This window comes from Lipophrys pholis, assembly GCF_963383615.2.
Source record: "Lipophrys pholis genome assembly, chromosome: 2".
In the NCBI taxonomy this organism is placed as follows: Eukaryota; Metazoa; Chordata; class Actinopteri; order Blenniiformes; family Blenniidae; genus Lipophrys; species Lipophrys pholis.
Window position 1 is genome coordinate 17,443,562 of NC_137636.1, and position 144,179 is coordinate 17,587,740.

At 41.6% G+C, this 144,179-nt stretch overlaps 4 protein-coding genes across 35 annotated transcripts; 2 read left to right on the forward strand and 2 right to left on the reverse strand.

Annotated features, from left to right (window-relative positions):
- Positions 1 to 746: 746 nt before the first annotated feature.
- On the reverse strand, positions 747 to 6,847 carry rcn1 (reticulocalbin 1, EF-hand calcium binding domain). 2 transcript variants are annotated; one of them, XM_080493491.1, is made up of 7 exons: positions 6,681 to 6,847; positions 6,338 to 6,605; positions 5,164 to 5,357; positions 4,898 to 5,076; positions 3,242 to 3,302; positions 2,225 to 2,424; positions 747 to 2,066 (listed from the first exon to the last, which is right to left on the reverse strand). In XM_080493491.1, the coding sequence occupies exons 2-7, from the start codon at positions 6,586 to 6,588 to the stop codon at positions 1,959 to 1,961; spliced, it is 993 nt and encodes a 330-aa protein (XP_080349617.1). In that variant the 5' UTR covers positions 6,589 to 6,605; positions 6,681 to 6,847; the 3' UTR covers positions 747 to 1,958. The 2 variants fall into 2 exon arrangements, with proteins under 2 accessions (XP_080349617.1, XP_080349616.1); XM_080493490.1 differs by having other exon boundaries at positions 6,700 to 6,840.
- A 17,058-nt stretch (positions 6,848 to 23,905) lies between these two features.
- pax6b (paired box 6b) lies at positions 23,906 to 45,535 on the forward strand. Of its 31 annotated transcripts, none has more exons than XM_080458729.1 (15): positions 23,970 to 24,129; positions 29,770 to 29,955; positions 32,760 to 32,833; positions 33,075 to 33,128; positions 34,009 to 34,032; positions 36,429 to 36,559; positions 36,892 to 36,927; positions 37,012 to 37,227; positions 37,612 to 37,777; positions 40,971 to 41,129; positions 41,399 to 41,481; positions 41,577 to 41,727; positions 42,476 to 42,588; positions 42,886 to 43,027; positions 43,767 to 45,535. In XM_080458729.1, exons 4-15 carry the CDS (start codon positions 33,116 to 33,118, stop codon positions 43,850 to 43,852), a joined length of 1,320 nt encoding a protein of 439 aa, XP_080314855.1. In that variant the 5' UTR covers positions 23,970 to 24,129; positions 29,770 to 29,955; positions 32,760 to 32,833; positions 33,075 to 33,115; the 3' UTR covers positions 43,853 to 45,535. The 31 variants fall into 31 exon arrangements, with proteins under 31 accessions (XP_080314848.1, XP_080314829.1, XP_080314832.1 ...); XM_080458728.1 differs by lacking the exon at positions 23,970 to 24,129 and adding an exon at positions 29,450 to 29,570; XM_080458703.1 differs by lacking the exon at positions 34,009 to 34,032 and having other exon boundaries at positions 23,920 to 24,129.
- Positions 45,536 to 48,262: 2,727 nt separating this feature from the next.
- On the reverse strand, positions 48,263 to 103,676 carry elp4 (elongator acetyltransferase complex subunit 4). The gene is made up of 10 exons (XM_080488910.1): positions 103,475 to 103,676; positions 101,868 to 101,903; positions 95,790 to 95,911; positions 94,530 to 94,664; positions 92,854 to 92,990; positions 89,968 to 90,052; positions 86,479 to 86,667; positions 82,713 to 82,821; positions 80,026 to 80,132; positions 48,263 to 49,107 (listed from the first exon to the last, which is right to left on the reverse strand). The coding sequence occupies exons 1-10, from the start codon at positions 103,650 to 103,652 to the stop codon at positions 48,979 to 48,981; spliced, it is 1,227 nt and encodes a 408-aa protein (XP_080345036.1). The 5' UTR covers positions 103,653 to 103,676; the 3' UTR covers positions 48,263 to 48,978.
- A 109-nt stretch (positions 103,677 to 103,785) lies between these two features.
- Positions 103,786 to 118,579, forward strand: immp1l (inner mitochondrial membrane peptidase subunit 1). The gene is made up of 6 exons (XM_080491036.1): positions 103,786 to 103,833; positions 111,693 to 111,811; positions 111,913 to 112,001; positions 112,198 to 112,324; positions 117,711 to 117,821; positions 118,429 to 118,579. Exons 2-6 carry the CDS (start codon positions 111,707 to 111,709, stop codon positions 118,513 to 118,515), a joined length of 519 nt encoding a protein of 172 aa, XP_080347162.1. The 5' UTR covers positions 103,786 to 103,833; positions 111,693 to 111,706; the 3' UTR covers positions 118,516 to 118,579.
- Positions 118,580 to 144,179: the final 25,600 nt, after the last annotated feature.

The window sequence follows — 144,179 nt, forward strand, 5'->3', positions numbered from 1 at the left end:
GGAAGATTCTTTAAAGAACTAATTATGAATTTAAAGTCATTCTCAGTTTAAAAGGAATAACATAAATACATTGATTAGAAGTAACAGCATGCTCGGCTGATGGTTCCTGAGTTGCCAGGACTTAGAAAAGCTAAGCCCGTCCTTAGTGAGACCTCCTGAATAACCCTGCAAAACATCCTGGAGAAGATGTTGAACACATCTACTCTGGTTAACATAGACATGCAGCAGCAGTTTCCCAGGTGATCTTTACATTCTCGAAAGTGTCTTATAACCTGGGAGCAGTCAAAGTCCCAGCGCCCCTGTGATCTCTGCCCAGAACTCCAGGTTGAAGCATTTCCCCCTCATGAAATCGATCTGTTCCACCTTTTGGTTCGTATTTCCCAGAGTTCAAAGTCCTTCTCTTTGAACAATAAGGTTTCATGACGGAACAATGTCTTCAAACACACAGGTGAAAAGTGTGTTTAACTCCCAAAACACTTTGACTTGGACATTTTTCTGCGCCGATACAGTAAACGTTTGTCCTCATGAGATATGCCGGCAGTTCGCCTGCGTCAAACAGTTTTGGAGTGACAGTGTTTTGATGCAAAGCTCATTTTTCTACCTTGCACCTGTCAAACACTTAAGTGGCAAAAAGACAAACTCCAGTAATTCCCCGTCATTATATAAAAAGCCAGGTGCTGACAACGACGGCAACACGTCTGCCAGATTCGGAGTGATGTGACAAGAAACAAGGAGTCAACAGAGATACAAGGACAGGAAATCTTTTATTCCCCTTTGTTGAGGCCAATGATGTACTTAGAAAATCGACTTTAATGGAAATGGAGTTGTAAACTGGTGAAGCTCAAAATGCAACATCAGAAAAGGTAAAAAAAACAAAAAAAAAAACTAAAGTAAACAACGTAATGGTGAGCTTTGAGTTTTCCAGGACATGTTAAATCAATTTAAAATGCTCTTCTTTCAATATTATATTTAACGATTTATCCATGTAAAATGTCATTTCAAAAAAACTCGAATTGTCCTGCATATGTGAATATATATGCTTTTTTTTTTTTAAGCTCTAACTTTCATTAATGTATAGAAGATGATTCAAGTTGTACTACGACGTAAATTTCCAGCGGAGAAGTTTCAGTATCATACCGGTTTACAATGAAATGAACATTCTTTTCCAGTAAATGATATAACTAATCCCCACAGGACTCGCTCAGAGACCAGAGACGCCTTTTCCTCCTCTTCATCTCTGCACATAATCATTCCTCAGTTGAACCATTTGACTGTTGTGACAAGAAGAAAAACACATTCCGTCGTGGAGGAGGACGTTAAGTGTAGAAATAAATACATTTCAAACAAAGTATGAAGGGAAGAGTTGTTCACGGGCTACACTAAAACCAAACACGTGCAAAAAACATGCGAACAAACATCAGTTCAGTAACAGTTCTTAAAAGCATTTGAGGAATAAAACGTTTAGCATTAAAGTCATTAGAACAGTGAGGCTGTAAACAAAGAAACATCATTTGAGTTTTTAAGTTTAAAAAAAAAAGATCTTTAGCTGATAAATAAATAAAGAAATGTTCTGAGCTGTGGTTTCACATTAAAATTGCTGTTTGTGTGTCTGCTCCTATTCTCAACAAGACTATCTATTCAGATCTCTGAGGCAGTGAAGCCGGCGATGCAGCTGGAAGGCACCGGCGATGGAAAGGACGTCTTGTGGGTCTGGGCTCGCTCCTGAATGTCAGGAACAGAACCGCCGCTATGAAGACTGAAACAGACCCTCAGAGTCAGGACCGACTCCGCATTTGTCCTCGTTTTTAGAGAGTTGGCTTGAAATCAAACACGTCCGTCCCGCTGCCACATAAAACTGATGGACCGGTGGGGCGAGGAAGAGCAGGAGTCTTAAGTCTGTGGAGACGGAGGCTTTTAACTTGTGTCTCCACACACCTCCGGGACGCTGCCGGGCGATCTCAGAGCTCGTCGTGGTTCCTCGTGAGGTCTTCGCCGTAGTTGGTGGCCTGACTTCCAACAAACATGTTCCAGTTCTCGAGGATCTCCTCTTTAGTCAGCCTCTGGTCCTGAAAAACAGAAAATAGGAGAAGAATTATTAAAAAAAAAATTCAAAATCCCGTGAAACAAATTACAACATGACCTCATTCAAATGTTTCCTCATTTTCTCAAAATCCTTATTGGTCTTGTAGGTCTACCTGACCTACAGAGGCGTCAGCAGGCCTACCTTGTCCTGGTCAGACTCGTACACCAGATGTCTGGCCTCAGCCTGAGCGTGGTCATAATCTTGTGGCATAATCCAGTGTCGGATTTCATCCTGGTCCATCTTCCCGTCTTTGTTCAAGTCTCGGAAGTCAGAAAACTGTTCCCTCTCAGTCCTGACCCAGTCTGGCTCTGGACCCCCATCCTCATGGGCAAACATGTCCGCTGCAAACCACAACAAAACGTGTGACAACCAATTTGTTCTTTTAAATCCACCAAGTTAACAACTGCTGTTTGAAATCCTAACTAAAGTAGCAGGGAGCAACACTTTACTCAACAGGCCATTAAACTCTCATTTGTTCACATCATGACACTCTTCATTTGGAATGCAGCGAAAAACAGCCAAGAAAATCCCTAAAAACTGGAAAATTATGTTCAAAAGCAACATCATCTCAATAAGAGCTGTTTGATTGTATCTTTTTCTATGTTAAAAAACAAAAAGCTCTTCATGAATGACAACATTTAAAACACCAAACTCAAGCAATCAAACCAACCAAAGGTTCTTTAACATAATAACACACTGAAAAATCTATTAAGGTTAAATCAAATGCTTTCGCAATTTAGGTTTTCAATACTTATAACTGCTGATTTGACTTTAACCAACTTGATCGTTTCAAAGAAATGGAAATGGGGAATCGTCTAAACGAATAATGAACGGGTCCTGATCCATTACAAACTCTACTGCTATTGTGATACTATGACGCAGAGACATCCTCATCTTTACTGCTTCCTCCGGTTAGAAATGTGAAGCACCGTGTTAATGCTAAAACTCCATCTCTACATTATGATCCTGAGGAGTTGTTATTTCGTGAACGCTCCATTTTTAGGTCCGTTTATTTGATTGTCACTGCTGGGACTTTCTTCTTAGTGTCATGTGTTGATAAGCTGGCAGATTACTTCAAACCAGCCGCTGTTTCATCTCTTACTTGTTTACTTTAATTGAAATTACTTGGGTTTTTTTCCGTGCACTGCATGAACTCACCAATATACTCGTCCTCGTCCACATGTCCGTCGCCGTTCTTGTCAATGTCCTCCAGAGTTTCCTGCATTCAGAACAAGTTAATGATGTCATTAGGGGAGGGCGGGAGTAATAATAATAAAGACAAACACTGGCTGCCCCGGGCTGTACAACTGAGAGCCGGCTTACAGCTGGGCCGGCAGACTGACACAACAATTCCAAGACCGCTGATGAGGGCCAAGACCCCTGCATTCAGAGATGATCTACGCTCTTAACAAACAAGACAAACACAAGCTTTAAAAGTGCTTTAAGATGGCTTCTCTCTCACTTGTCCTGGATCTGACTCAACTGTTACTCAAAGGTTTTCTCTCTGTGACCTGATTATTAGCCAACAGTGACACAAGTGTGTGCACACCAACCCACAATGCACTGGGGAATAAAGGCTGCACGCAGCAGCACAGGCCTACATTTCGGTCACCAGATGGATCCTTTCCTGCAGGTGAATTCTCCTCTCTGAAGCACAATGAATGATTTATGGCTCTATAGCTACCGAGGTCTAATAGCTCACTAATAATAAACAAGAAGATACAACCATCCACTTCCTTCAACCACTTAACCTGAGGAGGGTAAACAAGAACAAATGTTTATTGTTCTGAAAACATACAGTGGAAGAGATGCGAGTTCCGTCTTACAAAGAAGAAACAAGAGAGGTGAGACCAATATTTTTAGTGAACATAATGCCGTCATTTGAAAAAACTAACTTGAATACAATAATGTTGTACTTCGGTTATGTGTTTCAAGTCATCTTAGTGCTATTCTATCCGATTTCAAACTTAAAACCACCTTCCTTAGGAGGGAGGCCATTGTTTTACCAGAGGGTCGCACACTGGGGCTGTGGCCTCAGACACTAGTTACCGGCACACTGAAATATGAAGCGGGGCATCGAAAACAAAGTGCTCTGTTGTGCGAGCGTGGAGGTGAATAGTTGGCACAAAGACAGCTTGTTGTGCTGGTCCACTGGCAAACATGAAGTCACCCGTTAGCGCTCTGCCCCACTCCTCTCCAGTCACGTCCTTTCAAAAGCCAAAAAAAGACGCCTCCTTGAGTTTCTCCTGTGACCAGAACGTCCCTCTGCACTCGGGGAGAAGAGGGTCTGTGGTCTGAGGAGTCTTATTCATGGCTGTTGTGTTACTTTCAGCCAGATTCACCACAATCAGCGACGACACCGCAGCCTTAAGCCTTCTGTTGATAACAATTCAGCAACATCATGAAAATGTGGGATTAATAATTAACTCCGTCAAATGGGTAGTACAACTTTAATGAACACGGCAGCATAGTGCATTGCCGCTAACATTTGCCACGCCAATGTTCCACGTAGCCAAATTTATATTTAAAGATGGGAGTCTGAAATGGGACGGTTGGTTCGTCCCACCGGACCTGTTCCCAAAAATATAGGGCCTCAATCATTTCAGGGCCGGGTTAAAATTTCATTACGGGTTCATTCAGATGTAGCGTTTTTATATAAGTGGAGATTTTAACACAAGGAATTAGACCGGTGAAACTTGGAACACGACCGAGGAGCTGCCACGTTTCACCTTGTATAAGTGTACACCAGATACCTGTGAGACAACAGTCTGGCCTTAATCACACTTAAACATCGTGGGGATGAAGGCGGCTTACCAGAATCACAGTATCCCTCATGTGTTCAAACTCTTCAGGGTGGAGGAACGATGTGAACTCTTCCCTGTCTGCTGCCAGGTCTCCGTTCAGGTCGGCCGTTTTAAACCTCCTCTCGTCACGAGGAAGCATCTTCTTGAAGCTGAACTGGTCGGTGGACTCGTCAAACTCCTCCGGGTTGGCTGGTGAAGGTGAAATCAAACTAGTTAAGCTCGACATTTTAATATCAAACTAATGACAACGTGTGGGCGCAACAAGCTGATCCGTACCGAGGTAGTATCCATATGTGGCTTGCTTATACTCATCCCACGAGATCTTGTTGTCTTTGTTCAGGTCATAGTCTGCCCACACCTTTGCTACATTCTCATATACGTATCGCTTCTGGACACGTTTTATCCAGGCTTTCAGCTCAGCTGTAGTGACGTAGCCATCTGTGTCGCTGTCTATTCGGTCCACGATTTTACTGCAAGAGACGGACAAAGAAGACATTACCGATATCGTTGCGCATCAGATACAGTTACTGTATTACTGTCAGTTACTGACAACCCCCCTAAAGGAACCAGCAGTCAAGTGGTTTTAAAGCTCAAAGCACAGATCTACTGTAATCTGGTTCTGATTCTTACATCTGGAGTGTTTGGTGTCGTTTCCCACTGCTTCAGGGTAAACATGGACCAAACCAGACTGCTATTATATTATGATAAGTAAAATGACACCACTACTGTAAGTTTGGGTGTTTTTACAGTAGGGGCTGTGGCTTCAATACGATTACTCCAGTGGGAGGAGCAGGGAAACCCAAAATAGTAGTAAAAAAAAAAAAAAAAAAAAAAGGCTCTGTAGCTGAGGTGTATTCTTAGAGTTGGATTGCCACGTTGTGATGTTGCAGGGGTCCTCCCACTTAACACCACAGGAAGGAGTTTTCTTTATCACAAGCTGCCAACTTGTCACTAAAGCAGATGTGGAAGAAAGAAAAAAAACAGAACCCACTCCCTCAGTCGCTGTAGAGGCGCACAAACACAACCACGTGGCACATGAGGTGCAGTTAGTGACAGGAAGCACCGCGTGAGGTGTCTCAACCTCACAAGGGCAACAAATAAAAAAAAAAAGTAAATCTGCATCACATGATTCTTTAATGGCGATTTATAATTAAGATTTTCCGAGAATCAATTAACTCTATGTATGAGCGTGTGTGTGTGTGTGACGGCACACGGCGGGGTGGTAATGCACCGTTTTATCTGGCGCTGCAGATCTGCTGGCATGCACATCTTTCTCAGGCACATGTGCTCATGTTGTGAAACTTTAATGTCCCCAGCCTCGAACAGCTACACGCAACAGACCCGCAAACAGGGGTGGGGGGTGGGGGGGTCGGTTCGTGATCTTAGACAAACAAAAGCACATCCCAGAAGAGGCTGGTCGGGAGGAGAGATGCTGGTTCTCGGTCCTTACCTGAGCCGGTCCTTGCTCTCCTCCGGGGAGAGCTGGTCGAATGTTTTGGCCTCCTCTTTGCCCAGAAAGGCCTCGTGGTCGTACTGGAAGCTCCTGTTGTCTTCGTGGGTTCGTCTGCTCAGTTCTGGGTCGTGGAGGACCCGCTCTTTCCTTAGAGTCGGTTTTGGGTGAACCACGGCCGAGCAGAGGAGCAGGACGCACACGAAGCTGGAGCTGGAGCTGGAGCTGGAGCTGAAGCTGGAGCCGGCCATCGGGCTGAGCTGTGAGGCTGAAACAGCACAATGAAATAGGGGCTGTGGGCCACTGCGGAGAGTCGCTACCCGCTGCTGGCCTGTTCTCCTACTTTCTGTGGTGTCATGTACCAGTGACAATGCTGCAGCGGCTTCCGACAGCTAAACCTGCAGAGGACACCTGTACCTGCAGGTCCGCTTTAAAAAAAAAAACCGCCAGGTCCCCACTCCCACGGTTTTTCAGGCAATCCTTCCTGTCCCCCTTTCCCTGAAGGAAGAGACGCAACCAGACAGGGATTTCCTGCCGCCGCACGTACAGCCAATCACAGAGTCCGTTTCAAGCAGAACCCGCCTTCGTGCGGTGAGAGGGCGTCTCGTATTGGTCCAGAGCACGTCGGTAACACGAGACGGTTCAGGCGCCACGTTGCAAGACGACGACCCAACTGAGGGGCCAGGATTTTAAAATGAAAAGACTTTAGTTCAAAGAAGGTCTGAGGAGCTTTGACAAGTTTTTTTTTGTTAATGTTTCTCTGTTGTTAAGACGTAGGTGTGTGTACAGGCAAGTACACCCTACAGCAACATAAATAACCATCACATAATCAATATAGTTTTTTTTCTTTGCTTCCCTAAAGTTCATCACACCAGACCATGTCATTTCTGTTATAAGCGTTGTTCTGCAAATTTAACATTCCACACACAACAGAACTTTAGATTGTTAATCAATCAATAAGATATCTTATTGATTTGCATATACTCAGTCGTTTTATTTAAACTCATCTCAGTTCAAATTTACATTCTCACACTTTGGTGTAGTGGTTTTCCTTACAGTGTCAATAGTACTGGTTTCAGTTTGTGTGGAGTTTTCATGTTTTTTTCCTGGGTTTCCTCCAGAAGATGTACAGATTACTTTATGACTAGTCTATACCCAGGGGTCTTCAAATGGTTTTTTTTACAACTTCCATCCAAAATAATGTGATTTAGAGCTCCAAAACATGTTTCACCTTTAAAGTAAAGTTACAACTGCAAATGAAGAATTAAACTCTTGTTTCCCTTCACAACTTTTCTTTTCTTGGATTCTTCCACTGGGGCCAGACATTCAACATCAATCTCTTGCAACGAAAGGTGCCAAGCAGGTGACATATGGGTGTATACTGATTAATCCTTTGAAGGCTTGCCTCTTTGTGCAGCAACATTCTAAATAGAATCAACTGTTAGAGCTACATGGAGCCACTAAAGTGAGGCTGAGGAGCCTAGGTTACAGCCATCTTTGCTTATTGATTGAGACATTAACAGATAATGACTAGCTTCCTTTACACTCCTCAGAATATCTAAAAGTTCAATTAATATACCTTTTGTTTTTTCCACAGACATGTTAACCTCGTTACCTTCAGAAAAAATATTCTCAGTTTGAATTTACAGTTAGACGGAGGGCTACTCCCTGTGTGTCTGCATGTTTGTGTACTTTAACTTCCTCCTACAGTCCAAGTCCAGTGTGTATGCTTATTGATTTGACCTCTCCCCATCTGTATTTTCTGTTTTTAAATTGACAGATTTAGGGTTTAGTCTAGACTCATGTTAAAGCTTTTAACACTGTGGCATACTGTAAGCCTTCTTTTTCACCTTTTTTTTTTGTTTGGACTTATGCATTGTATCAGAAAATACCTGCAGTAAGTGAAACCTTTATACAAACAAAAGACAACTTGGAAAAACTGAAGGAGAAAAGTTGTTGTGACACAGTGAAGGTGGTCCAGTTGAGTTAAATCCCTACTTTCAGCATAATGTTTTGAGGAAGAGACAGTGGAAGAGTTTGCTTATAGGGGAGGGGGTGTGATCATATCTACATTGCAGAGGACGAGAAGAATCACATTACTCAGCCACATCTCAACTAGCTGTAATCGAGAAGAGCAGACTCTCTACCCTGGAAACAACTTGCTGACACTGCCATGCCTAATCCTCCTTCGTGGGCAGAAGAAACATGTATTTTGCCATTCATCATTAGCATAATAAGCCAGCACATGGCACTTTGCTGTTTTGCATAAATAGTACACCCCAGTTTATGATTATAAAGAGGCCCTGGGGCTAACTAGCCTCTTTATTCAATTAATGAATAGTTAATGTATTTAAATTAGTCCTGCCTGGTCAATTTGAATCAGTGTGTTGTGCAGATATGAAGAAATACAAATGTATTTTTGCATTAAGATGCATCTCCCAAATATACTCTAAGCATATAAATCAAAAGTAAACATCATACAATATGAGACGCATTAAAACAAATACCATACTTTACTTACAAATACACATATAAATGATTAATTTATTTTTTTTTTTACAATATTCAGGATTGTTACAATTTTGAAAAGGCATCAATGGTACAGTCACACAATTGTGTCTCAGTGAAATTAGTCAAAAGTGATTTATTTTTTATTTTTTATTTGTGTTCTGCTATGAAGTGAATATTATTCTTAAATAATAGTACCGTAGCTGAACAACTGCGGGCATTGGCATGCTGGAGGAGAAAGTAAATGGTAAGAGTGGCTTTCAACATGAATATTTCACTCAGGAATGGGGGGGAGGAAGGGGGTGGGGGGTGGGGGGGGGTGTGTGGTGCTACAGGGGTGTTCAGCTAACCATGAGATTGCACACGCTGCAGAATGCATTTGGTTAATGTAATTAAGAAAACCCTATGGTGGGAGACGCAGAGCATTAGTGTCCAGGATATACAGTGCTGTTGTGGCCTCTTCTTGCCCCCATGCTTACAGACACACACTGTATTTATCTGATTTACAAAATATTCCTTTTTGTTGTTGCTTTGTACAACACAAGCTTCGCTGCTCATTTAAGCGTAAACAATTCATCTGAACATGTGAATAATTAAGTGGTTATAAATAACAGAGATCATGCACAATGGAAGTGAATTTGACAGTAACCTAGATTGTAATACTCTTATATATTGGTTTGTGTATTTCAAAGTACGTGCATGTAATCCTTACTACAACAAAATGGTTTTTTTTAAGAAGTATGCTCTTATTTTGGATAACAAATGAGTCCAATGTATTGTGAGTGTCTTCTTTGTTGCTCAAGCGGATTTATTACGCATAATTGTACTTCAAGCCTGTTTTATTTGATTTATGTAGTTTTAGGCCATACATCTGGAACATTTTGGATACAGTATCTCAAAGTATTAAAATATTTCTCAAAATCAGTAAGTTCTTATCTATATTTGCCATCAAAGAACACTCACACACTTGAAACGAATATTTAACAGAACAAAGTGTTTTGGTTGTAACCCCAAAAGACAAGATTATTTTGTCCAGATTGTCTTTTTTGAATCAGTCAAACAATCAGTGTGTTGAATGGATACATGATAGGAAAACACAAGCGAGGACAAGACAAAAGGACAACTACGGTAATCACAGGGAGACCAACACACTGTGAGGCTATTAGCTGTATTCATCACAATCAACTTCATCTAAAGCAGCAGTTCTCAAACTAGAGTTCAAGAAGCTCTTTTGGGGGATCACAGGGAGGGTCGGAGACCTTCCCCAAGGTCATCAAAGTTAGAGCTGGAAATGTTAAAGAAAACCACAATAAGGTGCTTTCCAGACTGCTCAGCAGATCTCTTACACTGCCCCAGCTTTTAGTATGTTGATGACAGTGGGTGTGTTTATTGGCACGTGGCTTCAGTGTAAGGTAAGAGATCAGAGCGTGGCTTTATACCCTTTCAGAGAGGAAAATTGGGAATCTCCAGGAATAAATGTTTGAGATCACTGATTCCCTAACTCCATATAAAACAATTTGATTTGAGGTGTAATATAGCATCAGATTGAACAATAACAGCGAATATAGTCTCCCATCACAAAATTACTCTTCACTATTTTCCAGTCCCTTGTGAATTTTCATAGTTATAATAACTCACCGCCCCTACCATTCTGGATAGATTAATAAACTTCTCATTGCTGCCACATAGGAGAAAAGAAACCTTTGCTCTGTTTAATGACAACTGTAAAGTGGAGGCAATCATGGGATGCCTCCCATGACATTTCCCCGCTCCTGTCCGCTCCACTTATCTTAGACAAATGGCCGTGCCAGGCCACTATCGAGATGAAGCGTTTTCCCCGAGTCATTACGTCTGTCACCGGGGCCATTTCCATATTGAAAAATCTGAAACAATAAACGACGCCTGAGCCTTTAATAACTGTGAAGGAATCATATTTGGAAAATTGCATTGAAGCAATAACCTTTTCTCCCTGTAATTAGATGACAGAGAGGTCCTGGTTTTAATTAAGTCAGCAATTTATAGTCGCACAGCCATACCTCAGCGTGCTGATTAGTATAGGAGGGATCACAGAACAGCGTTGCTTCAATTTGAACAGATTTGATCTAGTAATTACTGTGTTATATGGCAAAGGCCGCACCAAGTCTTAGACTCTAGACTGTGTTGATGCAGTGCTTTGTGAAGCATGGCCCTTCCTTCCCATCGTTACTCGAGCTGAAAATATGTGGCGAGCAAGTGTCTGTCTGAATAGGTCTTCAAAGGGGGTCATCAACAGAGGACATAATGTTTGAGGAGGCATATTAAGGTGGAATTGTGAATGTTGGGATCTGTGTGTGTGTGTGTGTGTATGTGTGTATGTGTGTGTGTGTGCGTGTCTTTAGGGGTATTTGTTTGATTTCATGCAGCATCTTAATTGATCCTCTTGGTCACTGTTAAATGTTAACATTTGCACGAGGGGGCAGGAGTGTTAAGGAGGCTGTTTTAGTGCCGTGTTAATAAACATGGCAATTTACTATCAATTTATGTCCTGACAGGTCGTAATGAAGACCATGAAAAAAAGATTAGCTGGGGCTCTTATGGCAGACCGTCTGTGGACCATCATCATGAGACTGTCGGGGACCTGCGCTTGTTGTGTGAGGTGGCAGCCCTCTGCCTTGCTCGAGCCGTCGGCATGATTGACATTAATGGTCCGGTTTTAGAGAAAGAGTGGTAAATTTGTGTTCTCTAATTTATCACATTACACAGACATGCATCTATAGGCGATCAGAACAAAAGCACACGGCAGTCCCCTTGACATATCATTAGTGACATCAAACAGATGCTTGTCATCTGTGCCGCTAATTTCATTAACTTCTCTGACTAACCATAGCAGTATCTTCATGTTGTTGTGAAGGCCTTTGAATGGGATAGCTGATTGATCTCAAAGATGTCAAAAAAACAACATGTGATTCTGTCTCTTTTTCTTATTTATAAGCTCAAAAATGAAATTAAAGGAATTCAATTTCTGAGCTCATGAGCCTCGTTTTCTCTCACACATTAAGTAAGTTTGGCCTTCAAGATTGAAAACAATTCACAGGATCATCCTGGATGGCCGATAAGATACAAAATCAGTTGGAGCTGTACATGAGACGATACTACCGCAAATCAGCTGGATGGACCTTCTGTCTCTGGGATAATAGTGTCCATGAACATCTCTTGTTTGAGGCTGTTGGTGACCTCTGTCACTGGTCATCTTTTACCCATCATTCCCAGTCATGTTTCTACGATTGAGATGAATCATGATCCATCCATCCATCCATCCATCCATCCATCCATCCATCCATCAGGTCAGGACAGGTTGCCAGTCCATCACAGGGAAATAATGACCCACATTTGTAAAGAAAAAACAAACATCCAAAAAAAGTCACTTTTAACATGAAGTTAGCGCACCTGGCACGGATCAGAAGGACAGTGCAGAGGCTCCCTGTCAGGACTTCTCCAAATCTAATATGCAATCCCAGCGGCCTAATGGAAGAATGGGGTTAATTAATTCTAGAGGACATCTCAGCCTGGGAAGAGGGCCTCCTCAGCCCCCTAGATCTTCCCCCTATAAAGGTCACACTTTGCAATATGAGAACAATACATGTGTTGCCCCTCTGAGGACTTCTTATTCCCTTTTTCTAATTCGATCTCCTTCCTTCAATCAGCATAACTACATGCCCTGAGAACAAACCCTGGAACACACTGAGACATAAAGTGCTAATACTAAACGCCGTCCCCAGGCTCTGACTCATCCATACATCTGTGACAAAACGCCCGCAGAAGTGATAGAGTCTGGTGCTAAATGTCCGTCTCTGGCTAAACATCATTTGTGTGCTCACGTTAGATGCTAAAGACTGTCTCTGGGCCTTGGCTGCGTGACTGTGGCCTGTGATTTATGGGTCATCATTTGGGTGACATTTTCCTCTGGTCCAACATTCTCTTCAGTTGGCACCACAATACTTTCTTTACACCTTCTCGGCTTGTTTGAGGAAAACTGGGCTCAAGTGTCTGCGCATGCTGCAAAGATTATTTCCACAGTAACAGCGGTCTTTTTCTGTCACAGATGATCCCTTTGTAGCTTCCCACAACCAAAAAAAAGACCCTAGTCATATAAGATGTTCACTTGTTTATCCCCATAGTCTGGTGCGTTTGATGCCGGGGTGCCCTTGGGCCCCAGGTTAACCAGCAGGCATCTCGTGAATTAGCCAATGAAAAAAACTGCTTCAATTCTTTGAAAGATAAAATTCAACAACTTAAAATTTGCTTGTTTTCTTTGCACAACTTTTCCCACTTTATCAGGTTGTCGGTTATGGCCACAAAAGCACTCTTTCTCTTATTTGCATCTCTGCTGTTTCATGCAGGAGCTGGGATAGCGGAGGGGTTTTGGCTGCAGAAAGAGTGTCTCCCCTGGGCTGCAGCACAGCTCCTGTCCCCTTCTCTCCCTGCAGCTGGAGCTACCAGAGCCAGATGCTTCATAGCTCCACCACCCTCTGTCCCCCCTTTCTCTCTTCCAGGAGGATGGTGCCCAGAGAGGAGGATGACAAACGCCTCTGCCTCCTCTTACTGACGGATTTGGACGACCTGACTCCAGCCCCGCACTGTTCCAACCGCCAGCACAAGATGTTGACTTAATGGAAGGGGGTTGGCTGTGGATAGGCCCATATGCGTTTGTATTGGGAAAATATGGCAGGGCTGTGTGTCTGTGTATCTGTGTATTCAATAGGATTGTGTGTGTGTGTGTGTGTGTGTGTGTGTGTGTGTGTGTGTGTGTGTGTGTGTGTGTGTGTGTGTGTGTGTGTGTGTGTGTGTGTGTGTGTGTGTGTGTGTGTGTGTGTGTGTGTGTGTGTGTGTGTGTGTGTGTGCGCGTGCGCGCGTCTTTTCACCTAGCCCAGACTGCCTACATCCATCATGCCATGGCGCTCTGGCAAAGAGTGGGACTCAGACAGCTTCACTAACACACGGTCAGTTAAATTGCCTGTTAAATTGTCCTGGTCCGTAGCTATCTTAGGTGTAGATAAAAACACTGCACTTAAAGCCTGCACTTAAAGGCAGAAATTGTCAAGTAAATGCCAGCCTCCCTCCATGCATAGAGAGGAAAAGTGAGGAAGAGAGAGGAAAAGAGAGATAGAGAGCCTCTAAGGAAACATATTTCTACAAGACAAAATTCTGCAGCACATTAAAGTGAACATGTGTGTGTGCGTGCGTGCGTGCCTTTTAAAGATGCCATAACTGTGTCTCTTCCTAAAATCTCTGTAATCTTTTACAAATTATAATGACAATACACTGTTCTCCAACATACTTTAATATCCCTACACAAGCCATTACCATAGATTACTTTGTCAAATTTATGGAACTATCTGTGACACCCATTTATTGGCAACACAAGCTTTTGCGTCCGCCTGATCAATAGGCTAAATTATGCATGAGCAGAAAAACCCTGAAACCCCTTCATCAACCTTTGCTGTGCTCCCCTTAATGATTAAAACAACGGTCTCAATCCAATACATTTGACATTTTCCTCCATGCAACCAGATGGAAAATTAAGTCTCATTCTTTTTACATTACCGGGATATTAAGGATAATTGCTTGCTTCTTTCTTATGTACCTGAAGCAGAAAGATTCACAGAGCTGTTCTTCTACAGCCAGTGATGAAGCGTTAATGAAAAAGATGGGTTAGTTATGGCCACTGGTCAGTGTTCACGCAGCGAAGTGGAGAAACTCACATAAAAGTTGAGGGTTTCAAGGGAAAGTTTGATAAGACTGCTAAAAAACGGCGAGAAAAGAACTTTGTTACCAAGAAATAATCAACTCAAACTTCCAGCTGTGTAACATAGAGTTCATAATCAAGTGTTTAAATGTCTCACAGGAGTTTCACTGACCATTATCTACAGTCCCAATATTTTCCAATGTTTAAAATCACACAAGCAAGAAAATGCAGGGCAAGAAGGACAAAAGGAACAATCAAGACACCCAGCAATGTTCAACAGTCTATATTGATACGCTGGCACTGTTTCGGGACTAATTAGAAGCAGAATGAGCAGTTTAAACTATTATCAGCAATATGATCAGCCATAAAATAATCAACAGAAGTGCTGAGGTATTGATAAAAAAACAAACATGACATCTGTCATCTTAGTTTTTTCAGCATACGTAAGCACAATATGCAAGACTGTGTAAAACACCTCATTTGAGCTACATACTGTGGCATTCAGAGCCTTATTACATCCTTGATAAATGTACGTAGTCTGCCAGCATAAACTGAGGTGATATGACAGGTCATTTCTGTTGACACAAAAGAGACCTACATACATACATTAACTGCCTCGATGAACAAAGTGTGACAGGGAATGAAAAAACATCGATACATGTCAGCAGCTATTAGGATTTTAAAGTTTGTGCACAATATTGGAAATATTTAACAACCGAGGTGTAACAAAGGAAACCTTACATATGATATAATGAGGATTGGTATTGTAACAACACATCAGCAGTAGGGTAAACCTATCCTGGCTCACAGCAGCCTAAACCAAGATTTAATCCCCCGTTAGGGATGATTGACGACTCATACGTTTATAAGTTCACCTGTGTGTAGGCAGGCAGAGTCGACAGCCATTTGGAAATATCTTTAAACTGTTCTTACAAAAAGAAAGCACAAAGTGCTTTAATGATACAGGCTTCATAGGGTGTTCTAGTTGGATTTGGACCAATTATCTTTCATCCTTTAACCTTCTCACTAAAATGAACTGTTTTGTGAAAATGTAAATAAAAGAAATTAAACAAAACATATAAAATCATGCTTTTATTGTTCGTAAGCCACTTAATTTGTAATCATGGTTAATGGAATGATTTGACATCAAGCATCACAGCCAATTTGAATAATTGTTGGGTTAGGTTGAATTTTCACAATAATAACAACAATATACTTTACCAAAAGGTTTTTTATGGACAGTGTTTAGCACTGTTGCGTCACAGTGAGAATATCCTGGAGGATGTGGGGGGCCTTTTTGTTTGGATTTTGCACGTTGTTCCTGTGTTTGTGGGTTTTCTGGGATTATTCAGGTCCATATATTCTATAAATTATAGATAATGGATAAAAAGACTTCGTTGTCACACTTTATGGTCAAACTTGTATTGTGTTTTATTAACCCTATCGCTTAAAGTGATAAGTCAGTTGAAAAATTAATCTGCTCTTGTTTCATGACCCTTTTTTTCTCAGAAAAACGACAGTGATGATTAGAAGTGCCACCATGTCCCCGCATTGTTCTGTGGTTTCCAAACATACATTAAAAACAAAATTACAGATCAACATAAGATCCGAGACACATTAAGAGCAGATCCTATATTGTGGATTCAAACTGTGAAAGCAATCATCCTGCACAATTTCTGCCTGCTCACCCAATTGCAAACAATTTTAGGTCACTGTTGGTCAGGAAAGCGCAAATTAAAGCAGCAAGCATCTTTAAACAGTCTGCGACGTCTTTCTCAGTGGTGCAATTCTCTTTCTGGGCGCTAGAGGGCAGAAAAGCTCCACAAGTGGACTGTCTGTGGAAATTGCTGTAGCATACGGGCCAATTCTCCTCTTTTATCATCCGAGGATGAGTTTGTAGGACTCAGACTCTGGGCTGCAAAGACAGATTGGAATATAAGTTACCCAGATCTGTTTTTGTTGCTCTAAATGTTTAGTTATTTGAGGACACAGTTATTCACCCAAAGACCGATGCTCTCAGAAAACCACTATGTGTGATTTGTGTGAATTTGACTTATTTATTCAATTATATATGCAGAAACTCCAAAACAAGGGGCATTGCAATAATGGAAGAGGTGGATTTTCTGAGTACAACACATCACGAAGACAGAGTTAAAGTGAGCGTAATCTTGTCTGGAGTAGCTCATGTGCTCACATGCGTGCTTGTGAAAGAAAAGGTGGATGATGGACTCTTTCTATTGACGTGTTTCACCGTGGGCCCTTATGGTAGACTACCATTTGTTCAGGGAGATGTGACCAGGTCGAGAAGCCAAAGTGCACTCTTCGTGTAGGTTTCTCCAGTGGTGCTCGGGCAGGCAGGAAACTTTGCGGGGGATTTTGGCTAAACTTCTGCCCATCTGCTTTCCCATCTGAAGAGGAAGGAAGAAAGGGGGGCAAATCTTAACTTTTGCAAAAGCAACTTATGGGGGGAAAAAAAGAAAGAAAAAAGCATGTAAGAGCAGGTCCGTGCGTAAGATAGATAATGGATCAGTCGAAAGTGACTGAAGCAAATGTGAATATTCATAACAGCACATCAGAATTTTTATTGGATCTATTTGCATAAAGAAGATGTGTGAGTGGAGGTTTTTTTGGTAGATCTGTCGGGATCAGAGATATAACCTGCGGTATTCCAGGTGCAGTTTTACGCGTAGCATATACATAAAACAATACATTTTTAGTTGAGACTGAAATCACACGTTTTTATTCACATCTTATATTCTAATCTTACAAATAAGTGAATGAGTGCAGCCTATATCTTTACATTTAAATCAAGCTGAACAGATTCAAGCTTTCTAGTTAAAGAATAAAATGCTATGTCAACTTTTAATGATGATATTGTCAGCTGGCCTGCTGTTTGGACCCTCAGATGTCTTGCTATTGCGCACACATCACACTAATGCAAGGTGACTGGGGGGGGGGTCTCTCTCCTGCGACAAAACCCTACAGCTGTCCTCAAATCAATACATGTCAAAGAAATATGAAAACAAACACCCGGACTCCCCCATGTAAATGGGAAAACCCCTCTGATCTCAAAAGAGGATCTAACACTGTATTTTACTGTGAAAATCCCCTCTTGTTATCGGCAGCATTAGAGTTTAATCTTCATTTTTTTTCTCAGTCTGATAAATTTGTACTTGACGCAAACTGGCTGCAAATTCCATAATAATTGTTTTCAGATAAGCTTGAATATAGCATGGTTATCCCCCGCCAATCATGGCTCAGCCGTCATTATTTATTGAATATTACACATATGCATAAACGACTGCGCGCATCTTGATCTGTGTGCTTCCTTTCTTCTTTCTTTTTCCTTTTCCTTTTTTTTTTTTTTTTTGCACCAACGCATGGAGGGTTGCATCTGTTAGGGTCCAATGTTAGTCTTAATTACTGGCCTTCATGTTCTCTGTGGCCCTCAACCGTCTTTAATTAAAACCTTGATTAGGGGGGAGGAGGTCTCGGGCAAGACTATTACCAGATGGGTTTCCAGCAATCATAATAAAGACTTTATCCGCCGCCGCCGCTGCTGCTTGTGCGCCATAAAGCGCGGAGCTCGCTGCCCGTGCATATCAAAGCACAGCGCGCAGAAAGAGGCTGTTAATTACGCCTGTAATTACTTGTCTAATTACGGTACGTTTGTGATTAGATTTAGACACGTTTCGTGGTCCATACAGAGGCTCTCTGTAGCCTGGATGTAGGCTTAACACTGTATAGACTGAAATGTAGTGTGTATCCACAGCGGGGTGCTGCTGAATAACCGGCCTGTGAAGGATGGGAGTGAATGAGATCAATAGTGACGCACTGACCCGAAAATTATCTTTATTTTTCTCAGAGAGCTCCTCAATAATCTATACGTTCAAGGTACAACAAAGTGCCTCCGAAATAAGTCACAAACATGTTGTCAAACACACATTTTTACTGCTCTCCTTTTTCTTTTTTTTGCCTGCATTTTATGTGTCGCGGTTTTATTTTTTTTTCCCTCCCCCTCACCCTTTCCTCCAGAGTTTGGCAGGCTTTAGCGAGCTTTTAGTGAGCTCTAGTGAGCTTTCTTAAAAGCAGCGAAAGGGTCAGTGTGTGTCACATTTTAAAGACGAGCTTTTTGTGACCTTTCGGAGCCTGCAGAATCCAGTACAACTCACATTTCCAGTGTTAAAAGAACATTTGCGCCCTGCGAAAAAGACGGAAAGGCCAAATCAATAATGCATCCTGACATACATACTACAGAATTGCATATTAGTGATTTAAGAGTCGCCACATTATGAATATATCTTTGCCAATGGTCTGAAAGTCATTATGAGTGCGCACAGGCGCGCCGCCGCTTTTATATTCAAGACAGCGAAACTTGCAAATAACAATCAGTTCAATTATGCTCAAAATATTTACTTCAGGATAGGATTTGTCATCCAGACACGGAGAGGGAGGGAGGGGAGGACGAAGTGATTTCTTGCTGCACTATGTGCGACCATTTTCCAGACGGTTTGTCGTCGTTATTGCCTGATTTAGTGTGTGTTGTTTTACATAGCGCAGTTATCTGTGTGAGTTCATGTACTGCGTTGGGCTGCTGCATCCATTTATACATATCACACAGATCTGCGTTGAGTTTGTCACATTTGGTGTTTTATGTTCTGTTTCCTGTTTTGCTTGGAGCTATAGAGTCACTGGCCTGTGCACCATACTGGCACCCCTTGTGCTTTTATTGGGACATCATAATTTAATTGTTTTGCACAAATGTCTATCTATCTATCTATCTATCTATCTATCTATCTATCTATCTATCTATCTATCTATCTATCTATCTATCTATCTATCTATCTATCTATCTATCTATCTATCTATCTATCTATCTATCTATCTATCTATCGGCCAGTGTGCAGTGTAATTACCTCTCCTTGGATCCTCCGCTCCTCTGCAGCAGGTGCCACGACCTTTATGACCCTGCACAAGACAAGTGCCAGAGGCCAGGTAATGGCATTAGCGAAATGACGTCTATTTGTGCGCACCCAAACCGCCCCTGCCATCAGGAGAGAAAGGAGCATTGCAGAATGAGGTCTTTACAAATGTCATCCGGTCACCTGTCACTCAGCGCGCTTGTTGAATGTGCGCTCCTGCATGCAACGTATAGACGTACAAGACGAACCTTTCTTTACCGTGTTGGATTTTAGTGCGGTATTCAGTGTGCATCTGGTACATCTAATCAAAAACAGACATACGGTCCGACAAGCTGATCTCAAATGACGATTACCAAATAAAAGAAAAACAATACAACGCAAAATAACGATACAAATCGTTGACTTTTGGAGCCCAGCTCCTGGCCAACCCTGGGGATTATGTATCATGACCACAACTACCATACCCTGTGTTGGCTATATTGCACACCAGGAATTACACAGAAGAATGCACAACCTCTGTGCTCAGTGCTGTTCACAAAAAAAAAAAAAAAACAACAGCCACATCACAGCTCTAGCATGAGTAATGGTGACCCCCCCCCCCCCCCCTTTCAGAGCAGACCATTGCGAAGGTTGTGACAGGTGACAAGGGTTACATTTCATCATAACACAGAACCAGACTTCGGTGGAGGTGAACTCAAAACCTTGACATACATCACAGAGTGGATATATATAGTGGAGACTGTTAAAGAGAGAACTAAGCACGTGAAACAGTGGACAGTAAGCTTCCCGAGAATAAAATAATTGTGTTGCATTTTTATACAATTGTTTGATCTTTGATATTGAAAAGAAAACGTGTAAGGTGCTCATTTCACAACAGGCACGAGAACATCAAGACATACTATTTGTATTGGATCATTACAGGTGATGACAATACATAGTCCGATTAAACTGACATGCTGGGAAGCTTTGATAATTTAATTGGGCATATTTTATTTAAGAACACAAAAGCACAAACTCCAAGGTCAAGTTGGTTTGCTACCTACAAATCATAGGTGTTTTATAGATAGTCCTCTTTGGTGCTGCTGAATTCAGGCCAACACCCTTTAGCTGACGCATAATTTACCTCGCTGTGCGTAATTAACTGCGTCGCCGTCAGACCCTGGTATGTGTAACACTTTATTTTGAACGGCGCAATACGTTTCCATTAAACGTTATTAAAGCACAGGGAGTGACGAGCTCTCATTTGTCTTGTCAGGACATCTGACAACCTCGTTAGCTCCCATTTTCCCCTGTCAGCTCACAGCGCGACACGGACACTGACTTCAGCCACTCCTGGCAAGTGAGTGATAAATGCGCCTATTCAGCCCTGCGCAAAACAGCAGCATTATTGTTGCCAGCACGAAGCATCAGAATCAATCAAAGGCAAGTCTGCATGGCAGGTGTCAGTCTTTTTTCCCTTTTTTTTTTTCTTCCTAAATCCAGCCCACTGTCAATCTTTAATCTAATTTAAAGGGTCATGGATTTTGGGCAAAATATCCCCTCGTTTTGACATTATCTCTCTATTCTGAGAAGGCGGCGTGCGCCACCGCGGTTACTACATTTAGCGGCACACACAGACCTCACTGGGAGATTAAGGGTTTCCCAAATTGAACTGTTATGAATATTTGTGAACAAATGAATGGACTTGTTATTTTGCCGAAAAAAAAGGAGGGGGCAGAAGAACACTTAATGGCATGGGATCTTTCCGCTCTCTGCACTCTCAGATGCAATTGTAGATCGAAGTCAGACTTGTCACGTTGAGCCAAAGTGAATTCCTAACATCCAGGACGTGCCTGTCTACTCCGGACAAATTGCATCCAATCACCCCGGGGGAATTCGGCTAATGTCTCGATCCAGGGCCGGGGAGCATGGAGAGAAAACAAATCAAACTCTGCACACAGAGCGTGTAGGGCTTATTAAAACATTTCACACAGGGGAGAGAAAGAGAGAGAAGTGATGAGTATTAGTCTCTTTCTCTCGCCCCCATCTCTCCCTCTCTCTTGCCCTCTCTCTCTCTGTATGCGCGCTGCTCGTATGTGTGCCTCGGAGTGATGTTGGGGTGAGGTAATTAGGCTGCATTATCTTTGGACACTGTATCTTAAATTGAAAATATCAGATGATCTAAACATCTTTGCGCACGCCATGCCTGCTGTTTGAGTGGCAGAGACCACGGGGGCAGGCCTGATGACTCCAACAGGCATGGAGTGGATGACTTTGGCCTTTCTGGTATACTCTCATGAGGGCCTAGCAAGTTACAATTTTCAATCCCCCCCTTTTAAAAAAAATAAATAAAAAAATCCAAACAACCTTCTATCAAACGGAGAGGTACTAGTTTGGAGTGCTGAAAGAACTTACCTCCTCGTGTCGATTGCCATTAATCCTAATTTGTACGGATGAAACGCGCCCTTTGACCGCTGCACCAACCTTGCTTTGGACCCTCTGCTTTCTGGTAACGTGCTCGGTCCCCTGGACATTTTTCTCTGTCTGCTACAGCGGCAGTAAACAATAAGCTCATGAGGCGTAGACTATGGCAGCATAATGTTCTGCATGGCTTGAGAGGGGAGGTCGATCATTACACAATTTGTTTTAAATTTGATCAGTCAGAGGGAGCAAGAGATTGGCATCTCCCTGGAAAGCTTTGCGCATGTTGTTTCCATAGCTTTCCATAAGTTTTTATACTAGTTTTCCAGGCCTGTGCACCCCCCACATCAACGTGTAACTGGGAATAATGTCGTATACTTAACTTTGACTGAGATGTATGTGGTTGGTAAATATGCATCAGCAGTAAAGACGGAGATTACATGCAAATATAGGCTGATGGTTATTATCGTCATGAATATATGCTTTGCAAAATAGAAGGAACTGTCTGTGGTTAGAGAGAGAGAGAAAGAGAGAGAGAGAGAGAGAGAGAGAGAGAGGGAGAGAGAGAGAGAGAGAGAGAGAGAGAGAGAGAGAGAGAGAGAGAGAGAGAGAGAGAGCGAGAGAGAGGGGTGGCGTTGTGTAGCAGCGCGGCGACGGCAGAGGGAAAACCGGCTGGACAGATTTGCGTTTACGCCTGATCTGCTTCTGGAGAGCGGGGCTGTGTGGGAAGGGAAAGGGAGCACCTGGCTCGACCGCTGTATCCCATCTCGTTTTATTGACAGCCTGATAAGCAGGGACCAAGCCGTGCGGTTTCCAGCGCGGATGTCGAGCACCCTGCTGCGTTGCACAGTATCACGGCCTCTTAATGGCTGTCCCTCCAAATAATGGGCCAAACACAGCCAGTCCTGACTGGCCCGTACCTGCGCTGCCCCGGTCTCTTCCTGAGAGACAAGCGGCGGCGCGGTTGCCCATTTACTCACCGTCTTGTTCAAATTGACACAAACATCAGAGGTTGTGAAATAGGATTTGAGGCTTTTAGCCTGCCTTAGTAAAAGGGGAGGCTCGAGTCCCATTATGAGTCACACATGACAACTTTATAGAGCTGTGGAAATAAAAACAGGGGGAAAAAAGAGAAAAGGAAAAACGTTTTAGCACAGTGCTGTCTATAAACATATTTCATGTTTACAACTGTCTTTGGGACTGAGCATGCGCTATTATACCTGAGCTTTATTCATGTGCTGAGTCTCGTTGCATCATAAAGTGATCCATATAGGCCCTTACAGTAGAAATGGCTTATTGTCTACGCCTGTTGCACACTGAGCATGCTCTGATTTGAAAGCCAAATACTTTTGTGTGTGAATATGAATCCCATGAGACAAAGTTAAAAAAAAAAAAAAATTGATGTGATAGTGAAGTGTTCAAACTGTTTAAGTTAACACATGTCTTGCAAAGAAAGCAAAAACAACACTATACCACACTATAACTTAAACATTATAGTCTCAGGTTTTGGATGCACTCAGCCAATCACTATCATAGTGTAACATGTATTCTTAAAATCAGTGCACAGGACTGGGGCATGTTGCCTGACAAATAAAAGCTGAATCTCACAGTTTCACGGAAAAAACACACAGTACTTCCATTTTGAGGAGTTTGTTGTCTCTGAGGTGCTATTAAGCAAGTTATAATAAGGATAATATAGGTTCAAGTAAAAACTTGCACACCGCCTTTCTTTGAAATTTGGCACAAGTTGGGCCGTCTGAGGACAGTATAAGATCAAATCAAAAAGAATTAAGATAATACACAAATGAATAAGCATATATCAAGCAGAACTAAAGAAAATGAGCGGTGTCCCTGCAGAGTGAATAGTAAGCTGTCAGCCCCTGCACACAGCAGACACGCTGGGACAGTAAACAGGCCGGTGCGCTGCACATGCAGGATACCTTGTGCACTTCCCCATTCCGCGCCGCGTCCTGTCCAAGGTATGACGTCGACCCGCCGCTCCAGCCAATCACTGCCAGCGCGAGGCTGCAGCTGAAGGGAAAGTTGCTCGTAAGAGCCGCAGATTTTTTTCCCCACTCTCATTGACATTTCAACTCCACGACGGATTCAAAGGTAGATAGATTTTCAACGGGACCTATAAGTTTGTATTTCGGTGACACGGAGGAGAGATCCGGGGAGGAAAGAAGCGGCTTTATGCGAACAGGATACCGGTCAAACGCCCTGCCGCCTCTTGTCCGGTGAGTTTGGGGGGGGGACTTTACTTTCTAGACTGCCTTTATTTTTCATTTAAACCCAAGTTAACAAGAAATAAATGAATTTGTCTCCTTTTTGAGAGTACAATTTTCCCAAATTTGGCACCGTTTCAGCAGCACAGGAGAGAGCGTGCGTGCATATGGATTGTGGCAGGAAAAGTTGGCTAAAATTATTGGTTAAGCGCCTCCACATTGCTCCATTGCAGTCTGCAGGAGGTGTGCACCCACACAAAGTTGAACACAGCGAGCTAATTTCGTTTTTGTTGTCATCGCTCACACGCACATGCAGCGTGTAATTAGCGATCTTCAGCGAGGAATTAAGCGCACGTCACTCCTTTAAAGGCGCCCATTATCGTGAGCTTTGCGCTGAGGAAATTAAAGGCTTCGACCTGTACAGTAAATTGAACGTGTATGGGATCCATTCAGCTCTGTGCGCATCCGTCAGCGCAGTGGGAAAAGCCGCTGTCCAGAAATACTTTCACTTATTTTCAAGTTGCGGGCTTGACAGCAAAAGCCCTTAACCATCCAGATGCTTGATTGTCTTTCAGTCCTATTTTACAGCAACTTTTAAGAATTTCTTCTTCTAAGGAATTTGCATGTTCTTCAAGAATAACTTGACATGCTTCTGATTGACATTGATCTTGTTGTTAATAAAAATGCATTTGGCAAATAATTAGAAAAGAAGAACAATATTCTAGACTTGCCTCAGATGAACGTGTATTGTTCTTTTATTTGCATCCATTGTGCTGGTAGAGACAAAAGTTGATTTAAATGCCTCAGGTTGAGTTTTATCTGTGTCTGGCTCAGTGTTTTCTCCAGTCACGCTTGCCGAGCAGAGCTGTGACACCATTGGCCCCAATGTTTATCCCAGCCTTCAGCCTTTTGCCAGGAGAGGGCTTTGGTAGGCGACACACCTTCTGTGGAAGGCTGGAGCTCCACAATCTCCAAACAGTCCACACCAAGAGGAGGCTGGGTGGATTTGATTTAAAAAAAAAAAAATCTAAACATGGATTAACACAGTTGAGGAGAATGAAAAACCTCATGCCTTTAGAAAATGAAGTCACTGAAATGATCACAGAGCTGCGTTCAAAAGACGCCTGTAAACACAAGGCCTGTTGTCATCAACCTGCAAATATTTCCACCAGAGAAAGTTCTATGGGTTCGTGGAGTTGTGTTTCTTTATGTTCACTCAATGTGCTGAGAATGGAGCCGCTAAAGGAACTGCTGCGGCTCGCGCGCCACGTGGACCACCCTGTTAAGAAAATAAAAAAATAAAAAAAAAACAACAACCGAAGATTGATGAAATATCTGCGCCAAAGTAGAACAAGCATGCGACTCCCTAATTATTGTTAATGGCATAATTCTAAAGAGTAAATGTGGAGATGATTAATGCAGATAAACTGAGGCTGTCCTCATGAATTTCTTGGAAGTGAATAAATGTGACAGTCTGAGGGTGTTTGATGGATGAGTCAAGAATGTAGAGCTACGACCAATACATACCCTTAATAATAATAATAATAATAATAATAATAATAATAATAATAATAATAATAATAATAATAATAATAATAATGAAACCAATAGGAATTCAGAATCATATTTTTTTTCACCATGTCATTTACATCATTTAATCTAAAAGATTACGAAATATCAATTCAAATAAAACGGTCGAAATAACAACACAAAGCTTGGCTGAGCTACTGTTAATTATCAATTATCAATTATAACAACACTAGAAATGTGACAAGGATGGAAATGGTTGATTTTCAGAACAAATTATATGATATGATATCTATAAATAAATACAATGCTGTCATAAAATATGAAATATGTAATCAAAATATTGAATGTTTTAAGTGTATGTGAAAAAACATATAGGATGATAGTTTCACAATTCAAGGCAAGACTATTCAAAACATTACTTTTCAACAGAACACTCAGTAAACACACTAACGTCCAAAAACAAAAGCATAATAATAATAATAATAATAATAATAATAATAATAATAATAATAATAATAATAATAATAATAATAATAATAAAAGACCATTGTAGGGTATTTCTCTTTTTTTTTTTACAGATAACGTGAATAACCTCAGGCCAAAAGTCTATGAATTTCCCAAATAAATTGTTGAAAAGGTAACCAAATTCATACAGTTAATTAATCAAATTAGATAGTTGGTTTATGTGATATAAACGAGTAAGTCATGTGAAATCCAAACTGTGATCCCAAATAAAAACAATAATTTGAGCGAGTTGACCCTTCACTATGCCCCCTATTCACCATCAAAAAACAATGTGTTTTTTCCACTCCGTTCCTCCCCCCTTATGTTTTTTATCCCCTCTTTTCTTCATTCTTTCTTTTTTGTATTTCAAAGTTTCTAGAGGGGTACAAATACCACATTGCCTCAGGGGAAAATAGCGACCAGATTAGGCTTTCCTTTCAGGGCCTGTGACATTAGTTGCTGCTAATCCGAATTGGGCTAATTGCTTTCTCAACATCACCTACATTTTTTTTTTCTTTCAGAATTCTATAGCAATCCTATCCACCTTAAACAAAACACAGAAACATACGCGGACAGAGTAAATATGTGATTGTAAAGGAGTCCTGGTAGCTATAACTTGTGATGGCCTGGTTGGCATACCAGTGAAGATTGAGAGGAGTGAAAATACAGAAATCTCCTGAGCGGAGACAACGAATTAGCTCTCGGTGCGGATTTACAGCTTAAACCAAATAAATCAATGACCTACTGGAGGTATTGTTTCCAAAGAAAACTACTTGACAAACTCATCGTGGAATCTGTCTTTCAGTGGAGAAAGGTTAGTGGTGTGATTTTATTTTTTTATTTTTTGACAGCTGCAATCTGTGACAACTGAGTGGTAAGAACATTTGCACCACAATAGGTGGGTTCCGGATGTGAGCGTATGCTTTTTGGAAAGTTGCAGAAGATGTCTAAATATTACAGATTTTATTGCTTATAAAAAAAAACAAAAAAACATGTGGCTTCCAACAGAAACCTTTCCTGCAGCTGTCACGTTATGACATTTAAGTTAATTCTGCACAAGTTCAATGTTCCGGTCAATAATCTATTGTAGTGTTACTTTTTAAACACCGGCTTAATTTTGTCTCACTCTGAAAATCACAACAATGTGGGAAACGTAATTGGCTCTGGAGTTTATTCAAAGAGTAACTCCACCTCCAGAGTGTCCACTCATCTTTTACAGTAAATCCCAACAACACAAGCTCCCGTCATACCGCAACCCCCTGTTAGATGGGGTGACTGGACTGGAGAGGGGCGATGGGGGTGTTTGTGGTCTAATGCATGTCTAATACGGCGGGGGTCCTTGACGTGAAAATGTTTGGGGACCCCCCCCCCCCCCCCAAACTGATATAAGCTGCAGTCATTCACGGTAGGCCTATAGGCTGAGCCACCAGTCTAAGTGAGTAGAAACAATGCAGGAAGGAGAAACAGATGAATGTGCTCGTTTAGTTTACGGGTTGTTTGATGAAGGAGTATTGGCCAAAGTGTTGTTCCTCTCCGCGGGACCCTCGGTGACAGTTTGAGCCGGTCCTCTCAGCTCATTATCTCGCCGGCCCACTGAGGGCCCCATTCAAGCCGGCCAGTCCCTCACCCCTCCCTCTCCCTCTCCCTCTCCCTCTCCCTCTCCCCCTCTCTCTCGCTCTCTCTCTCTCTCTCTCTCTCTCTCTCTCTCTCTCTCTCTCTCTCTCTCTCTCTCTCTCTTACTCTCTGGCAGCGTCGTTTGTCTACTCATTGAACCCATAGTCAGGAATGCGATGGTTGTTAGGGAGCCCTCTTTCACCTCCGAAGTGTTTTATTGATGAGCTCTGACTTCTCCTACTTTTTCACATGTCAAAGAAAGTCAAGTGTAGGCCTCCGTGACTTCACTTCATGGCCTCTCGTCTACTCCCCAAAAAAAGCATTTCAGTCCCCTCCCCCTGCTTCTGCCTGTCCCTCTCCCGTCTCGGGATCCCTCTTTTTACCCTTTCACGCACCCCCTTTTCTGCCTTAACTTTGGCTTCAACGTCCACACAGACCTCATTCTCTTCTTCTCGGTTCTCCTCCTTTTGGAGAGAGCGGCGGGGTTCCTCAGTGCGCAGACTGGTGCTGCGCAAAGCGCAGAGTGTACGTACAAACACGGGCGCAGAGGGGTTGCTTTTGGGTGCGTTGAGCTGTGCGTTAATAGTCAAGTCATTCAACCAGCCGCGGTTTGGGGGAGCGTGTGGCCATGGCTACACAGTCATTTGCTTTACTTTATTTACGCGTGCTATTTGCTGTCAGGTCGCAGGAGTGACGTCGGCCGCGGCTCGCAAATGTGTCCATAAAAAGCACCCGAGCTTGCCTAAAGGCTGCGCTCTTTACACATGGTGCTCATGTTGACAGGAGGACTAAAACTATTCTAGGGGAAGGTGATACTCAAAAGAATCAACACAAGCACGTGGTGGACATTTTTTTGTCTGGTTGTTTTCTGGTCGGTGGGGGTGGTTGGGGGAGGGGGGGGGGGCTCTTAAACTCTATGAACTTATATAGTAAATATGTTTGTATTTACGCAATCAAAGACGAAAGACAACTTTTATCAGCCCGTATGAAGTCAGATCATATCGGAGAACCTTTTGGTAATTTCATTTTGGTCCACAAATTCGTGGAGCATTTCACGTTTTTCTCTCTTGTTGATTTTCTTCTGCAGGTTTGAAGCAAATCACAAAGATATCAAGTAAAACTACAGAGGCATGACCACTGCACCACATCCACCAAACTTTCCCATAGTATGATTGGCCGCGTCGCTCGAGCGTTTGTAGAACACGGGGTGCTCCAGAAAAGGACGCTGCAGCTCTTTGTGACTGTAACGTTGTGTTGTGCGCTCCAACATTCACGTGTGCGCATGCAGCTCCACCGCGAGTTTCTCTTCCCTCCTCCGGAACTGGCTACAGCCTCGGGTTGGAGCTGCTGGACATGCCTGAGAGTCTCTGCACGGACCGAGTTCAGCCTGCAACCAGAATGGAGCTTCCCGTCCAATGGGGCATTTCCGAGGCAGTTGCTCTGCAATAGGGCAATATTCAGCAAGTGAGCGCGCAGGGTATTTGCATGCGTGGGCTGATTAGTGGGTTGGGAAGACTCTCTCTCTCTCTCTCTCTCTCTCTCTCTCTCTCTCTCTCTCTCTCTCTCTCTCTCTCTCTCTCTCTCTCTCTCTCTCTCTCTCTCAGTGGCTCGGCCCCGTTTCCCGCTTTGGCTGTGTGGTGCAGGGGGAAGTGTTTATATGGGGGATGATGACAGAGGTCGGGTCGCGCTAATGGGCCAGTGAAGAGCGGTGGAGGGAGGCGAGATGAGGAGAGGAGAGGCGAGGCGCACACAGCAGACCAGGAACACATACATTAATACACTTGTTCCATCACCAATCAGCATAGGTGTGCTCATTCTCTTCCCCCCACCTCCTTCTACCATTGCTTTCACCCCCTCCTCCCCCTCCCCCCCTCTCTCTTTCTCTTCCCCACTCTCTCTCTTCCCGACTCTCTCATTCGCTCTCTCACACGCCAGCGCACATCCTCGCCAAACTCCGTGCGTCCTGACATCTGAGTTCACTGTCAATCTCTGTCTCCTTCGCAGGGATATCCCCTCCGTCTCCGCCGAGAACCATTGGAAACTAATTTTTCCTCATCTTAAACTTCCTGAGAGAGACTGATTCTGGTCGGCTTTTTTTTTCTTCTTCTCCTTTTTCTGTGGCGTGGAGAGCTGGGCTGTAGTCTGTAGTTTAAGAAGGACTTTGACACCGAAGCAGGATGCCCCAAAAAGGTGAGACTCACACTGAAGTTTGTCCGCGCGCTTCAATGAATATTGTATTGCTTGGAACATGGAATGAAATTATTATTATTATTATTATTATTATTATTATTATTATTATTATTATTATTATTATTATTATTATTATTATTATTATTATTATTAATAATATTAATATTATTGTTGCTGAGTGAGGGGCATGGGTGAGGTTATGGGTGTCTGATCGTTTGGACTGTGCAGCCTGTCTTCTGACTGGACTCTCTCTAAAAAGTGCGAACAGCCTCTCGCGTCTCTGACGGTTTTATCTGCTCGATTGTGTTGTTGTGTTTCGGGCCTACCGAAAGCTTACCGCTTATTTATGACAGCAAAGAGTAAAAAGTCACGTTGGGCCAGGACAGTGATCATCGTGGAGAATGAGGCGCAATGACCCGTTGAGGAAAGGTGTCAGATTGATTCATGCAGGCGAGTCACCCAAGCGCCTTCTTAAAAAAAAAAAAAAAAGAAAGAAGAGAGAAAAGCTCAATAAAGCATTAGCAGGAGGAGAGAGAGGCCAGTTTTAGCGTGTTTGTTTGTGTGCCACGGACAATACAACTTTCCTTCTTGTTTCTGAGCTGTTTAGGTCTCCCTTTAATGACAGCCACATAAACCCCTTTTACATTTTAGCAGTCAGGTTGTAAAATGTTTTAAAACAGTTACCAGGCCTCAGCTGACTCACCAAACTACAACAGTAAAATACCTTTCTAATATGTGAGCTATTTCATAAAATATTCAAACAAACTGCTGGTGCTGCCTTGTGATAGTTTATAACTCGCCACCCCCCCCCCCCCCCCCCCCCCCCCAATACAAATGTCTAGTTATTTTAGTTGAACAAATTTATATGTGATTCAAATGGCAAATTTTATTTTTGCACAATTCAGAAAATAAATATGAAATGATAATAAATACAAAATGGCTGAATTTGTATATGTCCAAACAAGCTACTTCTACAACACTTGAATATGAATCACTCGGTGTTATTCTATAATGTGAGATAATTAAAAAACAAATTAATCCCGCGTATATTTCTTCTTTTAGCCTAAAACGTGCACCAAACGGGAGCACTGTAGCCAAGGCCTACACCAATTACCGCAAGTGAATGTTTGTGAGCGCAGGATGCAGCATGTTGAATCAAGACATTGTTGTTCCGGATTACTAAAGGAAAAGAAATGCAGATTAGATCGCAGTTAACCTCAGAAACAACAACGTTTGAGCTTTCGACCTTAAATAAATGATTAACCACTTGAACCACACGGAGCTACAAAACCACACTGGCTGCAGTGGATTTATTTTTATTTTTTTTAATCCAAACATGCTGACATCAGGCCCAAAAATTATAAATGAATAAAATGTGAAGTTTATATTCATAGGTGAGCTGATGATTTTTTGGAGGGTTGATTAATTTTTTTTGCGTTGATATATTTTCTTGGTAAATGAGCTCAAACTATTGGAGGCAGTGTGGAGGAATCCGAATGTGATTAATGAGCGCATCCTGTTTGTTAAAAAATGCAAGAAAGCTGCAATCTAAAAGTGATGGCGGCCCTCTATCTCACAAACTAATGTAGTACTAAAACACAGCCATGCAGGCCATTTTACTCTGCACACAACAACACAAGTTTTTAAGCACGGAGAGAGAAAATGAAAACTTCAGACTTCTCCCTCCCTGGCCCCCTTTTTATCTGTCCCCCCATTCAACAGCTTCTTTAATGCATTTGTCTTTTCCAATTGAGCGCCCCACTGCGCTGTTGTGTTTTTAAACCCGCTTTACAACCCTCACCAGCAGCACAAAATAACCACAAAATATTTATAACAAGAAATTACTGTTTTTACATTTATGTTTTTTGGTAGTTTTTTTTTTTTTATTTTTTTTTTTTACTCCAAACGAAACAAAGCAGCAGGAAAAAAAACTAAACAAAACCCACATTCACACACTAGCGGCACTGGGGTCACGGTCGTGTGTGTGTGTGTGTGTGTGTGTGTGTGTGTGTGTGTGTGTGTGTGTGTGTGTGTGTGTGTGTGTGTGTGTGTGTGTGTGTGTGTGTGTGTGTGTGTGTGTGTGTGTGTGTGTGTGTGTGTGTGTGTGTGTGTGAATGGTCCCAGAGGGGGTGGATGCATGCCTCCGGGTCTTTGTATTAAACTGAACTTGTTGGTGTGTTCAGTGGGAGAGCTGCGTGTTTCCAGTCGTGGAGGCCGAGTTTTCATCCCGAGTGTGTGGACGCAGAGGGAATAGGGGGGTGGTGGTAGGGGAGGGTGTATTGTTGGGGGTCCAGCAGGCTTTGCACACCAGCTTCGTAACCCCCCTCCTGGTCTGGACTTTTACAGAGCAGTGAGGCGAGCTAGACAACGTGTGTCAACTGTACAGTTTCCCCCACCAGAGCAGGAAGATCCAGTTTAGGAGAGATATAGAGGCGTCTTGCTGGGATGATGAGGACTGATTTCTTTACACGTGCTTTAAAAACAAAAACAGAGGAAACTTGAGGAGTAAAAAGCCTTGAAAGGAACACCGCTGTAAAAGAGTTATAGGCCAGGCAGTTAGTTTGAATTTATTTTGACAGGTGCTTTCGGAACAGGCCTAACAGAGATGTTAAAGCAATGAACGTGAATGTTGTCCCGCGTCAATTTTAATTAGTTTGCTTGGCAGCAACATTTAGGTTAATTGTAAATGTAGGCCAACACAAAAAAAAAAAAAAAAAGAAAAAAAAGAAATGAAGCTGCAGTAGGTTTGAGTGCATCAGTATAGCTGTGGCTGTGCTAATGTGTTGTTTTGCTTTGTCCTATAGGGAGACATTAAGTAGTGAAAACGGCAGATGATTGACTAAATTGTTATAGAGTGGACAGTCAACTCTGTTTCCAGGCAAGTTTAATTAAAATCCATACATATACTGAGGATGTTCAAGTTTTATTTTTATGCATCTTTTATGTCCGAAAAAAATAAAATAAAATCGAACGAGATGAGAAACTTAATCTATTTTACAAACATGTTTGGAAATATTATTTTTAAACTTAATTAAAAAAATGAAATTTAAAAAAAGATGTTTACAATAGATTTATGACTTGATGCTAACCATTTTTTGTTATTTCCTTGTGACGCTTAGAATACCACAACCAAGCCACGTGGGAGTCTGGCGTAGCCTCAATGATGCAGAACAGTAAGTTGTTTTTATTTTTATGTGTGCAATTCATTTGGAAACTTTTGATGACAACCGCAAGCTCCTATGTGGTTGCATGGAAACACCCACTGACACCTTCCTCCACTGCTTATTATAGCGCAATTACTTAAATCATGTTTAAGAAACACTTTAGATGCAAAAGGAGGAAGAAGAAAAAAAAAAAGATGTATGTGCAGGCATTAATTTGCATGACTTTGAGGTGCAGGGCTGAAATATTCAGAAGTTATTTGATGGTTGTTTCATTGCTGTTAATTTATTTATTTATTTATCTTGCTATGATAGATTGGCAAGTTATTATTGAACAAGTTAATCACACGTCGTCCTTCTCCTGAGAGGGGTAGAGAGAATAGGGGAGAATAGAGGGGGTTGGGTTGAGAGGGAGATTTTTTTGTTTCTGCTTGAGTTGGTATTAAATAATTGCACAGCCGTCTGCATTAGCGTTAGAGCTGGCTGCCAGGCTGCATACAAGATTAGCTGCGTAGAGAAGAGCCCTGCATGAAACATGAGGAATAGCAATAATGTCTTATGTAGATTAGTCCATATTCTTCACGGACAGACAGCATGAACTAGAAAGAGAATGCTCACATTGTAACCGCAGGCCTTCCTGTTAGGTTCAGCCTGAGCTCAGAGACGAGGATAAATATTAACAATCATATTGTCGTGGGTGCCAATCAAATAAATATATAAATAAATAAATAAATAAATAGATAGATAAATATTAAAAGGGTGGATGAAGTTGCTTTACAGGCCTGTGTTTTTTCAAAAGTGGCCCATGAGTTGAATATCTGTCTTCTTCCTGGTGTGTGTCGAAACAAAGAAGGATAAACATGAAACATTTTCTCTCTTGCTGCTGGACAAGAGGTGTATGACATCTGTGATGAAGGTGTGTGGAATAATTTTATTACATTATTCTCCATATACCTTGATGACGTGTCTGTGCTGTAATCTGTGCGCATTAGCCCAAATATGTTTGAATCCACATGACAGCTGGATTGTTGGACGTGCAGAGGTGTGATTCATGAAGAAAAACACAGATGATTATAAACTGGTGGCACTGCAGTTCTCTCTTTTTTTTTTGTACAGGCCGCAACGTTGTGCAGGATATTCTTTTTTTTCTTTCTTTTTTTTTTTTTAATGCTTGCCAGTTGTCCATTATAGAGATGATAGGGTCTTATCAAAGCTGTGTACAATACCCAGTGCTCCTGCTTTGCTGCGGATTGATGTTAATGGGATGCTCCCCTGGCTTGGCGTGTGATGTCTGGTGCGAATTGCCGAGGAGATATCATTGGGCCCGGCCCTTTGGGTTGTCTAAAGGTCGCGACGGCCTCGCTGGCTTTTGTGCTAATAACTCCTGGGTGTATATGGTGGGGAGCGTCCAAATTGACACCATATGTTTTCCTATTAGCCGACTTGCAATAGAATACAAGGCGCATAATCAGCGCCAGCGGGCGAGATCGACTCCGGGTACTTGAGGGAATTGTGCCATGATTAAGACTTAACCTTAGGAGGGTTTGATTTTTATGAGCTGTCGTTATCTGACGGTTTTATCGATCCCGAGGATTTATTTGATAGGTATAAATCAGAGTTGATGGAGCAGCTCCGGAGAACCCGCGGAGCAGGCCATGCTTAATGTGAGTTGGCCAATTTCATCGTAAGAAGTCTATTAATTCCACTTAATCCTGGAATTACCAAAGAGCAGGAGGGATGATAATGGATTTACTATCAATCAGATCCACGCTGGAAGATTATTACACACAGCGGCCAAAAAGGGGAGGTATGTTACGTGGAACAGGTTTAAACAAGTCCCCCTTTTTGTAATTTATTTAAAATAAAGTATGTACTAAAAGCCGAGTGCTGTGGCACATCTCGGAGTAGACGCCCACCGATTCCACACAACAGGACTGCAGTGGCTGTGAGCATTTGTTGTCAAATACAAACAAGGGGGGGAAAAAACTGCATGTCACTTTTAATATGTTAAGAATCCAGGCGCGCCCTCGTTTGTGTGACCGCGCGTAGCCCCTGGCCACCTTAAAACGAAGTCTCCCTCGGAGGGTAAACGAGTAGCGTCCAATTTTGTCTGAGTGATATCCAAATGCAGACAGAAAGGGTCGTTTTATCATGCTACTATTTGTCGTGACGATGCGATTTTCAAAAGCAGAGCGGTGTCATAAAGTGACATGCCTGCCACAAGTGCTCCAACTGATCTTTTCAATTAGCCTCCCATGCATGATCCGAGGCGACTTCCGCCTATTTCCAGAAATTAAGCTCAAACTTGACGTGCAGCTAGCTTTATTTTAAAGACAAATGTCAGGCAGGCTCATCATATTTTCCCCCTCTTCTATATTTGGAGCTTATTTATTGCTAAGGAGCCTCTGCTCCCGGAGTCAATGTACCGGGCGGCAGCGCAGGGGAAGGGAGCGGAGACACAGAGAGCAGCGAAGGCACTCCGGGGAGTCAGCTTTCCCATTTGGCTTCAGGTTTGCGCCTTTATTTTACGCTTTGGAGGGAATGCCATTGAGCAGTTTAGAGATAATTTTTCAAAAAGCAATCATTTTTAGACAACAACCGCTTCTAGAAATTGCTACTTTGGTGCTAATGTCTTATTGCTTTCTGTCTGACTCGTGCGTAATTATCGAGTGTTTTTTGGAGGACAACTACAGTGAATTTGCCGATTTAAGCGACTCTTCCCAAACAAGCGGTGGCTTCCAATGGAAGTTAATTTCCCCCTTTATTTCAGTATGTTGCTTTCTCTGACTGTCGCAGTTGTCGGTTATTTGTCGGACGACTGTGGGTCTTGTTGACGCGCAGCAGGATAACGGTGCAGTTGTTTTAATACTGAAGTTTGACCGAAGGCTGGTCGAGTTATTTCTGGGCAGACTGGGCTGTTAGTTTATTATAGAAAAAAAACATAATGAGATGTTTTGGTTTGTTTTATGTGCTGCTATCGTTATTTTTTTTTTTCCTTCAATGTTTTGCATGGTTTCTAATTTTCTGCCTTCAGAATGAAGGTTTACCAAGCGCTGTTTATAAAATGATTTCACCTTAACACTGCGATTGGAGACTCGTTATTTCCACCTTATGGCAGGCAATTTTGAGGTCAAGTTCTATCCTTCTGCGAACTGTCTGGCAGTATTTGTTACTTCGATAATTCTGAGTTTCTTAACCATTTTCGTACATCATTACATTTAATAGAAGTGCTATTATTATTATTTTTCTTCATAAATTAGTCTGGAGTTGTGATGTAATATGATGACTCCCCACACTTTTGTCTCCATCTAGGTCACAGTGGCGTAAACCAGCTTGGTGGTGTGTTTGTTAATGGTAGACCGCTGCCGGATTCCACCAGGCAGAAAATAGTTGAACTTGCTCACAGTGGTGCTCGACCCTGCGACATCTCCAGGATACTGCAGGTGACAATTACACTCCTTTCTGAACACAAATCAGCTTGATGAAAACTTTTTTTTTGTTTTGTTTTTTTTTTTGTTCGGTGGATTCGAACTACCGCTAAATTACGAAAAAGGAAAAAAATCATTTAGCGACATACAGCTGGCAGGACTTTTTGAATTTTCACATAAAATCAGTGTTTTTGTAGCATCCATTAGATTTAATGCAGTGAGCGTGAGGTTTATTATTCCTTTAGTGGAAATTTAATATGGGCACAACAAGGAGTAATCTACCTGATATTATAAAAAAAAATTAAACGCCTAATATACCATTCAAGGCATATTTTTTGTGTTTGTAGACCCATGATGAAGTCCAAGTGCTGGACAGTGAAAAGGTGATAATTATTTGAGCCATATTAGAATTTCCGGTACTAGTCGTAAATAATGTATGTGAATTGTGTCTTTTGTTTTCCATCCAGGTATCCAACGGCTGTGTGAGCAAGATCCTGGGTAGATACTATGAAACTGGCTCCATAAGACCGAGAGCAATTGGCGGCAGCAAGCCCCGGGTCGCCACTCCAGAGGTGGTCGCGAAAATCGCGCAGTACAAGCGGGAGTGTCCGTCTATCTTTGCGTGGGAGATCCGTGACAGACTTCTGTCGGAGGGAATCTGCACCAACGACAATATACCCAGTGTAAGTGGTATTGACTGTAAGCTGTGTGCATGATTTAATTTGCCACATGAAGTCACTTTTTTTCACATGCAGTGGAGGAAAAGGAGATGGGCACCCAACCATCCAGTCTTATTAAATACACTGCGTTTCAAAGTGCGCTGCGCGCATTGCTGCACATGTGATCACCCAAACATACACTCAATTAGAAGCGGCTCGTTGTCCATTTGTGCGCTTTGCAGGACGCGTCTCCCCGTGCAGATTTATTATGATTATACTGTGCATGCCTCTGTGTGGTGCCGCGAACCCGGCGCCCATCCACATCTTTCGTCCCCACAGGTAGAGACACACTGTGACGCGTAATCCAATCGTAATCCTCATTTTTATCGTATGCAATTTGTCATTCAGGTGTCATCAATAAACAGAGTCCTCCGCAACCTGGCTAGTGAAAAGCAACAGATGGGCGCAGATGGCATGTATGACAAGCTGAGAATGCTCAACGGTCAGACAGGAACTTGGGGGACCCGGCCCGGCTGGTACCCCGGAACATCAGTGCCAGGGCAGCCCAACCAAGGTGAGCCTCATTATCACACCGTGGCAATAAAGACACCTTGACGCGTGCACGGCTGTAAGGTTCTATTAAAGAAGGAAACAACTGGACGGTCAATATCTGCGGTCCCAGTAAAAAGCATTTAAATGTATTTAAGGGTTCAAATGAACTCTACAGAGGTCGCCATAGATGGTCACATATGAATATGAACGGATTTATAGCTTACTATTCCAGTGGTTCCGGTCCACGACTCTGTCTACAGGAAGGTATTGTAAAGGCATGCTTTTGATGCCCTGAACAAGACCCCCAATTAAGACTAGTCGATTAGAGGAAGCCATAGGCCATACATGCAGTCTGAATGCCTCCACTGTCCCAGACATGGATGTGCGTGACAGCGGCTTGTCCTTTCAGCAGAGGTGTCCATCCAACAGCCTGCTTTTTCCTCCCTCCTGATGGGGAAGAGGCAGAGCTGGGGAGCTGTGCAGTGCGGGGATATTAGTACAAAGGAATGTTTTCCTTCACACGCAATGATTGGTTATGGGAACGGTCCGCGCTACGTGTAATTGCTCATTAGAGGAGGCTTTGTCTCACATTATGGCAACATGCAGCAGTGAGGAGATGGTAAGGCTGCTGTGGAAATGTTCCACTTCAGAGGATTTCCTGTCGGCCTGTTGCAGGCCCAACACTGAGCCAGTTTTTTTTTTTTTTTTTTTTTAGAAAGGTCACTTTATTACGTTTGCTTTGCTTCTGAAACACAGCGTTGTCTGATTTACCGGAATTTAGTGCATGAAAGAAACAATCATTTGCAATTGTTTGAGGAGCCTTCGACATCCATGAAGCTATTTTCAAGCAGAATAGCATTATTATTATTATTATTATTATTATTATTATTATTATTATTATTATTATTATTATTACTATTTTTATTATTATTATTATTATTATTATTATTATATTTTAAAGCGCACAAGGTGAAATTATCATTACAAATATATATTAGAATATAAATATGATAAAGTAATGTCTAACAACAACAACAATAATGATTAATACTACTACTACTACTAACAATAATAATAACAACAACAACAACAATAATAATAATAATAATAATAATAATAATAATAATAATAATAATAATAATAATAATAATAATAATAATAATAATAATAGGTTGTTGAATTGAGTGGTTGTGTTTCCATGTCTGGGTGAAGCTGTTGTTTTGGTGGAAGGGAAATATGTTTTCCATCAGTCGGCCGGGTAAACAGATATAATGGCTACATGGAGAGTGACAGGGCCCCAAAAGAAGACAACTCTATCCAAAGAGGAACGAATAAAAACTCCGCACCGATTGCGTCTTTCATCTCTTTCTCTTTCTCAGTTGCTGGCTATATGGCTCTAAATCCCGTCTATAGGATTTAGTCTCTCACTTTCTCTTTCAGTTTTAAGCGGTTTCTCAAGAGTGTTTTGATCCAGTCTCAGCAGCTGAAAGGTGCCGCAATTGGTTCGGTATCTCTTTTTTGCCGCTTTTCCGCCTCACTGGCTGAGACATCGTGATACCAAAGAATGAGTTTATTTCCCAGCGCTTTTATAAAGAAAACAAATCCCATCCTAGCGTCAGTGGGTCTGGCAGACGGATAATAGCTGCACATTCACTCCTTTTTATGGATTATCCAGAGGGAAGAAACAAATAGGGTGGATACAAACTATTGGCCTATAGAAGAATACTTTGCCTATTATGCAGCAAGGGAAATTGTCAAGAAACGTGTCGCCTCAGGTTTCCATCACCAGCACTCACATATAGAGAAACGTGTTTCCAGGCCCACATGAAGCAAGGGAATGTAGTTTGAGGAAAAACCTGCAACTTCAATGCACAATATTGAAACTTTAGGAAAGCTCACACACACTTTAACACATAAACCTGTCCATGCAGGCTGCATATTATGCATTTTAAAGGCTACAGAAAAAAGGTCACTCTCGCGTTTGCAAGGCTGCACCTGGTTCAACTTTACAGCAAGCAGCTAAAGGCCTGCTGAACTTAAACACAATCTGCAGAGGAAAAGCTGGAGTTACACTTCACGAGTTCGACCCGCGGAGTCTGACAGGCATCACAGAGATATTACATAAACCTCCCTCGATCAACGCACCCGCTGCTTAATTTCGCATTAACTTCTCGGTGTGATAATGATGTCCAACAACAAGACAGACATTAGTCGATAAGCCTCGCCCTGCAACTGAAGGGGCCTTTGGGCCCACCGCGGACAAACAGGAGCGGTGAATAGATTGGCCTTATTTTGGTTGTTCAGGGGGTTGCATGCTCTCTCCTCACTCATTTGTTTCCAATTGAAGACAGAAATCCTGACTGGCGTGTAGCTGGCCGGGGGACGTGATTAATGATGGTAGTGGATAAGGGTTAACACACTGGACTCAAAGCTCTGTTGACTGGGATCCTCGTGCGCACAATGCCAAAGTACTATAGCCTGTGCGCCTCCAGAGAGAGAGGATCCTTTTGTCATCTCCTCCAATACCCCCCCTCCCATATATTACACCCACCACCGAGGGCTCACTGCTCGTCCCTGGCTGTGTCCATAGTTTAATGGTTTCCCTTACTCCTGGAGGCATTGTATCATTCTGAAAAGCGTCTTCTTCTATTCAAAAGTTGGTGGTCACCTCAATGGCTATACCAACGCCCATATGGGAACGACTATTGAGGCTCGGCTCTGTCCTAAAAAAAAGAGGGGGCTAGAGAGTTTGGAGTTTTAATACATTTCATAGGGCCTGAAAAGAGGCTCGCCACATCTTGTCACATTTCTCTTAACCTTTTGAGAACACACGCCATTGTTGTGACACGAGAAGTCCGCGGAACCTTTTTCCTCCGCCAGACTGTTTTTCCCACAATATTTTACAAGTACCTTAACCGCGTGGCCTTTTTTTTTTTTTTTTTTTTTTTTTTTTTTTTTTGGTAATATTGTTTCTTTTCACGCTGGCTGTCGCATTTCATCTGGAAACATTAGGAAGAAATTGCCATAATTCCTCTGATTTTCAATTAAATTAACCATGATGGGGTTTTTAATTAATGATGTCGCAGCGCGGTCTGTACAATTAGCTGGAGGCTGATACAACAGGCGGCCCCGGTAATTCATTATTCAATTAGCTTAAGTGAATGTATATTTCCATTGAATATTTATTTATTTATTTTTTTTTTTCAAATGTGCAGATGGCTGCCAACAACCGGACGGCGCGGGAGAAAACACAAACTCCATCAGCTCAAACGGGGAGGATTCAGAGGAGACGCAGATGCGGCTGCAGCTTAAGAGGAAACTACAGAGAAATCGCACGTCCTTCACACAGGAGCAAATCGAGGCACTCGAAAAAGGTCAAACCATTAACAAGACATTTTTCTTAAAACATTTAATCCACCTTTAATTAATTGGAAGAGAGTGGATTCACAATGTGAGGTGCAACACATTTAATGGTTTATGAATAGGTTTGATTTATTAGTGCCAAGAAGCCCTGAACTGAGGGGTTAACACCCACTCACTCAGCAATCAGCTTTTTTTTTTTTACTTTATAAACGTGTCAACCACAATCTATTGTGATGCTTATTACTGACACTTTTGTTCACTTTATTTCTACCATTCACAGAATTTGAAAGAACTCATTATCCAGATGTTTTTGCGCGAGAAAGACTAGCTGCTAAAATCGACCTCCCCGAGGCGAGAATACAAGTGAGTGATCCCCATTTTGTCACCGAGGCCAAAAGCAATCGAATGTAATGAAACACGTACAATTAAAAATAATGCTAATAACCGGCTGTTTGCAGGTATGGTTCTCAAACAGAAGAGCGAAGTGGAGGCGAGAGGAAAAGCTGCGGAACCAGCGCCGGCAGGCCAACAACTCCTCCAGTCACATTCCCATCAGCAGCAGCTTCAGCACCAGCGTCTACCAGGCCATCCCACAGCCCACCACACCGGGTAGGTCCCTCACTGCTGGGGTTCAACGCAGATGTTCCCCCGCCCCCGCCCCTCGAAAAAAAAAAATCGGATTTCTATCGGATTTTTTATGTTAAATTGCACGTTGCGCGCAATCTCACACTTGTTACACCGCTCGTGCAATTAGTTTATTACTGTAATGATATTCTCAACAACTCACATTCAGTGGGTTTAAGTCTTACTGATCCCATAACAAATATCATTAACCAGCATTAAGCAACAGCCTGCGGATTTATATGAAAAAAAAAAGGGGGGTGGGGGATGAGGGGGGGGGGGGGGGAGGGGGCGGTGAGGCCTCGGTGGCGGTGCGCTCTGGTTCACATGAAGAAGCGCCGGTGCTTTCTTTTTGATGGATGGTTGAGCAAAACTTCTCAGCTGACTATCTGCGTAATTACCGAATCAGGCAGGCACGAGGGCACACCGGCAGTGCTCGAGCTCATGCTCGCAAGTCAATCACCTGAGACACACAAACACACACACTGTACGATATCTGTCCGGGCTTATCAGCCTGTCAAATAAGGCGTCACTTCACGCAGGCACTATTTAACGCTAATGAGACGATCTCTCATGCTGGAGGACTCTCTCTCTCTCTCTCTCTCTGTGTGTGTGTGTGTGTGTGTGTGTGTGTGTGTGTGTGTGTGTGTGTGTGTGTGTCTGTGTTTGTGTGTGTGTGTGTGTGTGTGTGTTTTCTGTGGTTTCAATGTCTTTCCCCCCTCTTTTTCACCCACAGTGTCTTTCACCTCGGGGTCAATGCTGGGTAGACCGGACTCTGCGCTCACAAACACCTACAGTGCGCTGCCCCCCATGCCCAGCTTCACCATGGCAAATAATCTACCTATGCAAGTAAGTAAAAGAATACTTTCAATGAAAAATAGTAATTCTAAATAATATTTTGTGATGACTGATGTGAATGTAAGAGTTTAAGTAAGTACAATATGACGTAATTAAAAAAAATGTGTCCTGGTATTCACAAAAAAAATACTCATAATTAAATTTTTTGATGTGGTCTAATGGCTTTCGGACAGTAAAAGAATTGAAGTGATATTAGATAAAAAAAAAATCTAAGTTACAGCATTACAGTGTACTCAGCTGACAACTATGGTTGGCTAAGCTAATGTAATATTTTCTCCTTATCTATAGCCCAGCCAGACCTCCTCTTATTCCTGCATGCTGCCTACCAGTCCGCCTGTGAATGGGCGGAGCTACGAAACATACACGCCCCCTCATATGCAGGCACATATGAACAGCCAATCAATGACCACTTCTGGTACCACCTCAACAGGTAGGCAGAAAGTTCATTGTTTACCAACATGCTTGGGAATAAGTAACAATCTCAAACAGTGCACTCTCTGAAAGATCTGCCACCTCTCCTGTAATTAAGGGGTACTTGCATAGCCATCTCTGATTCATGACCTGTCGCTCCAACTTTTCCTTTCCTCTTTCCGTTCATTTGAGAAACTCCGTGGTTTTTAAATGTCTGAGAATCGATATCTCTACATCCCATATCATTTTCTCTCTGCAGTTGCATGCACAAAGCTCATTTTCATTGCCACTCCAGGCCATCATGTCAATCCCCCGACTCCAGCCCATAGTTTAGTTCCACCCCATTAGGATGCTGTTACTGAGAGCCATATATACTGGTTATAGTCATGAAGAGTTAATCATGCATAACCACATTTCCTCTGTGCTAAATTGCTAATTAATTTGATTCATTTGCTGTTGTACTCTCTCTGTTTAAATGCCATTGCCAAAGCCTCAATTTATCGCGCTTGCCAGCATTTTACTGAGCAACAATGTGCAGAGCATTGTGACTCATTGCAACCCCTTGCTCGTCCACCTATTTGCAAGTGTTCAAAGCACAATGCTCTGTGCTATGAGGCTAACCAGTGTTTCGTTGTCACACTTACAGTGCATGGTGCATCTGCTTATTTAATTTAGCATGTCAGACTTGTGGAGCGTGTTTTTGCCGTTTTGTTTTGTCTTTTCACCGACGGTCCTCCCCGCTTTCTTTGTTTGTGCAGGACTCATCTCTCCTGGAGTGTCTGTCCCTGTCCAAGTCCCAGGGAGCGAGCCTGACATGTCTCAGTACTGGTCAAGACTACAGTAGGGAGAAGAGCTACTTCACCCTGTAACCACCCACTCCACCATCGCCCTCTGGCAGTGCTCCTCACACATACACGGCACAGGAGAGTAGAGAAGGCGAGAGATGGTTGAGAAGAGGCAACAGACAGGAGAGGAGGAAGGAGAGAGAGAAAAAGAGACACACTCTGGGAGAGCCTTGGGACGTCTGGGCTGTGTTTTTCCAGTGGGACAGTGTGCTGTTATGTAGCTCTAGGCACGTTCGAACGAGGACTTGGAAGAGAGAACAACGATGGAAAGACAGAAAAAAAAAAAAAATGGACCTCTGTAAAGTGCCCGGTGTTAAATTTTTATGGAACAAAAACTTATGTTTTTTTTTTTTTTTTTTCTATTTCCAACTTCAGTCATTGTTTCCTTTTTTCTCTGGTGTGTTTGTAAATGGCCATTTGTATGTTAATATGAAAATCCAAGATCAAGTACTGATAGATGGACTGCTAGAAAACCATGTTGGTCTTGCGTTTGTTTGAGAGGAGAACCTGAGAGATTCTGCCATGACTATCTTTTTAATCTGCTTATATCGAGACTTTCTACCAGCCTTTGCATGGTCACTGGACGCTGTTGCATATCATTAAAGATAAAAAAAAAAAAAAAAGCTGGAGGGGAAGACTCTTACTGTGTCAAAAAAGAAAAAAAAAAAATATTTATTGGTCCTATTTCTTAAGAATGGATATTGAGCAGAGGATACTCGAGCTCGATCCACCCACTGAGGCCGTGGCCTTGGCTCCTCTGACATGAGCCTGCTTGTGCTAACTTATTAGACACGGATGACTATCAACTGCTCCAAGTGTGCAAAGACAGTGCGACATGCTACACAACTTGGAGCTCTTGCTTTGGTGGTTGGATTGACTCCGGATTACCGCAGAGAACATTAAATGTGGAAAACAGGTGTGAAAGAGAACCTGTAGTCTGTAAATGGTAGACTGCGTCTTCGATATAATCCAGTTTGTTTATGTCAAAATGTAAAGTACTTGTCTTCCCTAGAAATCTTCCAGAAAGATTTCTTCAATAAAAGTTGATTTCATTTAATATCCCTGAGAATATTCTATAAATGTTCCATGCATCATGAAATACATTTCTTTAGGGTCAGGTACAATTTGTCTCTTAGGTATAGTTGTATTATAGTGTCCTATGGTCAAAAAAATGTGCAACTAGAAATATTTAATTCCTATAATTATGATTAAACATTGCTTGACAGAGTTTTAAACTTAAGTGTTTGGCAGTTGTTTACAAGTACATATCAGATTTAATCATTGTTGATTGTAAAACAGACCAAAGCCTTTGTATTTCATCTAGTACACAATGTTTTTTTTAAGATATTAGTCTTGTGTTGCAAAATTTTGTAAACACGGTTCTGTTCAATTACATTGGCTTCGAGTTCGGAAGACTGCAGTCGAGCCCCGCAGTCCTTATTTATAATTGAAGACCATGGGAGGGTTTTTCTAGCATCATCTGTCATGCTCTTTTGAGTTTTTGCATTTTTATTTCAGTGTGTACGTAGAACATGGACACGTACTTGGTTTACGTCTGCTTCTGAGATAAAACGTCGACACGCTGTCTCTTAAATATTTCAATTTAATTTTATTTAAAATGGAGCTTTCTAAATGTATTTTGTGAAAACTATAAAACATTTTGTACAGTAAAATTGTGTCTTAAAGAAAGACTTCTTGCCTGGTCAATGCTGTGTCAGTGCGCACTGAGCAAGTAGAAACAACACAAAACGCATTATAGCTGAAAATCCAAATAACTGTAATGCTAACAAGTTACAGTTAAATACAACAAAGCCTGAGATACATATAACAACATGTCTAATTCCCACCGAACAAAGGTGTCCACTATAACAGGCCTGCCTTGATGTATGTGGTCGAACACAGACCACACAGCACAACACCACAAACACAATGGGAAAGGTCAAGCAATTCACCACCATGGCTCTTGTTTTAGTAGAGTTACGATGGTATGGAAAAAAAAACAGAACCAATGAAGAGGAGGAGAGAGAAAAGAATAAAAAAAAAAAGTCATGGAATAAAGCAGTCAGTGCCTAGAGCGAGGCAGAGGAGCGATTGTGTGGCAGAGTGAGTTATTTTGCTTCACTTGCTGCCTCAGCAGGAGGGGGGGATTTGTGTGTGTGTGTGTGTGTATGTGTGTGTGTGTGTGTGTGTGTGTGTGAGTGTGTGTGTGTGTGTGTGTGTGTGTGTGTGTGTGTGTGTGTGTGTGTGTGTGTGTGTGTATTAGAAGGGGTATGTAGACTGAGTGAGAAACCATCTAAAAGGAAACGCTGTTCAGGAGAGAGTGAGGTCAGGTAACATTCACACTGCATGCAACAGCATTAGACATCATCCCAAATGAATTAATTGAATTTACACATCCCGCTCAGTGTTTAATAGTCCAATCAGAAGTTTGAGGATTGGAGGTTAATCAGATTTTTTTTTTTCTCTTTTCTTTTTTTTTTTTAACTGGAGCTAATGCAATTTCTCTACTCATTTAATCCAGTTTATCACACAAATGGAGGAACACTGTTTCTGGAGGGGGAGACAGACGAGATGATTGCGCCGAGACAGAGGAGGAACATTAATAATTGCAGAGAGCGAATAAGAGCGCGATTCAAAATGCAAGAAAGGCCGCAATTAGTGGAGGTCTAAATAATACACAGCTTTGAGATAAAAATGGTTTAAATGTAATTCTCACTCAGAACACAGTCAGGCAACATAAGTTGCTTTTAAAGTTACTGAGAGCTTTGTACTTGGTGACATCCTTTTTATATTTTGATTAACCAGCAATTCTGACCTTGAGAAATCTTAAATGTGGATTTCTACTGCACTTTACAAAAGACGATGCTCTCATGTTCAGTATCTGTGTGTTCTTTTCAGACTGTGATGGAAGAGCGATATCAGTCATTGTTATATGAAATTCTTTTGAGTTTTAATTTGTATTTGAGATGTGTGATGACCTTTATTACATAATCTGTACTGCAGATATAAAAATCGGGGGACACTATTTTAAATTCAAATACGGAGGTTTTCCATTGTTTTTAAAAAGGAATCTTTTTTAATAACAAAAACTTTAAAATATCATGTTTAACCGTTGCAGATAAACAGCTACGGCTTTAGTTAAAAATCAATAGGTCATAAGCAGCAGCTGCCAGAGACACAATTACACAAGCATGTTCCCTCCATAGCTATGGGCGATGTTCTTTCAAGAAGTAGGTCCGGCAAAATAAGAAATACAGAGTGCTTCTGTCATTTGTTACGGCACCTTACTTTATTTAGTAAAATAGAAAAAAAATGTTCCCATAGTAGATGAAAATGAGTGTCAGGAGGTAATTTTGCCCCATTCCTAAATACGTTTGTAAAATTGCATTTGTAAGTTTCTAATAATTGTAATTGATGATATTTTAATAACTAAGACACTGTTGTACTTGCTGTCAAATCAAAAGAAAAACAACTTTTTTTTTTAGATACAATATCAACATTAAAAGTTTTGAACCTAGCTTCACTGCACTCATTTTCTAAATGGACCTGTATGGAAATGTGACAACCCTTCAATTTGTGACGTTTATAATAGAGACCAGCATTATAAAAATTAGCTAATTTTTTCCCTTATTGGGACAAAGAGGGAAGTACCACAGTGTGGATAAAAACTTTGGATTGAAAAGTAAAAACAAAGAGACACGCCGGATAAGACAAAAATAAGCACATGCCAAAACAATTGGGCTCTATTTTAATGTACCTTAAAACTGTACCCTGAATATGTCAGCTGTTCAAAAACAATACCTCTGAGAAGTGTTTTTATCATGACAACACAAGCTTTCACTCACCTGTATATGTCGGTCTCTCTTATAAACTTGATATTAGGAGCGCTCCATTCACGTATGAAGCTGTCAGGTAACACTACCTTCTCCTGAAATGTGTTGCAGACGGTGAGCAATCCTGCCAGTTTTTACTGAGGGAATTATTCAAATTGGCATCAGCAGCAGACTGAGGAAAATGAAAAATGAAACATTTAATTTTTCATGTTTTTTCTGTTTTGTTTTTTTGTGTCTCGATGTCACCATTTGACCTAATTTGTTCTTTTGGGCTTGTCATGGTAAAGCAGCTCATCCAGCAAACATGCCTGATGAGGTGTGAAGCCTGCACCCAAACCCAGCTCTCCTACCCTCTGCCCACATTCCTGCTCTGCTCTGCTTACTGGAGGTGGATGTCGCTCACCGGCACAGTCTCGGGGTCAGATGGAAGCATCCCTATTCCAACCTGAAACCAGTCAGGCAGACCAGAGATCAGTCATTCATAACACACTCACGCAGTCGCAAGTAGTCAGCTTTCTCCTCGCAGTTGTTTTTTGTGGTGCAGCAAAGTCAAAACCAAAGAAAGAGAGCATGTGTCGGGTTCATCATATTTATACATTTTTTTTATTCAATTTCATAAATGGACAGGTCATTATTCTACACATTATGTTGGCTCTTTGGGTAATAACACTGTGAGCGGCAAAAAAAAAAAAAAAAGCAAAAGTGGCTTACTTTGTAAAGTAAGCCAAGAGCTGAGTTAAATTATTTAATGTTTGCCTAGTCTGTAAAGACTAAAAATATTTCATGATTACACTTTACTTGTAAACAAAATCCCCAGAGGCAGAGAACAACACACAGTGTATCAACCTTAAATAATTCTCCTTCCTGAATTTTAATTGGATGAAACACAAGACACTTTGCCACTCACAGGCCTTCCTATAACATTTCTCAACACCATAGGGTTTGAAATTCAGAGCAACTTACAGGGAGAAAAGAAAGCTGAGCGCTAAAGACATAAGTTAAATAAACTGGGAACAAGCCACTGTCAGCCATCAGACTTGGAGAAAGAGTTGAAGAGTATGCTCATATAAAAAAGGTTTAAGATGCATAATGAAATCTGTCTGTTTAAGGGAACCGCTACTGTGAATGTTTAGATCTTCACCCCTGGTTGAGCCAGTTGGCAGGTGGTAATGACTGGCAGGGTTATCACAGTTGACATGACGTGGGCGAGGGAACAACCTGGTCGCCGCAGTGAAGAGGACAACGCTGTGGCGTTCCAGGTGTTGGTTGCCCATGGCGACTGTGCGGGAGCGCTAGAAGTCCAGGTGTTTGTTGCCGGAAGTGCCGGAGCCACAGGCTGCGGCCGTGGTGGTAGCTCCTGCCAGCTCGCCCCTGCTCACACGACTCACGGTCTCAGACAAGTCTGGAGGCAAATGCAGTCGCTACAGAAAACAGAAAAGGGGAGGAGAGGGGGGATGTTAGATCGCTCATATGGAGCAAAAAGCAAGCACTACTGGATCAACATACAGTAGACGGTACACTTCAGTGATGCTTATTCACAGAGAGCCATGTTGGGTTGAAATTGCATTAGATGCTTCAGCAGTCCCCTCAGCACTGGCAGCATGGAGTAAACCTGCTAGCGTGCTGCTAAATGCTTCAGAGAGCTTTAGGTCTGTTACAACTCACAGGGAATTTATGTGTGTGTGTGTCTGTGTGTCTGGTGAGGTCGGACTGTTTTGGAGAGTAATATATAGCATAGTCAATGACACATTTATGAGGTACAAGACAATTGTGTGTTCAGACAGTCTGAGGGAAAAAACAAACAAACAGGTAAATGTTGTTTGCGCTTGTGTTGACTGCTTCACTGTAACACAGAGGATTGTGTCGGGCTAATACCAGAGTCAATCAAGTCTTTTAGCTGTTTTGCAGTAAAGCTTATCTGTGGAGCAGCCCTGTGCCAAACTCAAAACACAAAGGCTCTAAGAGGTTAATGAGGGCCACTTATGTAAACCCCCCCCCAACACCAACATACTAACTACTAGAAAGCTTAAGAGGGGCTACACCGCTTTGCGCTCTCCAGAATCGGCTTGAAAGGCCGCCAATGGCCCTCCATGAAATGGTCTTGAAGAGCTTATGAGAGCGTGAGAGGAGGTGAAGTATCTCAGGAGTCAAGTGTGCCACCGACAATGGTGTTGAGTAGCACGTTGCTCGAGTGTCTATCGAGGAAGTTGAATGTGAATACTGCCATTCTGGGTACAAGAGAAGGTAAATCCTGTAATTTGCCAATGAAAGAATCTGCTGTGACATCTGAAACCCGCTGGTCACAGCCTGCAGTCCCAGCCCAGCCCAGCCCAGCCATCTAAACCCCTCCCTACCACCACATCCTTACCCCCTCCAGACATCCAGCTTTAGAGAAGACCTTCCATTCCCACAGATACTTATCTTTTTCCTAATGACTAGGTGTTTGGGTACAGGGTTTAACAGCGTCATTATTGAGAGATAATTCAAGACTACGCAATGCTCTTCACCCCTCTGGGGAAGACCACTTCCACCCTTTTCTTAAATCTGTTTTCTGAGAAGCATTGAAACACCTCAGTCTGTTTTTAAATCACTGATGTCCATGTCAGATATGAAGTCCTGCGTTCCTGCCACCGTGGCGGAAAGATCGGGGGCATGTCATGCTCAAGTGGTCTTTTTTTATTTATTCTTTTTATGTTTAACACCTTGCTTTTGTGCTTGTTGGCAAGAAGCCATTTGTGTGACTGTGAAAGATATTTACAGAATTAATACTGATAATACAACAGAAAAATGCTGGTATTCACTCAGATAATCAATTTGGTCAACTTTTGCTTTTGTTTAACTCTCCCTCTGACTCCTATTTCACACACCAACATCTCTCCAAACTTGTACAACGGCCTTGCGGGTGCCTCCAGAAGCTCTGCTCTGCTTCCGCCTTTGCCAAACCTCACCTGTGTAACCTTTCGTGTCTTCAGCTCACTCAAGTGTGATTGAAAAAGAAAAACAATGCATTGATCAAGCCTGGACTCAGTCCTGCTTAGCGCACTGCAGCGGAAACATGGCAGAGAGAGGGGTAGAAGAAAAATCAATCACATATACATCATCCTCAGTGGGTGAGTAAGAAAAAAAAAAAAAAAAGACATCACACCGTTGTCTGCCTGTCACGCACCCACGGGCCTGGCTACACCGTGTCTGTTTGGCTCTGGGCTCTGTGAACCTGCTGAGCATGTGCAGAGCGAAGGTCAAAGCAATCCAGAAGTGCAGCTCAGCTCCTCTAACCTTTGAGTTCAGGGGCAGATGAGAACAATCAATGGTAACATCAAAGTTGGGAGGGAGGAGCAGACAAAACCAATCGATTGGTTTGACACACACAGGGAAAAGACAGCCCGGTAACAGTCAGCAACCATTGCACACATCACTGACAGCCAATATTTAGAGCTTATAACTGCTACTGGTTGGCCCCGCCACAATAATTTCTCTTATCTTCAGTTCCACATCAAAAAACCAACTTCTTGTTATTCTTCAATGGACAGGGACAACTGTAGCTTAAGATGTGAACAAGTTTACCCTTGTTTTAGAAATTTAAACCAATTATAATGTAACATATATTAGCATGGACCTGACACCTGCAGTGCTGCCATGATCATTTGCATTGACACCAAATAAATGGAGTTCAGTGCAGGACTCAGACAGACAGTCAGGGAAGCTCAGTCCGCTTCCCTACGACCTGCACACTCCATGATGTAAACAAGGACATCCGGAAAACCCTCAGAGGCATAGTGGGGTGTATGTGTGTGTGAAGTCTTTCTTTGCTGCCTGGCAACCTTCACGAGGGTGTAGAGGGAGGAGAAAAAAAAACATAAGAGGGGGGAAGTGGTGGGATGGGGGTCTTTGGTGGGAGTGAACGGCGGGAAAATAGACCATTGGCTGCAGTGCAGTGGTGGAGGGGCCGATGTGAAAATGGATGTGTGCCACAATGTTGGCGCGATTGTGTGCGTGTGTGTGTGTGTGTGTGTGTGTGTGTGTGTGTGTGTGTGTGTGTGTGTGTGTGTGTCTGTGTGATGTCAGTGTTCCCTCCCTGGTGGCAGGCAGGGGTAAAGGTTTGTGGTTCAGATCCACTCCACAGCCAGAGGGGCTGGGGCCATGCTGGCAACAGGGTGAGGGGTGACAAAGCTCCAAACGAGCGCTAAGCACTTGAAATGAGCCCTCGGGGCCGGCCCACAGACTAGCTTTGCCTAAGAGGGTTACTAATATCACCCCACAATGGACAATTCCATTCAGCTTACCAAGAACCCCAAAGACCCGCTTCTTAAGGAGTACGGCGTTTCATGCTGCTCGGCGGTTTACAATCTCTACACTTTGTTTCTAGATATGACATTATGGGTCAGCGAAGCAATCAAATCACTGTTTTGAGTGTTTCATTTTAAGTGCACTGCAATTCAATGCAACTGTGAGTTAAGAACCGGCGCATACAGAACATACATACACACTCTCACAAAGCAGCTCCTTCAAAGGCATTCCACTGGCGGTAACGGCTTGCTAATGACTGGAGTATTAGGTGCTAATTTAACGAGTCATTTCTTCCAGAGTTTTAGCCACACTTTCAAAAGGCCTGTGTCACTGTACAGCTTAGGACTATGGGAAACCCAACACCTTGTTGGAACACATGACGATTGGTCTGGCTCCTTCAATCAGATTAGCTGATGATGGAAAATGGTCATGGAAGTGACACGATATTTACCATAAACACCTGCTTAACGCAATCATTGTAGTAATTTAGTCAGCGTTTGATAAGCACTGCTGAGTAAGTGTAATGAGAGGAACTAAATATTGCATCACTAAGCTGAAGTCATAATCAGAGAAAAAAACGAGGGCTACACGCTGTTACTGATGATGAAGAAATTCCAGTTGTTGTACTCTGGCAAAGTCAAGCATTTACAGATAGGGGTCATATTAAGGTGATACCTTTTGCCAATTTCATTTTTCCTGTGTTTCACGGCTGCAGTGCAGCCACTGTAAACTAATGTTTGAATCTGCCCATGACACTGGGTCAATGTCCTCCATTTCCAGTCCCATTTCCACAACCAGCCAAGGGTCAAAATGGCAGCAGAAAGTTTCCCGGCTGATACTAGCAGATAAATCCCAGACTTACTGGTCTGCTCAGACACTAAACCAAGCTAAATCAGCTTCCAGTGGCATAATCCCTCGCACATCTAAAGTTACACCGCATTGTGTGGGAAATCAATTGCTGCACCTATAGGAACTAGTATTGACTTCAGCATGCCAAGAACCCACACAATGAGGTGATGTGCTTTTTCTATTTGAGCAGCAAACTATCATCACATTTACTCTGGCAATTTCAGAGAATACTTCCGCTACCCAGGCAGAAAGAAAAATGCAGAAACAACTCAGCATAAATCCCATCACTTCGGTAATTTAAGCCCACCTGCACCTAACAAAAGCAAAGAAGAAGGGCTACCTTCCTCTTCTTTCGCAGTAACAATGAGTGTAACATGATCGCTGGCCTTGCCCTACGAATAACCTGTTGATGAGGGAAGTCTTTCAAATTCAGCTTTAGTTGTTTTTTTTGGGAGTTAAAAAAATATTCTCTGGTTATTTGATCAAATCTGAAAATACTTCTACTTTTTATTGGCATTTGGGACAATTTTCAAGAAGTCTTTTCATCAGCATTTAAAGTTAATAAAAAAAAAAAAAAGTGGAATAAACTGGAATTGTTACATGGCTCTAAGGGTGGTACATTTTCCAGATTTATGTCTTCCTGCTGTATTACATTTTACTTGAAAAGGTGTAAATGTCAGTGAACGTTTTATTTATTTATTTTTTTTAATTTAAAGACCAGGTTCAAAAGGAGAATTAGGGAGGAAAAGAAAGAAACATGCAAACTAAACAGGAGCTCTTCTCGAGTTTCTTTTTGGTAATTGGGTGATGGTCACCTGCTCACATGTCACCTGCTGCCTGATCCAGGATAATCTGAGAGGCAGGCAAACAGACAGTCAGGCGGACTGACAGATAGACAGATACAGACACAGGCTCCTCATCTCTTCTGCTTCATGGCCTAATGCATGTGACAGAGTAGGCAGCAGGCAGGCAGAAGGATGAGTAAGCATTTTGAATGTAATTATATTCCCAAACACTGGAAGAATGGTAAGGGACTAATAATGGACTGAATTTCATTAAAAGATGAGCATGTCCAAACAGGAAATTGATTAGATGGCAATATCTCAAGGTTTTTAATACCTAAAGGAATGTTTATTCCTGCTCTCTTCTCTCACTTACCCTTCACGCTCCACAGACTGATAAAAAGCAGCATTTGATAGTTTCTGTCATGTTGCTAAACATGACATGCATGGGAATCAGTTCGCTCTGTGGTACTTCTGAATAACCAAGTGGACAAACAAGGGCCAAAGTGCAACTGTACTATAACACAACAACTTGACTTGTTATCTCCGCCATCATCGTCTCCAACTGAACCCTCCTCTGGGGTCCTCTGCTCGGGCCTGTCAAAAGCTTTGACAAGAGAGGCAGCATGGGGCCATTTTGTCTCTTTTCAGTTCAGTTTTGTTTCTCTTTGGAGGGCAGTGTTGGTATGGGCCGTGGGCGTTGTAGGGTGAGGGCACGTTGACCTTTGTGGTGGTGGATAGTAAAAAGGAGAGGGGGGGGGGGGGGGGGGGGGTTAGTTGGTGTTATGGACTTGGGCACAGCCAGGGAGTGCTGGTTTTGCCCCTGGAGTGACATGGTGCCCGGGGAAAAAGGGAGAGGGATAGAGGGCGTAGAGTACAAACATATCTAAGTGCTGCCTTCACTACTAATAGGCCCATAGCAAAGAGTGCGGCTGCATGGGTTATGACAGCATATCTGGGGGACCTCTTATGCCCTCCACCCCTGAAACACACATTTCACCCCTCAAACTGTGACTCTGATATATATCTCCTCAGGTTAAAACACGATCGAGATGTTTGGTAGGACTACGCTTTCTTACACTATAGAGATGCCCTGCTCTAATAATTACAGGAAAATCTAAAAAAGATTTTTTTTGAATAATTGAAAAAGCAAACAAACAGTTTAAATGTTAAAGCAATTGTCTTTTGGTCAAATGCTCTGTTACTCCATATTTTGAGCTTAAATATCAACTTTCAGGAGTCTTTCAGAGTTTTTAGAAACAACAAATTTGGAACTGGGTGGGAGAATATGACATATCCATTGGCTTAGACAATACAACACATTAAACATTTGGACAAAATCTTAAATTGGGAGCACCGAGACAATTTGTTTTCTGTTACCTTGATATGAATGTGGGGCAAATGTCATTCAGCTTCGCTCAGCCGGAAGAAGTCGTAGAACTAAAGCAAAGGCTGAAAATGCATCCTGCTATCACCTCCGAATCTTATTAAGATTCACGCTCTAATAAATAGCAGAGCCTCACATTTCTGCTTTAGTGTCACACAGTTCAATAAAAATAAAAAATTTAAAAAACTAAATTCCTCTTACATCTCTGCACTAACTGGTTCATCAGTGGTATTTCAATGACCACAAAAAAAAAAAAAAAAAAAAAAAAAATTTAAAGCCTTAGCATTGCCAAAGATATTTTCTTTCATAATTAACATACTTTTCAGTGTGGCACTCAGTCTACAAGTGCGCACAACCATGTACAAAAACAGACAGACGCACACTGCCACTTTCCTATGCATGTGTCACACAGGGGTATTTAAAACATGAGGGCACAAAGCAGGCCGGTACATCGAGCGTTTTCTAAACTCCTCCACCACAAAGTCCTATATTTCCCCCGTCATTTGTGCTGTGATAGAGTTCACACAGTGTACAGGCGTAACATTTGGCAAAGCGCAAGGTCGTCTGGAGGTTACTGTGTCAGCCTGGGTAAGTGGCTGACCCTCCGGGAGGGGTGGATTTGGTGGGCTTGGGTGGGAGGGGAGACTCAGACAGGATGCTTGCAAAAGACCAGAGGTGAGTGAGCAAAGGATTTTCTTACTGATCTGATCCTATGACAACACATTTTCATCTAAGATGTCTCCTATGTTGTACACAATCATTTCAACACGGTCTCTGAAGCTTTTTAAAACTCTTTCAGTTTCACTACCATCCTACATTGATGGAGCCCTGCCTGACACAGCTCTCCGGCTTTGGAAATATGTTTCAATAAACCTCTAAAAAACAAAAGAGATTAAAACATCCTTTACAGGAAAGGAGAAAAATCGAATATTATGCTATGCATAGCAATCACTGGTCAGTTCCTCGAACTGGGAATTACCTCGACAAGATTATGGCTTTACCTGTTTCTAATCTTCAGGAAGCAAGTATGCAATTACAAGTTTGAGAGTCAGCAAAAAAATGGGAGGAGAGTCAAGAGTGAGCAAGCAGGAGAGTGAGCAAGACACAGAGGGGTGGGGGTTACGGTGAAGCAAGTTGATAATAAAGAAAAGAAATAATCTGAGTGGGTTTTCACCCACATGACAGAGTGAAGGTCGAAAGCAGCCTGTGACACATGGAAATTGATATGTATATTCATTCACCTTAATATGCTGATTATGTTTGTGACAGTTTTGATATCTTTGTGACTATACATAAGCCTGAGAGTGCATGTGTATGCTTGCGCACATCCGTGTCTGTTAGTCTGCCTGGATGAATAAAGGGGGGTGGGTGTAATCCATCACTGGTTGATAGTCCTCACAAAAAAGAAGCCCTTTTTGCTGAGAGGACAGCCCTTGTGTGGACAAAGACCACCATACTGGGAACTTCATAGGACCCAGCTGAAAAGGTGTTGCCCAGAGTAACCCCATTCACATTAACAGGCATGCTGGCCAAAGCCAGTCATTACTGCTGACTTGGACCAGCCGGGCCACACATAGACCAGCCTAGAGCCCCTAAGGCCATTCACTCCACATCAGCCCACAGGCAAACGGCCTGAACTCTGCCACTAGGGAGCATCGGGAATTGTTACCATTCTATTGGACTGTCTGTCTTGAGAGCTTCAATATATGCAGGCTTTCAGTAAATTTATAAAAAGCATAAATTACAGTTTAAATGCTCAAAAGTTTGAGTTTTTGCCTTTTCATGTGATCCTGGCAACATTGGATCAAAATAAGGAGACAGTTTATAGTTAAAATCTTTCAAGCATTTGTCAGAAAAAAGGAGCAATTTAAAACCATTTTGAATTACTACATTCAAATTTCTTCATTTACACCACTCACATACTTTTCTAAAATACTTTTGGATCAAATATTGTCCTCGGTTATATAATCCACAATAAATTGCTCCAGTGAAAAGACAATTTGATCATTCGTGAAGCAAATTAGATGTTTTTATGAATTAGGAGAACTGCATTTTATGTCAGGCTGAGCTTAGATATTATTCATGTATTCCTTGCATTAATTCAACATCTGACAGCTTTGGTCATTCCGTTCGGAAATGAGTGTCTCAGTTATACTGCGGGATGCGATGAAAGAGATGCCGATGTGCTCTTAGTGGATTTATACTCGGGAAGGTGGTAGTTGAAAAATGTAATACAAAGACGGGAATAGCACAATTTGAAATATTTTTTCTACTTTGATTCAAACTTTTAGCTTTACAAACTAAAACAAAATGCATAAAAGAGAGCACCAGGACATGAAAGAAACATGTGAACTATGAAACATCTTGCATTAAAATCTCAAATACGACATGCTTGATTTAAATCACAAATTACGTTCTGCATAGCTACTTATTATACATTATGCAGCGGACTGCTTGGCACACAAACACAATTCAGCTGCCCCAACATCTACTCCCCCTCCTCTCCCCTCTCCTCTCCACTTACCCTCAATCCTCACTCCACCTCCACCTCTGCTCTCCTCTCCAGTACCCTCCCTGTGGGCAGGTGGTTGTGTAAATTTAGCCACAGCTAGGTGAGGTGCTTCCTGGGTAGACTGTTGGCAAAGCCACCTTTAGGGTGTTCAAGATGTCAGAGGGAATGAGACATCACCTCGGCTACCCTGTCAAAAAATTCACCACCTTCCATTTTCCCCACAACCCCTAGGTCCTCAAAGCACCATGGGTGAGGGGGGAATTCTTGTTTTGTGTTTTCTCATTTAGCCTGAAACACCTAACCCAGGGCGCTGGCTGAGTGTTAATTGTGAAGCATTACTGAAGCTATTAAAACAGTGAGCTGGGGCCTGAGGAGAACACAAGCTAAAGTAGAAAATCAAGGAGACAGTGCTAAATGCATGCTGTTCCCTCACTGTAAATGACTCCTATAAGAGGTTGAAGAAATAAAGAAAATGCTATGTATAATAATACAACAACAAAAAACATGTTTTTGTAAATGAGAAGAAATGCTGTCATTCAAATCTAATTATGAAAGGGCATTATTTTCAAATGGTCACAAGATATTCCAGAATTTCTTTTACTAAAGCTTTGATTGACATTACAATATGGTAGACAGTATTACAGCGTTTAGATTTATTTTGAAGCTTTAAATTACTTCATTCGTCCACTCGCACGAGTTTATCCAACCTTGTTCATTGTTACAGTCCATCCCATTCATAGTCTCAGCAAAAAAAACTATGGAAGTGAGGTCTGCAGTGCTGAACATACAGTATAGGATTGTTTATTACGTGATGTAGCTGCTTTATGGGTTTGGTCTTCCAAATGCCTATCCTGGGTTGGAGGTGTAGTATATTTACATTCAATGGTTTTTCCTCTGTCATAAGCCTGATTGGCATAATACTTCTTGGACTTAAGTCATGTTTACGTGACAACCTTCCCTGTGACAACACCTTGTCCATTAAAGAAAAGTATTTACACGACAGCAGCAGACACACTGACAATGATGTAGTTAGTATGCCGGCACACGAATGGACGCTGTTGCTTGTTTTTGTAATGAAACCACACATACATGTGTGCAGTGAACAATATGCTATAAATGTTAAGAAAATTGAGAGTGCCTGATATCCGTATGGACAGACGACGAATTGGATGCTATTAGACATGAATCTCATATACAAAACTACCGATATGGACTATAAAACTAGAATACTGTCTGGGAGTCATGCCACTATGGGGGCTGCCATGTTTGTTACTTGCACATGAGCAGAAGAACTTTTACCACTGCGGATGTGTGCATGTGCAGTAACAGCTCTCCGTAGCCTCCGGCTGTCTCTGCAGGGGGAATCGCGAGCGGGAAAGAAAAGTTCCACTTTGGGAGCCGATATGAAAAAGTGACAGTTGCAGTGGACCCGAGCATCGGTGTCGTGTAAAGTGGAGCTTGGTGTACTTGGTGGACATATAAATATAAATTTAAATAAATATCAATGGAAGCTAAGATTTTTTTTACATTGTGTACCTATTTCAGCTTCATGAATAAAGCTTGTAAACTTAATAGGGATGGAATGGATTTCAATTATATAGCAATTTTCCACCACTAGTGCAGTACCAAAGCCCTTTACATTGTTGATCACATTCACCCATTCACACACACATTTACACACCAATGGGGATGGCTGCCATACATTGGGGTTCAGGGTCTTGCTCAAGGACCTTGTTTGCCATGTTGACAGAAAGAGAATCAAACCTGCAACCTTCCGACTGGGAGACGACTTGCTCTACCATCCAAGCCACAGCAGCCTCAGGGATACGTATGAATAATCATGATACTGGCCAATGCAGAAACCGTTCAAGAACTGTGATAGAGTCGTACCAAACAAAAGCAAAAGAAAACTGTATTAGAGTTAAAAGTGATTTTGAAACCAAATGCTGCTGTTGCTACAGCATTAATATACTGTTGTAATATGCAGTTGTAGCTAAAAAATGAAGGGTTTTTGGACAATTGGTGAAGATACTGTAAAAACTAACTTTTGTGTTGAATGTGCGGTACCTAAACACTGGACAATTACAGATCAAGTAATGCAGTAGTTGTAGTGTTTTTTAACATAATCATCAAAACAAATGACGATACATTTTTGCTTTTACAAAACTGTGTCAAAAACTTTGCTGAAATGTTCTGCTCCTGCCGAAGCTTTCACTTCATTGTGGAGTTTTGGGGCACTTGAAAGGAAAGTAGTTTCAAAGAAAGTGAAAGCTTATCTGTGGTTAGGGTGGTTAGCTTTATTTGACAGAAACCTTTGATCAAGAAACCACAAAAGCTTGTTAAAACTAATGAGTAAGAGTATAAGTTTGAGCCATGTAATTAGTGTGCAATTATATTCTGCGAAGTTTAGAAGAAAAAAAAAGATGGACTAAGTGCGGGGATGGATACAGAGCGCTGTTGAGTTGAAAAGAATAACAGAAACTGGAAAGCGGTCCAAATGTGACTATCAGCTTCTTCATTCTCCTGATGCCGAGTTAGGCGTTTTGCTGGGAAATGGGCGGCCTGCCAGATTGGGGCCAAGTCAGAGTTGTCAGGGGATTACAGTTCTGCCTTGCTCACTGCAGGGGGTGCGGAGTGGGCCTCAATTACCCTGGAGCGGCGTGTTTGATTTGGCCCGGCACTTTTGGGGACAGACCAAAAGCTGAATAATGCACCATTAGCAACTCAAAATCCTGCCCTAAAATGAGTCCACTTATGCATCACATACAGTAATTGTGTGTCTATCAAAGGCTGGCAGGTCCACACCAATTACCCTGATAACAACAAAACAATCTATGCATAATATTATCTCCTGAACACCTGTGGGTGCCCACAAACATCCAAGCTTTTCTGATAAAAACTTGGACCACTCATTCAAAGTGGGTCACTGACACTCTGGTAAAATGAATTGTCAATCTTTGAAAGACCAAAACATATCAATGCTATTGCATTATGTGGAGAACTGTCTGATGGTAGTCAGGTTTATGTTTGTAGTCATAAATGGGAAGAGACGGCGGGCAGAAGAGGAGAGAGCAAATGGAGAGAGACAGAGTGAGAGAGTAAGAGTGCAAGTGAGAGAGAGGGAGATCCCCCTACTCTGGCTACAGTCAGAGCTGTGCAATTGAATTTCACAGGATATGAGGCAGCAAATGGCATGTAAAGGCTGAAGCGTCAGACAGTTCCTGCCACACGGGCCAGACAGATAAGGGAGGTGTAAGTGAAATCATTAGGTAACTCTGCAGGACATCAGGGGCAGTCTGAGGTTGGCAGGGGGCTACGAGAGCCAAAGGTCCTCCTCGAGCTCCATTGAACACCCACTCAGCCTGATATACATGCACTTACAAACACACAGGGAAAATCACTTATACAAACACAAGCTGCAAGACAAACAAGGACTCAAGACAGAGACAGGCAAACAACCAAGCACTGTTTTGTTCACTCTCTAGACCCACAAGCACACGCACACACGGATACGCACTCATGCACACACACACACACACACACACACACACACACACACACACACACACACACACACACACACACACACACACACACACACACACACACACACACACACACACACACACACACACACACACACACACACACACACACACACACACACACACCACTTCAAACTGCAGACGCCTCATTGAGGTATCAGCCCCAGTGATTGTGTTTGTCCACCTGGGTATGAAAGAGCCATTCTGGCTTGTGTGGAGGAGACAGCAGTGTGGTACAGCTCAAGCCGGAGCCCAGCTAGGCTACGTCTGTCTCGGGCTCTCAGGGAGGGGAGCAGCCAAGTGTGGATGCACCTCATTACCTCACTCATCCACACACCAATTACCCCTAAATAAATACACCCAGCCCACAGGCAGCAACAATGACATCCAGCCTGAAAGGGAAGAAAGGACGCCGTTCAGAAAGCATTTGCACGCACAGAAAAGTGCTGTTGGATAATGATGAAAAAAAGTACAGAGAAAAGAAGCAAAGAGAAGAACATGCAGGGGGCTCAGAGTCTTTTAAAGAGCTCAAAGACGAAACAGAGAAAGAGAAAGAATGAAACAAACACAGAGCAAGCAGAGTGAAGTGATTCAGAAAATGATAATTTCTTGCTAAATTTCACCCAACACATCCGCAAATGATTGTTGTGGTGGGGGGAGGGGCAAAGTTTAATTGTTTTAATGCATGCAGCCATGAGATAGCTCTGCAGTGGACTAAAATGGTGATCACTGTAGAGCTGACACATATTTGCATGTAAGACGGACAGCTTGGGGATAATGGTAACTGTGGTGTGTCCGATGGCCCAAAAAAAAAAAAACCCGGGCTAAAAAGAGATCCAACCGGCAGCCAAAAAGCTCCATCCCTAGAAAGTTTGACGAAATATGGCAAGTGGCATGAAATGTGACAAGAAACACTTGTGCCCTCAATATGAGGAAACAGTTTAAGCTGTTAACAGTGAAAAAGTCACTGTTGGTGGAGTGAAAGGGTGAGCGAGGGATGCAGAGAAGGTGTGTGGCAGGGAGGAGAAGACAGATGTGTTTTCAGGAAAGGGAGGTACCAACAAAGATAGCAAGCCAAGAGTTCCTTAATGCCCCCGCTCTCTCCTCCACCCACCTCTCCTACCTCCTTCCATGTGGGATCTTTCTGCATGAGTGACTCTGTCATACCTGGGGGACAAAATGGTCTCTCTCTCTCTCTCTCTCTCTCTCTCTCTCTCTCTCTCTCTGCCCCAGTTGATTCTTACCTCTTCTCCTGTATGCCTATGTGGTGATTAGGGTGAACAAAGCCTGGTTTGCTATATTACAAAAGAGCCTAAAACAAAATTCATGAATAGGAGAGTATGGAAAGTCATATTCAGAATATTAAAAAAAAGACATTTAAATGCAAGTCTTGTGGGTTTAATGAATCACTTAAATTTTAGCACCCAAAGGCAAAATCGATTTGACTTCCTATTCTAGAACTTAAACAATCAGATGATGGGTGGAACTGTGAGGAAACCCCCTATAGGCTCCTCTCCAATCACCAGAAGGTAAGTGCTCGTCCCAAACTTGCAAATAACTCACATGAACAGACCCGGGTGGTTCACCTGACCAGAGGCAGATTCCTGGTTAACAAGAACAACAACTGGGAACGTGTCAGTTTTCCACACGGTCGGTTTGATGTAATGAACAAAAGATGATGGATGGAGTGGAAGTGAAAGGAGCAGGTTTATTAGGATTCCTTCCTGATGGAAAGCTAATTGAGGGAGGACAAGCTGCACAGGTCTGGTGCCACAGGTGGGTGCGGTACCATTGACATGCTGTGGCAGCATAGTCAGAATTCCTAATGTACAACTCAACCCTCAGCCTCAAGGATATCGCATGAGAACCCAAGAGTCTACTGGCCTCAAATCAAATTGTTTTTTTTTTGTTTTTTTTTATTCTCACCTGTGACAGGGCACGGAAGACTCCTTCAACTGACAGTATTGTGCAAAATGTTGCAATATGAGAATACTCTCAAGGTGTTGTTACCAGGACCTAGTCTGACCACCTTTTGCAACCCAAACAGCATCAATTCTTCTGCTTAAACCTGAAAACACTTTTTGCAGGAAGGTTGTCTCAAACACATTTCAGGACTAACCACAGATCTTCTGTGGCTCTAATAGGTAAAGATAAGTTGAGATCACTACTATGACATACCAGTACCTCCAGGAATTGTCGTTCATTTTATATGCAAAGACAGCGAATGACATTCGCTACATACTGAGGTTATTGAATTCTGCCGCAGAGCAAATCAAAAATGTTTTCTTATTCGTATTGCATGATAGAATAAAGATTTTTTTGTTTCCAAAACACTTTTCATATTTTTGCACAAATCTGTAACTAGATTCACTTTTATAGCATGGCATGGTCCATGGAGTCCTGCAGGCGTCACAGAAGTGAACGCATCACATTTTCCAGAGGCTTCTGTTTTCAGTTTTGACTAGATGCACATCTGTAGCTTCACACACGTGAACATATTTTCGTGTGTCAACACTTCCTAAAATAGCGTGAGAAAAACTGTGGGAATGGCAGTTCCAACTGCTGAAGCTCTTTATTGGAAAGGTTTGCATGACCATTGAGATTTCACACACTACCTGGGCTTGAGAGGATGTGTACAGAAGATATGCAAGATCCTCAAGGACACACCCAGAAATACTTCATGATCAGTACAGATTATAAACATACAAACAAAAAGAAATCATCCTGCTTTTGTTTGTGTTCATCAAAACATGTCTAGCAGGCAGGATTTGACATGTTATGTCAGTTATGTTTTGCAAAACAAGTTAAAATGATTGCACTTATTTTGGTTTATGTCATATTTTTTTAGTGCTGGTTAAAAAGTAACACGTTTATTAAATAATTTAAAACAGTTAACTCATTTAAAAAAAAAAAACCCCGGAGGCAATTAACGCAGTTTTGTTTACTTTCATTTTTTTTTAACTCCCTTGGTGCAGCACCCCGACTACAGAGCAGCAGAATACTGAGCAATGATGGGATAATATTAAGGCAGAATGTTTCACGTTAAAAAGGAAAGTGAACATCATTTGCACACTGTGTAAAGCTGAATTTAAGGTCCATATAAGTATTTCTGCACAGCAAAAAAAGCAGGTTGCAATGTTGACTGACCAGTAGCTCACCAAACTGCTAAAACTGGAGGATATTATTCATTTCTCCTCCCTCTCTTTTCCTCCTGTACGTGCCCCCCTCTGTGTGTTTGTGTGTGAGTGTGTGTGTGTGTGTGTGTGTGTGTGTATTTCAGTATATTATTGCAACTTTGTTTATGTAATAAGTTCACAACTTTGTTTCTAGACATATTCAAATTCTCAAAGTTTTGTAACTACACTCTAACATATAAATCTGGGTTTTGATAGTATTATTTGTCAGTGGATATAAGAAAGATGTTTATTCAATTACTTATTCATTGATTTATTTGATAAACTTGAGGAGAAGCAGAATTCACTCAAAGCTCAGAGGAAGTAATAAAAATATTTTTTAAATTTTAATAGTTTCTGTGTGTTAAGTCTACGTTAATTCCATGATTTGTCATGAATAAATATTCATTTCAAGCTTCAGTCTTAAGTATCGTAAGTAAAAGAAAATTGATTGATATCACTAATTATTTTACTTTGACTGTCCAAATATAGGTTTGAAAATAATAACAATATTTAAGAATAATAAGTTACTTTAAAATGATCAATTTAGCAGGGCTGCCAAAACTACTATAAACATGGTTTGATTCATCATGATTAATTTCATTAAGAATTGTAACGCAACTACCCATTCCGCAGTGGAGAAATCCCTGAAAGGTCTCTGGCAATGCATTTTGGGCAGTTTGTCCAAGTAGATTTACCATCACGAATGCTGCTGCGCATGAGCAAATGGGCAGCTTTTCTGGTAGTGGCAGAACCAACTGGATATGGAAGACGCTAAACAAGCATGTTGGGACATTTTAGACCCCCCTCTTACCCCCCCCAAAAAAGACGGAAGAGTCGACCGACATAAAGTCTTATGCACACTGCAGGAAGGAATTTTATTTTCACAGAAGCACTTCCAGATTAAAATACCACATTAACACGAAGACGCATACGTTAGTCTGGAGTCTGCTGAGTGGTCTCAGTTGCAGGCAACATTGTAAATAAGAAGCGATCAGCTCTCCACTCCGACACTTTCAACAAGTTAGCTTGTCTGAGTAGCTGGCTAAAAAATGGAACAAATGAGTGTATGTAGATGAAATTTTGTTTTGAAAAAAAAAGTTTTTTGTTAACATGAACTATTAAAGGTGTTTAGTAAACACGGTAAATGCATAAATATTCACTTATTTCGTGAGTCTGTTTGGTCATGCAAAATGAAACACAATTAATATAAATTAAAAATTAATGAAATTTAATCGTGATTAACTGAAATTATTAAAAAGCAACTCTGTGATTAATCTGATTAAAAATGTTGAATTGTTTGACAGCACTACAATGTAGTGAATTCATTATGTATTTAATTCAGTGTTCAGTTTGTGACTCCTTTAGCAAAAACAAAAAAACAAAACAAAACAAAAAGTTTCTCTTCACGTGTTTGCAAAATTCCTACCGCAGGTATATTGTGCAGCATGACACAAACAAAAAAGAATCACTTGGACGGATTTCACAAAAACCATCACACTGTACACTTCTTTAAAATTACCTTATAAATCTACAAATCCCGATTTTAGCAAACCACAAAATATGTTTGACACTTAAGACGGATGAGTCAAACAAAATATTGCTTATGAGTGTGGTAAATCCTTTCAGTATTAACAGTCAGTCAGTTACTAACCTCTCTCAATCCTACAGGATCTCTGACAGTGGAACTGGAGGTTTGTGGTCTGAGCCTCCTGCCGTCTGCTGCAAGTGGATTTCTGTCTTTTTGCCTGTTTCTGTCTCTTTGTCCTATCCTTTTCTCTCCTTCTATCCCCTCACCACAACCAGAACAGAGGAAAGCCGCTACCTCTGAGCCCGGTTCTGCAAAGGTTTCTTCGTCTTAAAAGAAAGTTTTTCCTTTCCACCGTCACTTATGGTTGCTCATGTGGAATACTTTTTCTCTGTTAAAAGTGCCTTGAAATAACTGTTGTATTTCACGCTATGTAAATAAAGTTGAATTGAATTGAGGTAATTACTCATGTAAATTATATTTTGTTTGCTTCTGTATGAGAACACCAGGTGTCATATTTTGCTGTCATGCTTTGGCACATGTGGATCACTTTAGGAACATGACCTGTTCAGACATGTATTAGTAAAGCTTGTTGTGTGAAAATAGGCTTAGTATCCTGCCTGAAGTCCTACGTGTCAGTATTCATATAAATCAAACATCATACAAGTTCAAGACTGAGTTTTGTGAACTATCTCTTAGGTTATCTCCATTATCAACGATATCACTTGTTTTTCGATTTACTCAAAATAGTCTGTTTTGAAGCAATAAAGAAAAGCACAAAAAGTTATTCAGAAAGTTGAAGTACAACCCCTCATTTAAAAAAAAAAAAGAGGTTAAGACAGATGCAAAGATATGCAATTTTCTTGGACCCATATTTCATTCACGAACTGAATATAGTCAACATATGAAAATAAACCAGCAACACAATTAAAAAAAAGTTGTGACAGCAGCAACAAAACAAAGAAAATCTAACTAGTAATTAGATTATGACTGGCAACAAGTTAAGACCTTAATATGGTAGAAAATGAGTAGGGTAGAGTGTATTTTAGGTAAAGTGGAAAGAAATTCACTAATAAAGAAAAAAGTCTAAAATGTCTAAAGTGGCAGAAATATACATTAACAACAGGCATGAGTTGGACACAACTACATGGGCTCAGGAACACTTTGAGAAATAAATGATCTGTAAATGCCTTTTGTAACTAAGAAAACTCAATCAAGGTATTAGAAGGATATACTCCCATCAGAGAAGAATGAAACAATCTTGTTCCCAAACAGCTTACTCAGCTTACTTTCCACACTGTAGCAAACTTCAGCTTCAGTTGGGAAGGATGGCACTGTCTCAAACTTTTTTGAGACGTATTGCTGCCATCTAATTCCAAATGAGGTACTATTTTCAGTTAAAAATGTCTCACATTTATGATCTTAAGATTCTGTCATAGTGTAAATGTTCCTTTTGAATAAAATTGAGAGCGTATGAGATTTACAAATCATTGCCTCTTGTTGTTATTTGTGCTTAAAACTTTACAAAACCTTCTTGGAAATGGGGTTGAATTCAACAATAGACATGGCTGTAGGTAAATCTGTAACGTTCTTTTGTAAACTCATATTGCGTTACATTCTTTGAATTGGTGAAACAAAAATGACACATCTCCATTATAGTGGCCATATACGTTGGCAAACACACTTACTTCATCTGCCAAATCCCTAAATTAACACCTTTTTGGTGAGAAAGCTCAATTTGGAACACATCACACCAACACCACAGCTGGCATTCAAGGGTAAAATTAATTACTTCAGATACATGTGCTTCCTCTCAAAGTGGCAGACTTATTTGCATTGAAGAACATTCAGCAGAAGTAATCGATGCACACACAAAATACGGCCACCCAATGACCCCGGCCCCGTCTCAAAGTCCCTCCCCATCCCCAAAGCCCTGACGGCTCAGCCATGCATGGAGGAACAAACACAGGTAGCGGGAGCAAATCAGACTGCAACAAAACACAGAAACATGAATGGGAAGCATTACAATGACGGGCTGGATGCAGGACAATGGACCCGCCATTAAACAAACGGCAAATCCCAAGATAGGCTGCGGGAGTATGATACAGATTACAGGCACCTAGTCCCAGCTTGGGGAACAGGGGAGAAGTAGAAAAAAGGACACAATATTGCAATGTGACAGCTGACGTCTTCATATAAATGTATGAATTTACATTCCAATTAGAGGAAATTTACATCTTAATCACGACGAGCAGTGTGTCGGTCCCTCGGTTAGTGTGTTGCTACGGTAATGAGGTGGGATGCTGCTGTGCTCTCTCATCCAGACAGTGATCTGTCAGCAGACGACACCTCCCCGTTATGAGAGCGCTGCACCCTTAAATGCAACCGCCACCACAATCCGGCAATATTCGTTGAAATCTGTCTTAAATACCAACAAGGTGTGGGCTGCCACCCGAGAATAATGTGCCAAATATGGAGTTTGAAAAACATCAAACATATCTTAAATACAGTGCACTGAACCAGGAGTGTCTTTAACTGTCACTCAAGTGACAAGCTTTCAGCATTCGATGGTATTCCATTTCTAATTTCCATACTAATAATGGGTATATTATCTTTAATGGTTTGACTTTGTTTATGGCATTTGAAATGGAACGGTGAAAACTGTCTGTGGAAGTACTCAAACAGATCATGGCATCAGCTCACATGCTGCTGTGCTGCTAACTAAGGCTTGGAGAGTGGAACAAAAATGTGAAACCACCATCGATATCCTGGCCATCATTTATATCAGGAAAGTCAAATATGTAGCATGCAGGTCAAAACCAGCCCGTCAAGAAAAGACATTTGCTTTTCAATAAAAGTAACTACCGTTACTAATTTGCCCACAGGGTGTGCACTTCTTTAATAGTAGAGATCAGTGAATCCTAACTACTGCAAAACTTTGCGGCCAAATTAATAAAAAAAAAACGACTAGAACCATTTTGGAAGGTAGGATTTCAGATTGTACTTTTTTCAGATTGTTCACCATATATTTGATAGGAAAAACCAAACATTTTCATGATGTTAATATATTTTTCGGCATTTTGTGCTGTCATTTCACCAGCCCTGTCGAGCTCAAATTGGACTATATGTGGCATCTTGAACTAAAAGGAGTTGGATAACCCTGATTAACATTAATGGGAGATTAAATCAGCATCAAGTTGTTCCACTCTATTTCAATGACAATAAAAAAAATGTATCTGAAAAAAAAAAGCCCTCAAGATATCATCCAGTATGGGTAAATGAAGAAGCAAAAGTAAAGCATGGCAATCGGAATAACATGAAACTCTTTTGAAAGCACAATATCTTGCTGGAATTCTTTCTACAAAACACAGATTGGTTTTTAAATTTTAGAATTAAAACCAAAAAGACAAACCCGAGGGCTGATCATACTCTTCGCAAAAATCCACGAAAGATTATGGAAGAACAAGAAAAAAAACCCTATTTGGAATCCAATTTAGTAGACAGTCATCGAAAACTTTGGGGTTCCAAACTTTCTTGAAATAACTTAAATCCGGCAATATCATCCACTTAGTCAGGGTTGCTGATTGCTGACAATGCACTGATTGCTGACAATGCAATGAGGAGGGGCAGATTAACTACCAGCAAGTATGAGAGCACATAAATCAGGTTAACGTAGTCCTTTGCCATCTTCACGCTTGACTTTAATACAGGGATGTGTGAACAAAAAATTGGAGGGAAATGAGGCATGGCTTCTTTATCACCTGCCTCGTAGCCAATCAGACTCCTTCTGCCAGAGACACTGCTCTAATGGCCGATATCTATGGTAGCAGCCTATTACTGGATACTGCCTGTAATTAAGACAAGTCAGATTACACCAGGCCAGTGCATCCTGTCTGATATGTAAGCTGCCATTAAGACCTGAAGTGGCGATACACTTGCAAACCATAGTGAGAGAAGAGAGAAGGCTCATGTGGTAGTGAAAAAAAAAGAGAAAAAAACACAGAGAAATGTTGCGTGTCCAGGCTAAGTGCTAAATGTGTCCCCAAACATTATATGGGGTGATATGTGGGGAGTGGCTGGGATTCCACTTTAGCCTGCAGGGTGTTTAGAGAGGATGCCAGGAAGCTGCACACAACCCCTTTGGCACTTATCTCACATATTCCAACATTGCAGACTGATTCCCACAGCAATGCTGCTTGCCCTGTGCACTTCCGTAAGCCATCCAGATTAGATTGCCAGCCCTTTTTTTGTTGGTTGAGGTGGCAAGTGTGGTTTTCACAGTGAGCTTGAACGATAACCATGATTGCAACATCTTAAAGCAAGCATGAGCGCATAAGGTGCCAAGTTGATTTTGTGTCTGGAATCACATGGAGTGAGTACTATCAAACTGGAAATGGGCTCCCGCGTGCAGAAAGTGATGCTCCTAAAGGGCTGACTGAGACTGAAAAAGGTGACTGAAGGGAGAGAGCCTCCGACAAAGGAAACAGTGAGACAGAGAACAGGAGCGACAAGGAGGGGCAGACAGGGAGTTTGAGATGGGAAAGCACTTCTTTCTGTACAAATTGGCCTTGCTCACACTCTGCTTGCTCTAATATTTACTGCTACACATGCTTTTGAACACTGCTCTTCACTCGTCTAAGCACGCAATATATACACTCCTCTTTTTAATACGCTTATCATTACAGGTACAAGAAAAGTCTGTTAAGGAGTGAAATGATTGTACAAAATTTTTTATTAAAAATAAATCTAATTTTGCATCGCGTTACCTTTGCCTTCTCATAAGTTTTGTTATGCTTGGTGAATGCTCGAGTGTTTTAAAAAAACGCACAAGAGACACCCTAATCAGTGTTGTCAACCTATTCAAATGAGCTGAGCTCTATGTTTGTCCGTCCTTTATGTTGAGCAAAGTTCATTCATAAGTAAAAGAAAAAACAAAACAAAACTGCAAGGCATGTGGGCACCAGCATCTGCACACAATGCATACGAGACACAAGCACATGCACGCTCACACACTTTCACGGTGGGTGATGAAGCAAGCGTACATGAGGTCCCCATTCAAACATTCTGTGTAAGTGAGCGTACAACATCAGGCCATCAGATCACTTCCCTTCACCAAACATGAAGCCTTTAATAGATGTGAAACTCCAGGCCCTGGATATTTTCACACCACTGAGTCGCAACTCACACAGAAGAACAGAACAGGAGGGAAAGGATGACAGTGCAAAAATAAATAAAACAACAAGAGAGATCCCACTGAGGACCGATATATGTATTTAAGATGAAGGGGATCCAGCAGAATTGCGTCACATTAGATTTAATGTTATGCACAGAAGTCTTTCCAAACCTGACAGAAAATACACTTGTCTGAGAAAAAAAAAAAAAAGATTCATAAGAATCCTCAGACTAACATATGGAGTAACCTTTGTGGCCTTCCGGGACTTGGGGGTGGTGGTAGGGTTACGCGGGGGGGGTATAACGCTCCGAGGTCTGTAGGCACGCTAGGGAGAGGTGAGCTGTCACCCCCCATTACGATCATTGCCTGAGCTCAGAAAGGGGGAGGGGGAGGATGAGAGTAGGCAAAAAAAAAAAAAAAAAAAAAAAGGTTCCTCTCTAACCGCCATCTAGTGCCATCGCCGGGCCTCAGAGCCCTGAGTCCACCACTGCCTCCTGGGAAACACTTGCACGCAAGTCCTCCTCATCCCTGGCTGGCAGTGGGGCATAACGTGTATGGGGGTAAAAGGAGGGGTTTCTGTGTGTTGGGTTGAGCTGTGTAAGCAGAATGTATGGATTTTGTGTAACAAAAGGGCAACTGTGCAAGTATTTTATTATTATTTTTGCTCCAGAATGAGCGCATGGAAATTCAGCAGGACAAAGTTAAAGAAGGAAGAGGTGCCGAGAAACAAAGATTATTCTAAAGCTACTTTTGTTGTGAATTAAAATCAAAACAAGTGGAATGACACAAATTTTTTTTTTAAGTATTTTAGGAGTTGGTGTTGATCAATAAATGTAGAAGAGGTTGATTTGCTGTAAATCTGTATAGAAATATAATCACTATGTAAGTTCGGTCAAAGCAAAACAAACAACAACAACAAAAAACAAAATGCTGTAGTTCATTATACATAATACGGAGTAATATTATGTGCCAAAAGATAAGAAGCCTGCCTCAGATTTGACCTTTTGCTGCCTTTTGTGTACGTTTGGGTGAGCGCTGCTTAACCGCATTCTGTTCCCCAGATCCCACTCCTAACACCCCTGTCACTCATCATCACTCATCATTGTTTGGGACAAAAGGAAAGTTTGGTTAAGCCACACACTGGAGTATTCTCCCACCCACTGCTCACTCCGCCTCCACCTTCACACATATACGCATGTGTGTGTGTGTGTGTGTGTGTGTGTGTGTTAGATAGCGCGCGCACAAACACGCACGCACGCACTCATGCACTGAGAAAACCACAAAGCAAATTGCTGTATTTTTGCTACATGAACACATGACCACTGACTCACACATGCTCCGTAGGTTCATGAAGGCGTAGTGAACTTTCCATTGAGGCACCATCACCTGGTTTGACTTTGCTTTTGAAGTGAAGGCTCGTCCTTCCAACAGCCCTGGAGACTCATCCACTGCATACAATTAAAGCCTATTCAGAGCTCTATATGTGTCTTAACTATCCTCCATCATCTGGCGGGGCCTTTCAATTGGCCACCTGTGAACTCTGAAGGACAGGGACACTTGCCCTCATAAAATTCATGAACACCACTACATTCAGCCGCTATCGCGCTTCCTTAAATGGCCAGCGCCACGTTAAACAAGTCTGTGTTGACTGTCGGGTGAATCCTTTTTGAATACAACCATATTCACAGTTGCAAGGGTTAAGTGGCTCCCATGATTAGCTAATACAGATGTCTTTATGGTGTGCTCATAGTTAACGAGGATGAAAAAGAATCCAGACACCAAATTTGTTTTAACCATTGAGGGATTGTTGACAGAGACAGTGTTTAGAAAAAGACAGTGTGTCCAACTCATCTGGTATTTCGAGGATTAGTTTTTGTGATGCAAACCAACAAGTCCCGTGCTTAACAATGATTGTCTACAGATCTGAAAGGGCTTTTCAATGACACTAGTTTAGTAGCAGAGGTGGTAGTTTGATGTGAACAGAAAAACAATAGGAGGATCACCAACACAGACAGAGAAACTAAGAAGCCAACTTTCTTCTAGTAAATCTACCTTTTTCACCAATTTTGTTTTGATGCTGTTGTGCCTTTGAATGACGCAGAGACATAATGAACAGGTCAATGTGTTCACCTCTTTTAGAATTATTGGCTGGCATCGGAGGTAGTAACTGAAGGTCAACAGTGTTAAGAAAGTGTCTCTCTGAACAGGACAGCCAATAGAGCAATACGGCAGCCACACAGCATCGAATTACACTTTGCACCACTGTGTTATCTCTATTGTGGGATGTTTTAAACATACACTGTACAGTCTTAGGTTATGTAAATCGATGTCAAAAAGAGGATGACTTGTTGCTGAGCCATTACACAAGATGGGTTCTGTCTGTGATCGTGCTCTCAGAGTTGCAGGTCAGTAAAAGTACTCGTATGGTCAGCACCAAATCTTTAAGAATTCTGTTTAGTGTACCAAAATATGCAAGAGCTATTTTCTTTTTACGTTCAAATGAATGTACACAACAGAAAAACAAGTCTCAAGAGACTGCACATAGTGACAGGTAGATCTGGACATTTACCTTTTCAATCCAAACAAGGTACATCCTCCTATGTATTTAAAGGAAAGCAATTATCTATTCAACTGCACTCTTCAGTAAATGAAAGCACAGATGCAGAATGGTTGCTAAAACACAATAGAAGAAGGCTAAATCATCACAAACCTGTTTTTTAAATAGTAAATTAATGTGAAAAACATCTGATCTCATAAATAATGATGTCTTAACATTTATTCACATTATAAAAGCCTAGCATGCATAGACTGAACAAGCGCGCGCACGCACGCACGCACGCACGCACGCACGCACGCACACACACACACACACACACACACACACACACACACACACACACACACACACACACACACACACACACACACACACACACACACACACACACACACACACACACACACCTCTTTCTGACCCCCCCAGGACACTGAGCGGTGAGAGTGTGGGAAAGTTATTTTTAGGACCCACGCAGAGAGCCTTCCTGAGTTTGATGCTCCTGCTCCGGATCAACATTCCACCTTTGAACCACACCGACCATGGAGCTGTTTGTGCTCATGATGGCAATTTTAACTTTGTGGCTGGACCAACAGCAGTGAGGATGCTGTGTCATTTAAAATGAGACAGTCACTCGGTTTTGCCACTATTTTGTGAAGCCTCAGTGTTGATATTAATGATGTTCCGGTGCACGTTTAGAATGGGGATATCAAATATTGTGTATCATACGTGGATCCCTGAGGGTTGACAGTCTGCACTTTAAATGATCAAAACCTATTATGAATAATTGCAAATTCTAAGAAAAAAACATTTTGTGCAATCTATTTTAAAGAGTTTCTAAGATTTCAAATGTCACAGAAATTGAGCACTTTTGCAACCAAGTCAAACTATCTATTTACACAATCCAGACTAAAACACAAAACAAAGTTTGTTGAACACAAGGTTTTTTTGAGGAGATTTATACTGACCTCATTTGCAACTCTCACAAACTGTTTTCAGGGATGCACACAAAGGGCATGGACCCAAGGCAAGATAAGACACTATTTCATAAAACAAATGAAACAACAATAAAATGAAGATGAACGAGAAATAGTGGAGACCCAGTTTATAAGCACCAGGGGGGCTATGGTTAGCCAGTCACTGCCATTATGCTAATAGGAAACCTTTTCTGAACACACACTTACACATACCCTATAGTACCACAAGACCCCATGAATGTAGGGTGGCGTTTGTGTTATAGCCCCTTTTCCTATCTCTAATGGGAGCTGAAGACAACTGGGGCTACTTTAATCAGGTCTGAGTCCAATGTGGCCAGTCTAGTCTGATGGGGGCTGAGTGGTGCATGGACCATGTTAAAGGTTCACTGCTCACTGATGAAACAGCTTCACTTCCAGGCCGAGTTCAGGCAGACGCAACTCTTACTCAGTCTGGCAGGAGGAACACATATGCCTTGTTTTGTTTTTCTTTAATATTGTCTCTTTGAAAGAAGTGTTTCGGCATTTTGTTGATATAGTATAGAGGGCAGCACATTTGGCTGTCCCAGATATTCTCTTACTGAGCTTTGACTTGGCTACAGTAAACACTTCAGCTGTGGCTTTTTCTCCCAAGGCATTTGGCAATAATGAAGAAAAAAAATAAAAAGCTCATTTGGAATGTTTTAGCAAGCGTCCCTTGAGATTTATGAACTTTGACCTTGTTCGCACAAGCACGTTTTCTATATTCAGGTTACAGTGACTTCTCACTATATCTACAACTATGGAGGGGGCCACATTCACAATTACAACCACAATATTTCTGTGGTTCCTTATGTAATTTATCGAGTGCACTTGGTTTCCTGAATGAATACAAATACCTGGCACAGCAAAGCTGAAGCACTTTGACCATTTGAAGGTAATATAACAAACAACCCTTTCAAAATAATATTAATAATAATAACAATAATAATAATAATTAATAAAGAGTAAAAAAAAACAGGCACACATTTGCAGTCACAAACGCCCAGCACAGACAGAGAACTTACAAGAAGGGGCCTTTTCAAACACACATGCACATTTGCAGAATAGATAAAATCCCTGTTAAATAATAGATGCAAATCTGATGTATGTTGTGAATATTGTTCAGCTGAGGGCTACGATCGCGTGCCACTGACTGGCCTGTGCTGAGTTCTCGCTCTCTTTTTCATACACGCACAAACCATAAGCACACCTCATTCCCAAATGCGACAGAGGTTGGTGAACACCAGGGGAGGACGTATAAATTATTCAACTGGAATATTATTTCGATGGTCCATTCCCATCTAACTGTGATTCCCAAGGAAGATTTACGAATCACAAACAGGTGTACAGAGGACCAATAGATTTTGTTATCTGCCACTAAAAGGACATCCAGTAAGATCAATGAGTGAATTTAGTTTGATCTCAGTTGGTAAATGGTTATTACGACCTGGTATTGAAAGTAAATATTGAAAGATTTGTTTTAGTCTATATGAGTTCTTTCCAAATTGGCATATTTGAGACATTTACCACCAAGCAATATGTGAGACATGAGGCAAGCAGTTGTGCGATCAGGCAACGGATACAAACATACATATAAACAAATACAAAAACGAGCCCTGGGGAGTTGTCTCTGTCATTCTGCATTCTGCAATTCTTTCTTTCCCTCTCTTTTTATTTCTCTCTCAATAAGACGGTTTGGTGCCTCTGAGGAAAAGCCCTCATTTTAATTAGACCTGACCTGAGAATCACTTAACTGCTTCTCTCCGCTTATGCCTTCCCCCTCCTCTCCAAGCCTTCGCTCTGCTCCTCACATAGGTCCATTAACACCCTTCCCTCGGCACCCACAGGCTTCAACGGGGGGTAGACACAGGCGTTGTCTTAAAGACGTTTTGAGGACATGCCAAGAAACATTAACCTACTCTATACACCTCCCTCGGACTCTTTCAGTTTGACTTCCTGTTCCCCTTAAGTCTCCCTCTACTCAGCACTATCATGTTCACTCCCTTCACTGCTCTCTCTTTGCTAACCCTTACTCATCCAGAAACTCCCTCAGCTGGTCGATGCTACGCTCAGGTCGCGTTGGGCCTCGGACATCTCAAGTTGTTTTTGCTGGATTGAGTTTATGTGAAACTTAGCAAAACGTGCACCCACTGTTCAACATAATTCAGTTACAGTGCGTCTTGATTTAACACCAGGCTGTGATTAACATGAGGTGACTATGGCTGTCTTTGCAGCATTTATGTGTGAGTATTCAGACAAAAATCCCAGGAACTGTGTTTGAGGAACATGTTGTTAAAGATTGCAATGAAAAAGAAAAAAAAAGGTAATTATTTCACAACAGTTGATACTACCATAAGCAATACGGAATCTATTTCTTTTTGAGATTGAAGAGTAAAACTGAACAACCCTTAAAGCACCCCTGTCATGATGTCTGGCTTGCATCTTGGTACAGTTGAAGCTGTGGGCACCCCATTTCCTAAATGATGCTTTGTGTATGTTCCAGTTCAATCTTCATCAGCACACCCACAGTCTCATTATTTAGAGGCCAGTAACTTTAATAAAACTCCTTTATTTGACTGAATCTGAGTCTCTTTTGGATGTCAACTTCCACTTCAGTTGATATCATCTTTATTGGAGCACTTTACTGCAAAATACTACAGAGAGAGAAACGGGGTGCTTAAAAATCAGACGTTTTCTGTTTATAGTCTCCGTAGCTGCAGTGACATGGCTTGTCAGTAAAACAGACACCTCCCAATAGGCTCTCTAACAGATAACTAATTTGACACAAATCCCTGTCTTATACTGTATTTGACACTGTGACCTGCCCTGGCACCCCAATACCCCACAGGCACATCGCCTGTCAGTTTAAAGGGTCAAAGAAAGGTAAAGAGAACATAATTGCGTACCATCTGCATTCTTCAGCGCTCCATCCTCAAAGCATCTTGCGTTGTGCAACTAGTGACAGAAGCCTGTGCGAACTGAACATGACTGACTGAGCGAATTCTCACACGCGTTGCATGCTTGAAAAACTTTCGATGACCTTTGGCGTGCGCATTTCTCAAAAAGTGTTTGCGTGTGCTGTTGCATGAACGTCAATATAGTTATGTGTGGGAACAAGCGATGGTATATGCCTATGAGTGTGTGTTAATCCTGGATAAACACCTTAACACTCCCCTACCTGCTCAGACAAGGCCATGGGTTAATTCTGGCTTCAGGCGTCATAGCTAATGAGTGTTCATCAACCGCAGCTTGAACTCCCAGAAAAAGTCAAGTGTTACTATGGTAACCTTAACACAGAATTAGCAGAATATTGAAAGAAGTGAGCATGGTATGTGAAATGAAATGTGAGTACTTCAACCTATAAGATGAGATAAAACAATATCAAGCACTACAACACACAAGTTGAGTTCTTCATTGGCAAAACCTGTACTTTGCGTGCTGTCACACAATTTCTGCATTTCCTGAGTGTTAAGCAATAGGTGCATGACTTAAGAAATTAGTCACCACTGCAAGTGCAGCTGTGATGACATGCCGCTGCCTGACCCATCTGGTGAAGACCAAGAGTTGTCAATCATTTGTCATTCACCACCACAAAGTAATCCTGATAGATGATTCAACAATTTTTAAATATGATAAACAAGCCAAAGTGAAAGAGGGGCACAGCAGCAGGACGTGTGGATGAAGACTGAAGCAGTAGTGAGGTTGCTGCATTTCGTGGCCCCAGGCAGTGACGCCTTATGGCTTTAGTAAATGAGGTGATTAGCAGGGATGGTGTGGCCTGTCACATGTCAGACACTGGGCTTAGAATCCAATCACCATTGCGTGTGTCAATCAGCAGCCCACCGAGGCAGCTGACCAACAGGTCAAACACTGTACACAATGAACCACGTAGACGGAGCACAACAGTAGTCCTGCATGCGATCTCATGGACATCAGTGCCTTCGCAACAACAGCTATGGAGCAAGCATGTGCTCATACCTTTGTGACACCTCCATCTCAGGTGATACGCATGTTAATGACGGCCAATGACCGTGCCAGCACATGAACATAATAGGGCATGACAATGACTAATGTGCGTTTTAGTTGATTTGATGCATGACTGGTGATGTGATACAAAGTTCTCCGGGAAACTCCCTGACACACAAACATGTGTCATGGCTAAGGATTGTGATTGACATTTCATATTAAGTAGTTGTCTGTGCCAACAATTACAGTCGTTTTAGTCTCTTAAAATGTGGCCAATGCAAGAGTATGACTTCAACTGAAGAGAAAAAAACCCCAATGAAGCTCTTTAAACAAGAAGGCAGACAAAGCTTGGCCTTAACAATGTACTGCTGGAATATATGACATGGTATCCAGGCCCCACAGAGCTACAGAGATTCTGTAGGCATCTCTCTCCCTGGCCTACCCATTACACGGACCAATTAAAAGACCACTGAGGATAACCACCTTGACTTTTACAGACCTCGTAAATCTATAGAGGGGTGGCCTATTTGGTGGGTCAGAGAAAGGAGAGGGAGAAGGCTGATGCAGACAGGAGAATGGGTTAGAAGGGTGGTGAAGGCAGGCAAAAAAAAATGAAAGGATTGACAGTGGGATGCGGGGAAGTTTGGGGGTAGGGTGGGCATTCCTCTCCTCCCCTTCACCTCCTGCCTGAGACAATAGGACTCACTGAGAGCCAAGGACCAGAGGGTGTGATAAGGTAATGATAATGTAATGAGGACCAATCATGAGCCTGAGCTAAGAGGAGGGCCCCTTAATTTGTCTCCGGAGTGGTAGTTCAGTGACAGATTGATTGCCCTGGGTGAGAGTGATGATGTGACGCATGCAAAATGGATGAAACTCTGACGGAAAAATAAAGATGTCAAACAATAAATCAAAATGAATGAAGAAAAAGAAACAGTACCAAATCAATTATGTGCTAAATATGTGTGCATTTGTGTATTTCTGCAAATGCCATACCAATGAGTCTCTCTGAATATGTGGGTATCACAGTGTTATTTGACCACAGCTATTGTAGTTCATGCAACTCTATTATCTGCCTCATTTCTGTATATCAAGAGAATTAAGCTTAGGTTTTTTTTTTTTTTTCATAATTCATGCAAGACATGTCCATGCATCAGAATCAAATAAAAAGAGAAATTCATTCTTCACACATTAAAAAAGTTTTACTATACCTCTTTTGAGTACCCATGAGCATTTCCTCATTACATATTTATAAGGATAGACTTTTCTCACTGCATTGCACACTTGATGCTACACTGTAGTAGACATGGCAGCAACAGAAATCAATAACTTCACTTTTGTTTTTACCACCCAATAGCAGAGAAAAGTAAGCACAGGTTGGTGAAACATCCATTTGGTGAAAGACTTCCCCGCACAAAAAAAACAACAAAAAAAATGCTTTGGTTCATGATCAAAAAGTAAGTTATGAAAAATACATAATGTAAATTAAATTGGGGCATCAAAGAAAATGAACAATCTCACTGTGAGACAACAGTAAAAAATGCCTTCATCAGAGTAAAACCACTGAAATCACGAAATACCAACATACCTCAATGCTGAACTGTTTTCTCTTGAGCTTGAAAGCCAGGTCCTTATGATCAGGGAGCTGGTTTGCCAGACAGTTCAGGTGAGGTACCTGATGTACGTGTAACAGGCCTGTGAAGGACACAGAGAGCAGATTAAATATGCAAGTGTTTAAAGGTGCATAAAAACTACAACAAAAAACAATGAAAATATTGTTGGATGTTGGACTAACTGATATATTATTCACTGATATTATTATTAATTTTAGCGATCATTAAAAGTTGCATTACAATTTCATAATTGTGATATAACAAAGTCACATGGAGCGCTTATAAATGTTTAGTAGTAGGTGATTATTAGTCCCAATCAAATTGTCATTCAGATGGTTATACTGTTTTAATTGCAAAGTTGACTTTGTTTGAGATGGCTATTTTATGACAACAATCATTTAACAAACAAACAACAAAATCTCTGCTAAAAATGTCACCCTATAAATATGTCACCCTATTTCCAACCCTAACATGTGCCATTGTTTTTACAACGATGACAATTATTCAATGCTTTGTTAAATGACAGAAACATAAAGTCAGTGGAAGTAGTAGATTTTTGTGGTTCTTTTTTTGCTTGTTTTTTTTTGTTTTCTTGCTTGTATTGACATTTATCAATGTTTTTGTTTTGCTATTTAAATGTGCCTTACTAATAAAATTGCCTTGCTTCTCAAATTGTTGTCTATTTTATTTGTTTCTTCGCTGACCGTGCTTTTATGAGATTTTTAAACTTTCTATTCAAAATAGAAATAGACATATCAAAATGCATCAGAGTTGCAAGATTAATGATGTGATAAGATGGTCTAACAATCTAGATCAGCAATTGAATAAACTAATAAATAAATATTTCACATGTTTTGCATGCTTTCTGCGAATTCCAAGCAGCTGTGGTTGTTACTGACAGTTCAGTGCAGTGATAGCAAAAGTGGAAATTGCAGTTTGTGGTTCATCATAAAAGTGGCACACAAAAAGAGGATTTGTTTTCTGACAGTTAAGCACTAAGCAGCAAATCTGGTGGCAGTTCAGTGAAATGAGAAGTATTACTGTACACAAGCTTGTTTTCTTTGTCACCATTACTACTCTCTTCCTATTTTTAATTTTTTTACTATGGACTGAAGCATGGGTGAAAATAAATGTCCAACTATTGGAGCAATGAGACACAAAACAGATAAACTAGGAATTCCAACAAAAAGACAAGAACATTTTAATGACTTAAAACAAAACTTTTTCTTCCTCATTTATTTTTGCCTTGTTACATTTTCGGAACCCACTGATACATATGGTAGAGTCGAAGGAGTATACGTAAGTGTTTGAAAGAAAAAGAGATATCGAGGGAGTAATGGAGAAAGGAAGACAGACAGAGAAAGTGGGGGATGGTGGGTTCTCTCCTCTGTGCACTTGGGTGATTTCCCCTTGCCTGATTTGCAGTGACAGGCTTCCCAGCATGCTTTGAGCAGCCCTGAACTGCTGCCGCAAACACGCATGCACGCGCATCCGCACACACTCTCACATTCGTACCAGATGCGTTTGCACTCATGAACACACATCAAAACAATCATACACATAAATCTATTTCATAACCGAACAAGATTTCATATGGCTGGTTAAACCAGGCCAATATATTTTTGAACAGACCATTTAAAGAATATTAACGGCGAAATTCAAAAGAAGATTGTGTGCTACACGAGGATTTTAAAAAATGATGCGCTACAACACTCGTTTGTTGACAGTGTTATAAAGCCACCTGGCTTTACCATGCAGAGGAATGTGATCACTATGGGATGGTCTATCTAAATAAAACATGCTGTTGGATGAAACTAAATTCTTCCATAGAATGTTTTCAATCTCTTTCCTTCATCTGTCACAACCGGGGCTGTCTCACCCAAGGAGGGGAAGGGAGGAGAGGGGAGGGATGAGGGGGGGGGGGGGGGGGGAGGAAAAGCGCAAGAGTGAGTCGCAGAGTTGGAGAGGCATTGCTAAAAATACCCCACTCGCTTAAACTGACCTTTATCCATGGAAAGTGTGATAGAGTGATAGAAAAGAAGGAAGCGAGCGGGAGAAAGCACAAATGATAAAACTGCAGAAGAAAAGTGATGGCGAAGAACAGGAGAGCAGAGACAAACTGTGTTGCTCTCCCCTCCTCCCACTTTCTTTCCGTTTCTTTCTCTCTGACCGTCCCTTACTGGTGTCCTCTCTCCATTCTGAAAGCCTTGCCCTCCATTTATTAGTAGAGCATGCTGGCCATGGAGACATTGAGCGAGGGATGGAGAGATAGAGGCAGAGAGGAAGAGAGAGTGATGGTGAGAATATCGATTCCCCAGTGTTGGTCTGCTCTGCTCCAGAGCCTCAGGGGTATGGGACAGGGGATGGAGAGTGGGCGAGGCGAGAGGGAGAGAGGCTCTGCTGGAGGGGGGGAGGAAGGCAGGGATGGAGGGGATGAGGGTGCGAGGGAGAGGGGGTACAGCGTGGCAGCTGAATCCCCCCCGGCCTGTCTACTGAGGAGCACGTCTGATTGAGCAGCAACACACTAACGCGCACTGACAGCCTGGCCTGCAAGGGGGCTGCCCTGCCTCCATCCACAGCCCAGACCCAGCCTTAATGCACTGCCTGTGTGTGTATTTGATGGAAAAGAAGGAGAAAGATAAGCGAGAGTGTGTGTTCTTACCATGGTAGTCTTTGTAGAGAGGGTTTGTTTCTCTCTCAGAGCCTTTGAATGATTCCAAGGCTATGGCATTGTCACATAGCCTGGTTATACTGCCCATTAGAGCCCTGTCCTGTAGAATTGAGTGGAATCAAGAATGAGAGCGAGCGGGAGAGCGGGAGAGCGGGAGAGCGGGAGAGAGAGAGAGAGAGAGAGAGAGAGAGAGAGAGAGAGAGAGAGAGAGAGAGAGAGAGAGAGAGAGAGAGAGAGAGAGAGAGAGAGAGAGAGAGAGAGAGAGAGAGAGAGGGGAGAGGGAGAGGGAGAGGAGAACATGAGCAGGTAATTAAAAGCCTCCTGACGGGCAATCAGTGTTGCAATTAAATTAGGTCATCATTTCCTGTGGCCAGGTCATTTTTGTCCATGGCTTATGCGAGTGTCATGAAGTATACAGGGGGCAAAAAGTGTGAGGGGCTACACAGGTGATGCTGGGGCCAACTGCTGGACATGCCCTGGATACCCATCATTCAGCCACAAAAATATCAACCACTTAGTGACATTACATGTATGTACTTTCACCAATCTGGCATTCTTCACAAAAAAGACTTGACTTGGTGCACAACCTCAAACTAGCACACATCAGAAGAGGATGGAGGAGTGGGAAAAGTGACAGAGGCTTGATGTGGATAGCTCCCCCTACTGGTTAGGTCAGTGCGTTGACAACAAAGTGAGCAAATTATTGGTGAATATAGTGGATAGAGAGAATGAGGGAGAAATACACAAAAGAGTGGAAGGAAAGGGTAAAAGGAGTGGAGGGGATGGAGAGAGGGACGTTGGGACAGAGGGAGAGAGGGAGTCTTGCATTATTAATCACCCTGCCTCCTGAATCATTCACATCCTTCTCTCTGTGTTGGCTGCCACCGCCTAATGCAGTTTTCATGCCTTCATGTCGTTTCCCTACTCTTTCTTCTTCCTTTTCATTTTTGTCCTACTTTTAAAGTATGCAGCATCTAACTAGTCCCTACCACCAGCACTTACAGGGTATCTGAGGTCACTTTTGTGCGGCAATTAAAGCCTGTGTAACAGTTTGGAGATACGACAAATTATTCAAAACATTAATGGTTCAGTATGACCCATGGCGTCTGTCTGCACGAGGGAGATAGCCAACTAAAACTTTATCAGGGCTTGTCAGTCTAGGTCATAATGACTTTTCTATGCATACTTAAATACAAAGATGAGGATCCTTGGCAAAGAATCAGAAGTTTCAAAGTCGGAGGAATCTAGTGTCCGCACCAGTTCAGTGGCAGCACTGCACAATGAGGTCAATAAGACATGCACGTGCTCAACAGCTCCATGACTTCAACTTCAGAGCTGATCAGAGGAACGCTAATCTCAAATGCATACATTTTTTTTGGTTTTTGCTTATTTTAAATTTTAGAAAAGATTTAGCAGATGACTGGTGACTGACAGCCACTGCACATGTTTGTTTGACAACATTTGTCCATAGATGAAGGTATTGCACATAAATTCTTCATACAGATTTAATACATCAGTCAATGGAACAGATTGAGAAATATCGTGATTTGCAGCTTACATGATGTGACATATTTTGACATTAAAACAAATTTCCAATTGTTAATGGTGAACCTAGAAAAAGGATGTTGTTAAAAAAAAAATGGGCATTATCGCAGGTCAGTATGTATCGATGGTAGACAAATTGACTATACCCTAATAACCACTGACAGGGAAAGTGAAATACAGATTTTCTTTAGAATGGTTGGAATATATCAATCAAGAATGAACATGTTGTCTACTAAGCCTATGTGGTAGAAGTGAAAATGGGCAACATTAAGAATTTAAGGGAGGAGGATAAGCACCTAATTGTAATGGCCAGACAATTGGGTCAGAGCAGTTCCAAAACTATAGCTCAGATGAGGTGTTCCTGGTCAGCAGTGGTCAGTAACTATGAGGGAAAAAATTAAAAAATTAAATAAAAATTATATATATATTTACACGCACGCACGCACGCACGCACGCACACACACACACACACACACACACACACACACCATTAGCCAGGTGGTCAAAATGTCGGTTTATGTGTTGTACACTCATAATTTATTCTGAGCCAGAACTGAGGGGGGTATGCATGCATTTTAAGGAATACTGTATTTTGTGTGTGTGTGTGTGTGTGTGTGTGTGTGTGTGTGTGTGTGTGTGTGTGTGTGTGTGTGTGTGTGTGTGTGTGTGTGTGTGTGTGTGTGTGTGTGTGTGTTGGGTGTGGTTTTTGGAGTTGGGGCGATGGAGGAGAACCAGGCTAAGACAAGCCTAATTAATGTTTCAGATGGACTGTGGCACTGGGCTGCTGTGATGAGGCTTTCAGTGAGTTGCTCAGCTTCCCAAGCTGCTCAATAATGAATTGAGTATTGTAGACTAGTAGCAGAGGGCTAGCTGGCCAAGACAGTCCCGGTCAGCTCGCCCTCTGCTACTTGTCTAGACAGTCTTCAAAAGGCCACACTCTTTTGGTAAGTAATCTAATTACCTGAAGAGTGGAACTACCAGAATGATATTCCGGTCTCATCCTGGTGTATAAAAATGGAAACACATCACTGTCATGAACTTAAAGTGAGCAAATATACACATAACTAAGCCCAGCTGATCAATTAGAACATTCTCTGAACACAACAACATCAAGTAAGACTCACAATGTTAAACTGATGATAAGGTCATAAGGTATCAGCCTCTAATTACCTCCATGTTGGCTTACTCACCAAACACCTGATTCAGTCCAAAATTTCCCCCTCTCTTCTTCATTCCCAGCTCATTCACTTCTCTCCCCGGGGTAGAAAAGAGGGAGGGGACAGATTAAGGGTTTGGAGGCCTGGCCAGTGTGGGACAGAGGGACCGCTCCCACCACAGCTGACATCTGCTAGTTAGCCACTCTACCTTTTTTCAGTAGGCCAAGGCCGCTGTGCACTGAGCATATAGGCCTGGAGCCAGACTATGTTGTGACAACACAGCTGTTGTGTAAGTTAAGCAGTGACCTATATCTTTGTGTGAAAGGACTGCAAATAAATGAATGTGCGTACTCTTGTGAATAAGTACTAAAAGGAAAAAGGACACTTTAAAGTGTGGGCAGATTCAGACATTTTGGTAGAATGTCTCAGATGGCTTTTCTGGTGAGTGTGCTTCTGTGGACCGTCTGGGGGAGGGCTGTGGTTTGCCATATGCCTCAGCAGATGACTCCACCTTCACACTGAGAGGCCAGACTGGACACAGACGCATCCATGAAGACACCCCCCACAACTCCCACTCCTCCTTTCGCAAGACACACACCCACAAACGCAGCAAGAGAGACACATAACTGCAAAGGAGCCATATTTATAAGACAATATATGTGTGCATAAGGCACGCACTCTGGATAGAGCTTAAAGTAATTGGAGCCAAAACAAACAAACAAAGGTTTAAAGGACTTTGAATGGAGTGTGCGCTTGACTGGCTCTGCTGGGGGAAGTGGTGTGTAGAGGAAGAGGCCCCTCACAGGCCTGAGTCATACCAGGGTGACACCAAACTGTAGGGTCATGAGGAGGCCCACAGGACAAAAGATGCTACACTTAATGTTTGTGAGGAAAAAGACCAAGCAAATAAATATGGACCAAAGACTGATTTAAACACGCATGTACTAACTGGCTGTTACCTGTAAACTATAGAGCTGCAATTTTATGTCATCAAACAGTACCTAAACAGCATTAATGTGAATAAAGTTGTTTTTACGTGTGAAACACTTTCTTACCTGGATAAGATGAGAAGGAACAGTAAGTACGGCAACGGACAGTGATGACCTCAGCAAGGCACGCAGCCCATACAGAAAGGTAGTCAGGGCATGACGATACCTGGGGTTGTCATGGCAAGTCAGGTCATCACCCCACAGCGCAGAGCCAAGAGAGTGAAGCCCAACGCGCAGGATGTTTCGTGACTTTGGCTATAAGAACAAGTGAGAACGAGGGTTAAGAAATATGAAAAATGTGAAAAAAGTAAATGCAAAGTTTCACTGATGCACACACAGGCAGAGACACACGGCACACATGTACACAAGCACACAAATGCAAAAAGGTTCAAAAATGTGCTTTTAAACATGATCTGATGACAGCATTCAAATAATTTCAGAAAGGTGCTGCTGTCTTGGATTTTATTCACAAAGTTTGTGAGGGAGCGAGCGCACAGTCTGCTCACCAGCACAGACGACAGAAACACGGTGCCCAAACGTGACTGGACACAACTGCCCAATCACAGAAGCCATCTGACACACGCACAATGGACCTGTCAGACAGGCTTCCAATATGGCCGCCACCCAGAAACCCCAGCACATTCTTGGCACTGCAGCGATGCTCTGCAGCCAAGGGGGCCTGGGTAAGGGTGGAGTGTGTTCCCTTGAAACACCCCCACCCACCATCACCATACCACCCCAACCCCATCACAAGAGATCAACGGTAACCCACTCTCATGAGAACAGAGAAAAAGTGGCCAAACAGGAGTGGGGTATATATCACTGAAACTGAGAGAATGGAGGAGCCTGTCCAAACTGTGAGAGGTTTTTAGCCTTTAGTTCAATTGCCTTTTATTTGAGGTTTTCTTCGGGGTGGTTCCTGATTACTGAGGTGAGAGCCAAGAGTGATTAACAAAGCCTGAGCCTAAAATCTGCTCACTTTTTGCCCCCCCCCTCTCCCTCCAGCCTCCTCTCTCTGTTATCCCTCCCCCTCCATTATCTCAGGACTCCAAAATCCCCTCCGCCCCACTCCCCATCGTTTCCTCTCCCAACAGTATGACCTAAGATTGGTTTGGATCTGGATCAGAATAACAGGGAGCTAAGAAAAATAAACCCCATTGTTTTGGTGAGTTTGACTTGATTTGCTCATACCTTCCAAAAGTCTCTCAACCTGACCTTCCTAATCATGTTCCTTTACGTTATTCAACTTACATGTTTCATCACAATAACTTAATATAATACAAGTCCTATGTAAATTAGTGTATTTGTCGCTTATAGATGTGCCCTTTCTTTTCATGCACATGTTTTTGGAGGTCACCAAATTAGAAATCTATTTCTTTGACTGCAGCTCAGGAGGGGGGAGACTGTGGCAACATGACTGTTGCTGTGGCAACATCAGGAGGAGAGGCCAAACTTTACTCCTATAGTTTAGCCTATAGAAAAAAGAAATCAGGGAAAAGTGCCAGCGGGGTCCAGCCAAGGACCATAGGCCAGCCATATAGACTACAACAAGCCTGGGACCACAACCCTAATCAGCTAGTGTCTATGGAGACTCTCAGTCCTGCTGCCACCCCTGTCCCACTCCTCTCACAAAGACATAAAACTATGCTGAGGGGGATTAATCCTTCCTCTAATCTGCTATTTACATCACACAGTAGATATTAAATCTGCATGTTAACAGTCCACAAAGGCAGATTAACAAATCAACGCACACTATGATCCATCCATACTGGGCATTTTTGTGCCAGTGCCCATGTCGCTCTGTGTTGGTCTGCATTCCTGGACTGTGCCAACAGCATGTCAGGCGGCCACACTGCTTTAATGATGTCAGCAGTTAATCTGGTGTGTGAGTGACAGCACTTGGGGAGGGAAAGTGGGGGGTGAGAGAGGTAAATCCTCTATGGGACTGACTTGGGAGTGGGGGGAGAGGTGGCTCCAGGTGACGAGCAGAGGGGTCATTGAATGTAGGTGAATAAGGTACACACACATGCACGGGATCACAAACAACGTTTTGATGCTCTTGTGAATGAATCCCATTAAGGATGTAGAGTGTTTGAAGTTTGAGCAGGTTTTAAGCATGTATGCTATGTTCACACAGGACTTGGCCCTGTGGAGAACATAAATAGGCATGCAAAACGAGACAGACGGGGCCACGGATGTTTCTGGCATTCTGCAGAGGATTGTCGATTATTAAAAAGATGTATGTCAAAGGTAAGACACACACAGCTGGGACGTGCAGGTGAGGCCAACCCACGCAGGTTAGAAAGAGACATAACAGACTGGAGTGGTGGTTGGAATGTGACAGCAATGCTTGAGGTCACAGATGCAGCCCTCTTTTTTTTTTTTTTTTAAAGGCTCCTCCATATACATATCACACATGAAATTGATTTATATACGGAGATCACAATATATGATAGGCTGACTAAATCTAGATACTTATTTGCCACATGGTATTCTGCAGTATCAACTGGTCAGACTTTCTATTCAAAAATAATAAATTATGAGTGCATGTGTTTACTTCCTGAGAAAACATAACTGTTGTGTTTTAGGAATGTTCCTGTCAAAACCCCCGATAAAGTAACTTGGGACTAGTTATGCAGATTTCAATTTGCTTGATTAAATGAATGTTTGGTTCTCAAGATAAAAAGCTAAATAACATTCTGCCACGTTTGGTCATTCTAACTTTTGAGCTCAATTGATAAAATTTACTGAAGTGGACTATTTTTCTATTTTTGTGGAGAGTTTTTTAAGTTGTGTTATATCTGCAATAATATATAATATTTCAAATATTACAATTTTCTGTCTTACTGGTCTTATTAGTGTTATTGGCAATGTACAAAAAAATATATTACTTGAATTTATGACAACATAATGTATTTAGTGAATGTGCTTCTTTCTTAAAAGACCCGACAACAATTGGAAACTACGTAACAATATGTGCTCAGCTGCCACTTTATTAGAAACATCTACAATCTAATGTGCTCTAATACAAAAGATGAGCTATAAATTCCGCCATTGAGGAAAATGAACATATTTTTCAAATTATCTGTAGAGGTATGAGTTTAATATAATGTTATATTAAAAGGTGTTATCTTGGCCACCACATTAACAAATATGAGGTGGTAAAACTTCTGAAAGCACCCTTCGATAAGATAAACATTAACCCATCACAACCTGAAAAATGAACATCAACAAGAATCAGCATCTGAGTTTGCTAACTAAAACTCAGTTATGAGCTTTATAGAAGCACAACTCATATAAGATCTACTGTATTTGATCACATTATATTTTACAAGTTTACCTGGTGAAGCGATGAGCAGTGAATTCATATTTAATTAAATTTATTGAGATGGGACAGTGCTCACTGATCAATACAAAACTGTAAATGAGCCAGAATTAGTCTGAATGGGCTCATATTTATCTGTTGTCCCTGGCCCGTTTTTAAAACCTAAAATGAGCACCAAAAAAACAGTGAATTGAAACAACATAAAAAAAGAGGAGTCTTTCAGTTCTTACCATGGGGGCCACTACATCAAAGCCCTCCCTGTGTATGACCTCTTCAAGAGACTTCAGCAATGCAGAGTAGGACTCAAGCATGGGACTGGAGAGATCACAGGACAGAGGAGAAAATGGACACAGTGAAGCAAATAAACCCAAATATTGAGAACAAAAGTACTTTGGACTGTCATTGAGACCATTATGATAAATGTGGGCCAAGTCTATCACCACAGTAGCCTAATCCTATATGACTGCAATATGTTCCTCCTGACTGTGCTTTTCTGGAGCCACTGAAGCAGACAGATGATCCATATCAAGAGATCCAATTAATTTATTTGGTTGATTAAATTACAACATGACTGGTTCTTTGTCAGCTCCCTGAGGATGTGATTGTGCCGAGATAGACAGACAGACAGATGAGACGCACATATGCACAAACATACACAAAACAACGGTGATAAGTAAGAAGAGACTTAATGGGCTGAGATCTGAAATTAACTGAGAACAGCATTTTGGTGTTTAATCAGGGGTAAGTTGTGCACCATTGACAAAGGCCATACAGTAGCAACGGCGGAACGTCAAGTAGTAGTCAAGGGGTTGATAACTGCTGAGCCCTCCATGTGCCCCCATGATGGCCAATGGGAATGTTAACCCCAGCTTTTTACACAGGACCCTCCACTTAAAAACGCCCCACCATTGTAATGACCACTCTGTAGTGACTCACAGTGGGCTGCTATGTCACTTGTCAATTTGACCTGCAGGCTACAAAAGCTGATACACATGGATTGGTCACACGCCAATAGCCCTGCATAAAGAACGGTAATACATACTTGTGTTGATTACATTCGGCCAAGTATATCTATGTACTCTATTTCAGTTATTGAGCACAACAGTCGTGCCTCCTGACCCTGCTGTGGCTAATGATAGTGCTGGTTTGGTGAAAGAGGGACACCTACCCTCCATGGCCACTCTGCCCATTCCCCAGCGCTGAAGTAGGGGGCAGGGGTGGTGTGACATGCAGTTGAGCGGGAGCCTGCTTCTGGTTGGCAGCCATTGTGCGAGGCATCATTGTGCCTTAGCTACCCCTACTGAGCACTCTTCATTCAGGTAACAAAAATGTCTAGGTGCTTAGCTATAGGGGCTAGTGCGTCAGCTAATTAGGATCATGCACAGGGAAGCTTCTTTATCTCAGTATTTCTCTTTCAGTCAGTGAAGAAAGGAGGAAAGAAGGGGGATGCTTGGTCTTAAACAACAGGATCTGTATCACCTAGAGAGCAATTTGTGCCAATTATGCCTTCAAGTGAAATGGAGCAATTTAACAGCTAGGGTATCAACATGGGGCTGTGGACACGTGCAAGGGGGAGTAGCCTGCTTAGGAGTTTGTGTGGTACATGTGCATGTGCAATACTGTGTGTGTGTGTGTGTGTGTGTGTGTGTGTGTGTGTGTGTGTGTGTGTGTGTGTGTGTGTGTGTGTGTGTGTGTGTGTGTGTGTTTTCAGTCAGTGCTGGGGCGGGACTCGGGGCACAATGGTGCAGTGCAGGTGTAGTTTCCCGCTGTCACAATTTCTATAAGATCTATATCCCATTCAAGACTCTCAACATCACTATGTCACTCTGACTCGCTGCCTCACTAAACTCCAAGCATCATTGAAGAAAGTTTAATATTTCAAATTGTTCCAATTAGTTACTGGTTCTGAACAGACGTTTAGCACAATGATAAGTAAACTGAATGTCCACGGCATTTAATGTGTTTGTAAAAAGGTGCTCTGTTAAACAGTCTGTTTGCAGACATAAAGGAAGAGGGATACTATAAAGCCTCCTCCACATCCTCTGTGCTCCAGATTGCTGTATTTACCCAGTGTGTGTGAGAGTGCCTTCGTGTGCCCTTGTGTGCTCAGCAGCACTCTTTTGAGTAAAGAGCCTTCATGACCTCTGAACCCTAAGTACACTCAACGCAGGAGAAATCAAACAGACGCTGAGCAAACAAGACCCTTATTTGAATAGACATGCACAACCTTTCCAGAAGGCTGAATGACTTAGGCCAATGTCAAGCTACTTAGAACAGAGGATGAACCAGATTTGTAGGAGATGCTCGTACAAATGTACTGAGTGTTTCAGTATTCAAAATATATCCAAATGTTTTTGGCTGGGTATTTCCTGTGAATGTCGAACAGTGAGCAGCTTGGAACATCAATGCTTTTTACGTGTCGTCGTCATTGCTGGGATCAACTACTGAAACAAAAATGTATTAATTAATGTGAGATGTAAGGATTTTTTTGGGCAGATAAGCAAAATAAAAACATTCTATCGCAAACAATAAACGGTCTGATGAACTAATTAAAAGAAACTTAATTGAAAACTATTTTGAAGATCATATCATGGAAAAAGTCCTTTTCATGTAAAATTACCATTTCCTGTTCTTGACATTTTTAACTTGTTTGTCCAATTAAAAAAAAAGGTTCCTATGATAAAAATAAAACATATAATTACTTTTATGTTGATTTGGGTCTTTTTGTTTTAAATCATTTTGTGACCTTTTATGAACAAAAAATGACAGTAGAAGTTGTTGATAGATAAACTTGTAATGTCAGAATTCTAAAGAAATTGTATGAATTGCTTTCACTAAAAGGAAGAAAAAGCTCAATGCCTTCTGGGTGACACAGATTTATGGCATAAGTTTTGGTCTTATGCAGTATGTGCTCTATAAATAATGTCAGTTTGTCTGTGTCTCTGGTTTCGCTGTATTCTGTGAACATTGCCATGTTTGCTTACCTGTGTTCTGCAGATTGTGTCTTATTTATATAACTGTGTTTCGTGGATGATGTCGGGCTCGTGTGCCTGTGCTCTGCAGATGGTGTCTCATTGGTTTCCGTACATTCTGCGGATGATGTCTTGTCGTTTTACCTGTGTGTGTTTGATGACTGGGTGGGATGGTCTGGAAGGTAGAAACGGTGGCACTTGGCTGCCTGGCGAATTTCTGGCTCCATCGTCTTGGAAACGTCATAGTAATGCCCGAACCGAGAAGACGACGCGAGGGCACTCTGAAAAGGTCAACAAATGAAGTCTATTGTAAAGATTTTTCGAAATAAGTCAATTAAAAAAAGAACGTCTTAAAATGCATCTTACACTACTGCATGGTTTCATCTATTCAAAACACATGTTCGAGCATTCAACTTATTTCATATGAGAATATACCGCTAATAGTTTATAGGACAGCAAAACTTTATTTGTCTTTGTAATATGTTAAATGAGTGTGCTTTGTGAGGCTATGGCAAAGCAATTGCATTGTTTATGGGTCATTCCTCAACATTCGTGCTGCAGAGAAGTTAAATAACCACTACGTCTATGCTCTTAATCATTTCTTCACATAAATGTCCACTTCTGGCTGTGAATGCGAACGTGTCAGGGACGCAGGGGAAGGCGGATGTTTTCCTGCAGCTGAAAGAGAGAGTTTTAGCTCTTCTCTCTCAGTGAAACCAGGGATTCCATTGTTAGAGGGGCCCTTAATCTACTTCTAATCTGGATTAGGGCCCCCGGTGTGTCCCTCTCCTGGCGGGACGAGGGGGTCAGCAGGGCAGGGGGGGTCAGAGGCTCATCTTCTCTTTGTGAGCCGGGCAACCCGCTTAGCGTTCCATCCCCGCCCTGACGGCCTCACCTTTGATCTGATGTCTTCATCGAGAGAGCGACACAGTGGGCTCTGCCAGGAGAGGTGTGTGTAAGGGGAAAGTAAGCGCTGACTCTGGGGGCGAATTTGTGATGCAAATCCTCTGGTGGGGCTTACTAGTGGTTTGTAAAGACGATTTTACAGGGGAAGGGGGAGAGGTGAGGAAAGGACACAGATATAAAGAAGTTTCCAGGGAGGAGAGAAAGAAGGAGAGGATCCCCTGGGATACACTGTGCTGTTAATCCACATAGCGATATGGATTATAGACCGACGGGGGTAGACTGCAGAGAAGTAGAAGGGGAGGGTCACCTCTCCTCAAAGCGGAAGAAAGAGTGTAGGGCTGCCGACCCTAGCAGGGGGAAAGGCAGGGATTTGGGGGAAGACAGAGGCGCAGGTCTGGGTCATAGGGTTGATCGAGCAGACATGTCAATGCTCAGGCTGCAAAGTACGCTTGTTTCCCAGGCTAAGCAGGGGTGCAGGCGTGTGTGTGTGTGTGTGTGTGTGTGTGTGTGTGTGTGTGTGTGTGTGTGTGTGTGTGTGTGTGTGTGTGTGTGTGTGTGTGTGTGTGTGTGTGTGTGTGTGTGTGTACATGTGAGTTGGGGACCACTGAAAAGCCTACCTATTTCCAGCTAAGTGTGAGTAATCTGGTCCAACTCTGAAAAGAGAGGCTGAGGCCTCATTCACTCCACAAAGGAGTTTAGAAGCTGATGGATTTAGTGGTCGAGACAATTGCCAAACTACTAAGACCAGAGGGCCGGTGCTGTCCATTCTCATACCATCTTTAACAGTGACACATGTTGAACTTTTCATAACAGCAGACAATCACAAAGTAACTTTTATCTTAATATATATCGGTGAAAAGGGCTGTAATACCTGCAATGATAGGCATGATAAACATAGAAATCCATCTGAATACCTGGACTTTAGGGAGGTTTTGATAGCGCCAAGCAATTTTCATGGCATCCAAACTTTCCTGAGGTTCACAAGGCAGTCTGGGCTGTTCCACCACCTTGGGGATAGCGACGTCATCCAAGATAGGAGACGGGAGTTCCTGCATGATGAAATAACACAATGAATTTCGACAATGAAAATATACTGTTTGCACCTGATGTCTGTAATTAAAAGTGTTACTGTAATTTTCCAAGCAGATACAGCTACTGAGCAGCAAGACAATAAAGTCCAGTTTATCCATGTAGGTGACTTTTCATAATCATTCTAAAATGTAATTGAAACTAAAACATGCTTTTAGCTTTACCTTGATAACCCGGTTATGAATAAATGTATCTGTGTTTTAAAAAAAAAAAAAAAAAAATATATATATATATATATATATATATATATATATACACACACACACACAATGGGAGTAAAATGTGTACATGAACAGCAGACTGTTTTATTAATCTATAAAATCATGCAGACAAAATGAGAGAGTATAGAAATTCTTAGTGTGGATTCAAGACACATTAAGAAAAAAGAATATTGTTAATCTAAACCATGTAAACAGTTATTCAATTAACAATGTGATCACAACCCGTCAAACATTTTTTTCCCCATTGCATTGGCTGCCCCTCCTGAGTTAATTTATTTGTTTGTGGATAAAGTGTGACCTAGCATGTGAAGATTAGCATACTGCAAATGTAGCTGTGAAAACATTAAATGACGTGATATATCCCCATTGGGAGTCCTTCTCCTAATAAGTCTTTGATATGTAAAGAGAGGGTGAGGCTATGACCCCTCCCACTATCAATCAGTGCGAGAGAGGCCCTCCTCCTGTATGCTGGGTGGCAGTCAGCTTCTGGGGCTGCAGCCCTCTACACAAAGTGATGCGACAGTAAACATTTCAACAATGCCACACCCATGCCACCCTCGACCTCTCCGATACCCCCTCTGACCCTCACACATGTTGAAGAAAGCTGTCTCCCAGCACTGTATGAGAGTCAATGTGACAAAACATGACTTCTAAAGACAGTTTCCTCTCTGTTTTGACAACTACAATACTTTAAATTTTTGGGGGGAAAACTCAAAAAGTGCATTTCCACCGCATAGGATGTTTGAGTAGCTATACTAACACCACCTTCGCTTTGTTTGTAGCTTAAAGATGAAAACACCTTTACCGTATGCAAACTCTTCTCTGTCTCAGATCTTACACACTAAATTGCATGTTTCCTCTTACCTGTAAAATGTCCTCAGGGTTGTCTTGAGCCGATGCCACAAAAAGTTTGTGCTGACACACCACTCCTTCTGCCAGGAAGTACTTTAAGATCATGCGAGAGTAGGTATCATACCGATCTTCCTCTGAAACAAACAAAAATAAAAACAAACAAACAATGAGCTGAGGTCGACTGTCCGATGCCACATTCTTTAAGAAAGGTAACAAAAAGATTTAGCAATGAAGATTGGTTTTATGGACCTTAAGTCTTTCGTGATTTATTGCCTCCTTCACTGTTCACTATGCAGACCGACACAACAGCAGTACATGACCACATCACAGCTGCCAACTATAATTGATATAAGGACCCCATTCTGGGTACCTTTTGTAGGAAACAGTAGAGGTGGTAACTGACAAGGCACAGATAAATAGTTGTTGCAGTGTGATTTGTCTATCAAAGTGGAGATGACATCCCCCGCTCTCTTGTTAGGGTACTAACAGTATCCCTGTCCACTTCGACCTATCATATACCCGAGTAGCAGGGGAGGTGAGCATGAGACACCTGCCTTAAGCATTTACCTGACCCCTCCCACTGAACGGAAAAGTACCTCGGCTGTCAGGACGACTGACGAGAACAGGCAGAAATAAGATAAGATAGTATATGCCTTCAAAATGCTTCCTGACATCTGGTTCACTTGAATCTTTCTGCTTTGTGATTGCACTTTGATGGCATTGGCATTCTTTCACTAGTATGTTTCCAGTGCCATTCACATCAGATCATCATTTTACAAAATAAGTTACGTTCACAGGGCAAATCCCTTTTGAGGGATGACATTACAGACTTATCCAGTGGCGGCTCAAGCATTGAATAAAGTCTGACAAATACTTCTACTCACAAAACATACTTTAACCAAATGATCCTTTGTTGGTGAACACAAGGCAGCAGCCACCTGACTTTCCACACCCCAAAATCCACAATAATAATTACAGAAAAAGCCTGCATCATCATCACCATGAAACCCAACTGAGCAGGGCACATAACTCTGCCCAGCATGCTGCTGCTGCTTCCTGTCACATTCACCATTTTGTAAAGATTTCATAGGCCCCTCTTCACAATGACAAACAGTGGGTACAAGGACAAAGGCAGCGGTGACAGTTTAAGGTAATGGGCATGCCGATGACAGCTTGGGAATGACATCCTGATGTGTCATCCTCCAACATCCGGAGAATTCAGCCTCCCACGTTCCCAGTCTACCTCCTCACCTACGGACTTAGGATGGCCCAGGAAATTCCTTGGCTCTTCAATTTGTTGTCGGTGGGGCTCCCTGTTCTCTTATTGATGGGTTTCTAGGTCAGCAGGCCTTTGTGGCTTTCAGCAGGCCCCACAAAGACTCCCAGATGGGCCCTCTCAAGATGGGGCCTATTGTGGTTGTGTTTCTATGGGAGCCTTACAAATGGAACCTCCAGGAGTCATTAGGCGGTTGAGGCAGGGGGTATGAGGAGGGGGCGGGAGGTGGCGGGGTATAGGAGCAACAGGGGGTGGGGGTTGGGGAGGGGGGTCATATCTTTGAGGTAGATCAGTCACTCTGGACAGTCAGGGGATGATTTTATTCTTCCTCTTGTTTTTTCTTGCTTATTCTGACTAAGGTCTGATAAAGGAGGAAAGGTCTTTGATTTATTTGCCTTCAAACACGAGAGCAGGATAGACCTGAATCATATCTGCTAAAGCTGAAGGGGGAGGAGACAGAATATCTAGGTCAGAATGTTTGTCGCTTGTATGTCTTTGGTCTATGAAATATCATTTCTTAAAAAGACAAATGAACATAGACATTTAATAAGAAAGATAATTTTCAAGAAATATTTAAAAATCTAAACTGCCACTGCTACACCACTTCAAACAAGGGCTACATTTCTATTAGTTAATTTGTGAGTCAACAAATTCTGCTATTCTCGCACTGTGTTCACTACTGACCGCTTTTCTTCTGTCAAAGTTCACATTGGGCAAATTGTACTATGTTTGACATCATTCTCCTTCAAAAGATTAACACTGCAGTTTTGAACTCGACCTGTCATTAGAGAACAGATGACATGTGCTCATCTCTGTTCTGTGACTAATAGCTTTGAGAAAGTACATTTGAAAGTCACAATTTCGCTATTATTGCAAAGGCATTTTACTGCATTTTGCATCGCATGCAAAGTAAAGCAAGTCTTCAGTCGTCACCGGTAGTTCTTTTTCATGTTGACCTGCATGTGAGATTGTTCCTTGATAAGTGAGCTGACTGGAACACAACACTTGTGTTTGTGCCACGATTGCCCATCCTTATTGCAGATACACAGTTTTTTTTACTCATTCTGTCAATGCTGCTCAGCGTCATAATACAAGTTACTGTACCTATGCATTTAAAAATCATTGAACATTATTAAAAAGGGCCTGGTTTTGTCAGTTATTACTAAGACTCATAAATATGTCTAGCATTTATAAAACGTTGACTGTGACTTGAGAAAATATAAAAAATCATCTAATCTTAGGAAATATAAAATTTTTTGATCCTTTATATAGATTTTTATGGTTAATAAACGTAAATCATAAAGAATGAAACAAAACAAGATATAAATATTTTTATTCAAATTTATATGTAAATAATCTAAACAAGATGGGGGATGTTTGAGATAAATTATGTTTTTTGGGGGGGTTTTTTTATGTCACTTGATGTCATGAATGTGGACTTTATTACAGTGCAACACTTCAGTCCCATTTTACCACACTGAGATTTAAGGTAAATCAAATGGGTAAAAATTAATACTAATCTTTGCAGGTAAAAAGTAGTTTTTTTTACACTGACAAATTGAAATCACACACATTTAACGAAAGTGCTGGTAAGGCTTTTTTTTTCTTCTATCACAAAAACGCCGGAGAGATGAGAAATCTTCAGACAGCAGCCATACTGGACTGATCCCCCCCTCTGGATGACAAATCGGGACGGACAGCTCAAGACACTTCAAAGGCAGACAACGACCAGTCTGATAATTTTATGTCTGTCTCACAAACGGGCCATCACGGCTAAAGGGGCAGACTGTAGGAGACGACTGCCTGAAACAAACACAAACAAACACACACTCCAAACTCACCCCACCCCTCACCAACGCATACACCCTCCCACACAACAAAACACACAGACAGCAGTGTGTGCTCACACACCCACACCCACACACACACACACACACACCCACACCCACACACACACCCACACCCACACACACACACACACACACGCCACTCTTTCAGAGACAAACACAAGAGAGCGCACACACACGCATTTCACCTTTATTGTGTCTCTCATTACCAGATGAAACCAACCGTACATTGATTCACAAAATGGAAGGGAAGAACGCATTAGTGTGTAATCACTGACTCCTGCATCGATTGGGGGGATGAATTAAAGGGCAAAGCAATATCATCAGTTGGTATAGGCCTTGGCTACACACAAATTACAGCTTCAAGGGGAAACATGACTACCTTAACCTTACTGTCCACCAGTGCATATAGCCTAGCCTATGATGAATGATAATAATAATAATAATACAGTGGGAGACATTTACGTCCCTAGAAAACCTACTTGCTTTGAATGTAATTCAGAAAACTTCTACAACACATCTGCAGACGGGAATGTTAATTAAGGATCACTGTGAAAGTGTGAACACCTGGGATTCTAACTGGAGACCTCCGGGTCATTAGTGTATTTCTGTTCTGTTCAACAGTGACATACTAACCACAAAAAGGCTGAGAACAGAGAGACTATTGCTGTAGCGTGCTGCCATGCTATTTATCTCAATTTCAGTCCTACATAAATATATAGATGAAGTGAATTAAAGCGACTATACGCTGTAGTATAGTAGTACTATACTGCAGTACTATATTACATGACACCTGACTCCTTCGATGAGTCTTGCAACAAGTTTTTAACGATACTTGGGAGTTAAATGCTTCCAGAAAAGGCAGCTCATCGAGCCCTTCCCTGGCTTGAAGAATGTTATGTAAGATAAAATGTATACCAATGTACTGACAACAACTATACAAGCATATGTTAAAAACAGCAGTTCATGGCAGAAGTCATTTTTCTTGATGGCTGTGCCCAAAACAAAACACAAGTTCAACTTTGCCTTTAACTCGGTGTTGGCCAAGATAAGATTCAGCTGCAGGCAGTGTTAGTCAGGATAAAGGGGGTAAAGAAGATGGATGGATGTTTTTGTCTGTAGCGATTTTTGAGTTGGAACTATGTGTACCTTCAGCTGCATGCAGAATATCTTGAAAGGAAATTCCCAAAGTAAAAGTGGTAAAAGTCACACTGATCTCATGCTGTAACACAGTGGTTCCCAAACTTAGACCCTGGGTCCCACTGCACTTTATATATATATATCAGACAGAACCTGGAGCAGATTATCTAATTTGCCAATTGCTTTTTAACTTCACATTCTTTATAATTCACTGATTCTACCATATTTAACTTTACAGTGTGGAGGTTTGGGGAAAGTTATGTAAATTTACAACAAGGACTTATTATCCTACAGAAAAGAGCAAAAAGAATCATGCACAATGTTGGCTTTCGTGAACACACCAATTCACTATTCTTACTGTCGAAAACGTTAAAGTTCATTGACCTTGTGGAGTTTAAAATCATTCAAATACTAAATAGAGCAACGAATACCTTAGTGCCGGGTAACATTAAGCAATTGTTTCATGAAAGAGAAGAAGGTTACAACTTTAGGGGAAAATTACAGTTTAAAAGTCAAAAGTTCGCACCACCTTGAAATGCTTCTGTATCACCAGCAGGGGTGTTAAACTTACAGAACAAAATAAGTGTAGAAATCAAACTCAAACAAGTTACTAAACTTAATTTAAAACAATGAAAAAAATATACAAAGAGTTGATTGTAGCAAGGTACAGGGTTAGCAATGACAGTTTGGGTGCTTATGGTGTCACACTGATTGATTGATTGATGAATGTTGTATTAGTGTCACTGTAGATACGTGGGTATAATTATGTAATATTGAAGTTAAATTAAGATTTGAAAAAAATCATGTGACGAAAAAGAGAAAGAATGGCTTTGCAAAGGGTGTAGGATTAAATAAGTTTGTACTTCTTCCTACCCCCGACATGTAGAGCTTGTACCAAATATGAAAATGGAGTGTGCTCTCGCCAAACATTTTATTGCTCTACTTATTTAGATTTTTTTTCTTTTTAACTTGTTTAATATCTTTCTTTTGTTTTTACATGATTTGAATAAAAATCCATTCATTGATTCTTTTATTCTAAAGTTCCTGCTTTTGTGGGTGAGAGTGCCTGTGCTTTCTTTCGTCTTCACTGTAATGTCTATGAATAGTCTCGTTCTACCAGGTAGGAAGCATCCCAAAGCTATCCGCAGAGCCAACTTAGTCAAGGAAACAGCACTGGCGAAGCGACTTGGATAAAGAAGGAAACTGCTTTCCTATATGTATGATAGGTATGACCATGTATGTCAAGTTGATCCGGTTCACTGTAATGTTTTGGTAAAAGCTTTTCTAGAGACAATCTGAGGGGGGCTCCGGGGGAAAAGGCAAAGAATCACTCGTTTAATGTGTTTTGTTTAATTTGAAAATGAGAATCTAAAACAAATGAGGGATGACATAATCGAGCATTAAGAAACCAACAGGAAAATCTCCAAAGTGAATGCACCTTACAAAACTGATGGGTTGAACACAAACACAAGGTTTCAAACTATTATGTTCGGTGATGGGATTAATATAACAATCAAAGCTTTTACTGCAAAATGTTAAAATTGGGTTGGATAGTTGGCATTAATAACCGTAGGAAAAAATTGTCAAGAAGTTTCTCAACATGCCATAATTCTTGCTGGAAGTGAGTCTGACGCTGAGACGGGACAATTCAAATAATTCATGTATGATTAGTGGGGTGTGTTTGGAAAGCTTCTTTAAACAAAGCAGAAGAAATAGAAGTGTAAAAGATTTTTCAAGAGGTCGGACATGAATGAATGTTATGCTGCACCTGATGGGAACCCTGAAAAATAAAATATTACATTGAAAATTTTGAAATCACAGACTCACCTATGAGAAGAACTGTTCCAACCGCTAACCCACCACCTGATTGTAAAAAACAAAAAAGAGCAGTTACTCATACAGCATAATAAAGCTTGTGCAAAGTCAAACATGTGGACTACAATTCACTGTGGTGACCTCAAAATTAAGCAGCATACTTTCTTTGCAATATCACCTTAGCAAAGAAAGCTGTTTAAAATGGCTGCCTGGAGCAATGTGTTAGTATAATGAAAGTTACAAATTATTCCTGTAAAAGCATCTGGGACCAGTGGTGAGTGAAAGGTCCGTCTTAGCAGTGCAGTGTATAAAAACATGTTTCCTTTTTGCCCGAGCATAGGATATTTTGACTTGTCAGACACAGAGAGTGAGAAAAGCATCTCAGCTTAAATTCTTAAAGATAGATTTTTTTACAGACCAAACACAAGTATTTTTATCTGTGTGATTGCGGATGCAAAGTACTGATTTGAGTATGTAATAATGCCCTCATAATACTTAAATTTGTTCTAAAATGAAGAAAATTAACAAGTGCATAATTTGCAGTAATCTTTACTTTTCACATGACATCTCGACAGTTGATATTGCTGCAACAGCATCCCTCCCCCTGTATCATATATTGGCTGCATGGTGGCGCAACGCTCTTGCCGCACAGCAAGACGGTCTGGGTTCAAATACCATCCTGGCTTTTCTGTGTGAAGTTTGCATGTTCTCCCCGTGTGTGCATGGGTTTCAACCCACTGGCCAAAAACATACGTGTGAGGACAACTGGTGACTGTGTTTGCCCTGTGATGGACTGGCAACCTGTCCAAGTATACCCTGCTGTTGTCTTTAGTTTGCTGGGATCCAGCAGCCAGCAACCCTTAACAGGAAATAGGCAGTACAGAAGATGGATAGATGGATGTATACGATACTCATGGTTGAGGTGCAATAACCTCCCAAAACATCTATTATGGTTTTTCCTTGCATGTCAGCACATTGTCCATGTCATTCATACTTTATAAGTTAAAAAAAACAATTTTGTGGTTTTGTTTAATTTGTGCCAATGTTGCACAGCCAAACATGTTTGGAGAAATACCAATGGATACCTGTCTTATTCTGTATGCAGAAATAGGAACACAGACTTTTTGATTAAAGTGTGTACACTTGCTTTATTTTAGCCGTTTAATGACATGTGATTCTGTAACTTCTTTTTTTCTTGTTTTGGTTTATCCATGGTATGATTTTACAATACAATTTGTTTGACTTCATCCATCCTACCTCGCTTTATCCAGACCTGGGTCACAAGGGCTGGAGCCTCGAGTAACATTCAAATGATTGGACGCAGAATCACGGGATTAAATAAAACATCCATAGATCACTTGTGGGATTTTCATTTCAAAGCATCTAAATAATGGAAACGGACCATGACACCCCCGGTAGAGAAAGCAAGCAGTTTCTCACCCTGAGCACAATTATGTGTAAAACCACGTGGGTTTTGATATTGACAGTCATCAATGTAGTTATGGGAAAAGAATCGCAGCAATAAAATCAAATTGACAAGCAGTCGCACAACAAAGTTCACCCTGTCCAGTCAGAAACATTGAGGCTGAGTTAGCCGTGCAGCTTAGCACTTCGGTTACCGAGCAGATAGTCGAGCGATGTGACACCGGTTGACACTAACAGTTGTCCATTTTGCACCGAGGGTCTCGTGCCGGGTATTGAGATTAACCTGCTCCTTGTTTTCTTCTGGAAACTCGTATTATTGACTGGTGGACGCTCTGCTGGGTGTTTACCCACACCGTCCATGGGAGCCGCCATGCTGCTTGTAACGCGGTGACACTCGGTAATGTTTTGTCGCGTATTAGCCAATCAGAGGCGAGCTTGTAGGAGCTGAACCAATGAGAGGCGCCAGTGTTACGAGGTGTCTCCAGGAAGCTGTCAAAGGGATGTTGAATGTGTTATTGTGAGTGCATGGTCAGAGCAGTAACTCCACACGGTGGTGAGTAACTTTATTTTCCGCCAATTATTACACGTTATTAGCTGCTCTTTAAATCAGATCCATTGAGTTTAACCCAAAACCTGTGCGGATGTAGTTTTCAATCAACAGACAGCGTTTTGCTCCTCAACGGTTCTGCTTGTCCTGCTTTTCTGACCTTGTTCGTTCATTCGGGAGTCAAGATAATGTTTTACATAATGTTTTACAACACCAACCCTTTTCAAGTCAAGATCACTTTTCATTTCAGACAAAAAGCAAAGCTCTACCACGCAGTTTATCTTTACTTCACAATGTTATATTCTAAAATATAGAAATACGGAAATCAATCCACGATCCATGCAGTATTGGTTTTTTTTTTGCAAAACATTTTGAACACACATTTGACAACTGCCATGTAAATTAATAGCAGAGATGTGAGACGTATATGCAAACATGAGCCATTGTTATTTATATTGCACCATTCAAAACCGAAGCCTCAAATCCTGAGAGGAATGATACACCACAGCACAAGTCAAATCAACCTGGACCTCGTCCCTGTCTGGGTGCATCAGTCACAGTCGGTGTGATTGTTGTGCCTGCAGCCCATCTGTTAATGCACTGTAGCTGGGCTCATAGTAGGACACACCTTGTCTCACAGTCAGCAAGGTGTCTGTCATTCAGATGGGTCCTGTGCTTTGATCGTATTATTCTCATGTGTGAAAATGCCACCTCACATAGATATGTGGAGGCAAAATAAAATTTGACCTTAATAACACGGCAGACGAGAAGGGGAAACCTTTCTCTATATAAGACCCCAAAAGTGTCATTAGCCCTTGCTTATAATTCAGTGTCATTTTGCAGTTCAATGGTTTCCATGTTCACACCATTTGGTAAGGAAAACACCCCCTGAAGCTTAGCAGACTACTTTGCTGTCTGTGGGAATGAGTGGGTTGCTCATATAACTCACAGTGTCATCTATTTAATGCATTTATTGAATACGCCTGTCAAATTCAGCCCTTATATTATCCAGGTGGACAAATAATTGTTCAGGGGGGGTCTTCTCTCACATCTTTTGAAAGTCTCTCCCTATTTGGGATGTGTGTGAGTGTCTATGTATGTTGCTGGACTGACTACTAAACTACCTGGATTATCCAGACAGTGTTGGGCAGATGTCCTTTTTTGTGTGACTGGAGAACTCAAATTGTCTGGATAATATAAATGATGGCAACCTGGAACTAAATCCGGCGCACATGACCACAAACTTTTATCACGTGACGTACGGCGCTTATCAGGATAATCTAGGTAGGACTGTAGTAATGTGTTGTTCGAACATTTCAGTGCATGGCTTGACATGACAGTTCAACTGAGAACTTGGTGAAGGTTTCTTTAGTTGTTGAAACAATGAGGAGTCACTTGCGCCGCTACTGCCACATACGCCCGCCGTCTGTCTTTTTCCCTGACGGGCACTTCTTCTCCATAGCTGACGAGCCAATCAGAAATTGGAGACAGAGCGGCAGATTTTCAGGAGAACTATGATTGGTGTAAAGATCAGCTTTTAACTGGCCATAAATCGATCTGTCAATTGCAATTGAAGAGTTGAAGACTACCGTTTTACATGATTATCTCCTCATTCACTCTGTTATATCTTCAAATAAAGAATTAATAAGTCTTTGACTTTTATAGTTTTTAGTCCAAACTTGTTCAATTCTATTCTATATTAGTCTTGTCCATTGTAGTGAAACATGGATTTAACTGTAAGTCTAACACATTTTATTAGGGATGTCGAGGCCACAAAAACATCAACATGTGACAGCAGCCTGTAAATGTGTGACGAGCGAGGAGACCAATTGCAAGAGATTTCAAAGAAGAATGCCAACTTATTGTGACGGATGTAGCTTCCCGTTCAACAGGCTGGATCTGATTCACATGTGGCATTTTGTTTAGTGATGTTCACAGTTTTTTGGTGGGGGGGTGAAAAGTGTGGTCACATAGTATTTTCCAGTCCAGATGTATGCCTGTATTTAAAGCAGTGTTGCCTGAGGACCTCGAGATCTTCAGCATCCAATATTGACCTTTGGCATTGATGTTTGCACACAGATTTCTCCAGAGTTTCTGAGTCATTTGATGGATTTATGTACTGTAAAGGGTGGTGGGTCAGGTACAGCTAATATACAGCAGTTTGGATGTAAAACTCCAGTTTGAAATTGTTTGAACTTGGGCTGAGAGATGGTGGAAACAGGATGTTAGACTTGGAGCGGTGTGGCAGAACTAGAACAGGGAAAATGTCAGAGAAAATGAGGACGTGGAGATGGTTGTTTGTAAGAGTGGACAGGGTGAAACGGAGATGGAGGATCCTTTGTTGTGAACCATAAAAGGAGCAGGCAATACCTAGAGGGGACCTGTTGTTTATATTATTTTGTCGTTGATGCTGTTGCTTTTTGGTTGGCCGTCATAGTTTTTTTTTTCTCTCCAAGAATAATTAGCCAAACTACTGAATGACTTAAATGGATACTTCATTCATTCTGAGACAACACGTGCTACTATAATGACACAGATGCATCACTTGAATAGTATCATAAAAATACAGAGCAGATATGAGTCAGTACTTATAGTTGTATGCCTGTGCAATATGTGCTCTACTTTGGCTTTTAAGAATACTGGCAAGTATAAAAATCCTTGAATATTCTTTTTTAAGATATATTTTCATCTTTTCAATTTCATCATATAATATTGAGCAATTTTAATTTAAAATACATTTTAGTTTGCCCGTCAAATGTGTAGCATAGAATATATGAATGAGTATATTGTCACTACCTCAGAGTAATTTGACATAGTCAGACAAAACAGTAGTTAATGCACTACCTTCTGGGATACTTTTATGTACTGCACCATTCCACACATATATGTGTGATACGTTATTAAAAAAAATAGATGGGTCATCTCTATTCAGTTATTACAGTTTCACTGTCCCCTTACTGTACATGCTTGTTATGTTGTATTGGACAAGCTGTTGTTATGTAAAAGCCCAGCTAATGTTTTACAGTATAGTGTCCATAATAATGCTGATTTACTGATGAGAGATTAGTGTTAAAGCTCAAGACAACTGCAAAAAAGATGTGTGTGGGAGAGCGAGGCCAGAGGCAGCACAAGATCGCAGGATGCTGTGATGCTCTGAAGGAAGCAATTGCCCAACTGCTCACTTTACAAATGCTCTCAGCAGAGATGGTCCTGCTGTTTTGACAGGCCTGTTGAGATTTATAAGTGCTGACAGGAGACCAAGGGAATATATCATGACTGACAACACTGGGCATTGTGGAAACCCTATATGAGACAAATAAGATGCGCAAGCTGACCTGCATCTCAAAGGATGGGAGCCGGCTTTAACAACGCAGCTTGCACTCTGTAAAGACATCACTTTCTCCACATTCAGTCAAACTCTCCAAAATTTCATGTTAACTCTTGTGGGTTCCATCACACTTTTAAGCATATTGTGGCGTGTCCAGAGCGTGATTGTTAAAGAATAACACCAATTTCCCCCTTTTCAAAGTATCATCTACCAAGGAGGTGTTTTGCTGAGGTTGTTTTTCTATCAGTCTCTGTATCTGATTGAGCTAAATAATGGCAGCAGTCATAACATGTCACAGTTTTCCTGGTCAGACTGTTTTGGTTTCTTCAGTCTAATTTTGACAACCATGTCAAGTTCAAGAAGGGGTTGACATTTTGCATCCGGAGGAAACAAGATTATCATCAAAATGCGCCATATTTGTTTTGTTAACGCTGAACGAAAACTAATATTCTAAGGTCACAAGAACAATATGCATCTTGCAGGTTTTGTCTGCAGATAATTTGGTCTAAAAATTTAGACTTTTTCCATTTATTCAACATATATTTTGAAATGGTTGGATTGTGGTTTCCCGACCTCCACCACCCCATATACAACTACAGTGAGCCATATTTAACTTGGCCTCCATGAGGGAGGCACATGCACCCTTAAAGAAAACAGCTGAGAGGTCTTCGTCATGAGCTGGGCTGTGCATAACCCAAACTCCTTTGTAAATCTAATACGACATCAGATAAGATCTCTCAGCACCCGGCCAGCATGTCACAATCACTGGTGGTCAATACAATAAGGCTTAGTGACTGATATTCCATTCAGTGTAATTGACTGGGGTCGCTGTCAACCTGCACTTCCTTTCAATTCATAGCAGTTGTATTCATATCACTTGGCTATTATTTGCTCTGGGTGACCCATTGAATGTAGGTTTAAATCCTCAGCTCCTCAAATAGTAACCTCGCTCAGCTGTTTCACGGCTGTGTTGCCGTTAGCAACAATGAAAAGAGCAATATGGAGATCAGTCCCTTCATTTAAGTCTCTTGACTAAAGACAGGCCTTGGAGACTTGGAGGCTGGACATAGTAGTCTGCGACTGGGACTTTTACATCTGTCACTTTCCATCCGGCCAGGTGTCTGTGTTTATATCAGCAGGATTATCTCTGATTGCACTGATAGTTGAAACAGACCCCCCACAGTATCTAAATCTCCACCTTTTTCATAGCTCACATTAAGATCAAACCAAGCTCTGCGCAACAGGACCAAACCCCAACCCTCCCCTGCCTTCTGGTGCCCAGAGGAAGACATCAGAGGTGGGATTCGTCCCGACTCTGGTGTGCCTGCTCCTCCATACTCCCTTCCATCTGGGATCCTCAGGGAGAAGAGGAATATCTGACAAGGGGCTCGTAAGCCTCTTAGCCCCCCTGTTGCCCAGTTCTCTCTCAGCCCATGTTTTCCTAATTTAGTTGTGTAAGAAGTCCACTGCAAGGCCCTTGTGTGCTGTTTGGATTGAAATTCTCTTTGTGGTTCTAATAGACTGGTCATGTATATCAATTACCGCTAGTCAGCCGTGGCAGGGTCAAACCTCTTGAGACCCGTGGCAGTAATTCTTTTCTGAATATTTCCACATGGCTTCAATAATGTGTATTTAATTAGATGTCAATTTTGATTTGCTACTACTGGCTTTAATTTTTGTGTGCTTTTTGTACATCAACAGATTTAAACTAAAATAATTATGAAATTCTATCTTAACGCAAGAAGGTTTATCAGGGTATTCAAGTAAAAATATCAAGTTTTTCCAGTCTATAAATATTTTATTCAATTAATGACCTTTGTAATCGTCACCTTTTATAGCCTCTAAAAATGCCATGTATATTGTTTTATTGGCCATCTTGATTATAGGTTTGTTAAATGTCAAAGCATTTCCATAGTTTGAATCCTGAAGCAAAGTCACATCTTCCAATCTGATTGCAATGAAACTGTTGACTGAGATTTATATTTATTTTTTGCTGTTTTTAACTGCTTACTAAAATTGCTTTCACCATCAAGTAAACTTATTGAAAAATATTCCATCAGTATTTATTAACAAAAAGTTTCTCTTGTTTATTGAATTGTTTTTTGTTCGTTTTTTTTTTGCCCTGAGTGAACAAAGCACCCCCTGTAAGAGGATCACAGAGTTAAATACACAATCAAATGTTTTCATTGACATCTATTCATTAGGGATCCCCCTCTTTTTCCTCACTGTAGTGCTGTGCTGTGACAACAGGAGGGATGTGGCCACAGATGGTTCTGCTGGGAGCGCTGCGATGACTTCTCATTGTTTTCCCATGAACATGTTTAGCGTGTAATCCTGGATTAACGGGGAGACTTTGTGTTAATTTACAGCTGTAATGCAGCATTCAATTAATCTTGGTATCCCCCAGCACAGCCAGCTGCAGCTGGTATTGTGGACAATTGTGGACGATAGAGTGCGTTGCCTGACTCTTTGCCCAGGGGTATTCGAGGTAATAAAGATCCAATCAGAGGTCTCTGAGGATGTCCTGCTCATTCTGAATCCCAGAGGAGTTTCTCCAGCTCATGTATGTACTTTCTATAAAACACATAGGTAATGCCATTGTCTGTCAACATTCACACACCATCACACCACATGCACACACATACAGACACACACACTATCAATGACAGAGGGTGCCTCAGAAAACCAGGCGGCTGCATATGGACTCTCTTGATATCAGTCACTGGCCGTGTGATCTTGTTATGCAAAGTCCCTTAATCCCTACCTATGATGAATGCATGCTGGAATGGAGGGGGGTGATGAAACAGAGATATGAGGGCAGCTGTACAGGAGGCTGTCCACTGTGCTTTGCGAAAAAGTGCTAACAAAGATTCCTGGTCCCCAGTGTAGCAGAAGGAGGTGCACATGAAAGATCATGTCTGAGGGTGCATTAGACTACGACAGTGACAGAAATGCTGGTGGAGTTGGTCGAGAGCAAGAGAAATAGAGAGGAACTTGTTGCCTTAGTGCAGACCCGAGATTCACGTTAACCTTTAGACCACTTGCTTCCCAACAGAGGAATTATAGGGCCAGAGGTGTTATTGCACCGGCTGGGGGAAGACTGAGTTTATAGTTCCTGTGGTACGGAACAAGAGACCGGAGCAGCCTGCTACTGGATTGGGGCATTTCATTCGGGGCCCTGTGCTGAGTTTATGTATGTTCCCCTTCACCTGTTCAAGTTCTGTCATTTTCGGGAGCGCTGGAAAGTAGAGGGTTGCCAGGGGTGATCTGGGAACAGAGGGAGCAAGCAGAGTGGCAGCACACAAGGAGGTGAAAGAATAGAGTTGGTCTTTTCTGGATCAGAAAGAATGGCGAATGGGCCAAAGAGACAAACCATGCTTGGGATGAAAGAATAGATAGAGGGTTTAATAGGTGAAGTGTAGTTGGACTGAATGAGGGAACATTGTGTGGGTGTGTGTGTGTGTGTGTGTGTGTGTGTGTGCGAGAGTGAGAGAGAAGACTAGAGGGGGGTAATGGGATTAGGGGTAACACCTTTGGCAGAGCTCGGAGAGCCACCTGACACCCAGTCTGTTGGGAACCTGGGGAGAAAGGGGATGGAGGTGGTGGGGCAAGGGAGAAATTGGGGGTCTAATCCTTGTCCATCTTTGGGAAGTCATTCCCAGAGCTCTGAGGATTTGGGGCTTTGGTTTCCGCTCTGCTTGCTTTGGTTAATAATACCCTGGGAGGGAGAGAAGACATGGAGAGAGAAAGAGACAGAAGGAATAAGGGAGATGGAGGAAAAGATTTCTTTACCCTGCGGTGGACTGGCAGGAGAGCAGCCTGAGCTAAAAGAAAATGTTTGAAGTGCAGCCTAACATCTAAGCCAAGCGGTATCCATTGTTATACACTTCTTGTTTGTGTATATGCAGGTGTGTGCGTGCGTGCGCTCTGCTTGACAGTGTGTAAATACCGGCTTACTTTCCCCTGTTCATCCCACAGGTTGCAGCTTGAGTAAAAGTCAATAACCTGAGTGTGGATGGGTTGTTTGCTGAGAGGACACATGGACAGTCCTTGTTTGTGTTCATGTGGCAGTGTTTGCAGTGTTCGCAGGGCAGTTAGTTGTGTGGGTGCCTGATGTGTCTTTGTGTTTCTATGGTGCTGACATAAGTTGATAACCCCACATGATTGCGGTTTTAGTTGAGATGGCACAGTGTCAGGGACTCTCCGCGGACAGCGTGGACCTGCTTGGCTGGACGTGTCACAGCTTCTGTGTTTGTCCATCACCTGGGTGCGAGGTGTTGATTGGTGCGTGCGACTCGGGGTCAAAGTTCAGGCCAGTTTTGTGGTGTGAACCGGCTGCTCAGCCTCTGAGAATGAAACACCAGGGATTGTGGCATGTTAGGAGTAGGCCAACTGTAACAACCTTGTCCACACCTTTAAGGATTCAACCACAAACATTTTTTTCTTTACAGAACGTAGAAAGAACATAAGCCCACCATAAATGGATCAGACATTCACAGTGACAAGATTCTACTATAATCTATGTTTTGTTCTTCAGTTCTGTAGGTGGAGATGTTTCACAACATGTTGTGGAAGACCTTGGGTTTTCTGGGCTACACAGTCCAATATGGATGCATTGCACACTGCGCCTTTGAGTACCTTGGGGAATTTGTGGTGGTACGTATTGTGCATAAACAATTTTCCAACTTCTCTCAAATGAGACCTATTCTCCTAAGCATAAAAATGATAAACATGCTCTTTTTGTCATTTTCCTTCAGTGTTCTGGTCCATCCATGGAGCCTACTATTGTCAGCCATGATGTTGTCTTCTCTGAACGGATGAGTCGTCATCTTTGTAAAATACAGAAGTAAGTTCCAATCTGCTGAGTAATATGCAATGAGTAAGATCCAGGCCCTACAGTGATTCTATGGGATCTTGATTATCTCACTCTATATTCATGATTCACTCATGATATCATTTCGGCTGTTTTTGTATATTATATTTGAGATAGTCTGTTATTTTAGACATCTGTCAAAAGTGAAGTGCTCATGTGTCCTTTGCAGGGGTGATATAGTAATTGCAAGGAGTCCATTTGACCCCAACATGAACATTTGTAAAAGAGTAATTGGACTGGAGGGAGACAAGATCTGCTCAAGTTCCCCATCAGACTTCTTCAAAACTCACACATATGTAAGTATAATAATATCATGTATCATTAATTGAAATTATATTGATTTTTCATAATATATTTGTTGAAGGGGTGGATTTTTTTGTTTTGTTTTCAGCCACCTTTTTTTCTCCATTCTCTGACAACTTGCTTTACCAAGTAAGGTTTCTAGCAGTGGTTTTACTGTTGTGATTCAAACCCCCACAACTCAATGTGTCTCTTTTAAAATTCCCCCAAAAAAAAGGTTTAGAAAAAAGATCATACATTCAAACGGAGAATGAATGAATGCAGACTGTGTTTACAACAAAACACTTGATAGTTTGTTTCACCCCAAAATGACAAACAGAATTTCCATGCATAATGCAAACTGTCTCTCAGTTTTTCCTTTGTGCGAACACCAGTGTCTATACACCATCATTGTTGTTTACATTTTAGACCACACACATCCATTTTGTGTCATTGGTCAAAATATCAGTTTTTGACAACACCTATATTTCCTCAGAACAGTGATAAAACCCGAGAGTGAACAGGGGTTCTGCTGCTGAAACCACTGTCATTGCTTTTCTATTACTACTCTACCCAACACCCACAGCTCAGGCCTGCAATCTCTCTGAAGCCTGTTAGAGTTAGTGCCAGCCGAATGGACAGACTGATGGGTGGGAGGAGGGGCGTGTGTGTGTGTGTGTGTGTGTGTGTGTGTGTGTGTGTGTGTGTGTGTGTGTGTGTGTGTGTGTGTGTGTGTGTGTGTGTGTGTGTGTGTGTGTGTGTGTGTGTGTGTGTGTGTGTGTGTGTGTGTGTGTGTGTGTGTGTGTGTGTGTGTGTGTGTGTGTGTGTGTGTGTGTGTGTGTGTGTGTGTGTGTGTGTGTGTGTGTGTGTGTGTGTGTGTGTGTGTGTGTCTATACTTATGCCCACAAACCAAAGGTTGTGTTTATGTTGCATGTTTTTGAATTTATTCCGTATTTCATTGACTATGAGCAGACTGGTGAATGAGTTCAGCGAGATACAGCACGAGGCCAAGCCTATAAGTGGCATTCCTCAAATACAAAAGGAAATAAATAGGCTTCCCCTTCTACAAGCATCACCTCCAACATACAGAGGACTGAACTTGTAAGAGGTGGCATTGTTGCATTGTAATTTCTAGCTGCAGAATGTTTTGACAGACGTCTCAGATCAGGTCATCTTTTCACTTACCGCTAGGTGGGGAACTACTACATTTACAAATGGGTGTCGCTTGAAGCTTAGAGGTTTTAGTCATATAAAAAAAATAAATCATTAATAAACTATACTATTGTGGAACTAATAAAATAAATGTAATTAGAACAAGGAATTGAATTACAATAACTATCAACTTAAAAGTATGCTTTTTCTGGCAACCTTATTATAAAGTTTTTCTAAATTTCAGATTTTTGTAGAGACACCTTTAATGTGGGATACATAGTTACTTTCTTTTGCTGATGATGTTTTTCTCTGCAACATAAACTCTATACTCAATGAACAGTTTGCTTTATCGCCACATTTGACTCGCTCTCTGTGCTGTTACATCGGTCACCAAAGTCCTTAAAACGAAGGTTAAAGATGTAATGACCCAGTTTTAAACTTGTATGAGTAATAAGTTCAGATACAGGTCTATAAACAGAGTAGAGTGATTAAAAGCAAAAATGTCATCAGAAAAAAGATATTTGAGTAAGGTACAGATACACAGAAACAATTTACTTTTCCATTTTAAATCTACTCTATATTGCCAAAAGTATTAGTTTGCCTGCTTTTGCACGCAAATAAACTTGACTGGCAACTCATTCTTAAACCATAGGCTTTAATATGTCGGTACACTGTTTGCGGCTACAACAGCTTCAACTATTCTCGGAACACTTTCTACATAGTTTAGGAGTGTGTTTATAGGAATTCTTCCAGAAAGGCATCTGTGAAGTCAGACCCTGATGTGGGAGGAGAAGGCCTGGCTTGCAGTCGCCGCTCTAATTCTTCCTAAAGGTGTTCTATTGCGTTGGGGTCAGGATTCTGTGCAGGGCAGTCAGGTTCTTCAACACCATAACTTGCTCATCCATGTCTTTATGGACCTTGCTTTGTGCACTGGTGTGCAGTCATGTTGGAACAAGAAGGGGTCATCGCCAAAAATGTTCCCACAAAGTTGAGAGCATGAAATTGTCCAAAATGTCTTTGGTGTGTGATTAGTCTCTCCAGAGAACACACCTCTTCCATTCTGGAGTCCAGTGACGGTGTGCTTTACACCACTGCATTCGGCGCGTTGCATTGCGCTTGGTGATGTAATTCTTGGATGCAGCCGCTCGGCCGTGGAAACCCTCCATGGAGGTTTCTATACACGGTTCTGGAGCTAATCTGAACCTCACGTGAAGCTCGGAGGTCTGGAGCTACTGACTGTAGAAGGTTGGTTACCTCGGTGCACTATGCCAGTCAGCAGCTGCTTACCCCGTTCTGTGATTTATGTGTGGCTGAGTTGCCATTGTTCCCACTCCCTTCCACCCACTTTGCTATATTACTACGAACAGTCGATTGTGGAATATTTAGAAGTGAAGAAATTTCACGGATAGACTTATTTGCACACGTGGCATCCTATCAATGTACCACACTGGAATTAACTGAGCTCATCAGGGTGATCCATTCATTCATAAATGTTTGTAGAAATTGTCCAACGCCTAGATGCTTGATTTTATACACCCTGTGGCCATGGAAGTGATTAGAACACCTGAATTCAATGATTTGGAGAGATGAGCAAATACCTTTGGCGATATATCATATACTTTAGCGGCACACAGAAAACATGACATAAAAAAACAAAATTTTAAATAGAGTATTATTTTACCTATGGATAATCTACTACCACAAGTATTCTGCACATTAACTTGATATGAACTGTAAGAAATATGTTAGAGCTCCTAGGAGCTAACTCACTGTGTGACAGCTTTTCTTTTTTTGGAACATTTTGAAGACTCCGTGACAGTTTTCTTTTTTTTTTTCTTTTTTTTTTTAATTCCTCTTGAAAAAAATAATGCTTTTGTGAATAATATGTTGCTGTGAGACATTGTGTGCGGATCCGTAAAGGTGAATTTTCGAAGGTGGCGTTAGTCCTGTCATCTCTTAGTTCTTTTTTTGTTCACGCAGACAGGCTGGTCCTCTCCACCCTCAGAGATTCAACAACAGACTAATTGCCCCGTCACCTTTTAGGAATCAGTTCTGTGTCTGCGTTATTGTGTCAAAACAATGACACTTGATCCCTAATATTATAGCAGAGAGCGCAAAACGAAGAAACGAGACACGGGAGAGATGAAATGTCTTCATACATCCTGTTCTCTGCAGTAAAGATAGACAGAGCAACATGGTGGAAGATGAACCAATTATTCCTGTATTAAGCTTAACATGAATTTCCACCCCAATCATTTTAACATAATGAGCACTGTAATTGTGAAAGTGTTAAACAACGCACCTCCACAGTGAAGAGCGCTCCAGTTTCTGCTCTCCTCGACACGTCTCTGACAGGTAAACAATGCCTGGCGTCGAACCAACCAGTAACCACAGGACAGGTGCAGGCTTCACCATCCATCAGAGTCGATCAAAGTGGCGTCACACCCCAACACTATAACTCTGTGTTGAGCAACCCAGATCTTTGGAAATGTATGTGCTTGTAAATGACATGTGAATGATGGTTTCAGCTGCTCCTCTGACAAAATTAGACATGTCGATCTTAGTATGTGCCAAAATGATGATTTACCTACACCTGCTTCTCAGTCTGTATAGAAATGCCTTATTACATAAATTACAACCTATAATTAGCCAAAGAAGTTACACAGATATTTTTTTTTACTATTTACTAGAACTTGAACTTACGACAGAGTCACACATGGTTTATTAATTGTTTTCTTCAGACGTTGGTCTGGGAAAACCACTTTCTTTTCTTGGCCATACACCTGTGACTCGAAAGGTGATATGCATAAGCTTTCATGTTCATGTTCAGCCGCAGCTCGGCATGTCAAGTTTCAGACCTCTTCACTTTCTCCTTGTTTCTGAAATCCTGTCTGCTTGATCCTTTCAGCAGTTTTTTTTTCACTCTGGCCTGAGTTTCTAAATGAAGTCTTCTCTTTTATGGGACTCAAGACAAAATACTGTTTGATTTGAACGTGAGCGATCAGAATGTACTCTATCCATAACAGAATCAAAAGGGTCCGACTTGCTGGTTGAAATACTGCGCCTTGTCATTAAACTAGTTTTATGTTTGTTGTGCTTTCACCATATTTTGCTGATGAGAAGAATTGCGGGGTTCTAGTGTGGCAGATGACAAACGGTGGTGTTTCTTTTTCCTGTGCTTGGGAGCCAGCATATGTTACCATGTTAATGAGGTGTAATGGTGAGAATCCAGCATGCTGACATATGGTTCTCAGATGACTCCTTTAATGATATTCATTTGTGTCGTTGTTATTCAGCGAGTTGTTTACCTCATGTTAGGTCAACGTGTCACTGGCTTGTGATTATGTCACATCATCTGTCTCAATTATCAAATATGGAATGAAATGCAGCATCCCACAGTCGGACTGAAGCCTCCAATCAGAGAGAACTGGGTGATGGGAAAGGGGAATACGAGCGGAGGAATACAAGATGTGACGTCATCCCAATGTGGATTATATTTTTCTTCCTTCACGTTATTCGCTTTTCTCCAGAGGACTTTTGCCGTTAAAAAGTTAGGCAACACAAAAATAGACCCGTGGATTGTGATGCCCATTATGACAATATAATGTGTTGTTGATCCTGTCTGCACATATAGGGGGGACAGCGCACTTAATTAGGGCCTTGACAAGCCTACTCTCCTAAAGTGATGAGATTAATCATAATTGGTGTCACTGTGAATTAGAGCCCGCTTGGATGACCACCCCACTGGCAGGTCAGACCGCGGTGGAGACCCTTGGACACTGCTGCTAGCCGCAGCGTAGCCCTCATTCTCTCTCTTTCTCTCTCGCTCTCCCTCTCTCGCTCTCTCTGCCCAGCTATCTCAGGCCCCTCTCTGGTTTTGCCCTCCCTGGGTAAGAGGGGTGCAGATCTCGGCCAACAGCCTAATGACCCTGTTTGAAGTTCTCCTAAATCCTCGCTCCCCCCCCGACCCTGCCCGTTACCCATGACCCCTCTCCTAAGACGGTGCGAGGTTAAAGAGGGACAGGCAGGTCGGCGTTAAGATGAGGAGGGAGGGAGGGAGGGAAGGCTAAGGCAGTGTGTCGGGTGGGGGGGTGTTGTAAGTGGGTGGGGTAAAGGTACATTCTGACTGCACACTCAAGTCACTGTTTCACATTAAAGTTAAGCAGGTTCTCTTATGCAACACTTCTTGATTCCTTTACTTTGCAGTAAATGATGATATTGGCCCTCTTTCTGCGTGTGCCAATATTTTAGGTTCCAAAAGGCCATGTATGGCTCGAAGGGGATAACCTAAGGAACTCCTCTGACTCAAGGACCTATGGCCCAATTCCCTATGCCCTCATCCGAGGGCGTGTTTGCTTGAAGGTAATGGGGAAGCTTTTCCATACATTCTCACTTGTGTATATATATATATATATAAATGTGAAAAGGTGTTATATTTTAAATCAAGAAGTTAGGTTTAATTACCTCTTTCATAGAATCTTCCTCGTGTTGAGTATTAAGCACCCAGCTGAGCTGCAAAGGTTTTGTTAAAGCTATTCCATAAAAAAAAATAAAAATAATGGACCAATAGGGCTTTTTTTAAGCCCAATTCGGGGATGCGAGTCAGTTGGAAGTTCAAAGCAAGTGTTTCTGATTGACCAAAGCCTGGATAACATATTGTCTAGCTTTCCATTCTGCTATGTTGTCATGTCACTGGATGTCATAGCAGCCACGACCCTGGAAACAGGTCAGCCAACCTTCTGTCTTTCTGATTGGACAGCGGCACTCTACTGGAGGCCCTATTACGACAGATGATGAAATAACACAACCTTTTATGAATCCATTTGCATCTTAAAGAGTCATATTGGCATATGTCCCAAAATCTGAAGTTAGGGTTTGAACGTAAAAGGTACAGGCATTTTCATTCTTTTTGTTGTTAGTTTTTATGTTTTTTAACCAGTTGTTACTGTATATCCTTTGTCCTTTGCAGCTCTGGCCACCACATGATTTTGGGACCCTGAGTGAAAGCCCAACCAAACGCATAATTGATACTCAGGGTAACTCTGACTCAGATTAACTCATTTGATTTGACTGGATGCTGTTTTCTTTGTAATGACTTTTGAATAAAAATGATATTTATTAAAACATTCCCTGTGTGTTCTATGAAAGTTTGACCCTGAATATAAAGCTTTCTTTTCTTATTCTTTCTTTTTTCATTCATCCTTCATTAATTGTGCTGTTTTATAACTGTCAGGCACTTGTCATCTGGGACTGACAGTGTGTTCATTGTAGCTGTGCAGCACTGTAGGAACAGCATTGCGTGAGCAGTGAGTAAAGCTGTGTCTCTGTGGAACTGCCAATGGCAGAATAGACAATGATGAGATGGACACAGTTTTTCTATGCTGGGGCTTGCATTCATTCAGTGAAGAATTTTGCTCAAAATCACAATTTGATTTCACCTCAAGATTGTTTTTAAACTTAAATCCTGATATGCATACGACTAAAAAAAAATATATATATATATTGGTTTGAATTTACAATTGACAATCTCAGAAAAGTCTGGAGTCATTGCCTGAAAAAGATTTTTAAAAATTTTTGTTTACACTTTTTTGGTGTTATGGTAAAACAAAAGCTATGCGAGTGTTTAATATTTAATCTGGCTGCCACAGCAATTGAAAAAAATGTTAACATTTCCCATTTAACCATACAATATTAATATGCACTTAGTAAGGCGTGTGTGTGTGTGTCTGTGTCTGTGTGTGTTTGTGTGTCTGTGTGTGTGTCTGTGTGACTTTACATGCACAAGACGGTATTATTGTCAGCTTTCTGCAGTAGCCAAATGTGTAACTATGGTGTCTGTTATTGGGATAAAGAAGTCCGTGAAAAATCAACAAAAAAAGTTGACAAAAGCACTGTGGAGCCCCGAAGACAATATTAGCTGCACGACTTTGTTTGACTTTAAAAGTACTTTCTATCAAAATCGAACTGATGATATATTATTGGGAATATGATCTCCAGCTGTGAGTCAAATAAAATTTAAACACAGGCGTGCCACCCAAATTGTCTTTCTGTCACTGAAGCCTCGGGCAGTCTCCCGAACAGAAATTTGTTTAGAGTGGACCAAGCTGGTTGTTGTCATGTTTTTCATAAAGCGGCTGACTCCCCCAAAAAAAGAACACTGTTCTTCAGCACATTTGTAAGATGGGCTGATCCAGCTCAAACCTTCCTGGACACGGGCACACACCACATTCACATACTCGGATATGGATGCTCAGCTGGTCATCCTCTGAGGCAGAGAGGGACTCTACTCCTTTGAATTCCCCAGGGGAAGTGAGTTCTCGGCAGCCGTGGGTCCCTGTCCAGCTGCTTCCTCTGTCTGGAAGGGACCAGAGGGTCAGAGACAAGGCTCTATGTGACACTGAATTATCTGCGTGAGTGTTATTGTGCCTGCTGGGAGGGACACTCAAGATTGTGTGTGTATGGGTACTTGTGCATATGAGACAAAAAATATTCATGCAGGGCTTTGCTTGGAGCACATCTTTGTTTCTCAAGGTTTTATATTCATCTGTTGTGTGTCAACATGGTGCCACTGTTAAGCTGAAATGCTGACACGAGTAATCTTAGCATGTCCCTTTAAAGCCAGTGCCCCATAGAGGGAGCTATGGCAATTTGCTAATGCAACTCAGCCCTGGTGGATAAAAAGCTGGATTTGATTTAAGTAATGTCAACAGGGTTAAAGCCGAAGTTCATAGATTCACACCACCCCAGGTAAAACTTGAATAAGTATGTCTGTCACTCTCTCCCTAGGGGAGGTCAGTTTTCCCTTAAGATGAATTTAACACCATTGAAGTCTGGTCATTTAAAATTCATAATATTGCTCTGTAATGTGTGCTGCACATATTACATGAGGGCCACAGATACACAAACCACACAGGACATTGTTTTCATTAACGTACTTTGAGTTGTACCAGAGTTTCAAAGAGATGACTGGGCAAAGATGTATATCATTATCATGCTGAGTGGACACAAAGCCGGGAGTGAGGCAGGAAGAGATAGAGATCGGAAGAAACGGACAACAGACAGCTGTGCTGAGCTATGCAGCAGCGCAGAGTCAGGCTGTGGACTGTCAGCAGAGCTGAGATGTGTCTGCGCCCTCTGTAAGGTAAATGGAGGTAGAGGAAGTGCATTGTCTTGATCCTACAACACTTTGTTCAAGGCTCCATCTGAAATGCATTGAATATTTGTGGGACGAGATCAGTTATTTAAAAAATGTCTTCCCTCTGACACATTGCTGCGACAAAGTATTTTAAAATTGCGTTTCACCTGCATCCTTCCAGATCATTTCATTTGTATTTTTGAGTTGGCAGAAGTTTTCATGCTGGACGCCCTTCCTGATGCAATGGGAGCAGTAATGGGTTTAAGGGTCTTGCTCAGGGAAGCTTTAATGCTACATCATGGAAATCCAAGTGTGAAAGGGCATATAAATAAAAAGATCACATAGAATTACACTGTGACTATAAGACTGTTTTTTTCTTAAGTTTCTTTTTCTATGTGTCTCCTGCTATGTTGTGAACCCCAGACTTAAAACAAAAGAGCCTGGCCTTCAAGGTCAAGTAAAACTTCACTTTCTTCTGGAAAAACAAAGTTGCAATAAAGATAGAAATATAAAAAAGGTAGTTGTAGCATGGAGAGCCTTGTATCTGCAGTCTAATGCATTTGTAAATGTAACAAATATTCAAACACTTTTTAATAGCAAAACAGACACCTGTGACTTGGAGCATCTGTGCTGAGTTTTCTAACTTTCTCCCAATCACTCTTTTGGAAGATTTAAATGCTTTTCCAACACATGAGGAGCCCTCGAAGCACTTTACACTGTTAATCACGTTCACCCTTTGACACGCCAATAGAGGCAGCTGCCATGCAAGGTGCTCAATCAATCCATCTGGAGCAGTTTGAGGTTCACCATCTTGCTCAAGGACACTTCAACACGTGGACAGGTGGAGATGGGGAATCGAACCTGTAACTTTCTGAGTGAGAGTTGACCACTCTACCAACAGAGGCACAATCGTCACTTAGCAATCTTTAACGCAGACTTAAAATGTTTTTTTTCTTTTTATGCCAATATAATAAAGTAGAAGTAAACAAGATTAGATTGAAGCACCTGAGACAGAGATTAACCAGGCAGCAGTATTACCCACAGTGCAACTCACCTGTTTTGCCCACTGCAGTCGACTTGCAGTTACCTAATGTCATGCATGTGAAGCAATCCCTCAATAAATACACAATTTATGAATATTTCTTTCTTGCTCCACATTCACGAATATATTTGATTATTTTTCTTTGTTTGTTAATTTTTTTTATGAACTTGTAGTCTTCATTTCAAATGCAGGTGTCCATATTATGCTGTTTTTGTCAGCTTTTTCAAGGGCGACGACATTTATACCTTTGACTGTAACTTTGACTGACTGAGCCTGAAAAGCCTTTCTTACGCAATTCATGTGGTTTACCAATCCTTGGCTAGCCAACCATAAGATTTTTCACTTTTTTGATCCTGATCCCCGACAATGAAAACTTTCCCTAATGTATCATAACTAACCTGTTGGTCTCAGTGACTTAATCAAACTTCCTTGAAAACTATAATTTGTAAAAAAATTTATTGTCTGAAGATCAATGTTTCCCCCTCCTTCTGGAACTGTTAACACAAAAGGAGGGAGGAGAAATACCTGGAGGGGCCAGGAATGAAGGGAACTGGAGTGGAGAATAGTTGAATATGGAACAGAGACAAGAAGACAGGCAGGATCTGTTTGCGTGATTCCTCAGTTCATTTCAGGTTAATTGAATCTTTTAAAAGTGCAAAGACACGTGAAAGAGGAGAGCGGGAGGGATGGGTAAGGAGAGTAAGAGAGCCGCCCTTCACTGGTAATGGCTTGGTTTGTTTGTTTTCATATCCATGGTAGAGAACATGACCCAAAAGTAAACTTGGGTCAGACGCTGCAGCATTACTCTGACAGCCAAATGTCTCTCTTAGTGCTGCCTGCAGACAGAAATACCGCCAGCAGTGGGTCACAAATGAAAACCTACATGGCCTTTATCACACTAAACTTTTGCTCATCAGACACTTAAACTCAGTAGAAGTCATATCAATCAGGCTGATGCATGAATCCACACTTCAGTGCTCCTCCTGCTATCTTTGCATACCTCTGTTCTGTTGACACATCCTGTTTTCTCCCTTCACTTTTTCTTTGCAGCCTCTCCTCTCTCATCCACTTGTGTTGCTGTAAGCTGATGAGGGAATTGCTTCTTTCATTGATGGATCCTTTCATTCTTTCCTTTTAATCAAGCATCTTAGTACTTCTTAATTAAGACATCAGAGTCGCGTTTGATCACTGTTGCTTCTGTGTGTGTTACCGAGAGGGAGGAGGGAGGAAGACAGTGTATAAGAGCATGAAAAAGAGTGGGCATACTCTACCCGTCCCTATTCTGTGTGTGAAGATGACTGAACAGCTTCAAATGGGGCAGATACACATCCTCCAGCTCTGCTTTGCTAGCCCTTGAGGCTTGTGGTGTGTACATCTCTCAAGCCAACAGGCGTCAACCTCCAGAGATCCATACGAGACAGATGGTATTGGAGGCTGGGTAGGATGGCTATCGAGCTCCCTACTGTCAGTTTGTTGTGATGATCACACACACACCACGCCGTCAATACTCACAGTCCACTAATCAAAGAGTGAAAAAGAAAAAAAAAAACAACAACACGAAGACAATTGAGATGGGAGAACGTAACTTTTGCCGGGTTCCATTAAAAGAGTGAAACTCTGAACTTCCAAACATTAAAGGTAACACCTGTACAGTTATGTGGAGTAAATAAAGTCGGCAAGAGAGTGAAAAGTCAAGGGTTTCGCAAGAACGTTGTTCTACCTTTGGCCTTAGTGTTTCCTCCCCCGAAGGCAGTTAACAGTACGAGTGCTTCTTGCCTCTAATGGAGCGGGTGGGTGGGATTCTGCGTGTGCACGTGGTGTGGGGCCTGAGCTGTATATACAGCACACTCGCTGAGGGTCCAAATGGAAAGCCATGGGACCTCTATCCTCGGGCAAAGACTGATGCAGAGAGGGGGAGGGTGGGGTGGTGACAACAGCCCGAGTCTGACAGCCCTGACCTATATCCCCCTTTTGCTTAATAGTGAGAGGGAAAGCGTAATTGAAAGACACACACTCGATGTTTGGAATTCTCCAAGGAAACTGGGTAGGGTTGAGGAAGAATAGGAAGTTTGTGTATAGTATGCTTCACATCTTCCGTCTTCTGACCTGATTAAGATAAGCTAGACTGTGAGAGTCAGTCCTCGTGATTTGTGCCATTACCACATAGAAATAGTGCGGCTGCATCGCACAGACAAAGTAAAGGGTGTATGTACATTTTTCACTGTGACAGTCAGTCACATCAGTGAGTTAGTATGTGCGTGTGTGTCAAAGAATATAAGCAGTGGAGAAAGTGATCCATTGCAAATGCTCACATTGATGTAATGTGTATTTTCATGTACATGTACATGCACTTAGTATTCTTGTAATTGTACCCACACTTTAATACAATTCAAATTAAAATCATAGTTCACAACAGTTTGCCCACATTTAAAGTTAATACTCAAACCTTTTTGAACACCAATTTGGACCTAAAACACTTCTGCTCTATATGTGTTTGTTAAAAGTACACATTTCCATGGTGTCATTTTTTTTTATATACTTTACTGTTTGCCTGATAAATGTACCTACTCTGAATGCAGATCATTTTCTCAAGGTTATTTTTATCAGGCATGCTACTGACAGTGATAGTGAATGAAATTGAAAGGCAACTAACAATTTGAGTGGATATTCCAAAAGACTATTTTGTCCTTTTTGTGTCCCTATTCAACAAGAGTACTTTTACTTTTGAGCTGCAAGGTGTGGTGGTGAGTATTCTTGCTGAAACCAAGAATATCCCCAACTTGACACTGGTCTGGGGCCTTTGTGTAGCAATTCTATGCTGGCCGTGTGCACCAATGTACATTTTCTCTGGGTACTCTGCTTTCCTCCCACCGTTCAAAAACATGTACTTGAAGTTTATTCATCGACTCTTAATTCCCCTCAGGTGTGTGTGGTCGTCTACCGTCCAGGATTACGATGTCAACAACACACCATCAGTAGGGTAAAACTAACCTGTCTCATGACAGTCTAGCCCCAGGTCACGTTCCCTTTGCCCACTGAATGCTGGGAAAGTCTCCAACCCTCATGACCCTGAGTTGGATAAAGCAGTACAGAAGATGGATGGATCGACGAGTAATTGGTTACATTTCAAGCAATGTTAATATATCAGTGTGTACAATGGTCCTTCCTCTGAGAATAAAATACATTCTGGTTATGTCAGTGTTTTAAGTCAAGCCCACTGAACCCAAGACCGAGACAAAATCAAGACCAGATCGTCCAAAGACCACGACTTTCTGAGGCCGAGACTGTGTCAAGACCAAGACCAGACCATCCCCGAAAGAAGACAAGACCAAGAGTTCAAGGAGCCAAGACTGAATCAAGACCAAGACCGTAAAATTGTTGATTCAAGACCAGTCTTGAGTACTACAACACCACTATGTAGTCCCCATGGTTTTTCCTGGATCCTGTTGTGTGAGTTGTGAAGGAAAATGTGTAAAATCAAGATAAACAGAGACTAATCCAGACAATAACAGACAGAACTTGCACAAAAGAAATGCAATAGTGAAACCAACTCTCTGACACTTTCTGCCTGTGTTGAGTCCTGTCTGTTTTTCCCCTTCAATCATTCTCTCCGCCTTCCCCCTTTTCTCTCCACGAGCAGAAGACTCTCATCTCTGGATTGGAGCTCCTCGTCTTCCTTTCTCTTGACAGGCAGCCCATTTGCCTCTGAGCAAGAGGAGAGCATAGGCAAAGAAAAGGACGGGACAAAGGATAAGAGAAAGAAAAAGGAGTCAGGGTGGTAAACAACTTAGATCCTTAGAGCGGGCCATAGGCCCGAGTGGGGATTGAGATGGCTGGCATAGTGAAGCAGAGCATTGCGTGCGTGTGTGTTTGTGTTCCTCTTCGGTCAATGTAGTTCAAAAGCTGAACCGTGTCCAAGCCTTGGTAATGATGCAGTCGGCCACAACAGACTACAATAACCAACAGTCTATTGCTGGCCAATTACTGTCCGCCACAATTATATTTCCAATTCAGAGGTAACAAGGGAAAGTGGCCCAACTCAACTAATCATTTCGAGCAATTACTTTTAAAACTAATTACAATGTCAGGTTCTTGCTGTGCGTGCCTGAGCTCGGGGAGGTTTTTGTTTGTGTTTTTGTTGCTGTTTTCACTTTGTCAAATGGATGGACTTGAAAGGAGAGAGCAGAAGGAGGGGGCGATATCAGCAACAGTGCAAGCCAAACATCAACCACAGCAATGGATTGAGAAACTTGGTCATTATGGGAGTTCTGTGGGTTCGGGGGGATCCATTGTGAAGGAGAAAATGCTGTGTTCATCCTGCCGATGCCAGGCACTTTGCTAGACTGGTAAAATGAGTTCTTGGTGCTTTCAGCTGAAATGCTGCGAGAGAGCAAACAGATGGTGAACGAGAATTGTAGGGTCTCGTCTAATTCTCCAAAATTAAATGAAAATATTGAACTTGAGTTCTCTACTGCAAAAAAATGTATATCTTTACAGAAAGTCCAGCTTCATTTACCTTAGGTTCTGAATTGTTGTTTTGTACTACAAATCCAAGTCACAAATGCATAATTAATTGTGGACTATAGCAAAGAAATATCTCTGATTACAATTTCAATCATTTTAAAAGTTCAAACTAATGAATTCTTTCAAATGAGTTGTGAAGTAGTGATTTGAGGCATTTCATGTTTTCACATATACCTCCTACAATGTTATTTTTCAATGTGCTAACAATAGGTGTGTGTGTGTGTGTGTGTGTGTTTGTAGATATTTAAGTATATTATTGCCACTTTGTTCATTTGATAAGTTTACAACTTTATTTCTAGAAATTCTAGACAGTGGTGGACCTGCACTCTAACAAAACCCAGACTTAAGTTAGGTCTTTAAAAATTAATTTATGTATGTTTTTATTGTTTTGCAAATCTTGGAAAGAAACAGTTTCAACAAAAGCGAAAGGGACGTTATAAAAATCGTATTTTCCCTCAATAAATATCCATTACAAGCTTCAGTCTTCAGTAGAAAAACATTATGATAAATCGCAATTAATGACAGTAAAATTGTGCAATTAATTAGTACTTTTTTAAATTGATTGACAGCACTAGTATATATATATATATATATATATATATATTGTATAAATAGATTTTTCATAAGCTATAATTTATTATTTATTATAATAAAATGGTGTATATATTTTTGGATACATGTGTATGTGTATGTATATGATTATGCCTGTGAATGCACAAAGTGTTTGAATGTCACATGCCTAAAATGAATGAATAAAAGAAATTATGCATCGCAACTGTGGTTATGTATTTCTAAAATGTGTAAAACTTTATGATTTCAGCTAAACTAAGCTAAATGTTAAATTCAGTCTGATTATTTATTGTTGTAACATGAAAAGTCTGAAAAGATTTGGGTTTTCTGTTTAAAAGCCTTTAGATGACTATGTTGTATTTGGCACTAAACTACAATCATCCACAAAAAAAGAAACATGTCTTCACATATCGAACAAGTCAAAGTCAATACCACTTGGGCACATATAAAGACAAAACCATACATACACATTGGATTGATTGTTTCTGAACATGCCACTTTTTCATTGACCTAAGTTGTCTTTAATAAGAACTTAGAGCGTCAGCAAGTCTTTTATGTAACTCTGTGAACAAATGAGCCGTGCCATGTCCGAAACTGAAAGGAATGAAAAGATGTAACAGACGTACTACAACAGACTGAAGGAGGATTTGCAAAAGCTTCTCCTTTTGATAGCATAGCGCTGTGGGGGTGCACGTTGGAGTGTGTATGCACCAATGTTTCTAATCGGAAAATCTGCAAGATGGGCTGTGTTATATATTTTATGAGTCTTGGGGTTTCTTTTTATACCATACCATTCTTAGACACGCAAATACCTGATATACATACAGCTGGTTAACACACACACACTCACACACACACATGCACACACAGTGGCTTCTAAATGTAAAAAGCTTGCTTTAAAAGAAGTGGATGGTCCACCTCAGTAAGACTGATTCATCCAATAATGCACAGTGAGCTCACGCAAGTCTTTTGACATGCCATTTAATGCAGAAACTTCCAGCTATAAACATGTATTTGTCTTATGTAGGGTTTCAACATGCAATTATATTGTTGTTGATTAATCTGTTGATGGAACCATCATTTTTTTTGTCTGTAACTTAGAAAATGCAAGCAGATTTTCCCCAAAGATCAGAAAACACCCTTGTTGTGATACAAACCAGTGATCTGCAAACATGTCATTGTGTCTATAGGCATTGTACAATATACATATACCTTTCTCGAGAGCAATCTTTTAGGGGGAAGGGGGTCCGCCAATAGATCACCATGAAGGTATTCAGAATTGTAATCCAGGTAATGTTTTGCTTTAGTTTTATCTATGCAGTTATCTGAATATACAAATGTCTAATTTTCAGAAAATCACCAGATTTTTATTATCACAATGTTTCCTGAAATAACTAAATTCCATATGATTGGTTTTTCTTTTGTTCCCTCAAAGACAAGAGCTAAATTTACTTGTATCTACCGACTGCAAAAATATGTTTAGGTCCCAAAAAGTGACCGTACATAGGACCTTACATTTCTTTTAAAAAGACTAAAATCCTAGAAATTTGCATTATTCAGTGTAGCCTTTGGGTCATGACTGTTCAAACACACACACACACACACACACACACACACAAACAAAAACACACACAAATGCCTCTAGTACTTGTCATAACAGACCATCCCTGATGGAGTGATGTCTCATTAATATACGGCTTGCAGCAACAGCATGGCGTTACCTCTCCCACTTTTACAGCGCCATGATGACAGTTCTGATTTGATCAACAAGCCCAGTGGATGTGAAGCAAGTCAGCAAGTTTCTGTAAGGTTTAATTCTGTTTAACACTGTGGAGAGGGTAACGTCGTGTTGATGTATCATTTGAAATATGTTGAACGACCTAATTGCTTGATTTTCTTCTGTAAATATTTGAATTATACTGTATCACAACTGTAGCTGTGACGCCCCATTGACAATGTTTCACGTGACAACACCTAATCCGTTAAAAAAAAAAAAAAAGGAGTGCGTTTACACTGCAGCAGCTGACACAGAGATAACGATTAGTTAGTATGCCGGGCCACAGGAAGGCGCTGTTGCTTGATTTTGTAATGAAACTACACAGACGTGTGCAGAGAACAACACACTATAAACGCGAAGAAAATGGAGAGCACCCGACATCCGCATGGACTGATGACGCATCGGATGCTATCAGGGGTGAGTCTCAACTATAAAACTACTGATATGGACGATAAAACTAGAATACGGACCGCGAGACATACCACGCAGTCGCCATGTTTGTTTACAACTGGATGAGCAGGAGGGATGGGGAGATATGCGCATGCGCAGTAACAGGCTATGTAGCCGCCGAGCAGTCTCTGCAGGAGGCATAGCGGCCGTGAAAGAATCTTTCCACTTTGGGAGCCGGATTAAAAACTTCACGGATACAGTGCATCCGCACACTGGTGTCGTGTAAACGGACGCCCCAAAAGTGAAGAAAGTTTTGCGGATACACTCGTATACCTTGTGGTGTAAACGGGGCCTAAGACTTTAATTAACAACAATCTTGAACAGGCAGGGAGCTGGCCAACTGGAGCAGGAACACCGAACATGAGCAGGACGGAACAGGATGGAATTATCTAGCAGTGTGGCGCTGAGAGGACCAGGCTTTCATACGGGAGTTGATTGCTCAATCAGGTACAGGTGGTCCTCGTCTGCAGCACGAGGCGCAGTCGGCCACGCCCCCTGCCTCACACTGTCTGCTGAAAAACACCAAAAGGGGAGGGGGAAACACAGAAAGACACTGGACCGTAACAAGATTCTCATCAAAGTTATGATTTTATATTGTGACAGTGCTGAACTGATAAAGCAACATAGATGGAGTTTTCAACATTTAGTTTTTTGTTTTTTTTTAATAACACAGATCCGTTTAATTGTCATTCAGTCAGTTTATTCCAGATATTCTTCAGGGTCAAAGTATGTGCACACACTTTCAGGAGGTCCAGGCTACACCCCCATATTTACCAATGATCAGCTTTGATTGGCTCCACACTCCTGATACTGTAAGTTTGATAGGAAATGGACAGAATATGAACACAATAAATATTTTGAAATGTGTGTAATAAAATCCAATTACTTGTTCAATATTCCATTAAAATCAGACACAGATTCACATTAAGTTGATTGTTACTCTCTCGCCACCATGTTTCCTCTGATAACACAGTTCAGTTCATCGATGTGGAAGTGCATATTGTTCCTCAAGAACACAATGCGTCTGCACTAAGTTAACATAAAACAAAAACAATGTTAATTACACAGCAGACGAATACAAGCACAAGAAACTGGTTTTACATTGTACTTGCAAAAAACATATATAGACTTGTACAATCAAATTGATGACAAACCGCACACTTGACTCTGTTTCCGTAAATACACAGACGGGAAAAACTCCATCACTTTTAGTTGAATACTAAATTTTAGCAGCTTTCCAGAGTTTACTTCCATCTTTACAGAAACACTTATAGCATTTAATTTCCATTTGTTTTTGCAACGTCAGAATGGCAATAACAGTTGTTAGAATAGGCAGGCGTGTTTTTCCTCATGAAATCTTACTTTGTACTTCTCTATTAATGGATGAATGATTTAAATTTAAAGTTCCAAATTAAGCAAATGGAGAGGGAAAACACACGTTATTCTCATACTAATTAGTTTCATGCCATTGCACAATCATGTAATTATCATTGTGATGATTACTAATTAGGTAAAAAGAGATACTCAATTGTTAGTTGTTGTTTGTTATCTGTTGCGCAGAGGGAAGAGATGGAGGAAGAAATACTTGGACTAAACACTATGCGATGTTTGCTTCCTTCTTTTGTGGAGCTTGTTGTCTGCGCTGATGTGCAATTAGCTGACCCATTAAAATGCCACAGTATTCACAATTACGCATCTGTAATTGATGTTTGTCTTCGGTTCCTCCCGACCAGCCCTTGTCAGAACATCATGCTCATTATGTTCACCATGAGGATCTTCATGCTGGGGGTTTGATCCAGAGTTTTCTGAGACAGGCATACTGTGATGGAGGGAACTGAGATGGGAGAAAGGGAGACAGAGGAGGGCCAGTGGGGACCAAAAGTGGAAGAAGAGGAGAGGTTGTTTGATTGACAGTTGTCTGGCCCGGTGCCCGCTGAGGTTGTTCCCCCCGCCGACTGCCATTATCAGCAGAAGGACTTCCCCATCGCCTTGGCAAAGACCGTGTCACCCCTCTCCCCTGGAGGATGCTATCCCATTTGGGAGGAGATGAATAGGGTTCCCCTCACCCCGTATGAGGTCTCTGTGGACAGAATCTTTACAGAGGGAGCACAGTGGAGTAAACAGACTTTATGTCAACACCAGCATCTCCAACATCTCCACATAGAAAAACTCTGGTTCTCTACAAACTTCAGATTTACAGTGATCCATTTGACGAGCTTGTATGTGATATTTTCTACATTACAGTGTTATTTTCATCTAAATTCAGATTTCTTCTCAATGTTTATTTTTATTATTATTTATTTTCATAGTTTCTCATCATGTGGCTTTATAACAATGCCATATTTAGTTCACAAACAGGAAATGCTGCCGTCATCCATCACATGGTTGGGCTAAAAGACTTTGACATGTCAATATCAATCTAAAGGATGGTGTGGGTGTGCAGCACCATGCAGTCTCAGACTTGTTCTGTATTCATTTGTGTACCGAGTTATGAATCACCGAGGTATGAATTTAACATCTTTTTAAAAATGCAGAGCATTAGTCATTCACTTATGGTAATTAAAAACTATCTGAGTGATTTTGACATGTAACTGATGGAACAGCTTGTCGTGACATTTGTCCCCACTTTAGCATTTGAAGCTGCGTGTCTGAGAGTATTTGAGGTGCACGGTTAATTTCTAAAGGAATGCAGACAGCTCACAGACAACACACAGACAGCTGCACTGTCGGCTGATTGGCATGTTCAATGCACTGTGTATAATACAAGTAAATCCTTCACTTAGGCAGGTGTGTGTGTGTGTGTGTGTGTGTGTGTGTGTGTGTGTGTGTGTGTGTGTGTGTGTGTGTGTGTGTGTGTGTGTGTGTGTGTGTGTGTGTGTGTGTGCGCGTGTTAGAGAGAAAGAGAAAATGCCAGGAGATGCTGAAAGAAAGAAACTGTGTGCAGGTGTCAACGACAGGTTTATTAGATTTTGTTCTTTTGACAACATCCCTGCAGCTGTGGGTGTGGAGAGCCTCTTGACTTGCTCCTAAAATTTACATATGTTGTTCTTTCTGACTCTCAGCTCGGCCCTGAAAGGGCCACCAGGAGAGAAAATCGGATGCAGGCCACATGAAATCACAGATAGCTATAGTTTGAAGTCAACGTGGAATAATGTCCCACGTATGATTTTCCCCCCAGTAAAGAGCCATCTGGGTAAATGCTTGTGCTTTTATCAGCAGCATTGTACCTATAATGTGGTTACTGAGTGTGATAAATACACAGAGCAGTTTCCCTGGTGAGAAACTATACGCGTCTATTGTACACCTTTTGTATACCTTAACACCTGAACCCACTTCACCGACACTGTCATGCCAGCTGTCAGCGTAGCTTTCAGCCCAACACGTGCCTCCTGGATCAAGCAGATAGTCTTCGTCCTTCACCGTCTCACACACACACACACACACACACACACACACACACACACACACACACACACACACGCACACACACACACACACACACACACACACCACTTCCTCACTCAATTTAACCCTGGTGTGTTGTGTGTGATGGGGCCCATGGTTAGACTCCTTGCGGGTGTTAATGGCCAATGGAGCAGATATCGTAATGAGTGATCAATCTAGTTGCTTGCCGTCACAGCAACACATTAGCCATTCATACAAATTCAGTCCACTCGCCCAAGCAGAAGATCTGGATGCATATTTAACGTTTATCTTTTACAGATCTCGTTTATACAGACCTGTCCCTGAAGCAAAGTCTTAGAAAAGGTGGCAAAGTCCGTGTGAAGCCAGATCCTGCATGACAGAATCAAACAGAATCGGTTCCCAAGGAAGTGATGTTATTCTTGTTAAGGAAGGAGCTGAAAGCCTGTTTGAATAATGAGAGGATGAGTCTAAGTTGTTGAAGTATTTCAGAATTAAGACACACACAAATATGCAAGCTAATGAGATCACACAAAAAGTGTGGTGTGATTAAAAAAAAAAAGTTACTGCATGTAATGCTGGGATAGAAAATGCAGCAACCTTGGGAGATCCAGAAAGAGAGAGAGGTATGGTTGCTGAGAGTGTCTGCTTTTAAGTACCTCAATCATGCACCTGTCACTCTGCTTCTTCATGTAGACATCAGTGTTTACCAAAATGAGGGCTGACAGAAGACATCAGTGCTGGTTTGTGTGCAAACAGCTTATGCTGACAGCCTCTTAGAGCCAACCTTATCTTTCACACTAATGCCCTTTCCAAAATTCCAGTGAGAACCAATTTAATATATTTAATATATCTAAAACAGGAGAACCTTGTCAGATTTATGTTTTTTTTTTGAGCATGCACTGTGCTTGAGGGACAAAACCTAGTCAAACCTCTACCAGATCTTAGTTGCGGGCTAATTGTCAAAATTATTTCAGGCCAGTGAAATACAGTTACTAAACACATTAACTATCTTGGCAAGAAAAAAAAACCCAACCCACATTGAGTATCTCAGCAAGTTAAAATAACTCTGAATGCATTTGCTATGAAACCCTCATTTCAAAAAGCTGAACAATTGCAGCATCATGCATCCCAAGTCACCCGAATGAAGGCTGAAAGCAGGTTTCAGGCAAGGCTGGTTCCAATTCAACTGTGATAAATGGGCAGATAAGACAATCAGTGCACACTGTGACACCGTGCAGTGGTAGCTGTCAGGCTAGCACACTGTTGGGGACTTCAGACTTCAGGTGCACCCATGATCCTGCAGCCGGGAAAGGAGGAAAATACACAAGGAGGTGTCTTGTAGCTTGTGTGTATAAATACCCAAACTAAGTGTTAAAAGGTGACTATTAGTAAGAGCTCAATTTCTCTCCCTGACTTACAGTCAGCCATGTGTATGCTGGTGTGGCCTGCAAACATGGACAATGACCTTTTTGGAGAATTGATACCTAAGTGTGTTATGGACTTGCATCAACTGATGCAGGAAATCCCAAGACAAGAGGGAAAAGGAGTTGAGAACTTGCACCTGTGTGAATTGGTGAGTTGGTCGAATAACTAAATACCATTTGCAAGTTACTGATGAATGTAAACAGTGTGCTTGGCTGACTGATGAGTGGATGGTTCTGTTTGAGAAGTTTCTTATGTTTTGTGGTTAGAAAAAAACAAATGTGTACATGTGTAGACAATGCAGTGTTTCCAAAGGGCGTCAGGTCACAGCAGGGGAGAGCCCACACTGCACTTCTCTCATCTCCAGGATACAATGATGAGTCATTTATCGTGTGTTGCTCACTTGTACGAATCATGAGGTTGTTGTTGCTTCTTTGTCTCACTCATATTCTTGGGACACGAAAAGCTCCCAGCAGCCCTAAAATGAAATATTTGACTCCATACAGTATAATTTAACGGAGGGCACACACATACGGACATCATCAAAGTACTTGAGTGTGTTGATGCCGAGGTTATGTGATGATTGCCACTGTTATCACCTTCGTAATATGTACTGCAACTTCTTCCTGCTGTTGATGAAAATTTAGATTTTTTTTCACCCAGTAAATGGTTATCATTAGACAGTGTATATTAAAATATGGTTTCTTGATAATGAGAACTTTATGGGTGTTGCATTACAATTTTCTCAACAAATGGCTCCAATATATTCGGCTTTTGCAGCATTAAATGTGTGCAGTTTGGCCCTGTGGTAACTTCTGGAACATTTTATGCAGAACAGAAACAAAATGCATCGAGGAGTGCAAGGCAGATGATCATCTTTCAGCAGGAGTCATTATATTCTACTGTGAATAAAGACTTTTGAGCTTTTTGTGGAGTTCTGAACGCTTGAGCACCGAAAGGCCTAGGAGAGTAGAGATGTGGACATGACAATACTGCCACCTAGAGGCGTGAGGAGAAATGGCTGTTTCTCCAACCTCCATCCGTTACAGCTGACAAAGTCCAGGGGTAAATACATAGAACAGCTTCCATTTCGCTGCGGTGATGCTGTTTTCTCCATCACCACAATACTATTTTCTATATGTGTGTGTGTGTGTGTGTGTGTGTGTCCGCACACTGTGTGAACCAGCATGTGCCGCATGTCTGCTGTGTGTATGAAAAGCAAAAGAAAGGGCAACATTATCGCTACATCAGGTGTGTGATCCACTTAATCTCATCTCCATTTAATCCCATCTGTCCAGCAGAAGTAACCCGGCACATATTAACCTTCTCTCTTTTGCTGTCAAAGAGTCAGAAATACAGGATGTGACTATAAAGAAGAGACGGACCAGGGGAAGAGAGAGGGCTCACCTGTGATCCAGAAATGCCCTGTTCAGGTGGGACCTGTTTTGACCTGTTGCCACTGGGACCCTAATGTAGGAGGTGAGGGGGGAGTGGCCATCTGGTGTGTGTTTGTGAGTGTATTTATGTGCTTTTGTTTTATGTGCCAAGTTACATTAAGAGGCTAATTCTCAGCTGTCACCATAAATGATGTGAAAACATTATATTGAAACTACAATGTTGCTGTCTAATCACATTAATCATAATAAGCATACCACCTCAGAGAAATTCAATTTGATACATTCATTACATTTGATGGAAAATAAAAGCTTAGACGTGAGTGATATATCAGTGATGTCACACTAAAGGAAAAAAAATAGTATACAAAAATAAGATTATTGGATTTGCTCCTTCATCATTTATTATTTGATTAAACCCTGCTTGATACTTTATCACAACAAATATTGTTAAGCATTTATATGATAAAACATATGCAGATTTAATTTGGTTTGGAAGGTCCCCCCCAAAAAAAACAAATCATGGAATATTTTATCAATTAAAAATGCAGCTTTATTTTTGGGAATGAGCCACTATATCACAATATAAGAATAAAAAACACAACATTCCCGAAATCATCCGACATTGACAATAATCTTCTAGTTTTTAAAATCAAAGGTCAGTGGTATGTACGATTGTAACAATAACAGTCAAAACAAAATCGCACACACTAATCGCAACAATAACATGCACTGACTGAGACAGGGAATGACCTTTGCTGGGGTTTTTTTTTTTGCTTTTACAAAAAGAGCTGGTTGTCTGACAAACCACACTCATGCATGTTAACATATGCACATTCACACACAGACATATACACTTACCTCTCGAGAGTATTTGAAAAATCTAATTGGGTTCTAAATTGGTTGGAGGCCTGGGGGGGCTTGTTTGGCTGTGTGGCTTGTTGGTCTCTTGTTTCTTCCTCTCTAAGGTCATTTAGAAAGTGCTTGTTTCGGGATGAGTGATTAGCAGAGATGTCCAGGGGCTTCCGACTCATCTAAAGCTTCCTGGAAAGGAAGCACGGACCTGCTACAGTGACAGGGTTGAACAGCAGAGGCTCTGGGGCTTTAGCATCCAATATTATGTTAAAGTTGTGGATCAGTGTAATGGAGGCCTTTGGGTTTTGTGTGAAATTACAAGTCGTATCAAGGTTTGGGGAATTTCTCGAGTGGAGGTATTCCAGCTGCGTTATGTTTTCTGACCCTGACCCTTTAATTTGAGGAGACAAGATGTTACCACATTTAAATGACAGGGCCGAACACGCGTCTTCATGCACGCGCACAGACAAGCATTCAATGTAACAAAGTCCTCTGTTGAACCTGACATCCAATTTAACAAACACCAGTTTAAAGTCCTGTTGACAAGAAGCAGGAAGCGAGAAGGGAAAGAGGATATGACATGAGGAGAAATCGGCTCCTTCTGTTCCTTGTCACTCCAGATTATTGAAGACTTACCCAACATGCACCTGGGGGAATCAGTGTCTGTCCACCCGAGTCTCTCTGTCTCATGTTGCTTTCAAAACACACACACACGCACGCACGCACGCACACACATTCACCCTCTTTTCTCTCCTCTTCCTTTCTTCTTTAGCAAATGTGTGCCGACTGTAAACTCTCATTTGCATTAGTTTTCATTTATTTCCCTTTAAAAAAAAAAAAAAAAATTAAACTCTAGTTGTTACTCCAAATCCTTGGACTCCTATGGGTCTAGTGTGGGCATGTATGTCATTCTGTGTATGTTTATATATATATATGAACATGTGTGAGCAGATGTTTGCTCCAGGCAGACTCGCATGTCCATCCCTGGTAGCTCAATAAAAATGTGGGACAAACTTGAAATCACAAAGGAACTTTGCATTAAGATGTATTCAGTGTATGTACGGTGTAACGAATGGGCCTGCCATCACTTTATCTCCAACAAATCATACTGCCCACATTTTTGGGCCGACTATTCATTACCTGACAATTTATTATAATGTGCATTATTTCTTCGTGTTCAAGGAGGAGGAAAAATACATCTGTTAATAGAGCAAATCCTTTGACAATGTCCCTGCCGAATAGACTTCTGCGTTCCATCTGATATTAATAGGTCTTAGAAACACAGCTATAGTTATTACAGTTATTTATACATTTTACTTCACAAAGCCAGCATACCCCAGTGAGCACCAAATATATTTTGTCAAACTCTTTAATGGTAATTTAATGAACCGTGACCTTTAGATGACAATTAATGCCAGATGTATTTCCACAATGTTCATTTATTACTGGCTAATTTTACCTCGCCTGCATTTTCCCCTGTGCAGATATTCATGCAAGTCTCGTTTAAATGAGCTCTTCATCATTAGTTAGCCTCACCAGGACAATGACTATGCTGTCCACTTCCTGGGATTGTGTTTAAAAATCCAGCTATCAATTATTAATGAATATGTTTGTATAAAACAGCGGCTGAAACATTAGCTGCCCTTTCATCATGGCTGATTTTGAGGAAGAGGACTTGAAAAGGTGTATTCATTATAGTGATACAAACAGTTTAAAACAGAACTTTGTGTGTGTGTGTGTGTCACAGCCCTATAAACCTTATTAAAGGTCACCTTGATGGTTGTTTTATTGATCCAGAATTAATCAGACTCATGAAGTGCTTCTATTTCATAAGCCTTATCATAAGTCTGGAAGTTTTTTTTTTGTCAGATCAAGAGAGACAGCCATCACAAGATCTCAGAAATATCTAGTTTCCTCTTATTCCCTCTTCTCCCCCAGCCCTTCTCACTATGTTTCCAGTCTATCATACATCCCCCCCTTACTGGGATCAGTGGGGCCATCACGCGCACACCTTTGATGTCTCCCAGAGTTAAGCTGGTTTTGAAGTCAGATTAGTGAATTGTAAACACCCTTTTAGACCTTCTGACTCTCTCCGCAGAACGAGGGATGGAGCAAGAGAGAGGGAGAGAAAGAGTTGTGGGATTAACCCATACACCACAGCTCAAAGGTTAGCCGACCTAAAACCACGCTCCACATTGGCGTGTGCAAAAAAAAAAAAGGTAAATTGAGGCACTCAACTTATTTATCGTCTGCTCTGTCTTACCATTTCTCATTTTGGGGGACGCTGAAGAGGCTGGATTGAAGCAGACAGTAGAGATGTGTGGGAGCAAGAGTGCCCTCTCCACTCACACGTACACACACTTGGACGTGCATACACACACATGTGTACACACGTGTGCGGAGAGAGGGCAGTGTTTTTCAGACGAGAAGCCCGTCTGTCTCTTTCACATTCCATTAGTTCCTGGAGCTACATCAGAGGGCAGAGAGAGCACACAGACATTCCTGCAAGACGCAGATGTCAGGATCAAAAGTCAGACTGACTCCTGTACGCAGCAGGGGAGAAAGACAGAGAGGAAGAAAAGTGAGGGAGAGAGCAAAGAAAGAGAAAGAATTTATGCTGTGTATGGCGAGAAAGTGGAAGCTGCTTCTGTTGGACTGCTCTGTGAATTAAAACCCAGAAAGCGTTATTCACTCCTTTGACGAAATTCTTCAGTTTACTGCAAAGGCCACATCTGCCACTGTATGTTTGAATCTACACCTGTAATGCTTTGTGTATTTACTGCTCTCAGGGCTATTGTTGCTATTGTTACTTACTGCTCTCTCGCTGCCAGGCTGATGGGAAACCATGCACCATGCTGCCTACATCTTGTGCCTTGTTTCAGTTATTAAAAGGCACGGGACCAGATGGTGTGTGTGTGTGTGTGTGTGTGTGTGTGTGTGTGTGTGTGTGTGTGTGTGTGTGTGTGTGTGTGTGTGTGTGTGTGTGTGTGTGTGTGTGTGTGTGTGTGTGTGTGTGTGTGTGTGTGTGTGTGTGTGTGTGTGTGTGTGTGTGTGTGTGTCCAGGTCTACACTTTGGCTCCAGGCTCTTCCAGAACTGGCACAAACCCAACTGGGTCATCCATGCAAAGACTTTCTCTCTTCTCCCTCACCAAGAGCGCATCTGTGTAGGCCTTTACATGGGGAATGCGCGCGCGCGCGTGTGTGTGTTACTGTACATGTTATGGACAGGACGGGGGATGCTGGACAAAGCTCCACTGCTAATCAGCAAAACATAAATTCTGTTCTGCATATGTCCATCTGTCCTCATGGGTCTTTCTGTTGCTCTCTTCTCTCTGTTTATTTTTCCATCTCATTTGTTTTTTTTTTTCTCTAATCTTCTCTATTCTCTCATCTCTAGCCAGCAGAGCAGCCAGGTGAACATTCAGTCAAGTGATGAAGGGAATGATTTTTTTTTTTTTTCCCTCCAATTTTCACGATTCCACTATAGGAAGGGGGAGAGACGGGAGAAAACAACAACAAAAAGACACAGAGGGACTGGAAATGGTGTGGGAGGGCAGAATGGAGTCAAGGTGGGTAACAGTGAGACGTGGACATATGTGCGGGGACACTGAAGTAAATGGCAGAGGATGTGAGGGTAAACACTTTCAGCATCGCTGAGAAAAAGATAGGAAGACAGAAGGAGTTAAGAAGAGCCAAGGGCCTGGAGGAGCTGTCAGGACGGGAAAAGAGCTGTGAGACTACAGACTGTCAGGAAACATTGTGTCCTCCTAAGAACAACCAGAACTTGTCTCAACTCACATCGAGGTGGTGATTTTATGGATAGACCTTAAAGTAGACATGTTATCCTTTGGTGCTAAATCCCAACGCAAACATTTACCTCACTGCTAAATTAAGCAGGTTTAAAATGAGACACTGGAGGTAGGATTTCAGTGTCATGCTTTGCTGCATAGTGCCTTGTTATTATACTACATGCATTTCAGTTATGACATGAAAATTGAAATGTTTCAACGAAGAAGCCTGTCCTCTTTGTCATGTTTCCTCTCACTTTTCTATCTGGTAAAAGACTGTAAAACACAAAACAATAGACACACAAAAACCCATTTATTATATATATATATATATATATATATATATATATGAGGGATCCCCAGTCCTTCCTACCATCCCACCTGTCTTTTTTCTAATCTCTTCACCACCTGCCTCTCAGGCTTCGGAGGCAAAGTGCATTGATTACAATAGTTCTGGATCAATACAGAGTCACTGTTCAATCCAGAGCAATCACAGACACCAGCTAATGAAAAGAAAAGTACACACAGAGAGGAAGAACAGATAAACTAGTTAAAGCTGTGTTTTGGTTTGTTTTTTGTTTTTTTTTCGCCTTAGCTGGGATGTGTTATGGATTTGTCTCTTCAGATCCACAGATGATCAGACATCTAGTTTTTCTAGATCAATACAGCATCAACCTTTTTGTATTTACTGTAACAAGACTGTGCCAATCTCATTTTCCTTTCGTCAGACTCCTTTCATACCAAGTCTTCCAGTCTGTCTCTCTCGCCAACCATCCCATTGTCTATCTGAGGCTCTCTTTTTTTGGCTCCCTCTTTCTCTCTCTCGCACATTGCTGTTTAATGATGGTAATTTTCCACCCAGGTCCGAGTGTGAGCTGATGTGGCGAGGCTCTTGGTTCCCCGCTGTTCCTGATGAGGCATGATGGGAAATTACCCAGAGCTCTCTGTTGTCAGATTGTAACTCACTGTTTGGTTGTAATAAGCAGGCAAACCCCTGCATGTGTGTTCACACACACACGTACGCAGACACCTCTGATTGTGTGCATTAATTACACTGTGTGAGATCACCACAGTGACCACAGCTGTGTGGGCCACGCCTTGCTTTCCGGGTCACTTGGGTCATCAGCTCCTCGCAACAGCTACAGTACTGTCACTGTCAGGAACAACAGCACATAATGAGAGTTCTCCTCACTGTGATCGCTGCTCAGATACCACTCTCCTCCATCCATCCATCCATTCATCACTTCCTTTCTTTCGCGGCCCCTCTCTGTCCTGTCGCTCCCCCTCAACATTTCCAGGTTGTTGGCACTGTTGTGTGTGAGTGGCTGCCTGCGGTTTATTGACTGACGGGAGGGAGGAACAGGGCTCACTGCGGCTCACTGGGGCACCACCGCTGGGTGAGTGGATGGTGGTGGTAGAGTGTGGAGGGAGGGGGGGCTGCTCCTGTCACTGTGGTGTGTCACCTCTGCAGCAGTGCTGTCACCAACAAATGGAGCTTTAGTGGAACCCTATAAAGAGAGTCCTGCTGAGGTAGTGTTTGAATCAGCTTGCGACCGGTGGGGGACTGCAGGTTCTGTTTGATCAACATCAGTGGATGTTGGGAGGTTGTCCACTGTCAGCTTAACTACAGATGACCATCCACAGTCAACATACAGCGTGGGTATCTATCAGAAATGGCTGGGGCCATCTTGAAAGCATTATTTCAGACAATAGCGTGTGAGATTATAATTTGAAAATTATTTTCAGAACAGCCTGCATCATAACATAAATCTACTTCATACAAAATACTGTCTTGTGATCTATTTCATCTGAGGATATGCAAATATTTTTGGGTTTTGATGTCTAATTGCTGGACACAAGATGTCTCCTCCTTCATGTTAATGTGGACCTCTATAAATATCTGCTGCAGCTCGCTGCAGTTAGATGCCGGATAATACATTTGGCATCCAAGCCGGTGTTCATTGTGCTCTCTTCCCAATTATTGTTGGAAACAGAAAAGCTCGGGCTGCACTGGTGTGTGCTGGTTAGCTCTCTTGCCTCGCAGTGAGACAATATCCGGCTTGAGTATGGGCTCGGGGCCTTTCTGTGCAGAGCTGTGCCTTGTTTTTCTTATGTGTGTGTGGATTTTCTCCGGGTCCTTCAGGTTTCTTTAAGTGGTGACTCAAAATGTATAGTCTACTTATAGTGTGAATGTGAATATCGTCTCGCTGTCTTTTCACTGAAACGGACTGGCAACATGTCCAGGGTCTCTCCTCCTCCCCATAGTCAGTCAGGATTAACAACACAATGCAACCCTACAAAAATAAAGTGATACAGAAGATGGATGGACGGTTAGAACAAATAAGCCAAAACCAATTGACAAATGAAAAACCTTCCTTGAGGAAAAAAATTATTTTACAAAGATAAATGATTATTTGGCTTTTAAACAACCTAAGTTTTGACTAGAGCCAATTCTCAGACTGTTTTGCTATTGTTTAAGTAGTTTGCCTTTGTTTTTCATCACTATTGATTAAATGAATTAACAATTCATATATCTTCAAATGTGTTTTCTATAACAAACAATAGTGACAGCAAAGAATTTAGATTACATCAAGTGCTTTAGATAAGTGTCAAGTTCAAGGACAGGAGCAGCACATTGAATACAAACAGATCAAGTTTAAAATATCAATTATTAAATATTTTAAAAAAGAAAAAACAATAAGACGTTCATTTTAGTCAAGCACAATGACTGTTAAATTCCTCCATTTGTATGTGTCTGCAATGAAAACTACTGTTGCTGAACTTCCAGGAGAAGCACAAAGCATTCTTCTCACAAACTATAAAAGATTACTTACTTTTTAATTATCTATGTTTAAAACGTAGTTCTCAGCAGCAAACAGCAAAGCAGATTACACAATTTAAATTGTTCTTGACCATGTGTAAAACTACTGAGTGGAATACTCCGAAAAAGTACAATTCATTGATGACAATCATGTAACCTCATCGATTTCCTTGATTTTCTTCATGATGATAAAATAGCAGATGGAGCTCAGGAGAAAAAGGGGAAGCATGTTAAACAGTTAAACTAAATGTGTGAACTGTGCAACATCACATTCAATTAAAACATCATCTTTCAAATATGTGCATGAAATGAATTCAGATATGAGAGTACATTGATCTCCATATCATATCGTTGATTTTATCAGTGATTATATCATATCGGGGGCATAGTAATTGTATTTCTCCCTGCAGCACTGGCTGAAATGCCCTGCACCTCCTTGCATCGCTGTGGAGATATCCTCCTTAAAGAAGCTCCAGCTAATGGACAACACTCAGCATTACTACAGTCATTGTGCCGCTGGCTGAATCTGGGCAAAATGGAAAGGCCCAACTAAACTGGTGTGACGGAAAACAGCCTCAGATGGGGCAAAATCACTCCAACACACACGCACACACACCCAGGGGCCAGGAGCTGACAGTAAATAAAACCAGAGTCCCTCCTTAATTAGCTCTCTGCCTGGGGGTGAAAACATAGAGAAAGTGTGTCAGTCTCTCTCTGTGTTGGACACTAAGCTGCCACCCAGTCCCTCTGACCAGGGAAGATGCAATGGCAATGCACTACACCAATTTGAGAGCAGATGTAAGTACATGGCTTTCATTTACTTGAGTACGAGGTAAGACTTTAAAAGCCTTTGTTATATCCTTATGTCAACGAGATTCCCTAACTGGCACCCAATACAAAGACTCCTTAGTAAACAAGCCCAATCTGTACAGCACAATACAAACAGATAGTTAGACAAGTACTCTAATTAAAAGCAGAACAAAAAAGCTCAATTTAAATATAGGCCATGAACATGAGATCTCTGAATTCACTGAGGAGAAAATTTAGAGAGCTGATTAAATTGAACAATTATAATGTATTTGCCTTTTGCATCTCAGTAATATCCCTGTCACAAATCTTCATTATTATCTAAAAACAAATGATTTCTACTCAGCAGCTGGCCAGCAGTTAGTGACCTCCCCATCCACATTTTTAACTGAGGCTGAAACCATGGAAATAATGAGTTGTGCGTCTGCTTAGCTGAAAAAAAGACTAACGTGTAAAGATAGAGAGATAATGTTTTTTAAAAAAAAAATATATATATGTATATATAATTATTATTATTTTTTTTTACAATTAATGTAGACGGAGAGATGTGAGCAGGCTGTCTCAAAAGGCAGCTCATCAGCTGATCAAAAGAAACTGCTACAGTGGTGCACTACTGACACCTGCTGGTGAATTGAAGCCACGAAGACAAGATTTACAATTTTGTTTTCGAAATGGAGTTCGTGTCTGAATTATATGCTTTCCAAATTTG

Coding starts and splice junctions, on each gene's coding strand:
- pax6b (XM_080458711.1), top strand. Junction 33,129..34,008: donor AGCCTCAATGATGCAGAACA/GTAAGTTGTTTT, acceptor CTGCTGGACAAG/AGGTGTATGACATCTGTGAT. Junction 37,228..37,611: donor CCAACGACAATATACCCAGT/GTAAGTGGTATT, acceptor TTTGTCATTCAG/GTGTCATCAATAAACAGAGT.
- elp4 (XM_080488910.1), bottom strand. CDS start 103,652: ATGGCGGCTCCCATGGACGGTGTGGGTAAACACCCAGCAGAGCGTCCA. Junction 92,991..94,529: donor AAAACCTCCCTAAAGTCCAG/GTATTCAGATGG, acceptor TGACCTTTTCAG/AGTGCCCTCGCGTCGTCTTC. Junction 49,108..80,025: donor GAAAACAGTTCAGCATTGAG/GTATGTTGGTAT, acceptor TGTTTTCTGTAG/CGACTGCATTTGCCTCCAGA.
- rcn1 (XM_080493491.1), bottom strand. CDS start 6,588: ATGGCCGGCTCCAGCTTCAGCTCCAGCTCCAGCTCCAGCTCCAGCTTC. Junction 3,303..4,897: donor TGAGGGATACTGTGATTCTG/GTAAGCCGCCTT, acceptor TTCTGAATGCAG/GAAACTCTGGAGGACATTGA. Junction 2,067..2,224: donor ACGAGTCTGACCAGGACAAG/GTAGGCCTGCTG, acceptor TCTGTTTTTCAG/GACCAGAGGCTGACTAAAGA.
- immp1l (XM_080491036.1), top strand. CDS start 111,707: ATGTTTCACAACATGTTGTGGAAGACCTTGGGTTTTCTGGGCTACACA. Junction 111,812..111,912: donor ACCTTGGGGAATTTGTGGTG/GTACGTATTGTG, acceptor ATTTTCCTTCAG/TGTTCTGGTCCATCCATGGA. Junction 112,325..117,710: donor TCTTCAAAACTCACACATAT/GTAAGTATAATA, acceptor CCAATATTTTAG/GTTCCAAAAGGCCATGTATG.